We start from the raw sequence: 109,265 nt of genomic DNA, 5'->3' as shown, positions 1-109,265 counted from the left end.
TAATGTGTGGCCCAGGCTGGCCTGGAATTCGTGATCCTCCTGCCTCTGCCTCCTTCAGCAAATCCTATCAGCTTGCACCAATACAACAGGCAAAGTAGGAGTAAGCTCTCAATCTTACTCTTTGTCTCACAATGTTAAGTTGGGGCTTTTTTTTCCTCTTACAGGTCTTTTGAGTATATATTATGGCTTCCTGTTTGTATTTTTGTGGATTCCTGAGTGTGCAAACAAGTGTGTCTCTACATCTATAAGTGATTCTTGTGCTTTTTCTTTGGCTCTTTTTCTTGTTGGGTTGTTTTGTCATATTCCAATCTGTTTTTTATGTATTATTATTCCTTAGTTTCCTGTTTGTTTTCTAGTGAGATATGGAAAGGGTGTGTGTAAAAAGAAGCCTTCCCGCCAGCCTGGTTCTAGAGCCACATCAGTCCCAAATAAACACACAGGAGGCTATATTAATTATGAAGCTGTTGGCCTTGCTTGTTTCTTACTGGCTAGCTCTGACTTAAGTATTTATCCCATAATTGCTAATCTAAGTATTTCTCTTACCGGAGAGGTTTCTGGGCTTCCTACCCCATGGCGTTACATTTTGACTCTCTGTGTTTCTCCTTCCCAGAGTCCTCCTGGGCTCCTGATCCCACCTATCTTGGTTCCCTATTGGCCAACAGTGCTTTATTGACATATACACAGGACTTCCCCCATCAGGTGTGGATCTTGGTGGGAGGGGAGATAGAGAGGAGTTGAAAGGAGTAGGAGAGGAAACTGTAATCAGAATATATTGTGTGAAAAAATGTATTTTTAATTAAAAATATCTTCTGAGTAGTAGGACAAAGTGCAGAATGATGATGACGATGATTAATAATAATAATAACAAAAACCTGGCTTCCATAATGAATTCTAGGCCAGCTGAGCTGCAGAAAACAAACAAACAAAAAACGTTTATAGCAGACAAAACTAGAAATCTGTAAGTCCCATTTATTCATTCATGCATTGCTTTTGTTTAACAATGTTTATTGGGAATCTACCATATACTTAGCTATGTACTAGAGTTATGGAAGACATGACAATAAATAATATATTTTTCCTGAAGAAAGAATGTGAAAGGAAAAAATGCACATTGATAATAGGAAAGTATTTTAATTTTCTGAGTCACTTGTGGGCTGGGTAGATGGCTTTATTGATTTTGGCTGAAATCTGACATATTTGGGAACTATCTGGCTGTCACTAGGTCTAAAAGGCCTTACTTAGCTCTTATTGGTGTCTTTCAATTTCCTCCTGCAGTAAGCCCAAACATCCTCTCAAGATGAAGCAGAAAGTGACTTATGTAATGGATCTGCTATGTACAAGGTGCTATAAGCAACAAGCATCTCATGGGAAGTTGGCTGTTATGGAACTTGCCAATGAAAAAGGCAAATAAGCCAAAGGTGTCTCACAGCCTAACACGGTTAAGTGCCATGATCATTATGTGATAGGTAGGCCTGGTGGGCAGAACTGAAGACCTTCCAAATCAAGGAGGGTATTTGGTGTGTTCTGGTTTGAATGTCCCCCCATGCTTTGTGTATTAAAATTTAATGTCCATTGTGAGGTTTCTGTGGGTGTAAAATTAATCTGATTGTGGTGTTTCGTCCTTCCTTCACCTTCCCGGTTACTGGGATTACAGGCTTGTACATGGCATCCAGCCTGGATATTAAATGTTCTTTCTGCCTCTTTATTTCCTAACTTCATAACAAACAGGAATATTTTTATTGAATTTTTTTTTTTTTTGGTTTTTCAAGACAGGGTTTCTCTGTGGCTTTGGAGGCTGTCCTGGAACTCACTTGGTAGTCCAGGCTGGTCTCGAACTCACAGAGATCCGCCTGCCTCTGCCTCCCGAGTGCTGGGATTAAAGGCGTGCGCCACCAACGCCTGGCGTTATTGAAATATTTTTAAGTTTAGTCATTAGTTAGTTAATGGTTACTATTTTAATATATGTAAGACTAACTAGTAAGCTGGCTGGTCAGGTGTGTTTATAACGCCAACATTTTTGATTATGGTGACACTGAACAGAAACTACTCAAAAGAAATGTATCTGCAGAGGCTGATTTGAACTGAATTACCATGGGAAGACTGGGCTATTTCAGGTTCAAAGGCCACTTACTTGTCTTGAGCTAGTTCTAGCCCCCTGGCACAAGCCATTCCTTGTCCACCTCTGTATAGGAACTAAAAGTTTTGTCCAAAAAGACTGCCTGGAGCTAAAGTGAAGATATTTGGATTAATTCTGTTGACAGAGGAAATCTCAAAACAGCCTAGTATTGACTCTGTTATGTGGTTATTACTAGTCACTCTTTTTTTGGGGGGGGGGAGTTCGATACAGGATTTCTCTGTGGCTTTGGAGGCTGTCCTGGAACTCACTCTGTAGGCCAGGCCGGCCTCGAACTCACAGAGATCCACCTGCCTCTGCCTCCCGAGTGCTGGGATTAGATGCGTTCGCCACCACTGCCCGGCAATAAAACCATTTTATAAATAAAAATTTATATTGTCTAATCACTACTATATTAGCTACTATTCTACTGCTGTGATAAAGCCAAGGCAATTTATAGAAGACTTTATTTAGGCTTATGGTTCCAGAGGCATAAGAGTTCATCATGGCAGGAATTATCGCAGCAGGCAGTAGACACAAACACAAAGCAGAGAGAGCAAACTCCTGAAACTCAAGACCTGGCCCCCAGCGATAAACTTCCTCCAGCAAGCCCACGCCCCCAAACCTACAAACCCGTGCCACTAACTGCCAAGACTGGGAAACGGCTTGTTCAAATCATGTTTGCACTCTCACCCATTGTGTACATATCTCGTGTATAACTTTTAGCTATAAAATAAAATGTTTAGATTAAATAAAGCCAATTCTGCCTCATCTGCTAAGGTGCAAAGTGAAACAAGACTGATTTGGGGGATCATAATGTTCTTCTAAGGACTTCTGGGAAAGACACCCACCCAGAGAACTGGAATTTTTTAGGCATAAGAGAATGGAGACTAGAATTGTTTTTGTTATTAAAAGGAAAGGTCTTGAGGATGGGGGAAGGTTAAATTGTCCTTCTTTAATCCCAGTATTTCGCTAAATTTGAGGCCAGTGATGCTTTTGTTTATGCTGCATTTGGTTGACTCTGTGAAGCTGTGATTCTTTGCCTGTCTAAAACACCTGATAGTCTAATAAAGCGCTGAATGGCCAATAGCGAGGCAGGAGACAGGACAGGCGGAGCTGGCGGGCAGAGGATAAACAGGAGAAATGAGGAGGAGAAGCAAGACAACAAGGAGCAGACATCTGGGTCAGCTATTAGCCAGCCATGGAGTAGAAAGGAAAGTAAGATATAGAGGCAAGAAAAATAAAAGCCCAGATGGAAAAGGTAGCCAGGTTAATTTATAAAAAGCTGACTAGCAACAAGCCAAGGCCAGGCATTCATAAGTAATAATAATAAGCCTCCATATGTGAGTTATTTGGGAGCTGGGTGGTAGACCCTCAAAGAGACAAAAAGTAAAAAACATTTAAAACAACAAAATGACATACCGTCATGGTACTCAGATATCCATCAGAGCCTCAGAAAGCTGGAAAAAAAGGGCATAGCTCCTTTCAGTGGCCTTGCTGTTCAGCCAGCAGCGCTAAATAGAATGAGAAACAGGAAGCTAAGTAAAAACTGATTGCGATTGAGACTCTGAATGTACAGGCTTCCATAACTAGAGAGGTTTAATCCAGTTCTCGGTCTTGAACCTTGGATCAGGACACAACAGTCTTATGCTCGGCTTTCACTGCCTGACGCGGGAGTGGGCAGAACCAGCCGACAGAGCTGCGTGCAGAGGACCCAGGCATGGCTTAACAGTCTAAAGTTTCCCTCTGCGGTCTAAAAAGACCAGAGACACACAGTAAAGAGATCCAGACAGATACACCTCTAAATAGGTTCCAGTGTGTTTTACAATGTGTGTAGGCTTAAGAAAGGAGTATAGACCGTCATAGAAAGAAATAGTTTCAAAATAGTAAGATAGCTAGGTGTTGGCGCCTTTAATCCCAGCACTCGGGTGGCAGAGGCAGGTGTGAATCGAGTCCAGCCTGATCTACAGAGTGAGTTCCAGGACACCCTCCAAAGCTACAGAGAAACCCTGTCTTGAAAAACCAAAAATAAATGAATAAATAAATAACTAAATAAGATAAAGTCTTTAAAGAGAGAGTAAAGTAATAAAAAAGAATAAGCCACGTGGAGATGGGAAATACACAGGGAGTCTGAATCCTGTATGCTACTGTGTTGATTTTTTAATTTTTTGATTGCTCAAAAGCAACAGTGGCCAAGAGACCTGGAATTGAAAGAGGAACTGTTGAAATAAACCAGCCTACATAGTTTAAGAATGTCTCAACTTTTAAAAAGTTTTAAAAAAATATATTTGCTAAATAGGAATCAAAACTTTTTGGAGAAGTGGCTTGTTGAAATATACCAGCCTAGATAGTTTAAGAATGTCTCAACTTTTAAAAAGTTTTAAAAGCCAGGTGTTGGTGGCAAACACCTTTAATCCCAGCACTTGGGAGGCAGAGGCAAGCGGATCTCTGTGAGTTCAAGGCCAGTATGGTTTACAGAGCTACTTCCAGGACAGCCTCCAAAACAATACGGAGAAACCCTGTCTGGAAAACAACAACAACAACAACAACAAAAACAAAAACAAAAAACAAAGAAAAAAAAAGAAAAGAAAAAGCCAAGTGGTGGTGGCACACACTTTTAATCCCAGCATTTGGGAGGCAGAGGCAGGCGGATCTCTGTGAGTTCGAGACCAGCCTGGTCTACAGAGTGAGTTCCAGGACAGCCTCCAAAACAATACAGAGAAACCCTGTCTCGAAAAAAACTAAATATATATATATATATATATATATATATATATATATATATACACACACATATATTTGTTAAATAGAAATCAAAATGCTTTGGAGAAGTGGTTTTGCTTTTGTTCCCACAAGAAACAAGAGGCTGTGGGCTTGTTACTGACTGGTATCGATCTGGTTTAATCAAGGGAGACTGAAACTTGACAGGTGATATATTATCAATAAAGGTTACTACTGCTCTCCCAGGACTTGGCTCTTATCTTAAATTTTTCTCAGGGACCCTAAAGACATGTCATCCACATTCACAAGGTGGCAGTCTAGAGAAAACAGCATCCACATTCCCAAGAGAAAAAAGGGTGTGGGTGGTCTTTGGTTATTTTGTGGGTCATGGATGTTTGTTATAATTAAGGTGAATATAGGAATATAGGATAAAAAGACAACTATTAATCTCATATTTTGTCTTGTCATGGATTATGGTATATGGGAACAAATTCAAAGTGAATTTTGTTACACTGTATATATGTTTTTATTCTTGTTTAAAGGACTTTTGTATATTGATACCAATTTAAGGTTATTTTTGTTACAATATATTATATATATGTTTCTGCTCTTGTTCAAGGTATTGTACCTAAGTGGTTCCTTTAAAACATAAGGTAAAATTCTAGTTTTTGAAAGCGATTATAAACTACATAGGATAATCAGGAAACAAAGGCTAGTAGTTAATAATTTACAACAATCAAAATTGTAGATATGTTAGATATGCCTTCTAGATCATATAGAGATATATTTTAGATGGATAGATGGTCTTCAAACCTTTCAAAGACCTTCAGAAAATGGCATTTAAAACATTTTGTTAGAGCTTTTCATGGCGACGAGACACATCTGCTCCTGGCAGCACCAATTTACTTGAGAGATGGTGGGCACTGAAGAAACTCCTTATGGAGTGTGCTTTCATTGTGGAAGGTTAGCACTGGGCGAAGAAACTGCTCTTGCCTTTGTTTACGGTGTGCTGTGTGGACTGCATATGCAGGACCCACAGGCAAGTGACCACGGAACTTTGCCAGAACAAGGCGGAAAGTGACTGACAAACTGTCAATATAGGCGGGACAGTCTTTAAAGTTTCCTGCTTCTTTGGAAAGTCTGCCAGCTACTATGTATGGGCCTGAGGCTAAAGATGGATGCCCTAATGCTACAAAGGAACTTTGGGTGACCGTTCAGGCAGTCAGATGTCTGTCATTTTTAGAGTTTTTGGAAGTCATTTGAAATTCACCTTTTGTTTATTTAAATAATATTATATCCTTCCGGTGTCTTTGATGGAGTTGAAGACTAGATAGTTATAGTTTTCCTTAGTTGTAATAGAAAGTAAATTAGATATAAAACTTTGGAGTTTTTGCTTTTAATTTGCCAGACACAAATGAACTGGAACTCATTGCACTGTGAATGTACTCTTTACTTGAAAATTGTTCTTGGGCTGGAGAGATAGCTCAGAGGTTAACAGTACTGGCTGTTCTTCCAGAGGTCCTGAGTTCAATTCCCAGCAACCGCATGGTGGCTCACAAACATCTATAATGAGATCTGGTGCCCTCTTCTGGTATCCAGGTGTAGATGCAGGTAGAACACTGTATACATAATAAATAAATCTTTAAAAAAAAAGAAAATTGTTCTTATTGTATACAGCCTTAATTAAAAAATTAAAATTAAAACCTTTCATTTTTTCTGTTTAGACAAAAATGGGAACTTTGTAGAATATTATTTTAAGGTGTGTTACTTTTGTTTATGATCTGGAACATTCATTTAATGATGCAAAGATGTGTTTGATTAAATAAAATTCACCTGTGGTCAGGAGGCTGAGTTGCTAACTAGCTGACAGGAAGTTGTAGGGAGGAGCCAGATGAAGAAGGGTTTATAAGGAGGGGTGCTGAAAAGCATGAGTGTTACGAGAAGCTTTTTCCTTGAGAAGGAGCCGTTCCGCCAGCCTGGTTCCAGAGCCGCTTTCCCGCCAGCCTGGTTCCAGATCCGCATCAGTCCCAGATAAACACACAGGAGGCTATATTAATTATGAAGCTGTTGGCCTTGTTTGTCTCTTACTGGCTAGCTCTGCTTTAAGTAATTACCCCATAATTGTTAATCTAAGTATGTCTCTTACCGGAGAATAGTTCCAGGCTTCCTACCCCTCATGGCGTTACATGTTGACTCTCTTGTGTTTCCCCTTCCCAGAATCCTCCTCGACTCCTAGTCCCTCCTATCTAGGTTTTCTATTGGCCAGACAGTACTTTATTGACAAATGCACAGGCAAATAACAGGACTTCCCCAACACATGAGGACCTCTTGGGAGACTTAAACAGGGGAGCTAGGTGAGCTGCTTGCTAGTCAGCCTTTAATGGAAGCAGGATTCTACCTCAATTTTTCAATCTTGAGTTCTTTAGAGGGATAGAGAGTTAAATAAGTTTCCTTAGTAGCTTTGAAAGAGTTGGTGCCTGAGGGAACAGTTTAAAAAAAAGCGAGAGAGACAGAGACAGAAAGAGACAGAGAGAGACAGAAAGACAGAAACAGAGACAAAGACAGAGAGACAGACAGACAGACAGACAGAGACAGACATAGAGACAGAGAGACAGAGATAGAGACAGAGACAGAGAGAATATGAATGAGAGGTTAAATTATGAAAAATCCCCATATGTGCCTATTAGCTTCTTTCATCTAAATCTTTGTTCTATGTTCCTTCCTGCTTATATTATTCTTATACATCACTTAGTGTCTTTCCTCATCTTTCTGGTCTCCCCCAGATCCCATGCCCTTTGCCCAAATTTACTTAATTTTTGTTAATATAAAACTAATTTCTTAGGCCAGGTGGTGGTGGTGGTGCACACTTTTAATCCCAACATTCAGGAGGCAGAGGCAGATGGATGTCTGTGAGTTCCAGACCAACCTGGTCTACAAAATCGAGTTCCAGGACAGCCTCCAAAGCTATATAGGGAAATCCTGTCTCAAAGACAAACAAAACCAAAAAGAAACCAAACCAAAACAACAAAAAGTATCCTAATGAGGACAATTTAAGATGATATCAAAAAGGGTGTTAAAAGGGACACCAAAGAATGAAAACAGAAGAAATAGAAACAGCAAACTTAATTAACTTTAAAGAACCTTGGGCCATTGAAACTATATGATGGGTCGCTAGACTAGATAGAAGCCTAAGGAAGGAATATTTTTGCTCTTTTTGTCTTGGAGAAGAGATTTAGACATTTAATGCAGATGTTTTATCCATTCTGACTGTTAGAATAAAATACCACAAACTGGAAGGTTTATAAACAACAGGAACGTTTTTCCCACAGTACTGGAGGTTGGAAAATTTAAGACTAAGGCACTGACTGATTGAAAGTACAGTTTCTGGTTCAGAGACAGTGGCTTCTTGCTGTGTCTGCACACAGTAGAAAACACAAGGGTCTTCCTTAACTTTTATCCTTAGAGGAAGCAAAAAGAGATTAAGAATACAGGTTGCCTATCAAGGAAATCATTCCTGGAGACCTGATTCTCCCTCTCTGAGCATCCAATGATTGACATTAACCCTTCATCTAGAAGTGGAGCCTTCTGGAATTTCCTCTGTCCATGTTGGCATTTTGGCTGGTATTGTCATTTCGCAAATGTTGTGTAGGCAATCATATTGTTGAGACATCATGGGTGTTGAATCCCTGACTCTTACACTCTTTCATCCCCTCTTCCATGATGTTCCCTGAGTTTTAGCAGTGGGGGTTGCATTGTAGATACACCAGTTGGGATCGGACACCCCCTGGTCACTTGTTCTTTGTATTTTAGCAGCTGTGGATCTCTGTAATCATCTCGAGCTGATGCAAAAGGAAACGTCATTTATAAGCAGTGAGAGTCATATTTGTCTGTTGGTACGGTTAGCCCTAAACACATATAATTATGAACAATGCTAAATATATTCAGAAGTTTTCTGTGTTTATAAGCATATATGCATAGATGCACAGACAGATGATAGATAACAGTAATGAGTCATGAATTTGAGGTGGAGTAGGGTTTGTGGCAGTAAATGGATGGACAGAAATGGTGTAATTAATGATACTCATGTATGAAACTCTTTTAAATATTAAATAAATAACCAGGCTACTTAGAAATAAACCTAGCTTTCAATGAGGTGACAAGTAGATAAAATGAATTCATACTATGCTTATAATTACTGGGGCAGGAAACCATGGGAGTTCACTCTTTTAGTTGTCCTCTCTTTAAAGCAGGAAGCTTGTTCATCTGCAAAATATGTATACATCAGCCAGGTGTTGGTGGCACACTCCTTTAATCCCAGCACTCGGGAGGCAGAAGTAGGCAGATCTCTGTGAGTTTGAGGCCAGCCTGGAACTACAGAGCAAGTTCCAGGACAGCCTCCAAAACAATATGGAGAAACTCTGTCTCGAAAAAACCAAAAAAGAAAAAAAATATGTATACATCTGTGAGGGAGTGTCAAAACAGACTTAGGCTTGACAGAGCTGTAAGAAATACAGACCAAAAGAACTTAAGGGTAACAATGACTAATGCTTATGTTAAGGTGAGGTTGTGTTACTTTTTCTCCTTGATGTAGTTATCCAAGAATGCTCTCAGCGACTTGGTCAACCAGGTTCCTTTTGTTTGCTGTCTACGATATTTTTTGTATCTTGAGAGGAAAGACCTTAGGGAGTTTAATACATAGCATTTTGATGCCTTGGCCTGAGGTGGTAATATCATTTCTGCTCTTGTTCTGATAACAAGAATTTAAAGGCGGAGCAGAGAAATGTCAAACCTAATGATTGGCCCAGCTAAAACTTATGCAAGAGGGTGGAGAACTGACTTTAGTGAACGGTTAGTAGTCTTTACACAATGTGGTTGTAATGTTCTGATTTACTCAGTTTATATACTTTTTTTTCCTGAAATAGTTTTACTGTGTATCCTGGGCTGGTCTAGAACTCATTATCCTTTTGCCTAATGTCTTCAATAATGGGATTACAGATGCATGCTAACATACCTAATATTTTCTTTACCAAAAAGAAAACCAGGGCAGTTGATGAGTTCAGTAGTTTCTTTACATAACTAAAGAACAAGAAATCTTATAGTAACAGGGAGGTAATTTCCTATTCATTTATTAAATGCCAGCTATTAGTCTAAGTCAGTGGTTCTCAACCTTCCTAACATTGTGAGCCTTTAATATAGGTCTTCATGTTGTGGTGACCTCCAACCGTAGATTAATTTTCATTGCTACTTCATAACTGCCACACTGCTACTGTTATGAATCACAACATAAATACCTGGGTTTTCCAATGGTCTTAGGGTGACCCTTGTGAGAGGGTCATTTGACACCCCAAAGGGATTGTGACCCACTGTTCTAAGTGCTGTTTTCTTAATACTTAAGAATTTAAGGTAGGTACTATGATTATATTACATAGTTGTGGGTGGAGAAGCACAGAAGAATTATGAAACTTAATGGCAAAGCTGGTCTTTCTAGATCAGTCAGAAATAATCTGGTTGCAGAGCCCATAGTCTTGACACAGGTTTACCCTGCCTCAGTGAAAACACGGAATGTCTATTTAGACCTTGCTCTATACTACTAGCATACTAGTATTTCCACATTATTTAGTCCTCACTAGACACATCTAAAGTAGATACTGATTTTATTTTACATCTAAAGAAACTGAAACTTAGTTATAAAACACAACCCGAAGCAAGGTCATGTAGCCTAAGTAAGAAACCAGAGTTAAGCTGGGTGTTGGTGGCGCATGCCTTTAATACCAGCATCAGATCTCTGTGAGTTCAGAGACACAGAGAAACCCTGAAAAACCAAAAAAGAAGAAAAAAAAAAACAGAATTAACCCCTATCTGTGATTTCTAAGGCTACTTTGTTTTTTTAAATGTGTAAAACTTTTTTTTTTTTTTTTTTGGTTTTTCGAGACAGGGTTCCTCTGTATTGTCTTGGAGCCTGTCCTGGAACTCGCTTGGTAGACCACGCTGGCCTTGAACTCACAGAGATCTGCCTGCCTCTGCCTCCCGAGTGCTGGCATTAAAGGTGTGCACCACTGTTGGGGAAGTCTTATGCCAATAAAGCACTGTCTGGCCAATAGGGAATCTAGATAGGTGGGACTAGGAGTCCAGGAGGATTCTGGGAAGGAGAAACACAGGAGAATTCGAGATGTAACGCCATGGGGTAGGAGCCCAGAACTATTCTCCGGTAAGAGACATATTTAGATTAACAATTATGGGGTAATTACTTAAGTCAGAGCTAGCCAGTAAGAAACAAGCAAGGCCAACAGCTTCATGATTAATATAGCCTCCTGTGTGTTTATTTGGGGACTACAATGCGGCAGAGCCCAGGCGGCTGGCGGGGGATAAACCAAAGCAGCTAGCAAAGAAAAAGCTTCTCTTTACAAACACCACCAATGCCCAGCTTAAATGTGTAAAACTTTTAATTAAAGTACAATTTAAAAACAATGAAATTTATGTATTCTAAGCAAATCAAAAGGGTCCTAGCAAATATTTAACCTGAGTAACCAACAAATGAATCAAGGTATGGAACATTTCTGTGAACCTAAAAAGTTGACTTCAAATTCTATTCTTAACCAGTGACAATTACTGTTTTGGTTTTTGGAGACAGGGTTTCTCTGTGTAACAGCCCTAGCTGTTTTGGAACTAGCTCTGTAGACCAGGCTGGTCTCGAACTCGCAGAGATCCGCCTACCTCTGCTGGGATTAAAGGCATGGCCAACACCGCCTAGCTCTGTTCTGGTTTTTAATATCATAAATGTTTTGTCTATTTTGATATTCTACAAATGAAATAATGTATGATTTGCTTTATATAGTTTTTTCTTTCAGTTTAATTTTGAGATTGATGCTATTATAAAATATAAATGTCCACTCTTTTTTACAATAGTTAGTTGCTTGAATATATCAAGTACCAATAATATCTGAGTTTGTTTCCATTTTTTGGTTTTGATAGAAAAGGTATGAACATGAGGGTACAAGACTTTTGGTGGATGTAAGCTTTCCCTTCTCTGGTTAAACACAAAGAATGATATCCAGTAGACCATGTCCAGTGTGAAAAGAAGCCAACAGGTTCTCAAGAGACTCTAGATGCTCCAGGTCATCCAATGGCCTGCCTTTTCGTATTAAAAGCATCACATTGTGCTTTAATTCTTTACAATGTTTTACTTAATTTTATGTGTGTCTTGAGTGTATGTATGTGTGGGTGCCTTCCAAGACCAGGAGGAGAATATTAGATTCCTTAAACTGGAGTTACAGGCTTTTGGGAGCCTCCATACGGGTGCTGGAAAATAAATTTGGGCCCTCTGCATGAGCCACAGGAAGTCTTAATGGCCGAGCCATTCCTCATTTTTCCAGCCCTGCTTTTAATTTTTTTTGTTTTTTTGTTTTTTTTTTTGTTTTTTTTTGTTTTTCGAGACAGGGTTTCTCTGTGGCTTTGGAGGCTGTCCTGGAACTCGCTCTGTAGACCAGGCTGGCCTCGAACTCACAGAGATCTGCCTGCCTCTGCCTCCCGAGTGCTGGGATTAAAGGCGTGCGCCACCAACGCCCAGCCTCCTGCTTTTTTTTTTAAAGATTTATATTTATTTATTATGAATACAACATCTTGCTTCATGTATGTCTGCACATCAGAAGAGGGCACCAGATCTCATTATGGATGGCTGTGAGCCACCATGTGGTTGCTGGGAATTGAACTCAGGACCTCTGGAAGAGCAGCCGGTGCTCTTAACCTCTGAGCCATCTCTCCAGCCTCCCCCCCCCGGCCTCCTGCTTTTAATTTTTAAAATTTTCATTTCCCTAGGGACCAAAGATGTTGAACACTTTCACTAGGGCACAGTTATTCACATTTCCTTTGCAGAAGTATATATCTGTTCACATGCTTTGTGTCTGCTTTAACTTTGGATGTTAGTCTTTTATTGAGTTATAGAGAATTCTTAGTCTTTTTAAGCAACTTCTATGTTACATAAACTGATGGCATTCATTTTGCCATTTGCCTTTTCATTTTCTTAATGATGAGAAATGAAAAGTAGTTATGAATTTTTTTGTTTTGTTTTGCGAGACAGGGTTTCTCTGTATTGTTTTGGAGACTGTCCTGGAACTCGCTTAGACCAGGCTAGCCTCGAACTCACAGAGATCCGCCTGCCTCTGCCTCCCAAGTGCTGGGATTAAAGGTGTGTGCCGCCAACGCCGGCTGCAGTTAAGAATTTTGAAGAAGTACAGCTCATTAAGTTTTTCTTCCATAACTAGTGCTTTCTAGGTCCTAAGAAATTTGCCTAACACAAGGTTATGAAGTTATTCTATTTCTTCTAGCTTTATGGTTTTAATGTTTATATTAATGTCCATAATCCATTTGATATAGCATACATGCATGTGTATGTGTGTGTGTACGATGACTGTGTGTGTATGTAAGTGAATGCCGGCACATATGTACCACAACACATGCATGGAAGTCTGAGAACAATCTTGGGTATAGCTGTTGGTTCTTGCCTTCCTTGTTGTTTTGAGACAGGGTCTCTGTTGGTGTTGTGCTACATATATTAGGCTAGCTAACCTGTGAACTTCTGAGAATTCTCTTGTTTATGCCAACTACCTCCCCATAGATATGCTGAGCTTACAACAGTTGGGGATTTATAGTTAAGTTCTCATACTTCCCCAGCCCTCAACCTAGTTTCTGTATGATGTCAAAACTGTTATTTTTGTTTTTTTCTATCTATTTATTTATTTGTTTGTTGTAATACCACCATTATTTGTTGAAGACTTTCAACACTGGATGACTTTGGTAATAATCAATTAAATTGGGCGTGCCGGGCGTTGGTGGCGCAAGCCTTTAATCCCAGCACTTGGGAGGCAGAGGCAGGCGGATCTCTGTGAGTTCGAGACCAGCCTGGACTACCGAGCGAGTTCCAGGACAGCCTCCAAAGCCACAGAGAAACCCTGCCTCGAAAAAAAAAAAAACAATTAAATTGGGCTAGGGATATAGGTCCTTGCTTGGCGTATATGAGGCTCTGGATTTGGTTCCCTGTACCACACAGAGAGGGAAGGAGGGAAGGAGAGGAGAGGAGAGGAGGGAGGGAAAAGAGAAAGAGAATCAGTTAAGTGGCTGAGAGATAGGTTGAGTGGCTGCCCTTCCAGAGAGCCTGGGTTCAATTCCCCAGTACCCACGTGGCAGGTCACAATCATCTGTAACTCTAGTTCCAGGGACTCTGCCTGATTCTGGCCTTCACTGGCACTGCATGTATGTGGTGCAGACATGCATTCAGACAAACACTTGTCAAATAAAAAGAAATAGAAGCTCAGAGAAAATCAAATAGCCAAGCATAGTGGTGTATGTCTGTAACCTCACTGCTTGTGGGCTGAGGCAGAAGGCCTGTCAGCTGTCATGAGTTCAAGGCCAGCCTGGTGGGTTGTATAGTGAGTCCCTGGGCAGCCTAGGCAATAGTTTGAGTCCCCGTCTTAAACAAAACTCCCCATAAATATGTAAATATATAAAATATACACTTTTATATATGTGGTACCCATGTACCAATAGGTATTACTTATATATTTTGTTTTTTATTTAAATTAAAAACAATCTTATTTTACATACCAATCCCAGTTCCCTCTCCTCCTGTCCTCCCATGCCCCCCATTAACCCTCCATCCAACCCCCCCATCCACTCCTCAGGGAGGGTGAGGCCTCCCATGGAGGATCATCAAAGTCTGTCACAACATTTGGGGCAGGGCCTAGACCCTCCCCTGCGTATCTAGGCTTAGAAAGTATCCCTCCATAGGGAATGGGCTCCCAAAGTCCATACACTAGGGATAAATACTGGTTTCACTGCCAGAGGTCCCATAGACTGCCCTGGCCTCCCAAATGACACCCATGTTCAGGGGGCCTGGTTCAGTCCTATGCTGGTTCCCCTGCTGTGAGACTGTGATCTGTGAGCATATAAAATATTTTATCCAACTGATATAGTAAAGGACTATTTTTGGTCCTATTAATTTTGTAAATTTATAATTTTAAAAGCAGTTTAAACATTGTCAATACTGTCTTTGCCCCCACTATTTAATTAAGAAACTTACATGGTACAAAATCAGCCATGGACAATATATTAATACAAGCACATTTTATTTTCGAATCAGAGATGGGCCATATTTGGTCTCAGGGATTTAGTGTGGCACCCTGTGTCTACATTCATATGGGATCTCTTCTTTCCATGTAATGCTCCCATTTGATACCAGCTGATGACTATATTGACTCCAAAAAGAAATTGTAGGTTTTTTCCTCCTTTATTTTTTGAAAAGTTTCTTTAAAATAGTTATAGTTTCTTCTTTAGATGTTTTCTAGCCTTTATTAATATAGCAAAATTACCTGGGTCTGAAAATTTTTTTCTAGAAATTCTTTTGACTCTAATTATAATTTATTTTATATATGAAAAACCTAACAGCTAGATTTCCAATTCCATTTCATCTAATATGCCAAATTAAAATGACATAAAAGGTATGCCTAGCTGGGCGGTAGTGGCCCACGCCTTTAATCCCAGCACTTGGGAGTCAGAGGCAGCTGGATCTCTGTGAGTTTGAGACCAGCCTGATTTACAAGAGCTAGTTCCAGGACAGGCTCCAAAGCTACACAGAGAAATTCTGCCAGGAAAAACCAAAACCAAACAAACAAAAAAGGTGTGCCTAACATTTCCTAAATTAATGTTGAGAGGATCCATACTAAAATATCTTCCATCCTAATATTGGTCATTTGTATTTTCTTGATTAGCCTTGCTAGTGTTTTATCTATTTTATTAATGTATTTAGTGAATTGACTTTTAGCTATTAATTTTCTTCTTTACTAATTTCTGTTATTCCTTCATTTGTCATTTCCTTGAGTTGGTTTTAGATTTAATTTGCCTTGATTTGCTAGTTTCTTAAGGTAGAAACTTAGGGGGGCTTGAGAGATGGCTCAGTGGTTAAGAGCATTGGCTGCTCTTCCAGAGGATTCTGGCTCAGTTCCCAGAAACAACATGGCAGCTCACAACTGCCTATAACTGCAGTTCAGGGGATCTGATACTTTCACACCAGTGCACATAAAATAGTCAGATCAATTTTTTAAAGGGTAGAATCTTAGATCACTGGTTATAAATTTCTAAAAACCCAGTAAAAGCATTACAGCTATAAATTTATTTTTGTAGTAGTAGACAACAATTTGAGCTCCATTTACAAATTTAGCTGTTGTATCTTTATTAGCAATCAATTGCAAATATAAGATTTCTTCCTGTGTGTGAGGGAGGTACACATACATAGCGTAACTGTTTAATACTTGAAGATTTTATAGACATGTTATTACTAATGTGTACTTTAGTTACTTTGTGGCCAGAAAACACTTTGTAAGATGATTTCAACTTTTAAATTTTTATTATGATTTAAATTATGGCCCAACACATGGTTACAATCCCTGTTGTACCCAAGCATGCATTCTCCCGTTAGAATAAGAAGTATTCTTTAAATGTTAAAGGCAAGCTGGGCGTTGGTGGCACACGCCTTTAATCCCAGCACTTGGGAGGCAGAGGCAGGTGGATCTCTGTGGGTTCGAGGCCAGCCTGGTCTACAGAGCTAGTTCCAGGACAGTCTCCAAAACAATACAGAGAAACCCTGTCTCGAAAAACCAAAAAAAAAAAAAAAAAAAAAAAGTTAAAGGCAAGTTGCTGTTCAAATCTGTTATATATGTACTTACATTTTTGGTCTTTTATTCTTTTAATTACTAAAAAGCAGAGGTTAGACTTTCCTGCTATGGGTATGGACTCTTCCTTCCTTCCTTCCTTCCTTCCTTCCTTCCTTCCTTCCTTCCTTCCTTCCTTCCTTCCCTTCCTCCCTCCCTCTCTTCCTCCCTCCCTCCCTTTCAATTATGTTAAGTTTGAAGTGTGGCATTTGAGGTATATACATTTAAGACAACATTCTCATTTTGATGCCCACTTTATCTAATATTAATATAACACTTAAGTTTTTTATGTCTACTGTTTGATATGATTTTTTAAAAATATAAATTCTATTTACTGTCATAATATTAGTGTTTTTATATTTAAAATATGTCCGATTGCTGGGCATGGTGGCACATGCCTTTAATCCTAGCACTCCATAGGCAAAGGCAGGTGAATTTCTGTGAGTTAAAGTTCAACCTGGGTCTGAAGACCCAGCCAGCTGGGGCTACATAATAATGCATAATAAGTCTCTGTCAAAGGAAAAAAAGTCAAATTGTTTATAATGAATAATTAGAAATCAGCCTTCTTTTGGATTGCTATCTTCTTACATAAGACTTTTGAAACCTGTTTTTAAGATATGCTTTATATTCTTGGTTTTCAGTATTTTACTACTAAATGACTTAGTAGGAAAGAGCGTGTGTGTATGTATGAGAGTGAGTGTGTGTGTGTATATGTGTGTCTGTCCTTCCTACTTAGACTTTATTGGTTCTAATTTATCTTCACTAAACTTGAGGTACTTCCAGCTATAACTTTAAATACTTTTTGTACCCCCTTTCTCTTCTTAACCTTAATGCTCTCCACACATCCTGTATGTTCGATTCATATTCATCCTATCATTTTTTCTTGTTCTTCAGATTGGATTCTTGTTATTCAATTGTCTTTAGGTCAACTAATCTTTCTATCATTGCCAATTATCATCACTTCTGTTACGCTCATAGTGGATGTTTTAAACGTTCAAATTTGGTTCTAGACTCTGACTTAGTGTTATTCAGATGATACTAGTAACATACTAATGGACAGCGCTGGAGAGATCACTCCATTTTCCAGAGAATCTGGGTTTGCTTCCCAGTACCCACATTGGGACTAATAACATATTAAGGGCTTCAATGTTTAATTCTTAGTGCTAACCGTGTATAAATGGAGTCAGTGACCCAAAACTACCTCTTAATACTTACAAAGACTAACTTTCTTTAGAACATATAATTCTACCATGTTAAAGAATTCTATTTAAAACAGAAACAGAAATAAGAACATATCTACTTCATAGGGCTGTTTTGATGATTAAATATAAAGTTCCCAATGAACATAGAACACCCAACAAGTCTTAAGAATTTATCAAAGGGCTGGAGATATGGCTCAGCTATTAAAGGCTAGACTCACAACCAAAAATATAAGAATTTATCATAGAATGATTTGTAAATTCATACTGTTAATTTAAAAAGTAAATATTACAAAATAGGAGACAGTAGAGTAGCATGACTAAAAATGCAAATGCTGAATTTACTTATTAGGTATTTTAGCCATTATCTTTATGTAAAAGACAAAGACAAGAAAACCAGCAATTTCACCAAAAAATAATAAATTAATTTTCACTTAAAAACATAATTATATTTTAGAAAGATTTCTTTAAAAATATTAAAATATAAAATTTATTAAAAAAACAATAAAATAACAGCTTCTATGAAATATGCACTACATATAATAAACAGCACAGTACCAACGATTCCATTTTTCATGACACAGATATCTTCTTTTAATTACAATTTTCCTCCCTAGAATGCAAAACAGATTAATATTATGAATATTAAAGTCATATTGACTTAGCATTAAAATCTACCATAACATTCAAGTACATAATTTAAAGATAAAGTAGGAAATATTAACCAACTGAAAAAAATATTCCATTAATGCTAATTTAGGAGCATAAGGTTAAACCAGGTTTTACACTCCAACTAGGAGACATAAAAAAATTAGGTGCAGGGGCTGGAGAGACGGCTTGGCATTGAGAGCCCATGTTATTTCAGGAGTTCTAGGTTTGATTCCCAGCACCCATGTCACAAGGACCTGTGACCCCACCTCCAAGGAATCCTATGCTTTCTTCTAGACTGTAAAGGCACATGTACTCACCTGTGCTTAAAGCCACATGAAGACACTCACATAATCAAAGATAAAGTAAATCTAGAAGTAACATGCAGACATCAACATTATGGTTTAAGCTAGGAAAACATTTCTTTCTTTTTGCTTCATTTTCCCACATTCATATAACCAAAGAAATGTTTGTAGGTAAAGCAACACAGCATAGAAAAGACAGACGAAGACTTAAGAGTTTTAAAAAACAGGTGAAATATTATTATACCTTGATCATATCTTGAATTGAATAATATTATCATGTTCCTATATATGTCCTTGTTCTTTTGCTTCATCTTTTTTCCTATCTTTGTCTTAATTTTAGCTAACTTTGTCATTTCTCATAATCACATTTTGTGAACTATTTACTACTACCCTTTTTGGAAACAGGATGTATATGAGTAATGTAAGTTCCTAGTCAAGTTCTTAATAAATTGCCTTTGCTCTAGTCCAAAACAAAACTGTGAGTGGTGTAGCAGGAATAATAAAACCCCAGAGTCTGATACTGGGGTTCAAGCTGAGGGCCAGATAAGCAAAGGAGTCAGCCACTAGCTCTTAGCACTTCCTCAGACTGAAAGGGTTGATCCTGTCTCCATGAGCTCTCCTCCAAGCCTCAGACTGCTGCCTCTCCTCAATGTGGCTGGAGACTAAATCTCTGAGTGCAGCCTGAGACACTGGGCTCCTGTCTTTTATACACCTCTCTAGGGCTGGGGTTAAAGGATAGAGCTTTGTTAATCTTTTAGACTGACTCACTCTCATGTAGCCTTGGGTGGCCTTGAACTCACAGAGACCCATCCTGAATCCTGGGATTAAAGGTGTGTCCTACCACTGCCTGTCTTCTATAGCTAACTAGTGTGGCTAGCTTTGCATTTGGCTATTTCAGGCAATCTTTAGTAAATAATAGTATATCATCACAGAGTGGGAAACTTGTTTTTTCTTATTTGTTTTATGCTGGCACGGTAGCTCAGGCTAGCTTCTAATATGTGCTCTTCTTGCCTCGGTCTGCTCAACTAAATGGGTTTATGAGACTGTGTAGCCATGCCCAACCAGAACAGGGTTTTCTGTTTGTTTTGCTGTGAGTGCAGGGCCTGCAGGAGCAGAAGGCCAGCAGATTCCCTGAAGTTTGAGGTGCAGAAGTTGTGAGCTATTTGACATAGGTGCTGTGAAGCATACTTGGGGACTGTGAGCCATCTCTCAAGTCCCAGAACATGAAGTCTCTGAACACTCTCACTGTGTTCAGAATTTTTCAAATGTGCACTTAAATACTTCTCGTGTACCAATACTAATGTCTGTTCAGTTGTGCTACTGTACGTTAAGGCGACATTCTCTGAATCAGGACTGGACTGAAGCCAGCTGATGCTCCACCCAGAACACAAGGATGGTGCCCCAGGCACTTTCACTGCTTAAAACAAATTGTTTAAAAGTCCTTCACATCACTCAGATATCACAAGAAGAAGAGTATAATTCAGTGGCAAAGTACTTTTTAGCATAAACAGGGCACTAAATTCAATTCCCAACACCACAAACACAAATAAATAAATTAAAAAATAAGTGTTATAAGCTGGGGGGGTGTGGTGTGGTGGTGCAAGTGGATCTCTGTGTTTGAAGCCAGCCTGGTCTACAGAGCAAGCAAGTTTCAGGACAGCCAGGGCTACACAGAGAAACCCCGTCTCAAAAAAAAAAAAAAAACCCAAATAAATAAATAAATAGTGTTACCCAACCCTAACCAGATCATACTTGAAAGGGAAACCATAGCTAGAAAACAAATATCTTCAAACATTAATCTTTTTTTTTTTTTTTTTTGGTTTTTTACAAGACAGGGTTTCTCTGTATTGTTTTGGAGGCTGTCGGTCCAGCCCGGCCTCGAACTCACAGAGATCTGTCTGCCTCTGCCTCCCGAGTGCTGGGATTAAAGGTGTGCGCCACCAACACCCGGCTTCAAACATTAATCTTAATGTTAAGTTATTCCTATCTAAAACAAAAGAAATTGACGCATCAAGCAGTGAATATTAAATCTGAACATGAAAGATGAAGAGAATTATTTTAAAAAGTTAAGTGTAGCATAAAGGAATTAAGAGTATGACAACTAGGACAAAAAAGTTCTGTGGGCTCTTTGGTGCCATAAATGTCTACTTAATTTCTTCAGTCATCAATCCAATTCTGTCCTAGAGCCTGTAGATAATCATCCATGAAATGGAAAAATAAAATCGGAAGCAATCCATCTCTAGTGGAATAAATTATTTTTCTATCAGTTTGACATACTAGGTTTTGTTATAACAACTCTATGCTTCCCCAGGATAAAAGAATTTTAAAATCCTGCTTTTAAACTGGAAATTAGTGCAATCCATACTTAGTAGCATGCAAAATAAACAATCAGAACTAGCCAGTAGTTCAAGGCTCTGTATCCTAATTTAAAATTTTGCTTATGTCAAATTTTACAAACCAGTATGTATTTATCCAATATACATATAAATGACTAAATAATAAACAGCAAAATGATTAGCAAGTCAAAATTTCACTCAACAATTAGCAATCTTAGCTATGAATTTTCTATTTAAAAGAGAGGTAACAGTGAATGAGATAAGGAAAAAATACAGGCCCTTAGGAAAAAGGTTCTGAGAAGATGTCTTCAGTTACTCTTAAGATTAAGGCACAATATGCATGGTGAATTAAAGAAAAGTCATTAAACCAACATAGTCAATGCAATCAAGCCTCTTGAACTACATGAATTTAAAGTTACAAGTACTGTGGTCAACACATTTAAAACAGTAGAATATCATTCACAACAAACATTTGAGTACAGAACTTAACATTAGGTTTTAAGAATCCAATTCTACACTTAAGAACTGACTATAGTATTTTGAATATTTTAATTTGGCACTTAACTTCCATGACAATTGAATAGGTAAAACGACTTAAAGGTACATGTATACAGTCCAGTGGCATACATAATAGGGAATAATTTTACTAGTCGTACAGTATTTTCAATGTCTGTCCTCCCTTCCCTTCATCCCTCTCTTCCATCCCTCCCTCCTCCTCAATCTCTTTTTCCATGGTCTTACGATGTAGCCCAGGCTAGCTTTAACTCAGAGAAATCCCAATGATGGAATTAAAGTTCTATATCACCAAACCAGCTTAAGTTCTACTCTCTTAATCCTTAACTGACCAAGTAGTTCCAAGGTCAAAAGAATATGATTACTATTCACTACTGATGTTTACAATGTAGCATAGTGGTTAGGAACTATTGATTTTTCATTGATATATCGGGGAAAATACCACTACAATGAAGAAATACTAAGTACTATTACGTAACACAGGGTTGTTAAAGGAATTGAGTTTATATAAAGAACTTAGAATAGTACCTTGAATTTGGTAAATGCTATGTGTTATTACCACAAATTTGCCATTTTTTGGTCAAATTTATCCTGTATAAAAGAGGTTCTATTTTTACCAAAACCAGTAGCATCTACCTGTAGCACTAATTATCATTTGAATAGAGGAAAGGTTCTAAAAAGGGGCAGGAGAACACTTTTAAGAATACTTTTGGTTGTTCTTATGATGAAAAAAAAAAAGATATTCTGCATCTGACACACAATAGGGGTAAATGATACCAGCTGATCTAATGGCTATCTGGCTAGTAAGTCTACTAAACTTCTGGGTATAATGGTGTATTTGTACTTCTCCACTCTCAAAGTTAACTATTTCATACAGTTTTCCTTTTTTTGAGACAGGATTTCTCTTTGTAGCCCTGGCCGTCCTGGAACTCACAGAGATCCACCTGCCTCTACCTCCCCGCTGGGATTAAAGGTGTGCTAGTGTTTCTGTTCCTAAACCTCCCACACCTTTGGTGTGATGGTGCATGCCTTTAGTATCAGCATTTAAGAGGCAGAAGTAGGTGGATCTCTGAGTCCGAGGCCAGCCAGGGCTGCCCAGGGAGACAGTGAAAAACAACAGACACACCAGGCTCCCCCACCGAAGGCCTTCTGCCCCATTTGTTTTTACACCCACACGGCCTGCCTCCCCTTGTCTCTACACAACACCAACTCCTCCACTTCTCTTAAGTCTACCTGAAGATATTTCTCCTCCTACTTTCTGGGCTAAATTACCAGTTTCCATGTCTACTGAATTATTTCTATCAAGTCACAAAATAATGGTTTTTTTGAGATTCATAATTTATTAAATTAATACATGTAAAAATATCTCATAACATTCTGTTTAATACTATATCATACAAATATTACTATCATGAATCACTTGTATATCTGATTCTGTTTATGTGGTTCAATCATACAATCTCCAAAAAAGTATACATATAGAATGTATTGTTTAATGAAATTGCACACATGGCTATCACTCTAGTGATTTTTTTCACACACATACCTGAGTAAAGCAGCTTCAACATACACTGTTAAGAGAGCAGTACATGTAACTACTAAGGCCACTATTCAGAGACCATGAGCTATATAGACCAAGTATCTTTGGGAGGCATATTAGAGGGGAAGACAATCTATTTCTGAAGTCACTTCTACTCTGTCTTGCTTACATGTACTTTATACTTCCATGCTTATGTCATTTCAAACCCTGCAATTCCTGTGGGATTACTGTCTCTGTAGCAGGTTACAGAATCCTTTGGGAATACACATGAGAGCCCTGTTGCCGGGTCATATGGTAGACCTAGCTGAACAAATACAGACAGGAGATTCACAGACCACCAAAAAAAACAAAACAAAACAAACAAACAAACAAAAAACCATTAAAACTCAAGGATGAGGTCAGGGCCAAGAAGATATATTAGAAAACACCAGTCTTGAGTTGATCTTCAGAAGAACAATATAAGCCAGTAGCTTATGTGATATTAAGGTACTCAGACATTAAAAAATGGGGGATTTAATATTGTGTAAACATCAAGGAAATGAAAATAAAACTGTTCTAAGTTCCTACATCACCCCAGTCAGAATGGCTGTCATATGAAATGACAACAAATGTTGACATGGATGTGAGGGATGAGGAACCCTAACATAGTGTTGACAAAGGTATAAACAAAATAATGTTTTATCTCTTAAAAACAAAACAACAAAAAGACCATCCTTTTCACACTAAGCTTTCATTTGTCATCTTTACTGTTTATCAAAAAGGTTTTCCTCTTGGTGCTTCCACTGTGAAAAAGCTTTATACCTACTTTTACTCAGAAGTCCTTCCAAGAGCCATCAACAGTCTCCACATTAACACACATGGCAGTCAGACTCCTCCTTTGCTTTAGCAACACAGGCGCTCCTGACCTCCTTATAACACGATTATTGTCAGCATGGCTTGCCAACTATTATACATACATACTTTACTCTATTCCATAAAAGGTTTGTTTTTCAGTTAGCTGTATTGAATCTTCAGTCTCTCTCTCTCTCTCTCTCTCTCTCTCTCTCTCTCTCTCTCTCTCTCTCTCTCTCTCACACACACACACACACACACACACAAACACACACACTCTACCTTTCTTCCCTCCCTCCCTCAGGTGGGTCTCCCTATATACTACTAGCTGGCCTGGAACTCAGAGATACACCTTGTTTTACCTCCCAAGTTGTTGTTGGTTGGTTGGATGGTTGTTCTGTTTTTTGTATGCTTTTAAGACAGTATTTCATGCAACTCAGGATGGCCTGGACCTTACTCAGTAACCTAGGATAACTTTAAACTTCTGATCCTAGCATCTCCCAGGTGCTAGGAATTAGCCTATAATAATAATATGTACTATTATTATAGAGTGCTATATAATAAACCTATAAAGGTGAATGCCCAGTATATGCAGTGCGGGAGGGTGAACCCAGGACTTCAGACATACTCAGCAGATACCCATTGTAGAATTTTCAATTTCTTGAACACTTAAAGCAAAAATACTTCAGGAATAACTGTTTCTATCTCAATTTACTCCACTGGTTTAACCCAGCATTATGGCTTTAGGTATTATCTATATGCTGATGATATCCATTTAAACTCAATTTTCAGAAACTCATTTTGGATAAGGGAAGGTCAATCTACATGGATTTTTTTCTCAAGTGATAAAATATTATTCACTGAAGAAAAGAATATTACCTTTTTTTTTTGGTGAGGAGCTTGAACTCAAAATCCTCCTGCTTCTGTCTCATAAATGCTGGATTATGGGTATGCAACAGCATACCCGGTACAAATTACTTTATCTGGTAATGTGTGAAATACATACCTGGGTTAAACCAGCAGCTGTTTGTGGAGAAGACTTTTTTAACAGTCTCACTTCTTTGTTTATATATCTCAGCATTCCACTAAGAGTACTAAAGTCATTACTTTCAGAACTGTCATCTTCTAGGTTATATGGAAGAGGTTTAAATGAATCTGAATGCTTGAAAGCTAGGTCTTTATGGCCACCTTCTAATGCCGAAGGCTGTTCTAATTGCATTTTCTTTAAGTCCTGTAGCAACTCTTCAGAGAGATCCTCATTGCCGTGACTTTTGAAACTAAGGTCACTGGCACTAATAGAGCGACGTAGTTTTCTGCATTTGAAAAACGACATCTGAGAATGTTTAGCAAACTTTGGATCTTGAATGTCAGGCATAATTTCTGTTAGAGTTGCAAATGAAGCTGGTGGAAACTTGAGGTCTTCTGTCTTTTCATGTCCAGAAATTTTGGCTTGCAATCTGGATAATTCGGATTCCTGTAGGAAATTTGGTACATGATACATAGTACATGCTCGATATATTTCTAAACTACTTATAAAATCATAAACTCTCAGTCATCTTTGCCAGCCTTAGTCTCAGTATGGAAACTTCTCACAAGTGTTTTTCAAATCTTCTACTACTAAAGATAGCTGCATTTTGAGATAATTATGTATTTCATTTGAAAATTGCTTCCAACATTCTAATGAATTTCATGGAAACTATATTTTCCATATAGATATTTTAATATTAAAGATTTAAATCTTATACCTATAAGTTTACCTGTGAAAGTATTGAAGTGAACTATTTTTCTTAATCTAACATGAACACACATAAAGGATTACTTTTAGAATTTCTAATAGGAAGTAAATACACATTGGCTATTGTCTTAGTCACTTTTCTACTGCTGTGACAAAGCACCATGCCAATGCCAAGACAATTTATAAAAGAAAGCATTCAGTGGGGGTTTACATTTCAGAGGATGGGTCCATCCCCATCATGGTGCGGAGTATGACAGTTGTTACTGAAGCAGTAGCTGGGAGTTTTTACATCTGACCCACAAGCATGAGGCAAACAAAGAGCTAACTGGGAATGGTGAGGACTTTTGAAACCTCAGAGCCCAGCCCCACTGACATATGTCCTCCAAAATGGCCACATCTCCTAATCCTTCCCAAACAGTTCCACAAAGGAAGGACCCAAATATACTGACTGACATATGAGCCTATGGGGGCATTTTCATTCAAACCACTGCATTCTACTTTCTGGCCCCCAAAGGGTTATGACCTTGTCATAATGCAAAAGTCCAACTTCAAAGTCCTCATTCTTTCAGTCTCAACACTGTTTCAAAGTTGAAAGTCCCTTCTGAAACTAAAGGCAGTCTCTTAACTGCACTCCCTATACTAACATACAATGACATATAATGTACATTACCATTCCAAAAGGGAGGAATGAGGGGACAGTGAGGAAATATTGGACCAAAGGAAGACCAAAATTCAACAGGGCAAACTCCAAATCCTGTCTGATGGCTTCACCCTTCCAACTTCACTGAGTGAAACACAGTTTCCTCTCTTGGGCTGGTAGCATTCTCTGTCACCAGCTCCCCACTGCTCGATTTTCTTCAACACAGCTCCATTTCACAGCTTTAGGCAATGGCCTTTCTTAGCCTCCATGTAAAGACTCCCTGTCACATACCTAGCCTCTGAGGCTTTCTTTAACCCTTTACTCCTGTATTCCTCATGACTCTAAAGCCAGAACAATGTAGACAAAGCCATCAAGCTTGACTGCTTGCTTGGGATGGAACCTGGCCACTCCTTGAACTGTATTTGCGTGAGCTTTGATTTGTTATTGTTCTTTAGGAGCAGGTAATTCCTTAGTAGTTTTCTTTCCATAAATTGCAGGATTATCTCTGTGTGTGTGTGTGTGTGGTGTCTCACCTCAGGGCACCACTCCCTTTATTTCTTCATGTCTCTTTCAGTACAAACTTTGGTTTCAATATTAAATTTCCTGGTGCTCTTCTCCTCACACTGCATCTTACTTATGCCCTACTTGGTGCTGTCATTGAAGATCACTAATAACCACATGGCAGAGAGAATCAACATTTGACTGTCTTGAAATCTCTGCTAACCCTGGTACAAAAGAGCAATGTATGCTATTTTTATGACATTCAAGAATAGATAAAAATTGGTTCTCAAGATAATCAACATCTAGCCGGGCGGTGGTGGCGCACACGTTTAATCCCAGCACTCGGGAGGCAGAGGCAGGCGGATCTCTGTGAGTTCGAGACCAGCCTGGTCTATAAGAGCTAGTACCAGGGCAGCCTCCAAAACTACACAGAGAAACCCTATCTCAAATCCTCCCACACAAAAAAAGAAGTCTCTGCCAACAAAACTAATCCCAAACTCTTCAATTTCGCTTCAGGTAGACTTTTAGGACAAGAGAAAAAGGAGCCACATTCTTTGCCAAAATATCACAAGACAGGTCTCTGGCTATGGTGGTTTGAAAGAAAATGGCCCTCACAGGGAGTGGCACTATTAGGAGGTGTGGCTTTGTTGGTGTGGGTGTGGCCTTGTTAGAGGAAGTATGTGACTGTGGTGGTGGTTTTGAGGTCTCATACATACCCAAGCTATGGCCAGTGTGGGACACAGTTGCTTCTGCTGCCTGCAAATCATTGTGTAGAACTCTGAGCTCCTTCTCCAGCACGTCTGCCTGCATGCCACCATTACAATAATGGACTAAAGTTTTGAAACTCTAAGCCAGCCCCAATTAAATGTTTTCCTTTATAACAGTTGCCATGGTCGTATTGTCTCTTCACAGCCATAGAAACCCTAACACGAATTCTAATTGGTCTTAATAATAAAAACTCGTCAGCTATCGGGGTGAAGGCTGAAGGATCAGAGAAGCAGAGTGGAAAGCTACTAGAGTTCTTACCTCTACCAATGCTCAGACCAGAGGGCGATCCTGTCCTCAGACTGCATCAAAGTGAGCTGTTTTCCTCACTGCCTGATGTTCTCAATGGAATTGCTTTCTACTCTTCAGCTACTGGGATTTTTGCCTTAAACTCACTATGTAGCCACCAACCATGACCTTGAATTCCTGAGCCTCATGTCTCCACCTCCCAAGTGCTGAGATGACAGGTATACACCAGTTCATCTGGTTTTATTCAGGGCTGGGGATCAAAATCCGGGATTTGTGCATGCTAGACAAACACTCTACCAACTGAGCTACTTTCCCAGAACTACTTAAACCTACTTCTAATTGCTACAGCTAAATCTCCTAAGTGCTTAGATTATTATTAGCCTTTATTCTTTCTCTTTTGTTCTCTTTAGTTAAGACATTAGAGCCAGCTAAGGTTGACTTTGAAAGCCGTGTCTTCCATGAAAGAAATTGTTTTAAAACTAGTATCACTCTACATTAGCTACATTAATTAATCATAATATATCTTCTAAGATTTCTTCATGGCTTATTTAAGAACTACTATTTAGATGGCTAGAGAGATGGTTCAGCAGGTAAGAACACTTGCTGCTCTTACAAAGGAACTAGGTTTGGTTTGTAACACCTTGTAACACCCACATGAAGGCTTCAACCATCCACAACTCCAGTTCCACAGAATCTTTTTCCATCTTCTGGCCTCTGTAAACACTACACGGTGCACATACAGATATTCAGTCAAAATGCACATACACAAAAGATAAAAATATCTTTTGTTTGTTTTTTTGAGATAGGGTTTCTCTGTGTAGCCCTGGCTGTCCTGGAACACACTCTGTAAACTTTTTTTTTTTAAAGAAATGCTACCATTTAATTAAAATTTAAGCAATTTCATAAATAGCCAAACTTAAAATGTGAATGATTGCCACAAGCAACCACAAGCAATCAAATTACATTGTTCTCATAGACAATATCTAGTGAGTAAGCAAAATAATTTCTGTAGCTAGGAATGCAATGTAGAATATTTAATTTTTTTTTTTTTTTTGGTTTTTTTCGAGACAGGGTTTCTCTGTGGCTTTGAAGGCTGTCCTGGAACTAGCTCTTCTAGACCAGGCTGGTCTCGAACTCACAAAGATCCGCCTGTCTCTGCCTCCCGAATGCTGGGATTAAAGATGTGCGCCACCAATGCCCAGCAGAATATTTTATTTTTGAAGGTTGTTTTTTTTTTCACAATGAAGATCTGTAATTTTGTGTAAATTTTATAAACTTCCAGAACACCAGGAAAAAAAAATGTGCCTTGGCCAGGGGTTCAATTTAGGGCCTCATATATACTGGTCAAGTGTTCTATCCCTGAGCTACAGCCCACAGCAATGGGAATATCATCTTAATTAAAACACTAATAATGTGTTTGTTCCTAGAACTCCATCTGTACACCAGGCTGGCCTTGAACTCGGAGAGCCACCTGCCTTCCTCCCGAGTGCCAGGATTAAAGGCCTTGTACCACCACCACCTGGCCAGTGTGTTCATTCTTAACAGACATATACACACACACAGTGTTTAGTCTAAACATTCTATTAGTGCAAAGGACTGAATCCAGAGCATCCTGAATGTTAAGCACAGACTCTGCAACTGAGCTATATTAACAGGTCCTACATTTTAGATTATATCTATTCATATCTACCTAGTACTATAAATATAAACTGTATTATAAAAGAGTTATTCAGCTGAGTACAGAACTAGAAATATATACAAGGTATTAGTTGATTTTATTTTTTTCTTAGTAACTTCTATTTTGCTACCACTCTATTATTCTTTTGTAAAGGGCTTCAATGATAACTGTCTTAGCAGTTTTACATGAATGCTTAAGCATCCCTACTATTAATGTCAAATCGTAGTGATAAATTATTTATGATTTAATAAAGCTTGCCTGAAGGATCACAATACAAAGCTAGCCACAGCCATAGAAGTTGGGCAGTGGTTGCACACACCTTTTTAATCACAGGACTCAGGAGACAGAGGCAGATGGATCTCTGTGAGTTCAAGGCTACCCAGGGTTACATGAGAATTAATCAGTCTAAAAGAAAACCAGCTCAGGCCTTTAACCCCCAGCATTAAAGAGGAATATAAGATAGGAGCATGGCATTCAGTACTCAATCTTAGACAGTTAGTCTCCAGTCATGTTGAGGTCAGGATTGCCCCAGCCCTGGTGGAGGTGAGAGCTCTCTGGTAGCTTGGCTGCTCTGCTTCTTTGATCTTAGGCTTGAACCCCAACATCTGTCTCTGGGCTTTTGCTTTTTGGGGGGTTTCTCTGTGGCTTTAGAGGCTGTCCTGGAACTAGTTCTGTAGACCAGCCTGACCTGGAACTCAGAGACCCACCTGCCTCTGCCTCCCGAGTACTGGGATTAAAGGCGTGCGCCACCAATGCCCAGCTCTGTCTCTGGGCTTTTATTATTTGTGTTACATCAAATTCTACACAAACTGTCATAATCAAAACAGATGAACAGACAGCCTAAACCATTTTAAAAGCATCTATATTTAAACTCAGTTTTTAAAAAGTTCTGAATATCTTATATTTTTACTTTAAAATTTTCAAAGGAATTTACTGATTTTGAAAAATGCTTCAATTTGCTTTTTGTAAGACATATCACTATAAAGCCCACTATAGCAAATGTTATAAATGGAAGCATTTATATTTAAACATATATAAATTATTTTGTGGTGGTAATATGACATATATCATATTAATAATATCTCATAGTTGTCTTCTAAACAAGATGTATTTTGTTTCAAGTAAATAATTGGTCATGAAGACCTCTACAAATGAGAAGAACAAGAAACATAAATCATTTGTTTTCACAAATGTTATTTCAACACTTATGTGCTTACTTACTTTAATAAGTAACGCTTCATTTGTGGCTTCAATGACTTCATTCCTGTCTTGAACTTGTTGGTGCAAATTGGTTACAGTATCCTGAGCTTCTTCTAATTCTAGTTTTGCTTTCTCTAGTTGTTCATTTAGTTGCTGAACAGAAGACTTTTGAGAATCAGCAGAAATCTTCCACTTTGCATGGTTTTCTTGATGTGAAATCATCTTTATAGTCCCAAAATTGTAAAAAGAAAACAGGGTGAAGTTGTTTTCAACAACATTCTAATACTTGCTACTATTATTTTTCCTTAAGAGATCAAATTTATAGCCATAAACATCTGATTTTGCACTAAATGCAATATTAAAGAAAAGAAAGAACATAGTCATTATTTTGTTTGTTTTTTGTTTTTTTGAGACAGTGTTTCTATGTGTAGCTTTGTAGACCAGGCTGGCCTCAACTCACAGAAATCCACCTGCCTCTGCCTCCCGAGTGCTGGGAGTAAAGGTGTGCGCTACCACTGCTGGGCCTAAGAATACAGTCTTACATTCACTTAACAGTTAACTATATACTGGATTTTGATTTACATAAACAAACTATAAACAAATTTTTTAGACAATTGGAGAAATCTGAACAATTAATGCACATTTGATATATAAAGGAAATACTCTCAGACCTAGGTCCTTTGAGGGGCAATTATGTTGTTAATTGCTGAGTCATATCTCCAACCCTAAATTTCATTTTATTTTTTAATTTTATGTGTATGAGTATTTTGTTATATGTATGCCCGATGTCCATAGAGGTCAGAAGATGGTGTCAGATCACCTTGGAACTAGGGTTACATGTAGACAATGGTGAACTGCTATTTGGGTGCTGGGCAATGAACCAGTGAGTGGGATATGGAGCAGTGTAGCCAGTGACTTTGAGGCAGCAAAGCCCTAAAGTGCAGTCTTGTCTGCTCGGGGAGACACTGATAAATAGTTGTAGTGCTGCTTCTGTAACTTACTATCAGACCAGAGGTCAGAGATTACAAGGTACTTTACAGTGTTTTCATATCATATAAAATGGTTTATGTCTGTAATTATTTCCAGTTTGTTTTACAGGATTTAGATTCAGTATGACTGCCTCAAGAACTAGACCTTAACTCTAGAGTACATTAGCCTTTTAAGTGAATGGATATCAAGTGCATGGTATGTACTTAGCTTAAAATGAACTCTTCACGAATTAGACTCAGTTTCATCCTAGTAGGTCAATTCATTTTAGAGGGGTCTACTGACACAAATTATATTTTTCTTTACCTCCATATGATAAGCTTCTTTGAGAGATTCTACTTCTGATGATAATTTCTTCATTTCTGCTTGCATTCTTGCTTCTAAATGAGCTTCACGTACTTGAGATGCCCCTAGTTCTTCAGCCAAACGATTTCCATGTGCTTCCTTAAAAATGATATGTTGAAGAAAAGTTATATAGGTAGCTTATTTGGTTTATTATAGTTTAATGGGAACATGCTAGTCTTTATGTATAAACACATGTGCCAAGCTAGCTTTTTTAAAAAAGATTTATTTATTTTATGTATATGAGTGCTCTATTAACTTTATGCCAGAAGAGGGCATCAGATCCCACTATACATGGCTGAGAGCCACCATATGGTTACTGAGAATTGAACTTGGGTCCTCTGGAAGAGCAGCTGGTGCTCTGAACCTCTGAGCCATCTCTCCAGCCCACCAAGCTTATTATATAGTACACTTTAAATACAGACATTTCAGAGAAGACCAAAAGAAGGCACCACTACATCATTTGCTACATAAGTTCACTAACCTGTGGTGATAAATTGTTCATGATTTATTAAAATCACTCTAAGTAGCAAAGTTAGCCATGGAAGCCAGGCACATACATTTAATCTCAAGACTCAGGATTAAGACGTAGACGGACGGCTCTCTAAATTCAAGATCACCCTAGGCTACCCAAGAGTGACTCAGAGCTCACGCCTTTAATCCCGGGATTTGAGAGGTATAAAAGGTAAAGAAAGGCATTCAGTCTGAAAGTCAGTCTCCAGCCACGTTGAGGAGCAGTCTGAGGATGGCACCTTTGGTCTGAGCTGAGGTAGAGTTAGTGGGTGTCTGCTTTGCTTCTGTGATCTTCAGCTCGAAGCTTGAACCCCAATACCAGTCTCTGGGTCTTTTATTTATTGTACTACATTAACCAATGCTTTCTGTGAAACTAAGTCCTATAAAATACTAACTTGGCAAATAATTATCTCCACTTTGGCAGATAACAGCTCTTGGGTTCCTGTGTTTTTTAATTTTTTTCCCACTATATGGATTATCTACTTTTAACAAGAATGATTTGTACTCTTTTTTTTTTTTTAATCTCTAGGGATGTTTTGGCCTGAATGTATGTATATACACTCTGATACCCATGGAAGCCAGAAGAAGAGAGTGTGAGAATGTTGTATCCCCTGGGAGCTATAGGTAGTTGTTAGACAGTTGTTAGCCACCATGTAGACTCTGGGAATTGAAGCCAGGTCTTCTGAAGAGCAACCAAACCAGCCAGTGCTCTTTTTTTCGAGACAGGACTTCCTTGTGTAGCTTTGGAGTCTGTCCAGGAACTAGCTCTTGTAGACCAGGCTGCTCTCACTCAGATCCGCCTGCCTCTGCCTCCCGAGTGCTGGGATTAAAGGCGTGCGCCACCACCATGAGCCATCTCTCATCCTGATATGCATTTTTATCCAAACCTACTTACATTACTAAGTACAAGTTGTGCTCCCCTTGAGTAAAAGATGTTTTGTTTTCTGTTTTACTTACTGCAGTTTCAACAATCTGCACTCAATTACAGCCCAAAGATAATAAATACGAAATTATATAAAAAGGTTAAAATTGCGGGCCGTTCTGAGCAGCCTGATGAGATGAATCATCTGTTTGTCCACACTGCTTTCTACGTGCTTGTTTACTGGTTATCATGGTATTCCAGGAACCCTTAAGGTTCCTGTCTTGAAGAGTGCAGTACATATGTGTAGGGCTCAGTAGCATCTGTGGATTCATATACCCACTAATGGTCTTTGAGATGTGCATCCGTCATGGATAAGGGGAAACAATGGTAAAATATGTATGGAAATATTTTAAAGTAAGAACCAAGTTAAAAATTTCAAAACAACTCAACAAGAATTACTGCAAACATCTGCTACCCAATTAGAACTAGTCAAAACTGTTATAAACTACTTGGGAAGTAACATACTCCCACAACACCACCATCACCAGATATTCTATTAGTTTAATCCTCCCCCTGCTTGAAAGAAACTAAAATACAGAATATGAAATATGAGTATGGCTTACGTAAAAAGACTAAATAAAATTCAAATCGGGCTGGGCATTGGTGGCGCACGCCTTTAATCCCAACACTCAGGAGGCAGAGGCAGGCGCATCTCTGTGAGTTCCAGGCTGGGTTGGACTTGGACTGACAGCCTCCAAAACAATACAGAGAAACCCTGTCTCATAAAACCAAAAAAAAAAAAATCAAATCGGATTATTCATAAAAATCTAGGGCAGGGCGTTGGTGGCACACACCTTTAATCCCAGCACTGGGGAGGCAGAGGCAGGCGGATCTCTGAGTTTGAGGACACCCTGGTCTCCAAAGCGAGTTCCAGGACAGCCTCCAAAGCAATACAGAGAAACCCTGCCTCGAAAAAGCAAAACAACAACAACAACAACAAAAAAGGTTTGATTCAAACCAAAAGATAAACATGAATCTATATTTAGTTTGGGATTAAAATATATTATAAAAATTTCAATTTAAGTATTCTCCCATTTAAACTCATTTTGAGAAGTCAGTTTAGCTTATCACATAAAACAAATTATACTAAACTATTATCAAAGAACAGAAATGGGAAAAAGTAGACACCTTCCCTTTTGAGACTAGCCTCAAACTAGAGAGTTCCCTGCTTCAGCTGCCTAAGTGCTGGGATTACAAATGTGGTCTACCACACCTGGTCCTACCATTTTAACCAATTTTAAGTCGTCAATCTGGTAACATTAAATATATTCACACTGAAGTAACACTGTACAAAATAAAAAGATTAAGCTCTAGTGGTTTAGTGATAAGCATTACTATCTGTCTTCTTTTAAAAAGGAGTTAAAATTTGGGAGTGGAGAGGTAGCTCAGAGGTTAAGAGCACTGGCTGCTCTTCAAGAGGTCCTGAGTTCAATTCCCAGCAACCACATGGTGGCTCACAACCATCTGTAGTGAGATTTGGCATCCTCTTGTGGCCTGCAGGCATATATGCAGCCAGAACACTGCTTTAAGAAAGGGAGTTAAAATTTAAAAATTCTTCAGTAATATAAAATTATTTAGAATAGGATTACCTTTTCGTTAGAGAGTTGCTTTATATCCTCCAATTCATTAGAGAGCCTTTCTATTTCTCTCTGTGCTTGGACTTCTTGGCGACGAGCCTCCACCAGTTCGGAATGAGAGTTCTGCACTTGCTCCTGGGTGAGCCTCAATTCTTGCCCCAAGTCAATGACCTCCTTGTACTGAGTAGCAATGTACTCCTCCTGTTCTTTCATTACCTGCAAAGCATATATAGTTATAAAGTACGTAGCTACAATTGGCTTCTTTGTTTTCATAAGAGAATTTCCCTACAATTACATCTTTATAAACCTTGTAATAAGCGAGCAGCTTCCACTCTGTTAGTATTTTAAAAGCCTTAATGATAGTAAAATGACAAAACTATAATAAACATGGAACTTTCTTCAGTCTAGGGATTAAACCCAGAACCTCAACATGCTAAGCAACACATTTCCAGCCTCTTTTACTTACCAATTTGTTTGTTGAATGGACTGATTGACTTATTTGGGCTTTTAGAGGCAAAGTTTCTTTAACAGCCCTGACTGTCCTGGAACTCGCTCTGTAGACCAGGCTGGCCTCGAACTCACAGAGATCTGCCTGCCTCTGCATCCCAAGGGCTGGGATTAAAGGTGTTTACCACCATCACCAGGTCAAACCCTTTTTTAAAACTGTATTTTGAGATTTCTCAAGACGAGTCTCAAATTTGTGGTCTTCCTGTCTCAGCATTCTAAGTAGCTACAATAACAGCATGTATTCCAACAGTAACAACCATATTTTTTTTTCACTTACTTAGTTGGAGGTCTTGCTATCTTGCCCAGGCAAGACTCAGAAAGACACTGAGTAGTCTGGGCTAACCTGCAACTTGAGATCCTTCTTCCTGAGCCTCCAGAGTGCTGAGATTAGAGATATATTCCACCACTCTACCCTAAATATTCTGCATGACTTTAATGTACAGAAGTTATATAAACCTTTATCATAATGCATGTAACATTTACAAAAGAGTATCAAAACCAGGCCAGAAACAAACAAACCCCTAACATTTGATTATCCAAACTAACTGGGCTATACAGAGAGACCCTGTCTCACAAAACAAGGTGAGAGCAGGGGAGTTTGCAGCTCCTATGATAGAGCTTGAATGACATTCCCAAAAACCTGGCTCTTGCCTCAGCACCACATAAAACCAAGCATGGCAGTACACAGTGTAATCTAGGACGTGTGGGAGGAGACTGGAAGAGTTTAAGGTCGTCTTCTATTACACAGGGAGTTCAAAACTAGTCTGAGTTACACAAGATCCTGTCTCCAAAAAACAAAAACAAGTAGATAGTTCCTGAGAAATGACCTCTTGAGGAACAACACCCAAAATTGTCTGCAGGCCTACACAAATATGAGTGTACACTCCTAAAATAAACAAATGTTGATGTGGAATATAGAATTAAAATTCAGTCTACATAGCTGGGTTGTGGATTCTCTATGAAGGTGAAACTTGTATTCCCTCTAAAATGTTATTAAATTAATAATTTAAATTCCTAGTAGATGACAGGTTAAGTATTTCTTATCTGGAAACCCAAAATCTGAAATATTCTCCATGCCTCCCCAAAATTTTGAGAATTAATTTGACAGAGAGAAAAATTCCACACTACAAAATCATTTGGCAAACAAACTTATTAAGTTATCTTCAGATGAGATGTATATGGTAAATATGAAACATAAATGCATCCAGATTTCAGTAATTTTGAATATATAAATACTCCAAAATTAAAGAAACTCAAACTACAAAACAATTCTAACTAAAAAATATAACATGGCAAAGATAGGGAATACAAGGTAGATAATACAACGCCTTTAATCCCAGCGCTTGGGAGGCAGAGGCAGGCAGATCTCTGAGTTTGAGACCAGCCTGATCTACAAGAGCGAGTTCCAGGACATGTTCCAAAGCTACACAGGGAAACCCTGTTTCAACCCCCCCCAAAAAAAAGACAGTGCCTTTGTCTATACCAAAGCCAGCATAAAAAAATATTTTTAAAGGTCAAAAGAAGTAATAGCATCTGGTACAAATAATTAGTTTTTAAAAACTTAAGAGCACATTTTCTGTATTTTAAAACCAAGGCGCTAAAAATAAATAGAAGCAGGGCAGTCAAAGCATACTCATTTCATTACTTTTCCACCTGTTTTGAAAGTAATCTGCTTACACTTTCCATTTCTCTCATCCTTTGCTGTGTTCTTTCAGTTTCCTTTTTCAGTTGACTTATCTCCTGCTCATTCTGAAGCATTATAAACTCCTTTTCTCGAAGCTGTTCTTTGGCATTTTGCAACTTTTCGTTTAAACTTTCTACCTGAATTTCAAACAGAGGACAATCATTAACACAACTAAGAAAATATAATTTACTCATAGCTGTGTTCTGAGTCAAACTTCAACCACTTATGAATGAAATATCTAAAAGTAGGCAGAACATGAAGGTCCACACTGCAAGTCAACATTTTGGAAGTTGAGGCAAGAAGGTAATGAGTTCAAAACCACACTAGACTACACAGCAAAGACCCTGTCACAAAAATCTGAAATCAAAATTTTTTTTTGATTTTTATGTATTTATTACATATACAGTGTTCTGTCTACATGCCAGAAGAGGGCACCAGATTGAATTGCAGATGGTTGTGAGCCACCATGTGGTTGCTGGGAATTGAACTCAGGACCTCTGAAAGACCAGCCAGTGTTCTTAACCTCTGAGCCATCTCTCCAGCCCCCTGAAATCAAATTTTAAAAATTGTTTTTCTGTGGCTAAAGGACAGCACAGTGTTTAAGAGACCCACACGGCAGCTCACGGCCACACGTAATCCTGTTCCAAGGAGTATAGTGCCCTCTTTGGCCTCCAAGGGCACTGAGTGCACAAGCATACAGGCGACAAAACACCCACTCACAATAAAACTAAATGTCTAAAACGTACTTTAGTCCCAGCACTCGGGAGGCAGAGTCAGGCAGATCTCTGTGAGTTCAAGGCCAGCCTGGTCTACAGAGTGAGTTCCAGGACAGCCAGGAATCCATGTTTTGAAAAACCAATTTAAAAAAAAGGAAATTAAAATTTGAGTAAAAGAAATAATAAATAAAATAAAGGAGACAGGAAGAAGTGGGAAAGAAAGAAGGTATCTTCAAAAGGGAAAAAAGAAAAATATTAGAAACATGGAATGAGAAAAGCAAGAGATAAAAATTCTGATCATGCAGCAAAAATGTGTAAACAAAATTAGAGGATAAATGTAAGAACTATATATTGTTTTATAAATAAATAAACTATGTTAAAAGCATAATAAAAGTAAGGGAAAACACTGATGCAAAAAAGGGAGGTGTAGAAAAGCATTTAATGATATGACAAAATATTGGAGTAGTTTCTTTCTGGGTCCTGTTGTATTGAAGTCTACCAGGCAGGGTTAAATGTTCAGCTGAAGTTTGAATCTCTTTTCTCTTGTACTATTCAAGCAGTGTTTGGGACCAGGGAAGAGTCAGTTGTACAAGGCTGCATTTACTCTAGCGATTGCCTTTTTTCTTTAAATACCGAAAGTCACTTCTGGCAGCACTTAGATTTGTGGCTTATAAACTAGGTAGGTTCACAAACTCCCAAGACTTCCCTGTTTGAAGTCCCTGGAGTTGCTACTAATTCTCCTGAGTCCATCTGGCTAGTCCAAATTTGAAACCCTGCTCAACATTAACTGCCCCCCAGAAGGAAGAAGCTCCTGCTGGACCTGAACTTAAGCTTACAATCCTGCTAGTGGAAACCACATGTGACAAAGGCATTCCTGGATGACTGCAGGCTCAGAGTTAGACGCTGGAGTCTGCTCCCCACCAGAGAGCAGGACATAAGTACTACACCCCTAGTCTAAGGCTCCCACCACATAACTGAGTTCTCTGCACGTCCATGTCGTACGCTGTTCATCCTGCCTGAATGCAATTTTCCCAACCACTGACTGTGGTCACAACATTCCCAGGCTTGGTGGTGTTCATAGTTTTCAGGTGCCCAGAGCAGCTCAGTTTCAAATAACAATCCTCCTCTTTTCCAATGATGATTTGTCATACTTGAGGAATGAAATATTCCATCTTCATTTAAGGTTTACGGGAAAAATGGGCTTGTCCTATGGCTATAAGCACCATTCTCTCTTTCTCCCTCTCCTTTTAAAATTCTTTTTCCTATTCACTATTATATTAGCATTCCTTGGCTTATTCTATGAATGAATCTGACACCTCCTCCCATGGGCAAACCTTTCAATCACTATTTACACAAGTGCATTAAACAAATGTAACATGGCTTTATAATTTCAAAGATAATACATATGTAAGATAAAAAAATATAGAGAACACAAAGTTTCCTTCCCACAGGATATTTTCAGTTAGGTTCTAGAATTACTTGTACATCCTCCCAGAAATATTTTATAGCTATTCATACACGTACATATTGTGGTAAGTATATACACCGGTATAAGAAATTACAACCAAAATAACATTGAGAAGAAAATAAATATTAAGCAGAATTGCAAGATTAATAAAAGTATGCAATCTTTCTATCATGTGCATGCTATAAAGACACCCCAAGCTATGTGCAGTGGCATTTGTGGGATCCCTGGCCATAGCAAATCAAGGTCAATTTAGGCAGCACAATAACAATAAAAACAAAAATGTATGCACATTAATGGTATTAATTTTTAAGCAATTTAAAATACGAAATTTTAAAATAATTACCTGTTTGTTGCATTCTTTAAGTTCTAATTCTGATTTCTCCAGAGTACCCTCTAATTTAATTATTTTTTGCTCCATTTCTCCTCTGTGCTCACGAATGGTCATATCCAAATGTGTAACCTAAATACAAGTAATATCAAGATGGTTGCTCAATTTTATTGTAATGCAAACATATGTGTGGTTGGAATGTACTTTTTTTTTTTTGGAATGTACTTTTATAACAGGTACTTTTACCAACAAATGATAAGCTTATTCCAAATAAAGTAGGGACTTGAATCCTGTGTGTATTATAAGTTATAGAAACTTAAAATGTAAAATAGGAGAAAATGATTCAGATTCCAATTTATATTGGAATAAAAACTGCTAAATAATGTCTTTTTCCTCCAACATTTAGCTCACAGTAACATGTGCAACCACATGTTCTTTGATACACAATAAAAAAAGATCTAAAGGATGTCAAGCAAACTCCTATGCTAAAATACTGGTTAGGCTGAGCTGTGGTTTAGTGCTAAAGAACTCACCATCCTAGTCAGTCCCCAGGGAGACAAACAAGTCTTCCAGCTTGGAATTTATATTTCCAGCATTTGGGAGACTGAGGCAAGAGGATTATAAACTCATGACCAACCTGGCCAAACAGAAAGGTTTATTTCTAATTTTTTTTTTTTTAATGAGACAGGGTTTCTCTGTATTGTTTTGGAAGCTGTCGGTCCAGCCTGGCCTCAAACTCACAGAGATCCGCCTGCATCTGCCTCCCGAGTGCTGGGATTAAAGGCGTGCGCCACCACTGCCCGGCTTATTTCTAATTTTAAAAAATACTTATAACCAAAAAAAAAAAATTGGTGACTTCTAAAATCCATTAAAATTGCCCATGGTAGAAATTTTTATTCAAATATTATTAGGAAGAAACAACCTGAGCTGCTCTTTGCTTTAGCTCCCAATTTCTCTCCTTAAGCGCCTGATCCATTTCAACAAGTTCTTGTTTTTTGTCTTCAATCTCCATCTTACATTCTCTAAAATTTGTCAAAAGAAAAAGATCAAAACAGATAATGTGACTTTTAACTTTTAAAGGTAGGTAAATTGAGTTATTGTTTCCCATAAATTAAAAGCAACAGAATGTTTGTGGTTAATTGAAAGGACATAAATTAAAAGAATAATGTATAAAAAAATGACTGAACACAAAAGTTAACTCACACAGAAATGGGTTCCCTGGAATAATGGGGTGAGGTCTCATCTTAATACCTAGGGTGCAGAGGGACTAAGACACACCATCACTCTGTCCGCTCCCTGCATCCACACATACATACCACGTGCTCCCAAGTACAGGAACATGCACTCATGCACACACACACGCACGCACACCAAGACAAATCAGAGCAAAAGCAGTATGAAATGAGGCCAGGAAAACAGGGATCTGATCATAAAAGGCTTTATATGTTAGAGGCCTGGAGCTGTTGAAAACTGTGGTCTGTGGTAAAAACAAGCATAAAATATCCTATTAGCCATTTTAAGTTCACATTGTTATGCAGACCATTATCTGTTTGCAATGCTTTTTTTTTTATTACAACAAAAGAAAATCCCATATCTTTCAGGGGTCATTTTTTTCTGTTGTCCCTTCCAGTAGCTCCTGGCAACCACCAATCTTTACTAACTTTATGGATATGCATGTAGTATTAACAATTATACTACATGTGTCTAGCTTCTCTGACTTAGCACAATGTTGTTAGGGTTCATCTACTTTATAGCATGAGTTATTACTATTCTATTGCTTTTTCTGATTAAATAATACTCTTATGAGTATGCCATATCTTCCTTATCCATTTAGCATTGGTGGCCAGTTGGTTTCCTGCCACTTTTTTGGCTATTGTGAACAGAGGTGCTATGAACATTTGTGTATATTTTTTGTTTAAATAACTATTTTCAATGCTTTTAGATATATGACTAGGAAATTATTATAATATTTTCCCACAGTTGCTATTACCACTTTTGTTTCCTACCTGCAATATATGAGAATCTCATTTCTCTACTTACTTCCCAATACTTGATATTTCTGTTTTTTATTTTTAGGACTAATCTACTGAGTAATGAAGTTGTATCTCTATACTTCATTTTTTCATTTCCAAAGGAATTAAGATTTTACTGAGAATGTTTTAGAAGTCTAAATAGAAATCAATATGATCTATGTTTGAAATCAGAAACATAATAAATCCTGTGGAAAATGGATTAGCAATGAAATCAAGAACATAAGGAAACCATTACAAAGACCCAGCCATACACCATAAAAGAAACAATGATGAACTGTGGATAGTGATAACAAAAGTCAATGGATTTTTTTATTTTTTTGGTTTTTCGAGACAGGGTTTCTCTGTATTATTTTGGAGGCTGTCCTGGAACTCGCTCTGTAGACCAGGCTGGCCTCAAACTCACAGAGATCCACCAGCCTCTGCCTCCCGAGTGCTGGGATTAAAGGCGTGCGCCACCAACACCCTGCTGCAGTCAATGGATTTTAAAATATGTTTTAGAAATAAGGTGGACAAGATTGGCTAATATAAGACTGGCTAGGAGGATAATTCTACAGACCTCTGGGTTGAGCAATTATATTAAAAATTCAGGAGGGGCAGAGTTATAAGAAAATATATGACTGTGTTTGGCTGAGTTTCAGATGCCTCTTAAAATATCCTTTATGCAGGGCTGGCAAGATGGTTCACCAGGTAAATGCACTTGCCACCCAGCCTGACACCTGAGTTTAATCCCTGAGACCAATATGGCAGAAGAACTGATTGTCACAGTTTGTTCTTTAACTCCCTCGTGTGCATCGTGACACATGTCACACATCTACCCACGTGCACACAAAATAAATAAAAATTTAGTAAGATCCAGCTTAGCTTCTCCCCTGCAGATCTTCCCAGCCTTCCCTTCCAGCCTGCCTCCAGTCCTTCGGGTCAGCCACTGATCCCTAGAAACACCCTCTGCCAGGGACTCACTGTCTTTCCTGTCCTCCAGTGTCACCCTCAGCTCTGTAGCAGCCTGCTCACCCCTCCTGGCCATCCAAGCATAAATCCACACACCTATGGAAACCTGATTTTTTATAAAGAAGCCAGAAATACACACTAGGAAAAAAACAGCATCTTCAACAAAGGATGTTGATAGGCTAGATGGCTGGGTCCATATTTATCACCCCATACAAAACTCAACACCAAATGAATTAAAAACCTCAACGTAAGACCAGATACCCTGAATCTGACAGAAGAGAACTGGAGAATAGGCTTGAACTCACTGGCACAAGAAAAGATTTTATGATAAAACTGATCAAAGAATGAGTGCAGAAGTATTAGCAGCTAAAAGCAACTTCTCTCACTTGGTTAAATGGTTCATGGGATCATTAAAACAAACAAACAAAATCCAAAACAGAATGAAACAAAAGCAGTTGAAAAGTTGGACCATTTTGAGTTTAATAACAATTTTTGTGGTATGGTTCAATGACTCAAAATAATCAAAGAGATACCTGTAATTATGGTATCCTTTTTATTATTTAACTCACCTAAGTTCAGCAGTGAGATCCTTTATTGTAGTGTATTTCTCCTCCAATGATAACTGAGCCTTCTGTAGTACATCTCTCAATTCCTGTAGTTGTCTTAAGGTGCTTTTCAATTCTCCATGAGCATTCTGTAGTTCATTTTCCAGTGCTTCCCGTTTCTGCATGGTCTCTGCTAGCTCAGCTTCAGTGTGGTGCTGCAGCCTCTCTAACTCCTTCACTATTAAGAATACAGACTCATTTAAGAACTACATGTAAACATTTTTATTAAGAACTTTATTCATAAGCACAATTAGCCCTGGATTTAATCCCTAGCACTACGCAGACAGGGCTTGTTGGCCCCTGTCTATAATCCTAGCACAAGAGGTGGACGCAGGAGGATCAGAAGTTATTGTCTTCCTCCACTGAGTATGAAGTTCCGGTGCAGCCTAGGACACGTGGAACTCTATCCAAACAATTAAAAAAAAATAAAAACTAAAAGTCTGATGGAACTTTTATTCATCTCTAAGAGGCAAAACACTGAACACTATCCCTCCTAGCATCACCACCCCAACTGCTCACTTTAGTCACTTTTCTATTGTGAAGAGACACCATGATGAAGGCAACAATTAGGAGCTTGCTTACAGTTTTATAGTTTAGTTAATTATCATCACAGTGGGGAACATGGTGGCATTCAAGCAGACAATGGGACAGAACCCCAAAGCGAGTAACCTACTTCCTCCAACAAGGCCACACCTCCTAACCTTTCTCAAATCCTGCCACTCACTAATGACTAAGCATTGTTCAAATATAAGAGCCTATAGAGGCCATTCCTATTCAAATCACCACATATAAATACACAGGTATTTGTATTCAAGTTAAATTCAGCTAACTAGTTGCTTACCTGCATTTGTTTTCTTTTCTAGTTCTGTCTTTGTCTGATCTAAAATCATATCTAACTGAGAGAGATGTATGGATTTATTTTCCCCATCTCGTTTCAGATGTATTATTTCTTTTTCCATTTTAGACAGCTCTTCTTTGTACTGATCCAGCTCAAGTTTGGCTTGCCTAATTAAAAACAATAGAACAGGTAATTTGGAAACTTTAAACTAAAAGCCTGTCTCTAAGTCTGCAAATTTTACTAGGTTAAATATTAGCAAAACTCTACTCAGAATCTTAAGTCACCTCTTTTATATATATATATATTTTTTTCTTTTTTTTGGTTTTATGAGACAGGGTTTCTCTGTATTGTTTTGGAGGCTGTCAGTCCAGCCCGGCCTCGAACTTACAGAGATCAGCACCTCTTGTACTTTTAAAACTTCTCCAACAAAAGTATTATTATTCTTTATACTGACATACCACTGAAAACCAAGGCCAGCATTCTTTTCAGTCTAACTACATGCAACTTTACAAAGTTTCATATATATTAAGACCATTCAGGGATAAGCACGTGATATTTTTATTATGTGAAACAAAGAAGCTAAATAATCAAATTACCATAAAGACTATATTACTCTTATGGAGCTATTAATTTTTATGTAAGACTTGTTATTAGGATGTATTTTTTAGTTTTAAAAGTGACTAGAGATTCCTAGATTGAACAGCTTTCCCTGCTACACAAATGAGGGAACTAAAACACTAAGAGGTAGCACAAGCAGACAATAACAGTAAAACTGAATGGACCAGGATCTCTAACTTTCATTCAGTTCAAAAATCTTTCCAACACAGACACTAGAGACAAAACAATATACTGAGATGCAGTATGTAGGTGGATAGGTGGGTGGGTGGGTTGGTGGGCAGGTGGGTGGGTGGAGAGGTAGATATGTGGATAGGTAGATGGGTGGGTAGGTAGGTGGATGGGTGGGTGGGTAGGAAGGTAGGTAGGTGGGTGGGTACGTACGTAGGTAGTTAGTAGGTTGGTTAGGAAGGTAGGTAGGTACCTGGGTAGGTAGGCGGGTGGGTGGGTAGGTTGGTGGGTGGTTGCATGGTTAGGTGGGTAGGTGGGTTGGTAGGTTGGTGGGTAGGTGGGTAGGTGTGTGGGTGGGAAGCTAGGTGGGTAGTTAGGTGGGCCTTTGTGCATGGTAAGCTGGCACTCTACCACTGAACTATGTGCCTAGCATACGGACACTTTTACATCTCTAAAATCTAAGGTAAACAATTTTCAGCTTAAAATTGTTCCTATGAGGAGAATGGATATAAAGCAAAAAACTGGAAGGGAATAATCAGAAGAGACTGACATACAGTGGTAAGAGCTGGTAGCTTGTCAGCACTAATCTAGATAACAAAGATCGTGTAGACACTTTATAAAAAACCACATAATAGAAACTCAAAAAACTTAGTATTCTGTAGTCATTTAGTAAATAACAATCACAGCTCTATATGCCTCAAGGTTTAGTTAGGATAGCAACATATTTTAGCATGGTATAAAGTAATATACACAATAATTATTAAGAGGTGGTAAAAAGGACAAGAAAATACATAGTTTGGGAATTTTCCACTAAAAATATTTTTTGTTTGTTCTAAAGTTTTGACTAGGAATAAATTCTACCTTTATTTCACTTCTGAGCAAGTACTCCTTGATAAAACTGAGTAAACAGAACATTAACACACATTTAAGTGCTTAAAAATATTAACTACATAATCAGTAATACTCAAATTTTAACTATAACTTTAAAAAGTTTTATGGCAGATTTTAAACCCATCTATTTTTAAGAAACACTTCTCTTTGTTTTTTCAGGGTTATTGAAGAAGTAGGACCACAGGAATTTTATGCCAAACACTAGACTAGAAACTTGATGGTTATATAAGTGAAGAATAAAAACCAAAAACTTGTTTATTTCAGAGCATGTATAACTGTGTACTTTATGTTGTTTCCAGTGAAGGAGAAAGACACCCAGTTAGAGAAGCATCAAGAAGTTGGTAGCGTTTTGAAAGAAGAGGCAAAGATGTAAAACCAGTCTCCTATGAACTACTTAGCTTGCCAGACACTACTAAGGGAACACAAGATTTTAATTTAAAGTAAAGCTGGTTTACATAATTTTATTTTTCTATGGCTTCTTTAAAGATGCTGACATCAATAAGTGTGAGTTGGATCTTGTGTATATGCATTTTGTATGTGTGTAAATAGAGATGCACGTGAATGTATATACACATGCATGTCGAGGTCAGAGGTCAAAGTCAAATGTCTTTCCCAATCTCTATTCACCTTGTTTGTTTGTTGGCTTTTTGAGATATGTCTATTACTGAATCTGTAAGAGATTTTTACAGATTTGGCATTTCAGCTGGGTCAGGGATCCTCCTATCTGTGCCTCCTCAATGGTGTGATTACAGGAGCACGCTACCGTACCAGGCTTTTCACATGGGTCTTGGGAATATGAACTCAGGTCCTCGTGTTTGTATAGAAAGCACTTTATCAACTGAGTCATCTCCCCACCCCAAGGTGGATTTTAACTCTGTGATGCATAAGCCAAAGAGAAGGTTAACGAGGTGATTTAATGACTAACTTGATTTTAAGGTCAGTAAAGAAAGAAGAGTAGTAATATATGATGTTACATAGCCATAATATCAGTTCTGGGGAAACTGAGGAACAAAGTGTGTAAGTCAGCCCAAGCCACATATTGCGGCCTTGTTTCAGAAACAAAACAAAGGAAAGTAATCGAGGCACCAGAATAACACAATAGTAAACAGTAGAAATGGTCAGCTCTAGGGTATACTGTGGGGATGTCTGAAGCATGACAGAAATACAATGATCAGAGAAGAAAGGTTATAAAAATAAAAAGCTCACGGGGCATTGGTGGCGCACACCTTTAATCCCAGCACTTGGGAGGCAGAGGCAGGCAGATCTGACTTTGAGGTCAGCTGATCTACAGAGTTCCAGGACAGCCAGGGCTACACAGAAAAACCCTGTCTTGAAAAAAATTAAAAAAACAAACAAACAAACAAAACACCAGTTAGGTCCTCTGAGAGTTATTTATAATTTAATACAGCAGTTACTAAGTGCCTATAAAGTATAAGAATCTGTAGTACTTGACCAAACTCAACCATTACTGACATAAAACAGAAAAAGCTAATAAACTATTTATTATATTCAAATTTTACCTGGCAGTACCAGTAAGTTCGATAATTTTTTGCCTTTTCAAATCTGCATCATGTATAGCTGTTTCATATTTCTCTTCCATTTTTCTCAACTTCTCTGCTGAGCTTTCCCTTTGTTTCTGAAGCTCTTGTTCCTGCTTTGATACCTGGTAAGGCAGTTTTCAGGTAAGTGATAAAATTCAATTACACTCCCAACATTACACAGAAAAATACTTTCATAAATATATAGTCTAACATCAGTTTCAAGATGTATTCTAAAAATCAAAGTAGGCTTTGGTGTGGCTGAACTTAACTATAGTCTTAAATCGTGGACCGGCTGAGAGGCAGGAAGATTGTCTGAGTCTAAGAGCTCAAGACCAATCTAGGCAACACAAAAAGACCCCATTTCAAAAGTTAAATTTAATAATAACAGTACAATCAAAATACAAACCAGGATGCTTTGAAACCATGAAAGTAAAACTAACTTTTTAATAATAGAGATAAGTCATTCACATATAACTTAGTGTTTTTATAAAAGTGAGCACATCTTAACAGTAAAGTGAGAGTAGTAAGAATTGAACAAGTCCAGGTGAAACTGGGTGCTTGTCTGCTTCAGATGAGAGACCCTGAATCCACTCATCAGCACAACAATAAACAAAAAGGAAGGGAAGGAAACAGGGAGGAAGTTAAGTTAAAAAAAATGTACAAAAATAGTAAAATTTTCCCTTTTTATTATCCCAATTTGAAAAGTTCTTTCTTTTCATGTCAAAAAAAGTGGTTGAGAATGAATTCAGATACATACACACACACACACACTATATGTTTATGTAGTCTACATATATATAATATTTAGAAAATAAAGTTATGAAATACTAAAATGAAATAAAAATTTTAATTCTTTATAAATTTTATTTCTTTTGAAAGAGAAAAGATGGAATATATATGAAAAAGATTAAGACAAAGTTGACAATGAATAAAAGAAAAAAGACTAGTCGCCGGGCGTTGGTGGCGCACGCCTTTAATCCCAGCACTCGGGAGGCAGAGGCAGGCGGATCTCTGTGAGTTCGAGGCCAGCCTGGTCTACAGAGCGAGTGCCAGGGCAGCCTCCAAAGCCACAGAGAAACCCTGTCTCGAAAAACCAAAAAAAAAAAAAAAGAAAAGAAAAAAGATTAGTCATCATTAATCACAGCACTCAGAAGGCAGAGGCAGATGGATCTCTATGAGTTCAAGGCTAGCCTGGTCTACAAAGCAAGCTCCAGAACAGCCAAGACTGTTACACAGAGAAACCCTGTCTCAAAAAACAAAAACAAACAAAAAAAGATTAGTCTCTAGTATCAAACTGTCTAGGATTCTTTCAGTGAAATGATAACATCTTTATTTTATATAAATAAATCTTTGTTGTGGTCTTAGAGAAGCCATAGTCTTGAGTATGCTATACAGGCATTGTACCACAGGCTATAATCCCACAATCATAACTTATTTGTGTAGCTCCGTAGCAATTCTATTTTGGAGGGAAAGGGAATCTTCTTTTATTGTACTGTTTCTCCAATTCTTTAAAGAAAGCCATAGCACATGTTTTATTCAAAAAGGAGACATCAGAAGACATAATAATTCAGATAGGTATTAAATATAGATTCAAGAAAGAAAATTCAGTCAAGAAGTCTAAATTATAATAAAATTTTGTGGCATGAGGAATACTGCCATCGTAGCAAAAGACGTAGGTCTGATTACATTTTGTTAATCAAAAATCTGCAAATGATTTTTAAATTCTATTTCATAAAAATCAAACTACTTTTAGTCAATAATGCATACCTGTTTTTCAAGTTTATTCTGGATATCTTCTAGCTCTCCGTTTCTAATTGTCTCTTGCTGTAACATCTGTTGCTGCTGTTGAAGAGTATGCTGCAGGACAGCATTTTGCTCACTAGTCTCTTGAAGACTGTGATTCTTTATCTTTAGCTCTTTCTGCAAACAATAAACCTGGCAAAGATATATATGCCTTATTATAATGAAAACAACAGATGTAAAAGCTGCATTCCTTAATTATCCCACATTCATGTAGCACAGTTGGTTATGGAGAAAGAAGGGCATGGTTCATTATTCTGACTGGGGAGATAACTGAAAAACCTCGGCATCAAAGTGCCGGGCACTGAACCGAACCCTCTGCCCAAGAACCGGGGCCAGACCACTGGCTGCAAATGCAAGAGGTGATTTATTGAGTACACAGGCGCCTGCGGATGCTACTGCAACTCGGGTGCAGAGCATCCGGGCTTTCAGGGAGTACAATATTTATAGAGTTTCAATGGTTACATAAGTAACAGGCATTTCATTGGCTCATCTTGGGGGCAGGGGTAGTTCCCACGGACTAAGTTTCCTGGTATTACTTTATGAAAGACCCAGGCATACTTCAGCAATTATTATCCTGGTCCCATGACTACTATGGTGATCATAGACACAACTGGGGGCAAGGGTAGTTGCCAAGGACTAGGTGTCCTGGTATTGTCATATGAAAGTTCCCAGCACGCTTCAGTAATTATTATCCGGGTCCCATGATTGCTATAGTGATCAGACACAATTGGGGGCCAGGGTAGTTGCCAAGGACTAGGTTTTCTAGTATTGTCATATGAAAGTTCCCGCATGCTTCAGCAATTATTATCCGGGTCCCATGACTGTTATAGTGATCACAGACATCCTGTTTTGAGGGTGAAACACCTGGTCTGGGTTTCTTTCATTAGGCAACGGCCTGGCCTTGCTTTTCTTTTCCTAGGGGGTCCTGGGTAGGGGTCTTTCATAACTATAGGGTTACTCCTATAAAGGGTTATGAATACAGGAAGATGCTTCTAGGGTTTGTTCTTATTTGGCATCATTTTGAAATGTTCTTATGCAATACATTGTTTTTGCTGGCTAGGATTCTGAAACACATTCCTTTCTGAGAAGGTGCGGTAGTCTGAATATAATTGGCTCCTATAAGCTCACAGGGAGTGGTACTTTTGGGAGGTGTGGCCTTGCTGAAATAGGTGTGGCCCTGTTGAAGGAAATGTGTCACTGTGGGGGTGGGCTTTGAGGTTTCCTTTGCTTAAGCTTTGATAAGGGTCACAGATCACTTCCTGTTGCCTGCAAGATATAGGACTCTTAGTTACAGCTACAGCACCATGTCTGCCTGTACTCCATCATGTCCCACCATGATGATAATGGACAGAACCTCTGAACTATAAGCAAGTCACCCTGTAGGCATCTGGTCTGTGGACCTATAATGATCACCACACCTCTTTTGGGTGTGGTTTCAGTCAGATGAAAGCAGAGAGGAGCTTGAGGTATTATATTCAAGTTGCAAAGATCCCCAGAGACCCACCAAACTCCAAATACAAGGTTTTATTTGTTCATTCAACCATGACCAGGACCCCTTCTAGCAAGCTGATGCAGCAGCCTCCAGAGAGGGTAAGTTCCCTGTCTACTGGTAGGTTTTATTTTTTATATATTTTTTTATTTTTTTGGTTTTGACGAGACAGGGTTTCTCTGTATTGTTTTGGAGGCTGTCGGTCCAGCCTGGCCTCAAACTCATGGAGATCTGCCTGCCTCTGCCTCCCGAGTGCTGGGATTAAAGGCGTGTGCCACCACCGCCCGGCTACTGGTAGGTTTTAAAGATAAAAGTTACAGGATTAAAAAAAAAAAAAGTTACAGGATTACATCAGTGGGTTCGTGTTGGTTGACATTTGGGAACAATTAGGAAAATTTCTCAAAGTCATATTTTGGCATGGAATACCTGTGTACCAATTAATTTCATTGGTCAGTGCTGAGAGGGAACATTCTGTGGTTTCTATGGCATTGTCTTGTTACTTGCAGGTGGTCTGTTGTTCATAAATACCAATAGTTTTCAGAACTGTATCCTGGAGACTACAGGGGAGGTTTTGGTCCCCCCTGGAGTTTCTTTGTTGACCAAGCAGTTCTCAGGAACCAAGTATCTAGGAGGATGGGCGGGGCGGGGGTGGGGGCCCCCCCCCTTTGGAGTTTCTTTGTGTTCAGTTTTGGCCCTAGACACTCTGGGAGGCCAGAGGATCTGGAGTTTCCTTGAGTCAGAGGCCCATGTGTCTTTTCTGTAGCCTGTCATGGCTGCTAAAGCAGGGGCTGAGAGAGGGTCTGGTCCCTTCATTTCTAAAAGTGAAACCTTTAAGTTTAGTTAACCCTTTCAGAGCTCTTTCTGATGGGTCAGCAGATCTGGTAGGAAGAGCAAAGAAATGCTCCAGTGGTTCTTTGTATTTTTCTGTGTAATTGTCCCCAATAAGCACCCAGTTATCATTTATCTTGAGTCTAGTGATATAAATACATCCTCACCTTCACCACCCCAATTAAATGTTTCCCTTTATAAGAGTTGTCATGGTCATGGTGTGTCTTCACAGCAATAGAAACCCTAACATAGTTGGTCAACTACTCTTATATAACCTTTTACTATGAAGTCATAAACAGCTTCTGCTAAACATCATCTCAAATTTTACTGTTAGAGGAAGGAGACTGCTTGCTCTATGCATCCCAGAAAGGGAAAGATAGAGGTAGCCCTAGACTGATCTATACTTCAGTTGATGAACTTTCCCCTTTACAGATATAAAACCAAAATCACTACATAATAAAATCAGATAATATTTATCATTCTATACTGTTAATATTACAGTAGCTTATAAAATAACATTGCAGCAAATCAATTCAGAATATTCAAATTCTAACAACATAATTTCACTAGAAATATTTAAGGTCTCAGTATGCTGGTCTCCAAAATTCCTTTAAAAGATATCTTTTGTTTGTTTGGTTTTGTTTTTTTTTTCAAGACAGGGTTTCTCTGTCCTGGAATTCACTCTGTAGACCAGGCTGGCCTTGAACTCACAGAGATCCACCTGCCTCTGCCTCCTGAGGGCTGGGGCTCAGCTAAAGATATCTTTAAGGTAGGTATGATGGTGCACATCTAAAACCCCACCCTGAGGAGGCTGGGGCAGGAGAATTATGAATTATAAGTGGCTAGAGCTACATAACAAGGCCATGCCTGTCTATGTGGGTGGATGCTGAGGTTATGGAGACAAGAGGAAAACTCTTAATGAAAGTCTGAATTTTTGTTTCATCTGTAGATGTAGATGACAACTTGGAGGAGTCAGGTCTCTCCTTCCACCCTGTAGAGTCTAGGGACAGCACACAGGTCATCATCGGGTTTGGGGCAACTGTCTAGTTTGGGGCAAGTGTCTACCTGCTGGGCCATCTCTTCAGCACTTCAAGAAAGGCCTTTAGTCTAGTAACTGAAAAATTTATCTCAATAAAGTTTAGTTGCTAAGTTTTGTTTTTTGTTTTTAAATAGTATCTCACTTATGTGGCCATGGATGGCTTAAAACTAGGTGGTTCAGGCTTGCCTATAACTCATAATCCTCCTGAGTCAGTCACCCAAGGACTAGATTATATGTGCATCACCATATCCACTTTCTAAAGCTCATTCTAAACACCCTTCAAGCAAAAGGAAGCAAAAACAAAAATTTTAAAGTTTGCCAGCACACTAGGTAAAGTTAGGTGGATCTCTGTGTTCAAGGCCAGCCTGATCTACAGAACGAATTTCATGACAGTTAGGACTACATAGAGAAATCCTGTTTCAAACAACTACCACCACCACCACCACCACTACCACCACCACCACCAACAACAACAACCACAACAAAATTGAAAGTTTTGAAGAATTTTATACTCCTATGTATAAAACAATGCTTTAAATATTAATCATTTTATATTAAAATTACTGTGTAATAATTGTAACTTACTATTTTCTGATTCTCTAAAAACAGATGAATTTGAATTATAAGATATATTTTATGCTAAACTGAAATAAAGTCTGTTCTTCAAAGAATATATAATTTAGGATTTGTTTTTAATGTCATATATATAGAGGCTAAACTGTTCTACAAAGTGAGTTACAGGACAGACTGTACTGTTAGACAAAAACTGTGACTCAAAAAACAAAAATTACATTTAATGTCATATATATATTTAATGTCACATATACGTACATACATAAAGATATAGAGAGAGCATGGATGTAACTCAGTTGGCAGAGTCTGCATAGTGTGGCGGATTGAATGAGGATGGCTCCCATAGGCTCATTCATATGTTTGGATACTCTGTCCCCAGTGGTGGAACTGTTTGGAAAGACTAGGAGGTGTGACATTGTTAAAGGAGGCGTGTCACTGACGATAAGGCTGAAGTTGGAAGAGACTCTCTGCTCTAAGCTATTGCCCCAGTGTCATGCCAGCTGCCATGCTCCCTGCCAAGCTGGCCAAGGACTCACCCTCTGGAACTGGAAGCCCCAGATAAGTTCTTTCTTCTCTAAGTTGCCTTGGTCATGGAGTCTTACCACAGTAGTGGACAAGTAACTTGAAACCTAGCATGTCTTGGGTCCCATCACCAGCACCACAGAAACCAGGTATGGTTGTACACACCTGTAATCTTAGACTTGATAAGCAAGATTGTAAGTTCTATACCATCAGTTATATAGAGAGTCTGAAATTAGCCTTGGATACCCTAGACCAATCTTGCCTTTAAAAAACCTAAACAAAAGTATATTGAGAATATGTTCACAAAGTAAAAAAAAGAAAAAAAACTTGAATATTTTGCTAAATAAAAGAATAATTTACTGCTGGGCAATGGTGGCACATGACTAGTTCTAGCACTCACGAGGCAGAGGCAGGCAGATCTCTGTGAGTTCGAGTCCAGCCTGGTCTACAAGAGCTAGTTCCAGAACAGGTTCCAAAGCTACAGAGAAAACAAAACAAAAAAAATTTACCTCTTCAGACTTCTTCTTCAGCTGTTTTTCAAATGTTTCCTTATTTCCTTCCAACTGATTCAAATGCAAAGCAAGTTCTTCCTTACAGATTTCTAATGCTGAATCCAGTTGTCTGACCTTGTCAAAAAAAGTAAAACATAACAAAAGATGATCTTGCTGAAAACTGTAGGGGGATTTTTTTCTTGCTTTTTTACTTTCCTCTTACACTTTTGAGTTTTAATTTTGCAGGGAGAGATTCAACAAACTTAGGAAATCCTCTACTATTTTCCCAAGTGCCAGGGTTAAAGGCAGAGGCTACTATACTTGGCCTGCATACTAATATTTTTAAACTACGTTTACTGTTACAGACATAAATGAACTGATTATTACAATAGATGTTAAAGAATTATTGAATTCGAGCCGGGCGTTGGTGGCGCATGCCTTTAATCCCAGCACTTGGGAGGCAGAGGCAGGCGGATCTCTGTGAGTTCGAGGCCAGCCTGGTCTACAGAGCGAGTTCCAGGACAGCCTCTAAAGCCACAGAGAAACCCTGTCTCAAAAAACCAAAAAAAAAAAAAAAAAAAAAAAAGAATTATTGAATTCTATAGGAATGACTATAATGTGATGGTTAACATTACATTTAAAGTTTAGACTTAGTATATTTAAGAGACCAAAAAAGCAAAAAATGCCTCTATCATGCAAGCCCCTTGTTGTGGGATAATCTTTTTGTACACTGTGAAGATGGCTGTTTTACCTCATCTGCCTAAGGCACCTTCTGATTGGTTTAATAAAGAGATGAACAGCCAACAGCAAGACAGGAGAGGATAGACAGGACATCTGCACAGCGGGATTCACCGGTGAGACACAGAGGAAGGGAGATGTATAGTACAGGGGAGAGATAATGGGCCATTTGGCAGAAGGTAGTAATGGCATGGGTTAATTTAACTTATAAGAGCTAGTTGGGAACAAGTCTAAGCTAAGATCAAACTTTCATACTTAATAAAAAGTCCAAAGAAAGTCCAGCTATAGGCCCTTGCTTATACAGGTTATACCCTAACAATCCACTTCCCTTTTCTCCAGACATTGAAGTTAACCACTTTTTTTTAAATGTATGAGAGCTCTGTCTGCATGTATGTCTACAGATCCCATTATATATGGCTGTGAGACACCATGTCGGTGCTGGTAATTGGTAATTGAACTCAGGACCTCTGGAAGAGCAGCCACTACTCTTAACCTCTAGGTCATCTCTCCCACCCCTCTCCCAGATATTGAAGAGTATTTTTAAATTGACTGGTCTTGTCTTGTAAGATTCACTGTGGTCATAAGACTAACTGCTATCTCTGCTTCTGCAATCAAACTTGCTTACTCTGCTCAAAAAGATGATTAGACAACTACAAGACATAAATTAGACCCTGCCTATACACAGACAAAATACATGCAATCTTGTGACTGACTTTTCCTTCATAAGCCTTGGGCTGATAATGGCTACGTGCTGAATCTTGGGAGCACTCTTAGCAGCCCTGGTCCCACACTGGACATCAGTATCTAAAATATAAAGCCTCTTGTTCACATGTACTTATGGTTATGGTGAATCTCAAAGTCACCCCAGACCCTAACAATCAACACAGATGTAACTATTCAGTTGGGGAGATGACTCATGGCAAGCATGAGGATCAGAGTTCAGATTTTCAGCACTCACGTAAAAAGCCAGGTACGGCAGCATGTATGTGTATGCAATTCTAGAATTAGGGAGGCAGAGACAAGCAGATCACTGAAGCTCACAAGCCAGGCTAAATAGCCAAACCCGCAAGCTCCACGTTTGATGAAATATCTTAAATCAAAAAAATAAGATTGAGGAAGAGATATGATTTCTACTTCTAACCTCCATACATACAAATGAACATGTACCACACACACGCCCTCCCTCCTTCCCTCTCTCTCCCTGAAGACATAATTGTTTACATAAGCATACACAATCTCAAAACAGTTTATAAACAGAATTCTAGGCAAAAAGTAGGTATCTTTATATTCAAGTTATCTATGGCACAAGATGGCAGCATATTTAGACCTATTAATGCTAATAAAGAAATGAATATACAGTAGTTCTCCCACATCCACATGGGAAACATTTCAAAGATTATAGAATTGAATACTAAATACAGTGCTTTTCATTCAGACAGAAACACATGCACATATTCAATGCCCTTTCTATCTTAAGTACTTACCATGCTCTATGGTACAACAGTAAAACTAGTACTTCTTTGTTCTTTAAATTTGTCTAAATTATATTTATTTGTGTGTCAGTAGTTGAAGATGTGTGAACATGAGCCTTCCTCCTGTTTATTTTGGTAACAATAAAGTAGTTAAAAAATACTGTGTGTGTGTGTAAAAGACATGTGTGTATACATGCATGCAGGTACTCTCAGAGGCCAGAGAAGGGTGTGGGATTCCCTGGAGCTAGAGTTACAGGCAGCTGTAACTGCCCAGCAGGCTGCTGTTACTGAACTCATGTCCTGTGAATGAGTCGCACACGTGCTTGACTACTAAGCCATTTCCTCAGCCATTTAATGGATATTTATTACAATTTCGATAATTTATTGGGAAGAAAGCTAAAAATGTCTGCAGTAGTAAAGCAGAGGCCTGATAAGATGGCTTAGCAGGTAAAGACTCTTGTCTCCAAACCTGAATCCTATTCTTGAGACCCACATAATAACGGGGAAAATTGTCTCTTGCAAGTTGTCCTCTGCCTTCACACTAATGCCACGCATGTGTATGAACACACATGCACAAACACACAAAAAGTACACTAGCCTTGACTGTTTCTTCAGACACATGAATCTGCAATGCTTTCAAAGCTTCATCTTTCTTCATATTTTCTTTTTCCATTTCCTATAAACAAATGTTGGTAAGAAAAATGTTTGTAAATAAATATTAAGAGTATATTAAATTTATGTTACAGAAACAAACTTAAATCTTAGCTTTTAAACAGTACTTTTAAAAAGATGACTTTACCACTTTACTTTCCGTCAAGAGTCTATCTAGTGATTCAAGGTGATGTTGTTTACATAGTATATCTTGCTGCAAAATGGACATAGTCTTTTCTTGTTCTTTGAATTGTTGATCTCTTTGCTCTAGCTGAGTTTCAAGCTAAATATAAAAACAGGATTTTCATGTTACACTCTTAAAACACTGGGAACACTTTAAACATATATATATATATATATATTTGAAAGTATATTTGAAATAAATTATGCATTTTAGAAATCTTCAAATTCTTATTTAAGTCATATACCTATCTCTTTTTCCTTTCTTCCTTTGTTCTTATTGATTGGTCTATTTTTGTACTTTTATTAAATGTGCATAGCCATGAGCAATATGGAATACAATTTTCTGTCTTGAAATTTTATATTTATTATAACAATATCTCTAAGTTTCAATCATTTGCTTTTTCTTTTACTCAATGTAGTTTCGGACATTTATTTGTGTTGATATACAGGTCTAGTTCACTTACTTTAGGAAGTACTATAATCGACATAAGGAATTAAGGTTTACTTTGATACCTTGCTTTGATTACTGCAACAATGTATGAAGTGATAACAAGCTTTATACAAGTCTCTTTATGCATATGTACAAGAGTTTCCCTAGAACAAATCACCTAGAAATGGACTTCCTGTTTGCGGAAGAGGCACATTTTCATTTCAGTAGGTATTCTCTTGCAAATGTATCAAAACTTTTATCTTTCCCTTTAGTATTTTTGCTTTTTAAGACTGGGTCCCACTCCATCATACTAACAACAAATGAAGATTACACTTCTTTGTCAGTGTTTGCTGCTATCCGTCTTCCCTCTCACTCCCTACCTTCACAGTCTAATGAGAATAAAATGGTATTTTATTATCTTTGTCTTGGTTTTTTTTAATTTAAGATACTTGTCTTCTTTGTCAAATGAGTTGGCAAACAGCAGGAAATTATAAAGTGTGAGATTCTTATTATAGGTAGTGTCATTAATTTCTCTATGCCTTTGTTTCTTGCACCTAGAGAAGTTTGGATTAGGATGTTTAAGGTTCTTTTCAGTGATAATGAATACATTACTTACTCGCTCAATCTGTTTTTCCATTTCTTTATGCTGTTCATGGTGAATTTTCTTTGCTTTTTCAAAAGCAAAACAAATTTTCTCATGTTCTGTATTGATATTGGATTCAAGGCTTCTTATTTTTTCATTCTTCTCCTAGAAATAAAAATATTGGGAAGACTATAACTAAAAGTCTGTTTTATGGGCTGGACCGACAGCCTCTAAAACAATACAGAGAAACCCTGTCTCGTAAAAACCAAAAAAAAAAGTCTGTTTTACATCACAAAAGACTGCTATATTCTATTCTTTTTTCTTTTTGGTTTTTCGAGACAGGGCTTCTCTGGGACTTTGGAGGCTGTCCTGGAACTCACTCTGTAGAGCAGGCTGGCCTCGAACTCACAGAGATCCGCCTGCTTCTGCCTCCCGAGTGCTGGGATCAAAGGCGTGCACCACCACTGCCTGGCATATTCTATTCTTTAAGTCACTTTAATCAATACTTAAACAAGAAAACTGATTTCCAGGCATATGGTAGACTAGAAATTGTCTCTGTTATGACCAGTGAAGAGAAGTATCAGGATGAGTGGAAACAAGGGAAAAGAAGAACTCTTGAAATTCAAAATAGGATCGATAAGCAGAAAATCAAACAGGACAGTTCCAACTGCCATGGGAGAGGGGAGGCCTCATCCAAATATTACCAGACAACCCTAGGAAAAATGAGACTGACAGTCCTGCTGACAGGACAAATCCACAGCTCTCACAAGCCTCTTGCTAGGGCAATGACTTCCTAGATGGGACAGATCAGGGACAGAGGAGGTCCCCTGGCTCAGAGGGCTGTGGCTGGACACTATCTTCAGGGAACCTATTTTTTAAGACCAAAATATTCTGGGGGGTCTGCAAAAAGGGAACAGTCACAACTCAGGAAGATTAAATTCAACCTGCTACAACCCCAGCTGAGAGACAGATTTGGGGTGCAGCTGGAGAAACAGAAGGGCAGGACCCTGACAAACTGCAGGGTAGGGAGCAGGAGGCCTGTTAGACAGTGAGCTGTGCTGGGAAAGGGGGCTTTGCCACAGCAGCCAGGGACAGGACTCACCCGCTGAGGATAATTCTGAAGAGTGACAGCCATGAGCCTGAGACTACCCCTGAGTGTGGGAGTAGACAAATCTCCAGGGCTAAGTTTCTGTACTGACACTCACTGAGGCAGGGGTCGAGAACTCAAAATTCCAATGGACTATTTGGAACCCACAGCGGCATCCATCTAGCAGGGTGATTAACACTTAGCAAACTTGAAAGTATAAAGGTAAAAAGGCAGGTCTACCCTTACACATCTCAGTGCTCAGGCTGCTCTCCCCCACCCACTTCCAGTGTATTTGGGAGACACCCCACAGCTAGATCACTACGCACAAGTACAAACCAGGGGACCTCGAGAAGGTAGGAGACTGCAAAGCAAGGAGTAAGCAGCAGACACTCTCACGGTGTGAACAAGGGAATCTATTCAAGTGACAGCCAATCTGGCTGGATACCAGTACAGTGTCAGTTAAGTCATAGTAAACACCAGAGGCTAAAGTTCATCTGACTCCTCCTCACACACGTACCAACAAGCTCCAATTTTCATACACTCAGAGGGAAGATGATAAGGGATACCAATTTTTTCCTGTAGTTTGTTTTTCTTGCCCCTTAAGCTTCCCTTTTTTTCTTTTTACTATTATTTACTATTACTAGTATTTATTAGTACTTTTATTTAACCACATTTTTCTTTATTTTTTTCATGCTTTTATGTTCCACTTCATATATTAATGAAATTTGGTTATATTTCTTTTTGAAAAATTCTGTTGTTGTTTTTGTGAGACAGGGTTTCACTGCGTTGCCCTTGACTAGCCTGGAAATTGATGTGTAGACCCGGCTGGCTTTGAACTCAGAGATCTACCAACCTCTGCCTCCCAAGTACTGGAATTACAGGTATACACCACGATGCCCAGCAAGTTATCACATTTTTTTTTGCATCATCTTGCAATAATCTTTATTTATTTATTATTCATTACACCATGTTTCTCTCCTTTTCTCTCCCTTATTTTTCCTTTCTACTATAATTTTACTAGTATTTACTTTGTCTTACTAGTTTATTTAAAAATTAAAAATCTTTTGTTTTTGTTTTCTTCCCATTCTTATATTTATCTAATTGTAACAATGAGTATTTTTTATTATTGCTTGCTACTGCTTCATTTTCTTATATCCTCTATTTTTTAATGTCAGAGCCTTACTATATAGCCCTGGTTAGCCTGGAGTTCACTATATAGACCAGGCTGGTCTTGAACTTAAAGTGGTTCGCCTGCCTCTGCTTTCTAAGTGCTGGTATGTGGGCACTAGGCACAGATATGCTGCATTCAGGCTAAACATCCATTTTCACAAAATACAACGTTTTTTCAAAATGCATTTTCATTTGGTAGAATTTTGGTATCCAGCTGTCCTTTCTGCACATGGGCCTGGTTTGGTTCAATTTCCAACGGAATTTTCATCCCATCCTCTGACGCTCCTGCCTATAGGAATTTGGAAACTTAATAGGTTGGAGTTTTTCTCTGTTTTTGAACTTGTTTAACAATTAGTATCAAGGACAGACCTTTTTTGTAGTGTCCTAAATACCAGCAGAAGTGAACAACTTTGGGGAAAAGTTAGTTAGAACAGATATTGTATATGTTGCAGTATTATTCAGTTCCTCTTAGACTTGGTTTCTTTCAGTTTATTCTCATTAAATTCCTATTTTTCACCTGCTCAGATAACTTATAGTTTCAGTACCCCTGAAATGTTTACTTAAAAAATATTGGTTACAGGCTGCATCAAACAGTCCTCCCACTCATTGATTTATCCCAGCCCTGCACCCCAGCAGGCATTTCCTGTGGAACCCACAGGCCACTCTGGCCAGGGAAGCAGGTAGGCTAATGCAGGTCTTCATCTCTTCCTCCATTCCTCCAAGTCCAATCCCCAGCTCTGCAGCAGATTACCTGCTGCAGACTCTCCTCACTCTGTCTCCATTCTCAGGGGATCAAGGAGATTTTGAAACATCCTGCTCTCCTACCTGCACCCCACCTCACCCCCACCCATCACATTCCCCTTCCTACCTGTCAGCTCCCAATACACAGAAATGCATAGGGATTTCCTGACAGGCAACACAGAGCCACCACACTCTCCTAAGAACTAGAGGGTAACAGAAACCAAGGAACAAAACATCCATCCAATAAAGACAAAAGCCAGATATCAGCATCTAGAATTACAATCTTGAAAAAAAATAGTCATAGAAGTACAGTCTTCACAAACCCAGATGCCTAGACATCGTGGTAAAAACACAGTAACAGTAACAGTAAAGACACTATGTCCCCACTAGAGCCTAGCAGGTCCTACTGCAACATAGCTGAAGCATAAGAAAAAGGCCTTAAAATAGCTTTTATAAATATGATGGAGATCCTTAAAGAGGAAATGAATAAATCCCGTAAAGAAATCTATGAAAACATAAACAAGCAGGGGGGAAGGGGTTTCAATACCTGAAAGTGAAACTAGAATCAATAAAAAAACCCAAACCGAGGGAATTCTAGAAATGAAAAACTTAGGAAGCTGAACAGGAACCTTGAACAGGTAAGAGGAAAGCTTTACAAAATGTAAGAGATAATCTCAGGCACTGAACACGAAAGAAGAAATGAAAGAAAATGTTAAAGCTCCTGGTAGTCAGCGGCAGTGGTAGTGCACAACTTGAATCCTAGCACTCGGGAGGAAGAGGCAGTGGCTCTCTGTGAGTTTGAGACCAGCCTGGTCTACAAAATGGGTTCCAGGATAGGGTCCAAAGTTACAGAGAAAACATCTTGGAAAAAAAATACAAACAAACAAAAAGCTCCTGGAACAAAATGTCCACTGACTCTGGGACACTATGAAGACAAAATCTAAGAATAATAGGAATAAAGGAAGGAGAAGAAACACAAGTCAGAGGCAAAGAAAGTATTTTCAACAGATCAAGAAAAACAAATACAGTATGTATCCACTTATAATGTAGATCTTACCGGTTAAGTCATTGATAAGCAAGCTACATTTTGTAAGAACCAGAGGCTAGGTATAGAGTAAGGGACCTGAGAGGAAGAAGAAACTGAATAGATGATTATGGATGGAAATGGGGTTAATTGGAACGGGAGGATCAAGCAGAGTGGGAGAGAAGAGGGAAGTGAAGGAGGGAATATGGGAAGGGATGGGTCAGACAAAATACAATAGAAGCATCTTATAACATGTACATATAGCAAAGTAATCTAAATTAAACTGTCAAATAATGGGGAGACAGAGCCCCAGCTGTACACCAATCATCACCAAATGAAGCTGCCAGTGCCGGGAATGGGTTATATCTAATTGAGTTGTTGGCCAAAGGAGTTCTATGGTTACCCAAACAAGCCAGGCTATTTCCAAAGCTATTGGTGGCTCTCCACAAGTTTAAGACTCTATTGCTAAAGATAGCACCTACCCAACTCACTGAACATGGAGAAGTTGAACTGGTTCCTACCTAGAGTCTTTACCCCTACAGACTAGTATTCATGGTTCTGGAAGGTGCTCTACACACCACCAAAGGAGAAAGGTGAACACCAACCCATCTACAAATCTACAAGAGTTATCTGCCTGAAAGACACTCTGGTGTGATGGTGGCACAAAGGTTATGGGAGTTACCAACCAAAAACTGACTTGACTTAAAGCCCACTCCCCGAGATGGAACCCATACTGCTTAGGTGGCCAAGAACCTGAAACTAGATAGGTCAGGGACTACAGAAAAAAAAAAAAACCCACAACTGTTCTGCTAAAGGAACAGCAATAAAATGACGCCTAGCAACATTCTGCTATAATCAGATATCAGAGCCTTGCCTAGCCATCATCAGAGAAACTTCCTCCTGCAGGTATGGGAATAAATAGACCCACAGCCACACATTGTGCAGAGTCAAAGAAAATACTCAGCTCCAAAAGGATGTTCCCATCAAAACCCCTCCCTTCAGGGCTCAGGAAACTCTAGGGAAGAGAAGGCAGAAAGAATGTAAGAGCCAGAAAGGAGGGAAGACACCAAGAAACCAAGGCCTCTGACACAACGCTGTTGGTTGCACATACAAACTCAGACTGGCAACATACACAGGGCCTGCATTCGTCTGTACCAGACAGGACCCTAGAGCTGAGAAAAGAAGTGGACACTCACTCCCACCCCTAACTCAGAAGCATCTCCAAGTCATCGCCTCTTGGAAATGAAAAACTAGTTTTCTCCAAGGAAGTCTCACTGGAGAACCAAACCTCTCGTAATGGTCGGCTCCTTGCCCAGCAGTGGTAGATGGCCAATGCAAAATGAACTCAATAACATCTTTGGAAGTTCTCTGTCTTATAATGTTAAGTCACGGCATTATTAAAATTTACACTTACAGGTGCTTTATGTATATATTATAATTTTGAGTTTTTATGGGATTCCTGTGTATGCCAATGTGTGTCTCTACAGCTATATGCATTTCTTTTTCTTTTTCGATTTTCTATATGCATTCCTTTTGTTCTTTTTCGTGTTTAGTCATTTGGTCATATTCCAATTTGTTTATTTTTTAAGTTATTTTATTATTATGGATGTGGATCTGGATAGGAGAGGAGGTGGGAAGAAATTGGGAAAATGGGGAGGGGAAACTGTAATCAGAATACATTGTATGAAAAAAAAATCTTTTTTTAATTGTGTTTTTTTTTTTTTTTTTGAGACAGAGTTTCTCTGGATAACCCTGACTGTCCTGGAACTCACATTGTAGACCAGGCTGGCCTCTGCCTCCTGAGTGCTGGAATTAAAGGCCTGGCTAAAAATCTATTTTCAATGAAAGAAAAAACAATTTAAAATAAATTAATGGGGCCAGGCGGTGGTGGCGCATGCCTTTAATCCCAGCACTCGGGAGGCAGAGGCAGGCGGATCTCTGTGAGTTCGAGGCCGGGCTGGACCGATAGCCTCCAAAACAATACAGAGAAACCCTGTCTCATAAAAACCAAAAATTAATTAATTAATTAATTAATTAATTAATGACCTTGAAGAAGATACAAATAAGCAAATGAATAAACTAATCAGTCTAAGACTTGTACAAGAAAGCAAGCTACATAACAAAGAAATCCAGCAAATTAGATGAGAAAATTAGATCATCAATATGGACAAAGTTGACATTATGGAATAAAAATTCAGCAAAGAAATAGAATGATCTGGAGATACAAACATAAATGTGAGAGACGAAAAGCACAATGGGTCAAATAAAAAGTTCAGTGGAAAGCATCACCTATAGACTCGGCCAAGAAGAAGACAGATTATCAGGGATGAAGGACCAAATTGAGAAAATATTACATTCACACATCAGTTAAGGGGGGAAGCAGGAGGAGGAGAAAGAAAAAGAAGGAAGAAGGAAGGAGGAGGAAGAAGGAAGGAAGGAAAGAAGGAAACAAGCAGCACAGCCACAACTTCCAGAAATGTTGGGATACTATGAGGGGACCAAACCTAAGAATGCATTGGGTAGAAGGTAAAACTAAGCCATCCAGAATCATCTATTCCCTGAAGTTACAGCAGAAAACTTAACAAATTTTAAAAAGCTAGACACTTAACTGCAAGAGTCTTTTACAAGCATAAACATAAATGACCAAAGAAGAGACTCTCTACCACATATAATGGCCAGTATTTCAAAAACACAAAGCAAAGACAGGCCAGTAAGATGGTTCAAAGGGTAAAGACACTTGGCATAAACCGGAAGACCTGAATTAAATCCCTGGGTCTACATCAAGAACAGAAAACTGTCCTCTGACTTCACATGCACAGGAAGATACCCAATGTTAGCCTGGCCTGGTGGCAGATGCCTCCCAACTCTCAAGGGAGCGGAGACAGGAGGATCTCTATGAGTTCAAAGCTAGCTATGGCTACACAGTGAGATCATGTCTCAAAACAAACTAAAAAAAGACACCGAATGTTGATGCATAGACTCCACATATGCACACATGGATGAGTGTGCCTGTGTCCACACAGAAGACCTAACAACTGTGAATATACATACACTGACTGTTCAGGTTGCAATTTCAAACACAAAAAGGAAGAAAAGGTTACACAGGTCCTAACAGAATAGTAGTGGGTGACTTCAACACTATCACCTTTAGTAGTATCAATTAGAAACCAACAAAGAAACTTAAAAGTCAAACTACATAATAGATCAAATAGACATAATAACAATTAAATAGCAAAAGAAAATGGTAAATTTTACCATGAGCTCCTGTTCAAGCTCTGCATTTTTTGCAGCAATAGAAGAATACTCAATAATTTTTTCTTCCAGCTGTTTCTCTAGAGTTAAAAGTTGAGAACATTTCTTTGTCATCTGAAAAAGCAAAAACGACACATTTTAAAAGTAATGACAGCCGGGCTGTGGTGGCGCATGCATTTAATCCCAGCACTCGGGAGGCAGAGGCAGGCGGATCTCTGTGAGTTCGAGGCCAGCCTGGTCTACAGAGCAGCCTCCAAAACAATACAGAGAAACCCTGTCTCAAAAAAAAAAAAAAAAAAAAAAAGACAAGTTTGATAGTAACAGGTGACTAATTACATACCTACATTTCCTTATTATCTTATATAGTTGGCAGTAATAACTTTCAAGAACTAGAAATTTGCATTACACTGAAAAATGAGCTGTATAGGTACAATACCTTGAATACCTTGAACAAGATTAGAAACATGGCCGGGCAGTGGTGATGCACAACTTTAATCCTAGCACTCGGGAGGCAGAGGCAGGTGGATCTCTATGAGTTCGAGACCAGCCTGGTCTATAAGAGCTAGTTCCAGGACAGCCTCCAAAACAATACAGAGAAACCCTACCTTGAAGAAAAAAAAAAGATTAGAAACATGTGCAATATGTCTTAACAAATTAATTTCAAATTTGTATCAATATACAATATTTGTATACAATATACAGAAGTCCAATCCAATGTGAAATATTTAAAGCTAGTTATTTTTAAAAGTAGATTCAATAATTTACCTTTCTATCTTATCATCTATACCTCCCTTTTTCTTTTCACAGTAGATTCAATAATCTACCCTTTTATCCTATCATATGTGTATCCTTTTTTTTCCCCAAACAAAAACCTTGAATCTAATGCCCTTTGTTCAACTTTTTTCCTGACCAGTAACCAATAACATTTTGTAACCAATCTTTTTAAACAATGACAAATATCCATAATCCACTGAATGACCAAAAACCACCCACCCCACCTCTTAGAAATGTGGGTATCATTTTCTTAAAGTTACTTCCTGCTGTCTGGGGGCAAGCCCATCTGTAGAGGATCCTGAAAAGAAAATGTTTGGTTTTAATGTCAAGTTGTTTTTGTCCAGTCTCTACATAATGGAAATTCCGGGCTTGTCTCAAGTCCTAGCTAAAGCAGTCTGTGAGGCTGGATCATCTCAGTTGGACTCCTCGATCCGGTTCTGAGCAGTTCGTAGTCCAAAATCAATCTTTAGTTAGTATTGCTTAGCTTAATGGTGGTGTCATAGTCCTGGTGAAATTGGTGTTGTGAAGTTCCCTTTCTTTTTTTTGTTTGTTTTGTTTTGTTTTTGGAGACAGGTTTTCTCTGTTTTAACAGTCATCGCTGTCTTGAAACTCACTTTGTAGATCAGGCTTGCTTCAGACTCACTGAAATCTGCCTGCTTCTGCCTCCCAAGTGGTAGGATTAAAGATGTGTGTGACCTCCACCCAGCTTGGATTCAGTCTTCTTTTTGGAAACTTCAGAGATCACATTAGGTCAGATTATTTCTTTTCTTGGTAATTTTTTCCGGGTTTTTCTTCTATTTTCCTTGGATGCTTGTTTGTCCAAAGGTCTTAAATTCTTCAGATGGTGGATTTTATTTTCCTGAAAAGACAAAAACAAAACCTTTCCCCAACCCTAACTATGAGGAGGTTCCTAATCTAATCCTTATCAAGTATGATATATAGCTTCTCCTGAATTTTTTGTTGTATCTTCTAAAGCTCTTTGATCATCCAGAACAGCTATATCCATAGATCAGTGCCCCATTCATCCATTATCATAGAAGCTTCAGCATGCAGTAAATGGGAACACAAAGACTAGGGGGGTTTTTGTTTTGCTTTGTTTTGTTGCTTGGTATGTATGCGTTTCTTGTGGGATGGGGGGGCACTGTTTGGGTGTTTTTCCTTTTGTTTGCCTGTTTGCTTGTTTGTTTTCTAAAGAGAAAGAGAGAAAGAAATGGTATAGAGTTTGGTGATTGGGGAGATGGGTAGAATCCAGGAGGAATTCGGGGGAAGGAAAAGTATGATCAGAATACATTGTAAGAAAAAAAATCCAATTTAAAGGCTCATTTTAAAGGACTTATAGGAAGTTCTCCAGTCTATGAATTAAAAAACCCCAGAATATAAAGAAAGTTTTCTCAGACAAAAACTATTAAGAACCTTATTGGTAGTAGATTTGCATTGGAAAATTTTTTAGAAGTTGTTTGAATGTTTTGCTGTATGTTTTTAAGTGCACCACACGTGTGCAGTGCCTGCACAGACCTGAAGAGGGCCTCAGGTCCCCTAGACCTGGAGGTACAGAGATGACTGTAGGTGCTGAGAATTGAACCCGTGTGCCCTAGAAGAGCAACCAATGTTCTTAACCACTTAACTGTCACTCCAGCTCCTTTTTAGGAGTTGTACAGGCAGAAGAAATGTACCATATAGAATTTAATAAGCTAAATATATAACCTTTTTTTTCTTTGAGACAGGGTTTCTCTGTGGCTTTTGAGTGTGTCCTGAACTAGCTCTTGTAGACCAGGCTGGTGTTGAACTCACAGAGATCCACCTGCCTCTGCCTCAAGAGTGCTGGAATCAAAGGCAAGCACCACCACCACCTGGCATGTATATCTTCTTAATTAGCTAATTAAAAAACACGTATTGTTACCTTTTCAGACTATAACCCACGGTATCAGGGTCACAGGTAATGTTTAAAATGGGAGTTCAAGAGTTATAACTACTGAATCACTATTGGTGCATTACTGCAAGGCATTTGATTACACTGCGTAAAGATATACCATTGTGACTGGGTTAATGAAAAATGGTCAACAGTTAGGTAGGAGGTATAGATTGAACTTCTGGACAGAGAAAGCTCTCGGAAGAAAGGTGAGCTGCTAGCCAGAAACAGACATAGAGGGAGCAAGACATACATACAAGAGGAAAGGTAAAAGCCACGAGTCACACGACAACAATAGATAGATGAATAAAAATGGGTTAGCTTAAGTTATAAGCTAGTGGGACAAGCCTAAGCTATAGGCTGAGCTTTTACAATTAATAATAAGTCTCCATGTTGTTTTTTATGAACTGGCAGCCCAAAGAAATACCGCCTACAACTGGAAACTCAGAAATCTACATGTTTACAGGTTTCCTAGGTGGCTCTGATGTTTGCTAAAATTTGAAATTCTCTACTACCACTGCTTTTTTTTCCAATCACAATCTAAGACCGAATGTAATGTTACTACATTAACATATTCTATACTTCCATCAAATTTGAAAACTTTTAGCTACTAGGTAGTAGTCTCCTACTTTCAATATACGTTTCTGCCACGTGACAGTGGGACACACCTAACTCAGCACTCAGGAGGCAGAGGCAGGCAGATCTCTGGGAGTTCGAACCTAGCCTGGTCTACAGACAGAGTTTCAAGACAGTCAGTGCTACACAGAGAAACCCTGTCTCAAAAAACAAAACAAAACAAAAACCCAAAAAACATACATTCCCAATAGGTCTTAAAAGAATTTATAACTGATATGGTATCACTTTCCAAAGCCTTATAAATCTAAATTTCAATAGTTACAAAACCCCATAGCAATACTATTTTTTTTTTTTTTTTTTTTTTTGGTTTTTACGAGACAGGGTTTCTCTGTATTGGTTCAGAGGCTATCGGTCCAGCCCGGCCTTGAACTCACAGAGATCCACCTGCCTCTGCCTCTCAAATGCTGGAATTAAAGGCGTGCGCCACCACTGCCCGGCTGCAATACTATTTTTATACGTCAACGTTTAGTACTTATTCTCACAAAATCCAACTTACTTCACTTTCCAGTTTGCTAGCGTTTGAAGCTTTCTCTAGCAGTTCCTCTTGAATTAGCTGAAACTGACTAGTTCTGTGAGCCATGTTAACCTTCAAGTCAGAATTCTCAGCTTCTATTTGTGTCAGCTTAGCACGCAGTTCTTCTATTCCAGTAGCAAGCCTTTCCCTCTCTCTGTCATACTGCTTACTCATAGTATGCTGATTTCGATCTCTTATACTTTCTGAAATTAAACACAAAAGAAAAATTTCTCTAAATAAAAGTTCCAGAGTCAAAAATTGACTTAAATGGTTGAAAGATTTAATAATAAAGTTTAGTTTCTGGTTTAAAAAATTAAAGGATATGCAAATTAGTAGGTATAATACAGCATATAAAAAGACTTAAGGACAAAAGGCCTTCAAAATTCCAATATTCTTCCATAATAAAACGACCTGGCGCATGTGGTTGAGGTGGATGATAACGGCAGGAGCTGGGTCTTGCCTCCCACGGTGTGGTACTGGGGCTCAGTCTCGCATCAAACTTGACGGCAAGCACCCTGGCCTGCTAAGCCAACCCACAGACCCAATAGGAACTTTTCAAAAACAGAATCTCTACAGAAAGCTATTTTTAGCTGGGGAATGGTGGCGCACGCCTCTAATCCTGGCAATCAGGAGGCGGAGGCAGGCAGATCTCTGGTCTGCAGGGCGAGTTCTAGGGCAGCCAGGGCTGTTACATAGAGAAACCCTGTGTTGAAAAACCAAACTACATACATACATATATAATACTTATAGATTTAGAATATAAAAATATATATTTAAAACCATTTGTTTTTATGAATGTATAAACACACACACTTTCTGTACTTTCAGTAGCTGCAGGTTCAAAAGCTATGAACACTGAACCTTTTTAGTCCCAAGTTCCTCATCTACAAGGGAGCAGGAAAAATATACAATGATGTTTTAAAACTGACGGCTGCTTGAATGTGTCCTTTCTCCACTATAAACATACAGTTTTCTACTCCAAGGTAACTGAACTTTCAGGAGTATCTAAAGAGGGGTGTTAGTGATGGCAACAGAGGGGAAGAAGAAAAATGTACTTTGTTTTCAAGGGTTGGATTAAGTAGCCATCCCCCTCAATTCTTCACATATGCAATACCGCACTTCCCTGGCATCTGTCACTGGCTCTATCAGAGAATCTATATGTATCACCACCTCTAATAACCACACTCTCTCTGCTAAACACATCATTCTTCCCCAGCTTTTAATCAGATAACTGATTTTCTGTCATTTCTGCTAACAACCTAGACTTCCATAAAGATGCATTTGCTAACCTCAAGGGCCAGTACTAAAAGAGTATAATTAAGATTTACACTTAATGAATCCATGATCCAAATAAATATAAAATAAAAACAGAACTAGGCATATAGCTTACTGGTAGAGCACTTGCCCAATGTGCAAGAAAGACCCTAGATAGGATTCTTAGCTCCACAAACCAAAACAACTAAAATATTTTTTTTATCAAAAAGAAGGCAGAAAAGATGAACAAAATAGATTAGTACATTAAATCTAAATATAAGTAAATAAATAGTTGTGCTAAATCTGAATATCTAATACATTGCTTATTAAAAATAAAGTGTCTGAAGCCGGGCGTTGGTGTCACACGCCTTTAATCCCAGCACTTGGGAGGCAGAGGCAGGCGGATCTCTGTGAGTTCAAGGCCAGTCTGGTCTACAGAACGAGTTCCAGGACAGCCTCCAAAACAATACAGAGAAACCCTGTCTCGAAAAACCAAAAAATAAAAAATAAAAAATAAAAAAATAAAGTGTCTGGGCCAGGATAATGCACACTTTAATCCTAGCACTCCAGAGACAGAGGCTGGTGAATCTCTGTAAGTCTGAGGCCAGTCTGGTCTCCAAAGCAAGATACAAAACAAGCTCCAAAGCTACACAGAGAAACCCTGTCTCAAAAAAAAAAAAATGCAATGACTGACTGTATATAAAAGCAGTCCCAATTACATGCTTTCTACAAGAAATTCCTTAGCTACTAATCCATAAATTCAAAGAATGGGGGGAAATTCTACCAGTCAAACACTAATAAATAAAAAAAAAACTAAAAGGGCTACATTGTTTTCAAACAAAATAAAAAATATTATCAATAGATAAAAGGGTCACTTGATGTAATGAAAGGGTCTATTCAATAAGAGATGACAACATGTATGTATGAACACCTTTAAAGTGCAAGAGTAACAGAGCTAAAAGGACATACAACCAACCATCACATATAATGAAGATTTTCATACTATTCTCTCAGTAAATGATACAATAAATACATTGAACACCATCAGGTATGAACAAAACTTAAAACTGAAACTGTCAACCTAACATAAGTGATCCTTTCAAAGACAGGGAAGGGCTGGATAGCTGGCTCAGCAGGTGTGGTCCTGCAGAGGGCCTATTTCAGTTTCCAGCACCTGGCAGGCAGATTGTAACTGCCCATAATCACACTCTGTTGGCTTCTGCAGTCAACTGCACTCATATGCACATCCTCCCACAGAATGAGATGCAGATCTGTGAGATCAAGGCCAGACTGTTCTACATAGCAAGTTCCAGACCAGCAAGGCCTATATGAGAACAAAAATTAGAGTTAGGGATAAAACTCAGTGGTAGGTCACATTCTTATCATGCATAAAGCCTTGGGTTGATTAACTTCTACCAAAAAAGTAATAAAATTATATGAGGTGTGTTTCCTGACTACTACTAATGATACAAAGATATCCCTGACTATAAAGCAAAATAAGTCAGACTCAGACAAACATATAAAGTTCAGTCACTAAAGAAGCACTTTATTGTTTGAACTATGTAAAATGAAATACAACACAAAAATTAGTGGGATACAAAGTATTGCTTAAAGAAAAGTGTAGCCAGTCTTTAATCCCAGCACTCAGGAGACAGAGGCAGGAGAATCTCTGTGAGTTCGAGGCCAGCGTGATCTACAAAGCTACACAGAGAAACCCTGTCTCGAGGAAAAAAAAAAGTATAACCTTTTAAGTATTTATATCTGAAAACAACAGCTTTCACTTTAAGAGAAGTTAATGAAGGGCTGATTATACAGTTCAGTCGCTAGTTCAATCCCCAGCACTGAAAAGCAACAACAGAAAATTAAAACTAGAGGAAACTGAAAAGGACTATGAGGGACCCTGATAAAAATGTTAGACATTTAGGTTATTGTGATAGTGACAAGTGTACAAACATTTAGAAACATACATGCAAACCAACTGCATATATATATTTCGTTTTTCCAAACAGGGTTGCACTATGTAGTTCTGGTTGTCCTTGGATTCACTATGTATATCAGGCTGGCACTAAACTCACAGAGGTCCTCCTGTGTTATTTTAACTTCAGCACAGTGGCTCTGCCTTAATCTACTGTTATCTCTGCCAGCAACTGCAATCCAGTTACCAGCCTGCTTCTCTAGCAGCGGTGTGGATGCTCAGGCCACAGCCTGACAGGAATTCTGTGCTGGTAGGCACTGGCAGCAAGGAGAGAGGGTTACATAGTTGCTACTCAGTCTCTCTGAGCTCTCAGGTTTTCACCCCACCTATGAATCTTGAGTTTTATTCTAATTAGAACGATAGAGATTTAATTAAAGCTACCTTTAGCGGCAGCAACGGAGCAGAATTCTCAATAGGCTACAGCCTGAGCAGCCAGACCACTGCTAGAGAAACGGCCTCTGAGTTAGAACTGCTGACTGAGAGAGCAGTAGATTAAGGTACAGCCATTGTGCTTCTTCTACCTCCCAAGTGCTGGGATTAAAGGTGTGTGCATCCATGATTGGCAACCTGAATGCATATTTGAAATAGGTATATGTTATTGGGTAAATTTTTGTTTAAGCAATATATTTTTAAACAATGTAAAGTCTAACAATTACACAATAATTCTTTTTTTTAAAGATTTATTTATTTATTTATTATGCATACAGTGTTCTGACATACACACCAGATCTCATTATAAATCGTTGTGAGCCACCATGTGGTTGCTGGGAATTGAACTCAGGACCTCTGGAAGACTAGCCAGTATTCTTAACCTCTGAGCCATCTCTCCAGCCCAATTCTTGCTTCTTTTTAAACCATAAGTATTAACAGGAGACTAAATGCTTTTTTTTTTTTTTTGGTTTTTGAGACAGGGTTTCTCTGTGGTTTTGGAGGCTGTCCTGGAACTAGCTCTTGTAGACCAGGCTGGTCTGGAACTCACAGAGAGCCGCCTGCCTCTGCCTCCCGAGTGCTGGGATTAAAGGCATGCACCACCATCACCACCCAATGACGAAATGCTTTTTAATATTATCAATAATCTGTTCCTTTAGAATACTATCGGCAAAACTGATTATAATTTATTAAAGTAACTCAATGTAATATACTCACCAGCTTGACCACCACCTAGTTTTACAGGTTCTGTTTCTAAAATATTTACTTTGCCTACTTTGCCAAGTTCTTGAACATCATCATAAGCAGCAGCATTCTGAGATAACTGGTTCATAGTCAGATGTGCATGAAGCTTCTGAATTTCAGCCTCTTTTATTGCAAGCTTAATCCTAGCACAAAAGAAAAAAGGTCAGACGTTTATTACTAAGATTCTATTTTAAAACAGTATTTTTCACTTTTAAAGTTGTAAATACTTGGTCAACAAGATGATTCAGTGAGCAAAACTCACTTGCCTCACAAGCTTGAGGACCTGAGTTTGGTACCTGAATCCTACAGTAGGAGAGAAATGAGTCCTGAAAGATGGGCTCTGATGTCTATACAACTGCAATGGGTGTGTATGTGTGTGTGTGTGTGTGTGTGTGTGTGAGAGAGAGAGAGAGAGAGAGAGAGAGAGAGAGACAGACAGACAGACAGACAGACAGACAGAGACAGAGAGAGACAGAGACTAATAAAATGAGTAAAAACTTTAAAATTCTGATAACAGTCAATCCTTATGCAGGACACAGAAATTCTTGTTTGGTTGTTTTTTTATTTTTTCGTTTGTTTGTGTTTTGAAACAGGGTCTCTCCACATAGTTCTGGCTGTCCTGAAACTCACTATGTAGACCAGACTGGCCACAAACTTAGAGGTAAACCAGCCTCTGCATCCTGAGTGTTGGAATCAAAGACACACACCTAGCTAGGAAAAGGAATTCTCACAAACTACTAGACAGCAAACTGCTTTGGGTACTTTTCAAACATGATTTTTTTAAAAACTGAAAATATAAATACTCTACAACCTATAAGCTCTGTTTATAATAGAACAAAAACTGAAAACTAGGTAACTATCAGAGAATGAATAAATTAATTGGGACATAGTTCTAGGGAGGATTCCTACAACTATTTTTTTAAACATAATTCTTTGTTGATTCTTTGGAATTCCTACAACTATTAAAGTAACCAAATTAACCTATCCTTTGACCAACTATTCTATCTCAACAAGGACGGATTTTTAAGGTTTATTTTTTCAGCATGTATAGGTTGTAAGGTAAGGTATGTGGTCATGAGTTCAGGTGCTGGTAGACGCCACGGTGCTGATATGCTGGAGCTAGAGCAGCCGTGAGCCGTCTGACGAGTACCCTGGGACTCTAATGTCCCCGACCACAACAGTACTCTCTTACTCACTAAACCATCTCTATCCTGATGAACACATTTTTAAATGATGCTGAGTGTTACATAAAAACAGCAAATATAAACCTTATATACATATTTGTCTGTGTGAGAATGTAAACGTTTACAATATAGACAGAAGAATATACATTCTAATTGATAATGATGGTTATCTTGGGGGAAGGGGAGGGACAATGGAACTGGCAATGTTTAATTTTTTTTTATTTAGAAGAATAGATTTGAAACAAACACAAAAAAGTTAAAAATCAATTTTAACTTAGGAAATTAGTATTTTTATAAGATTCTCTGGAATTTCCTAATTTTTTAAATTAATCAACTAATCACCTTAAGGATCAACAAAACAATCTATTTACTATAACTTTAAAAACGCAAAAGTATACCTCAATTCCGAGATCATAAATTTATTTGCCTCACAGCAGCCAATGCAACTGTCCTCCTTGTTAGAAAAACTATTCGTCTGGTGCTTAGAAAAAGATGACCTAAAGCCAACTATTTCTCTTTTTAACTGCAAGTGTAAAAACAAACATTTAGAAGCTTATAATAGCTTTAAGATACAACTGTTTTCTTACATAGAACACTCAGGTTAAAAACTATGAATTTCATGGAAACAATCTGGTATCTAAAAATACAATGTATAAGGATGTTTGAGCTATGTAAATCAATATGAATACATTTTGAAACATAATAATTAAAATGAATTATAGTAATTAAATATAGTGTTTTCAAAAACTCACTAAGCAAACTCTTTCTAGCTACATTTATTTATATGTAGCAACATTTGAAATATGGATAGGAAGGATATACATGAATTTCAAAATAATACAGGACTATAAAAAGTAGTCATGAAAAACAGCAAAGCACTCAATGACTAAAAACTTCTAACTATAACCAAGTCACGCTTTCTAGAAAAAAAATTCCAAGTCAGACTTAGCACTTCGTCTTTCTTTTTTTTTTTTTTTTTTTTTGGTTTTTCGAGAAGGGTTTCTCTGTATTGTTTTGGAGGCTGTCCTGGAACTCCACTCTGTAGGCCAGGCTGGCCTCAGACTCACAGAAATTCGCCTGCCTCTGCCTCCCGAGTGCTGGAATTAAAGGTGTGCGCCACCAATGCCCAGCCAGACTTAGCACTTTATGAAACAAAAGAGTAAACATGTATAGTCACCTTTAAAATCATATGTGAAACCACTCTTGACACAGAGCACAAATACGGATTTCAATTTAAAATGAGTATATTAAAATGAATATATGTATATATATATGCATATTACACTTCGATCTTAAAAGGAAACATCTAAGTAAAGCAGACAAAGCAAAGGCAAGAAGCTTAGAACTTGTTCTTGCTAACTACTGATTAGGCTAGTATTTCTCTGCAACCACATTTTTTTAATAGTGAAATGACATTATCAAAATGGATTATTTCCAAGTTACTTTCAGCTTCATAGTTCCATGACTGACAATACTTTAAAACATATGTTTCTCATTCTTTCCTTTATTTCACACCTGTCAATGTCAAATTTCTAACACATGTATATTCACTTTTCTAATATTATTGACATACACAAATATTTTTAATCTCGTAATAATCTAATAAGTATATGCAGAGTTGCTCAAAATTAGCTAACAGAAAAAACAAAAATTAAAACCATAATGAAACACTAGCTCCCATAGACTAAGATGGACAGAGAGACACAACAGAAGTGTCAGCAAGGATGCAGGGAAACCAGAGTCAGTGCTGGAAGAGTTCTAAACGTGTGGGAGTTTTAGAAAACATTTTGACATAAATTTACTGTATTTCCCAGAAATTTTACCCTTAGGTATCTATCCAAGAAAAACTGAAACATGTCAACAAAAAGACTTCTATGACGATATTCATAGAAGCACTACTCATATAGACTGAAAGCAGAAAGAACAAACAGAAGAAATAAGTAAAGAAACCACAAAGCGGTGCTCCGTGCAACGGCAAGCTTCCTCTCCCACTGTGCGCGCAGCCAAGGGCGCGGCAAGTCTCTTCACATACACTTACCGGCATCTGGGACATCACTTTTTCTAAGCTTCTCAGTTCCAACCTTGAATTATCAATTTCCTGCTGACACAAGTTCAGTCGCTCATTCTGTGTTGCAACACGAACCTTCAATTCTCGGTTTTCATTTATTAAAGAAAACTTTTCTCGCAATATTTCATCTTTGTCCTCTAACTCACTCTCTAGCTTCAGGATACTTTGTCTAGATTCAGTTAACTGTGACATAACTTCTGAATTTTTCATTGCCATAATTCTTAATTTTTCTTTTCCACTGCTATGCTCTTCTTTTAACTGCCTATAAAGAAAATAGTATTAAAATGACAATAAAATGAGCATACATTTTCAATAATCAAATTTACATGCTCTCACTCTATACCACGGGCATAACACCAAACCAAACAAACAAACAAGCAAGCAAACAAAAAACAACAGGCAAAACAAGAGGATAAACTGAGGCGCCAGGGCACTTTCCCAACAGTCACATGCACACACACATACATACACACATGCATACTAACAAAACCCAAGTACTAAAGGACCGGTGTTTACATGATTGTTTTGACACCCACCCCTCTCATCTTTGTGGACTTTCAAGAGGACTGTGGGAAGATCTGGTTCACCAAGATCTGGGAGGACAGAAAATGTTGCCGTACCCATGAATATGCCATCCACTTCATAAACATCTGTAAGTATCCAAACATAGAACCAAGGACTGTTATCCTGCTCCCTCAGCACAAGCCATTCCAATCTCTCTTTGATGTGTATATTTTACTTTGCTTTACTAAGTTAACTTCTGAGTAAACTCTATCTCTGTTGACTTAATTTTCTCTGAGAACAGATTATAAAGAAAAATATTTATGCTGGGCATGGTGGTGTACACCTTTAATCCCCACACTCAGGAAGCAGAAGCAGGAGGATCTAAGACCAGCCTGATCTACAAAGTGAGTTCCAGTATAAGCTAGGGATACACAGAGAAGCCTGTTTTGAAAACAAAACAACAAAGACAGTCTGAAAGAACAAACTAAACTCAAAAAGAAGATAGGAAGAAATAATTAAAACCAGGCAGAAATTATCAGGTGTGGTGATGCACACCTTTAATCCCAGCACTTGGGAGGCAGAGACAGGGAGATCTCTGTGAGGTTGAGGCCAGCCTGATCTAATAGTAAGTTCTAGGACAGCCAGGGCTGTTACACAAAGAAACCTTATCTTGAAAAAAAAAAAACAAACAAAAGGAGGTATACAGTAATGAGATAATTAAAAGCATTGTTGCTCCTAACATGGGGACTGAAGTCCAGGTCTCAGCACCCATGCCAAGTGGCTCACAACTGCCTATAACTCTACCTCCGGGGGATTCGATGCCATCTTCCAGTTTCTGAGAGCCACTACATTACCTGCACACACACTTAGAGACACACACAGAGACACACACAGACACACACAGACACACACACACAAAAATAAAAATTTCTAATAGGAAAAGACCAAAAGACTAGAAAACTGTAAGTTAAATTAACCAAAAGAAAGAAAAGATCCAAATTAATAAAATTAGAGGTGATCAGGTTGGCTTTATTCCAGACATGCAGAGGAGGTTTAATATATGCAAATATGGTAAATCATACAAACAGACAGAGACAGAAATCACATGATCATCTTAACAGATACAGAAAACACCCTTAATCCCAGGCTTCGGGAGGCAGAGGTAGTCGGATCTCTGTGAGCTTGAGGCCAGACTGGTCTACAAAGCGAGTTCCAAGACAGCCTCCAAAGCTACACAGAGAAACCCTGTCTCAAAAACAACAACAAAAACAAACCCAAAAAACAAAACCCCTCATATTTACAGTAAAAAATTGTTTTTAAATGTTTCCCTTTTGTGTATTAAATATTTGTGTTTTAAAAAAATTATTATTTTTGCCAGGTGTTGGTGGCGCACGCCTTTAGTCCCAGCACTTGGGAGGCAGAACAGGCAGACCTCTGTGAGTTCCAGGCCAGCCTGGTCTACAGATCTAGTTCCAGGACAGGTTCCAAAGCAATACAGAGAAACCCTGTCTTGAAAAACAAAACAACAAAAAAAAATCAATTATTTTTTATAATAATCTACCTGAATTTCTCTTTCAAAATTTCAAGTTCACTTCTATACAGATTACACTTTTCTTGAAGTCTTTTGTTTTCTTTTTCACAGTTACTAAGATTTTTCTCTAATATTTCTTCTTCAGCTTGAACCTAAAAAGAAATTTGTTTTAAATGAATAATATAATCACAAGTTTAACATTGTTTCCAGCTAAACTATTTAAAAGTAATTTTGGGGAAAAAAAAAAAAAACAGGAATAGGGCCAGGCTGTGGTGGCACTAGGGAGGCAGAGATAGGAGGATCTCTGTGAGTTCGAGGCCAGCTTGGTCCACAAAGGGAGTTCAAGGACAGCTAATAGTGTTACACAGAGAAAAGGGGGGAGGGGGAAGAAAGAAGAAACAGGAATAGGCTAACCATTTCATATGTTTAAGTCTCTGAACCTATAGTGGAAAGAAACATAATACAAAGGATAGGGAAGATGTTACTACTTATTCAGAAATCCTTAAGTACCAGTAATAGATTGGAAAGAACAATGTCACCTATAGGCAAAATGCTCAGGCCAAACATGAACAAAGCAAGCAATTCAAATAGCAATTACACATCCAAGTTGATGGGAGATGTCATTCTGTAAATCTGTCTCTTATTGGCTGTTGAATAAAGCACTGTTGGCCAATAAGGAAGCAAGATAGGTGGGACTAGGAGTCAAGGAGGATTCTGGGAGAGAGAGACACAGAGAGACACCATGTAGGTGCCAGAGGAGTAGGAGGTCCAGACCCTTTTTTCCAGGAAGAGAAATACTTAGATTAACAATTATGGGTTAAATACTTAAGTCAGTAAGAAACAAGCAAATGGCCAACAGCTTCACAATTAATACAGTGCCCTGTGTGTTATTTGGGGACTGCAACTGTGGCAGGGCCCAGGCAGCTGGTGGGGGGAAACTATGCTCTACACCAGTAAATAAGAACTGCACTTAGGTCCAGTGGTGACCAAGCCAGGCAAGCAGATCTCTGAGTTCCAGGTCGGCCTGGTCTACAGAGTTAGTTCCAGGATAGCTAAGGCTACACAGAGAAACCCTGGGGGAGGGGGAGGGGAGAGAGAACTTCCCTTAAGTACAAGTATTTCAGAAATCTAACTTTTAAAATTTTAAAATATTTCCAATAAAATAAAATCTTTAAAATTATTATTGATGGCTCAGGGCTTATGAGCACTTACTGATCTTGCAAGCTCAATTCCCAGCACCCACATGATGGCTCAACTGTCTGCAAGTCCAGTGTCAGGAGCTTTGACACCCTCTTCTAGAAAGCATACATGTGGTATGCAGACAAAAACCCATATATGTGTGTGTGTGTGTGTGTGTGTGTGTGTGTGTGTGTTAAAATAAACATTGAAAAATTACTATTCCATAGGTAAAAACATTCTATGTATTATCTACTTTAGACATGGACAATAATAAGACCCTGAGTTTGAACAACCATTTCTCTTACCTTTTCTAGTTTCTCAGCCACTTTTTCCTTATATTGCTGGAAAGCCTTACTCAGCTCTTCAGCGTTATACAGAGCTTCGTTCCTTTGTCGTTCGGCTCTAAAGTTTAAAAAGAAATGATAAAAGTATGGAACGCTCTGCCTTGAGAATTTGTGTGCATGTGTGTGCATGCCATGTGTTATATATGTGTATGGACACATGTGCTGTGTCACTGTGTGTGTGTATACATGTGTATGTGGCTACAAATTCATGTGTTTGAACATAAAGTTGGAAGCCAAAGGTCAACATCAAATTTCTTCCTTAATGGTTCTCCACTTCATTTTTGGAGCAGGGTATCTTCATTGAACCTGGAATCACTGTTTTGACTAGGCTGGCTAGCTAATGAGTTCTAAGACTCCACCTGTCTCCATCTTCCCAGTGCTGAGATTACAAATGGACGTGTGCTGTAGTGCCTAGGGAATACTGGAGATCCAAACTCAGGTCCTCATGTTTGCATAGCAGATTTTACCACCTGACCGTTACACAGAGAAACCCTGTATCAAAAACCAGAAAGAGCTGGACGTTGGTGGTACACGCCTTTAATCCCAGAACTGGGAAGGCAGAAACAGGTGGATCTCTGTGAGTTCGAAGCCAGCCTGGTCTACAGAGTGAGTGCTAGCCTCCAAAGCAATACAGAGAAACTCTGTCTCAAGGAAAAAAAAAAAAAAGAAAGAGAGAAAAAAGAAATCCTAAGACAGATATTATACTGCATAATGTATACAATAACTAATATCTGTTAATACTTAATTATAATAAGGATCTTATATGTTTCTTTTTCCTCATGTACACCAAGGAAGTATCAACTTAATCGATGTGCTGTGGGATATTTGAGCAAACTATATAAAGATGTGTCGCTGCTTTACCTTCATACCTGACTTGTTTAATAAAGAGCTAAACTGTCAATTGCTAGGCAGGAGAGAGTAGGTGGGGCTTCCGGGCAGAAGTTAGAATCTGGTATGGCAAGAGAGGCCAGCAAGACACAGAGGGAATCAGATGAACAGAACGGAGCAGAGGGAAAGAGCTGCATGGCAGAATGTAGATTAATAGAAACATGTTAATAAAGTTGTAATAGCTAGTGGGACAAGCCTAAGCTAAAGGCCAAGTTTTCATACAGCCACAGCCATACAGAGAAACCCTGTCTCAAAAAACAATACCAAAAAAAAAAAACAAAGAAGAAAATGAGGCAAAAGGACTACAGTTAATTGGAGTCAGCCTGAGCTGCACTGGCGAATTCTAGGCCAGGCAAGATTACATGACAACAGCCTATCTCAAAAATAATTTGCTTTAAAAGAGATTTGGCTCAGTGGTATAGCTGTTGTATACCATGCACAGGTTCAACTCTCAGTACTACAAAACAAATAAGAAAATCTCACAAACCTTTTTCCTTGTTTGCTTTGTTCAAGTAAGTCCACCTTCAATTTTATACATTCCTCTTTGGCCTCTTGCAAACTATGTTCCTTTTCAATCACCATTTTCTGACTCTGCTCTAATTTTTCTTCTGCTTCTCTATAAATAGAGAATAAATTTTAAGAAATATAAAAATGATTATTGGAGAAATATAAGAATAACACAATAACAGAAATTCAATTATTTTAAATCACTGAGTTAAAAAGACAAACATACAATGAGAACAGAATATTCATAAGTTATCAATAGAAGACTATTTATATGGCATAAAAGAATACTTTCATCCAATGAGAAACCCATCTAACAGTAAATCTCACATCATAATTCACATTCGATGACTGAGCATGGTAGCACATATTTCTATTCACAGAATTCAAGAGCAAAAGGATCAGGAATCCAAAGTCATCCCCAGCTACAGTCTTCACAAAAACAAACGTATTTCATACCAACTAGAAGCCTACTGCATACCTCAGAGACAAAACAAATATAATTGTTATCATTTCTACAACCAAAGACATCTTTGACTTTTCTACCCAATGAAAACCACAAAAATGTTAAAGTACCAAAAAGTACAAATTCTAAGCTAGAAATGTTTTTGTTATTTGTTGATAATTATCATTCAGTTATCCAGAATACTGAGAATAATCAAAATGAAAAATTACTAGAATAACAAGGGCTAGAGAGATGGCTTAGTGGTTAAGAATACTTGCTGTTTCTCAAGGGAATCAAGGTTTGATTCCCAGCACCTACAACTCCAGGTCTAAGGACTCTGACACACTCTTCTGGCCTCCATGAGTAGCAGGCATGCACATGGTGCACAGACTTACATACAGACAAAACATACACACACACACACACACACACACACACACACACACACACACACACATGAAATAACTAGAATAAATATGAGTGTAAGAAATAGCTGGGCTGTTTCTTTAATACCAGCGCCCAGGAGGCAAAGACAGGCAGACCTGTGTAATTTCAATGCAAGCCTGAACTGCACAATGAAATCCTACCTTAACATACAAACAAAAGGCAGCAAGATTGTTAAGAGGTAAAGGTGCTTGCCGCTAAGGCTGATGACTTAAGTTCAATCCCTGGAACCCAGAGGGTAAGAGTAAAGTAACTCCAACGGGTTTCCCTAACCTTCACATGTATGCCTTGGTATGATCACACCACTGCCCACCCCCAATGAAGAAATAAATGTAATAAAAACATTAAAAAAAAGAAATATCCAGTTACAAATAACCATGTGATATAAAAATCAAGCCAGATACAATGATGTATGCCTTTCGTACAACTTGGGACAGAGACATGAAGATGACCTGAGCCCAGGGGTTCAGGCCCAACCTGGACAACATAGCAAGACCTGGTCTGTCAAACCCATGGAGGTTAGGTAACAGTAAGAGCACAAAGCAAGGATCTTTCAAGAAAGGATAAATAAAGTGTTATAAAATGAAAAGTCGGCATTCACAAGGCAGAGGCAGGCAGATCTCTGTGAGTTTGAGGCCAGCCTGGTGTACAAGAGTGAGTGCCAGGACAGGGAAACGTGGAAAACGAATCAAGAAGGATTAAATGGTATGGGAGATGGGAGGGCAGGGTAAATAGAATGAGGGGGGAGGGATAACTGAAACCAGAGGCCTTCTGAAAAAGCCATATGGAAGCTACTGCAAAAGCTTCCTAAAATATACACATATGCAAAAGTTTAAATGGAGTTATCCTGTAATGTGGGAAAGAGAAGTTCCCTAGTAGATACCATACTTTACAAATGAGACAAATGAAAGGTACCAGTTCCCCATACCAGTATCAGGTTACCCTTTTTTGAGTTATTGGCCAATGGACCCATGGAACCCCAAACATTAGACTACTGCCATGGCTCTTAGTTACCCTCCAGAATTTGATGGCAAGATCCTACTGCTGAGATGCTACATACTTACATCATAGAACATGGAGAAATCTAGCTAGTACTCAACTGGAAGTTTATCCCTACTGGACAGCTTCCACAGTGCTCAAATGTTCCAGCTAGAGAAGAAAAGCTGAGCACTTCCAACTACAATCGTGACCTGCCTCTCAAGACACGCCCACTAACGAATAGTGGCACAAAAGTTACGGAGGCGACCAAGCACCTTACCCTTGGATTTAAGATGGGCTCCATGAGAGAGAACCCGCACCTGGCACTGTCAACAAGGCCAAGAACTTGTGGCCAAACTGGTCATAAGCCTACAAGAATCTACTAACATTATTCCGCTAAAGGGGCATAGCATGAAAACCAATCCTAATGGGTTGTTATACTCAACGGTGCATCGGCAACGCGTATCAGAGAAGCTTCTTACAGTAGATGACAATAAACCCAGAGCTCCACAACGGGCTAATATGCAGAGAATCGAAGGTTGTGGAGTGTTCAGCCTGAAATGGGACATCTAGTCTCAGATATCCTCATGGAAAAGAAGACAGAAAGATTTTAAGATTTTAAGAGTGTGTGACTTTAGGGAAGACAGTGTATTCTAGAAATAACAGGGAAGATACATATATCACAACAATTATGAGAGATACACAAGACCTCTATAAGCTCAGACCAGATGAAATTCCAGAATGCAGAAAGGAAGGTAGCTACAAAGCCCCACCCATCCTGAGCAGCTATTAGCATGTGAGAGCTTCTGAAGGGAGAGTCATTTTCTTTAGTGATGTAAACTCTGGTATACCAACCACACTTCAGGACAGGCCTCAGGATGCCTGAGAAGTTGTCCAACACAAAACAGAGGGTGAGCGAGTGAGCAAGAGAGCGAGTGAGTGAGCAGGCGATGGAAGCGAGTGAGTGAGAGAGGGAGCAAGTGAGCGAGTGAGGGAGTGGGTGAGTGAGCAGGCAAGCGGGCGAGTGAGCAGGCGAGGGAGCGAGTGAGCGAGTGGGCGAGCAAGTGAGTAAGCCAGAGAGCCAGTGAGTGAGCGGGAGAGGGAGTGAGCTGGTGAGCGAGTGAGTAGGCCAGAGAGCGAGTGAGTGGGCGAGCGAGCGAGTGAGCGAGTGAGCGGGCAAGGGAGTGGGCGGGCGAGTGAGTGGGCGGGCGAGGGAGCGAGTGAGTGAGTGGGTGAGTGAGTGAGTGAGTGAGCAGGCGAGGGAGTGAGTGAGCAGGCGAGGGAGTGAGTGAACGAGGGAGTGAGTGAGCGGGCGAGTGAGCAAGCTCCTGCACACACACAAAGTTGTATGCACAGGGATATAAGGGAGAATCAGAAAAGAGCTGGGAGGGGGTGAATATAATCAAAACATATTGAATGAGATTCTCAAAAAATTAACAAAAAAACATCAAAACAAAATTCACAAAACCAAAAATACATTAATTTAATGTATGTATTACAAAAAAAGTTCTAAAACTGGTAAGACATTTTTAACATACATCAGAATGTTAGTGGTCCATGCCTTTAATCTCAGAACTCCGGAGGAAGAGGAAGGAGGATCTTTGAGTTCAAGGCTAGCCTGGTTTATAGAGAAAAAGTTCCAGGACAGGCTCCAAAAGCTACAAGGAGACACCATGTCTTGAAAAAAAAAAAAGTTGGGCAGTGCACGCCTTTAATCCCAGCACTCAGAGGCAGGAGGATCTCAGTGAGTTTGAGGTCAGCTTGGTCCACAGATTGAGTTCCAGGACAACCAGGGCTACAGTGAAACCCTGTCTCAAAAAACAAAACAAAACCAAAACGACAACAACAAAATCATATCAAATACATACACACACACACACACACACACACACACACACACACACACACACAGAGAAAGGCCAGCCTAGTCTGCAGAGTGACCAGGATAGACTCCAAAGACACAGAGAAACCCTTTCTCAAAAAACAAACAAAACAGAAAAAAATTATGCAAATAAGCACCTCAACTTAAAATAATCCATTTTTAATTTCTGTACCCTTAATGTAAACTACAGCTATGAGAAGCTATAACTGATTGAAATGAATTTAATGATGTTTTAAGACCTTACTAGGTCACTAAAGATCTACTGGTATGGTGGTAAGAAACAATACTTAGTAAGATACAACAAATAGAAATACAAAATAAAAATTAAGCTACACAGTGTATTTACCTTAACACTTTATCTTGAGCTGAAACTTCTGCTTCCAAATTTAAAATCTGTTCTTCTAAGACTGGGATGTTGGCTGCCTGCTTTTGTGCTGTCTCAAGCATAAACATCTAAAACATAAAAACAACTTTTTCGGTATGATGTTTCAAGAAGTAAATCAACCTATTTGGATTTTAGTCTTTCCTTGTCAGATGAGAAGGTTCACGAGGATTTTCAGTCACTGACTAAACACAAAGTCAGGCTTAACTATTCCTTTCATCAACTTTTGTAAATACAGACTCAGCATGTGGCCTGTCATTGTTCTCAAATATCTCAGTATACTTGAGAGAAACCTACAATACCTCCTGACACTGTCAAGGAGGGTTAATTTCACGTGTGTGTGTGTGTGTGTGTGTGTGTGTGTGTGTGTGTGTGTGTGATCACAGTGAAAAAAATAGATAAATATATATTGAATTATTATGACTTAAAAACTAATTTTAGGATCTGGGCAGTGGTGGCAAATACCTTTAATCCTAGCATTAGGGAGGCAGGGGCAAGCAGATCTCTGAGAAAAGTGAATCTCTGTGAGTTGGAGGCCAGCCTGGTCTACAGAGTGAGTTCCAGAACAGCCAGTAGGACAGCCAGGATTACACAGAGAAACCCTGTCCCGAAAAAACAAAACAACAACAACAAAAAAATGATTTTTGGAAGCATGCTTAAGAGAGAAAACCTAGATAACTCAGAAAAGCACAGAAACGCTACAGCCAGAAAGATATAGTGAAACCACTAAAACATGAAAAGAATACAAAATATAAATGGTGGAGAATTGATTATTCTTGAATTAGTCAATAATCAAAATATCAATACAAACTGCTTATACATGAAAAGTAAGCTTAGAACATGAAGTAGGGGACAGGGAAGACATCCTGAATAGAAAAAGAAAAGATATTGCAGAGTCTCTTCAAGTAAGTCATCACCATCCCTTTTCACACTCCTACAACACAACAGCAAGGTAAAAGTAGATAGTATATGAAAATTTTGAGCAGGAAAGACCTGAAATGACGTAGATATAAATAAAGAGATCAATATAAAGCTCTTGCCCCCAAGTTTCTACTCCCATCTCATTTGGTGCTACCCCACAAGCAAAGCCAAAGATTTTTGTTGTTGTTGAGTTTTTGTTATGTTTGTGCTTTGAGACAGGGTCTCTCTACATAGCTCTGGCTGTCCTGGAACTCACTATGTAGACCAGGCTGGCCTCAAACTCAGAGATCCGCCTGCATCTGCCTCCTGAGTGCTGGGACTAAAGGCGTGCGCCACCACCGCCCAGCTCCTGGCTCTGCTTCCCAAGTGATGCATGCACCACCCCACCCAGATCCAAGTGTTCATCACTGAAGAAATTAGCTCCAAATAAAGACCATTACATCCTAGTCCTCCACTGGGGTCAGTGAACACTTTCCTAGAAAATGGTCACTTCTATAAATCATCATTCACAAATGAACAGACTTTGCCAACACATGGACAACTTCCAATTAACTTTTAAATATCTTTCTCTTGAATATGAATAATCAAAGCACTATCATCTTTCTTTTTATTGCATTATCATCTTTCTTAAAAAGCTTTGAACAAGCACAGCAAATACAAAAAAATATTATATTTTATACTGCATCTGGATGTTATAAAACACAAAACAAGCAGAACAAAGGGAAGAAAAAGGTGACAGCCAAAAGAGTCAATGGTATAAAAAATATATCCTCGGAAAAAAATCAAGTAACATGAAAAAAAAAAACACTATGACTCACACAGAACAACAAATTCTGAAGATCTGGAAGACAAACACAAGTGACTTCACATATAATAGGAAAAATAAGAGAAAAGGAAGACAGTTCCATTGACATACAAAAGACGTAAGAAAAACTAACAGGACACTCCAGTGGTGTAAGGTACTCAATATAAGTAATAAAGGGCTATTTAAAGATGTATCAACATGAATTCACACACGCACGCACGCATGCACACAGGCACACATGCACTCTAGTGGCACAAGTAGATTTTGCAAAAATAAAAACTGAGGAACTGGCTGGCGTGGTGATGGCTGGCTGGTATGGTGATGGCATATTCCTGTAATCCCAGTATTGAGAAGTAAAGACAGGAGAATCAGTTCAAGGCCATCCTCAGCTATATGAATTCAAGACCAGTCCATGCTACATAAAATCTCAAAAAATAAAATAAAAACACAAAAAAATAAGGGCAAAGGATTACAGAGTTCTTGCCTAGTATGCAGGAGACTCTGAGTTCTGTCTTGCGCACCTCAATAACCAGATACAGTAGTCCTTTACTGTAAACCTAGCCCTTGGGAGTTGAAGAAAGGAGGTCCTAGGTCATTTTTAACTATGGTGAGTTAAGGACAGACTAGGATATATAATACCTTCCCTTTTAAAAACAAAACAGAGACCTTTATATGTGCACAGCTCCATAATGATTTTTGGTGGTTGTTTTGGGTTTTTGAAACAGGCCACAGCTGATCTGAAACTTCCTAAGGAGACCAGACTACCTGAAAATTAATGGTGGACCCTTATGTCTCAGTGCTGGGATCACAGATGTGAACTTTCGAAACCAGATTCACAGTGCTTTTCTACTGCTAAAAATAGTAGATAACATGTAGCATAGGCTGGCTTTGAGACTGACAAGACAACTGAGAATGACCCTGAATATCTGATTTTTTTTTTTTTTTTTTTTTGGTTTTTCGAGACAGGGTTTCTCTGTGGCTTTGGAGGCTGTCCTGGAACTAACTCTTGTAGACCAGGCTGGCCTCGAACTCACAGAGATCCACCTGCCTCTGCCTCCCAAGTGCTGGGATTAAAGGCGTGCGCCACCAACGCCCGGCTGAATATCTGATTTTTTTTCCTTCAACTCCCATACTGTAAACACAATGTATAACCTCACAGTCTTTCATGTAAATCAAGCAACTCTGCAACTTAGTCCTGACATATTTACCTTTTCTTCTTGGGGGGGGCAATTTTTTTCTCTTCTTTGTTTTTTTGAGACAGGGTTTTTCTGTGTAGCCCTGGCTGTCCTGGAACTCACTCTGTAGACCAAGCAGGCCTCAAACTCAAGACATCCACCCACATCTGCCTCCTGAGTGCTGGGATTAAAGGAGTGCAGCACCACCACCTGGCTGCCCTTTTCTTCTTAAAACACACACACACACACACACACACACACACACACACAAACAAAAAAAGAAATTCATGCATGTGTGTAATTTACTAAATACATGTCTGTGCAGAGTGCCCATGAAGGCCAGAAGGCGGCACCAGATTCTCTGAGAGTGGAGTTTCAGACAACAAGTGTCCTTAACCACTAAGCCATCTCTCTAGCCCAGTATTTTATTCTTTTAAAAAGAAAGGTTTTGTTGCAATCTATTTTATGGGCATAACGGTTTTCATTACCATCTTGAGTTCTTCCATTTTGGGGTGTTTTATTAAAAGGAGAGATGCTACCACAATCAGCTAGTTATTCATACTAATAACAGTAAAAATGCAGTAAGATAATGTTGATAAGAAACTGAGTTATGGTGTCATATTAAATATACTGCTAACAAGAAATAAATGAGTGGAAGAGCCATTGTAAAAGATGCCTAAGAGTATATGCAGTAAAAACTAGGAGCTGAAGACTGGCTCCGCAGCTAAGAGCACCGGCTGCTGGTCCAGAGAAGATGGTTCAATTCCCAGCACCCACGTGGTACCTCATGACCAGCACTCCAGACCCAGAAGCCCAGCACCCTTTTCTGGTCTCCACAGGCACCGCCTGCACATGACACAGAAACACACACGCAGACAGCATACCCACACACAAAATATAACACAATTTTAAATTAAAAAAGTAAACTATTCAAAACAGTATGAGTCCAAATGTGTAGTAAGGCAATTAGGGGGTTTCTAAATGATAGGAATTCAGAATGATTTTTCTTCTTTTAAGATTTATTTTTATTTTATGTTTGTGGGCGTTTTGCCTGTCTGTATACCTGTCCACCATGTACATGCCTGGTGTCCTCAGAAGGCAGAAGAGTGCACAGAACAAATGATCTTTAACCACTAAGCCATCTCTCCAGTCTCTTCTTTTTCTATTTTCTAAGTCTCTAACGATTTTAAGAAGTCGATTTGGGCTGGAGAGATGGCTCAGTGGTTAAGAGCACTGGCTGCTCTTCCAGAGGAACTGAGTTCAATTCCCAGCAACCATATGGTGGCTCACAACCATCTGTAATAAGATTTGGTGCCTGCTTGTGGTATGTAGACATACATGAAGACAGAGCACTCATACCTAAAAAAAAAAAAGGTTGATCCATCTAAATGAAAAAAATTAATTAAAAAATCCTCCTAAATTATCTTCAGATATAATAATGACTTCATTTCTTGTCAATATTCAAGTAACATATAAATTTTTCTACTATATAGACAATATAAATATTTTCCAATTATAAAATCACAAAATATTACAAATACTCTCTTAACACATCAAGAAACATACTTTTGCTTTTGACTGTGTCAATTCAAAGTGGACAGATTCTATTTTAGTCATTAAAGAGTGATTGTGTGTGACCAAACAAGCATTCTGTTGCCTAAGTTTATTAAGTTTCTCTCGAAGGCTTTTAACCTCTTGATCCACAGAAGCAGATGAAAAAGACACCTGAAAGTAATAAAGAAAAGAACAATGTGCGTTAAATTCTTTGATGTTTATATATACTTAATAAAAATGGCAATAATTGCCATTAAAATTATTAAAAGCTCAGGAAAATGAGCATTAGTGAGTATTGATAAAACAAAAGTGAGAACATTCTTCTCAACTTGTAGTAATACAAATTAAGCACAAACTGGCAAAAGAGCGGTCACTTTATTAAACTGGTGTATTATTTGGTGAGGCAATAATATCATTCCTGAGTATAAATATGATAAAAATCTTTGCATTTCTGCACCTAAAGATATTCACAGCTACCCTATGTATAAAAGAGGATATGAAAGGAATACACATGCTAACCAACAATGAAACAAAGTATTCTGTAACTTATACATGTATTTTTACTATGCTATTAAATGTATCTTATAATACACTTTGTTATTTTTCAGAATTCTGAGAAACTATTATCTACAGACTACAAAGTCAAGCTACATAAAAGTCATACAAAAATACATCCTGTCTTTTTTTTTTAAAGATTTATTTATCACATATACAGTGTTCTGTCTACATGCCAGAAGAGGGCACCAGATTGAATTGTAGATGGTTGTGAGCCACCATGTGTGGTTGCTGGGAATTGAACTCAGGACCTCTGGAAGAGCAGTCAAGGTGCTCTAAACCTCTGAGCCATCTCTCCAGCCCCACATCCTGCCTGCCTCTACCTCACCAGTTTCAGGGTTATTGGACAAAGTCATCATGCCCAATTTATGAGGTGCTCAAAATCAAGCACAAGGCCCATGGTTACTAAGCAACTCTCTGCCAACTGAGCTATATCCACAGCCTTTTTGTTGGTTTGTTTATTTGATACAAGGTTTCAGGCCTCACTGACCTGGAACTCACAGCAATTTCTCCTACCTCAGTCTTTCAAGTGCTAGGATTATACACCTGAGCCACTGCCATGCCCAGCGTTTTACTGTAACTTTATAATTCAGTTTTCCAGTGATTCCAGATGTATATAAATACTCACTTGTCTTTTCTCTTTATACAAAAACTAACATATTTTACATTTTCCTATTTAAATAATGTAAACTGGCAATTTCTCCATAATACATTGAAAATATTCATAGTTTTCCTCTTAACTATGGAGTTTTCATTGCATGAAAAGTTAGGATGTAAAAGGAACAATTACGGAGCAGGGGAGATGGCTGGGCAATTAAAAACACTGGTTGCTCTTCTCAAGGACCTGAGTTCAATTCCTAGAATTCACACAGAAATTCACAACTAGAAGTTACTGTCTATAATCTGGTTTCAAGGGATCCAACACCCACTTCTTACCTCCACGAAATAAGTGCAGGAAAAACACTCATATACATATAATAGTATTTAAAAAGAACAATTATATTCCAATCTCAAGTACAGAAAACATGAATAAGGTATGTAAAGGAAAACTATTTTAAATATTCAGGTATAAAAATAATAACCTTATCTCTTGGTTTCTTTTGAAAATCAGTACTCCCGGATGTTTTACAAACTTTCTTATAAGGTGGGTAATTTAAATGTCCCAGGTGGGTAGGTTGAGTAAGCTCTTCCAAAATAAATCTTTCAGATCTTGAAGGATTGCAGACATAATCGGAATTTTCACTTGGACTAACACTACAGAGGAAAGAAAAATTGCATTTCAGTCTGACAGTTTTTTTTAACCACAAATTTCCATATATAATAATCAGAAATTAGATCTATAGCTATGAACATAACACTGTATTTCCAATATACTTTCCATAGATCATGATTAGTTTACATTAGCAATCTATGTATTTCATGAATCTCTTTACTTCAGGAATAAAAAAAAAGGCAGCTACAATAATGAAAGGTTAATAAGATTCTGAATATATATTTTATACTGATTCCTGACATATTAAAGATGTTTGGGGTTGCCGGGCGGTGGTGGCGCACGCCTTTAATCCCAGCACTCGGGAGGCAGAGGCAGGAGGATCTCTGTGAGTTCGAGGCCAGGCTGGACCAACAGCCTCCAAAACAATACAGAGAAACCCTGTCTCGAAAAACCAAAAAAAAAAAAAAAAAAAAAAAAAAAAAAAAGATGTTTGGGGTTTTGTGGGGGGAGGCTAGCTTTTCAAAACAGGGTTTCTCTATGTATCTCTGGCTGTCTTGGAACTTACTCTGAAGACCAGGTTGGCCTGGAACTCAGATCTGCTTCTGCCTCCCAAGTTCTGGAAATAAAGGAGTTCACCACCATTGCCTACCAAGATGTCTTCTTAATACGTAAATGTTTGTTAATATTTCCATTTCACCAACTGAATTGTATTAAAATGTATACAAAGTTATATATTAGTCCAGAGGCATATTAAACATAACATATTATAAGATCTAGTCATTTTATGTTCATAAATTAATAGTTTAATTTATACATGTGATTTTCATTCTTTTTTTTTAAAGTATTTTCCACTTACTGTCCATAACATCCTGTATCTTTTTTTTTTAAAGATTTATTTATTTATAGTGTATACAGTGTTCTGCCTGCATGTATCCCTGCAGGTCAGAAGAGGGCACCAGATCTCATTACAGGTGGTTGGGAGCCACTATGTGGTTGCTGGGAATTGAACTCAGGACCTCTGGAAGAGCAGCCAGTACTCTTAACCTCTGAGCCATCTCTGCAGCCCCATGATTTTATTTTCTTACCTGGATAACTCTTCCCCCAAATTCTGCAAACTCCATTCTGTTATTTTCAGTTCATGTCTTAATGAAGCAACATTTGCAAGCAAACTTTCTTCTTCATTGTCGTTGTCCTTATTATAGTAGTCTGATGAACTGTATTCCATTTCTTTAACAAACAAAGAAATTCCTTATATTATGCCTGAAGATTTTGTGATGTCAGTCAAAATTTTGTATATAAGTCACAGCAGTAAAATTTAAGGAGAAGAAACTGTGAAAGTGCTTGGCATACTAATTAACTCATTAACTTAAATATGAGGGTTGGGATTTAATAATTACCTTAAGTCCTGGGTATCTAGTAAGATGTTACCATTGGTATTCCACGATACTAATCTCCTCCCATTCACAATGGTAGTAAAATTTAAATATACTCACAGTCACAGGTCAAAATCACAGATCAAAAATGACATTTTGAGGCTTTAAACCTAGCACTTGGGAAGTAGAGGCAGGCGAGCTCAAGGCCAGCCTGGTTTACACATTAAGACATTCTCTCAAAAAAAAAAAAAAAAGACGTTTAGCAATCCAACTCATGGAACCATGTGGGGTGAACCTTTCATTGCATCAACTCTTGAGCAAGCTGCTCTAGGGTTAACTTACTAAAAGAGAAAAATCATCATCATACAGCTGTTGCAATAGCTCAGAATTTAAGGGTACTGATTGCTCTTTCCAGGGCTTTTTATTGCTATTGTTGGCAGCTGACACCAGTCTCAGGGGATCCCAAACACCCACCCGCACAGAGTAAAATTAGTATTTCTAAAATCACAGCAAAGGATATTTTACTATTTTAATCATTAAAATAAAACTAAAAGCGTTAGAATTTCTAGTCCTGCTATAGATCTTTCTGCATAGTCTTACATTCACTTCTCTTTCACGTTCCATTTAATCTTTTTCATTGTGGTGTCTCTTTCATTGCCCTTCTTAAAATTTGGGTCACAAATGTAATTCCCATGTATTATGTACAAGAGAGTAATGTGGGGCTGGAGAGATGGGTCAGGGGTCAAGGGTTCTGTTTGCTCTTCTAGAGGACCTGGGTTCAATTCCCAGCACCCACATGGTAGCTCACAGCTGTCTGTAACCCCTCTGCCAGGGGATCTCATTCCCCATACAGACACACTTGCAGGCACAACACCAATGTATATAAAATAAAGTAAGCCGTTTTTAAAAAGAGAGAGTAATGTTTAAAAAAAAAGTAATGTATTTTGGAAAACTCATTACTTTGAATGGATAAATGAATAAGCTGTCTTCTCCCTCACCCATTCAGGTAAAATAGTTTAGTACACTTACTCCCTACTCAACATTTCGCAGGAGTGGGGTGGATTCATAAAAACCTCTCACCTTACTGGAAAAAGCTGGACTGAGATTAAAGGCGATGCTTTGCAGATAAAATGTTCTCTACCCTCTTTCGGGTTTTGTTTTACACAAGGGTGGTGCTTCTGCTGTAAGTTAGAAGACTTTCCCAGTCAGTTAGTGATGCGGGTCTCCATTCCGCTTCCGATCTATTCAACAACATCTCGAGCTTCATACAGGGTAATGATGGTGGAGAAAAAAAAATGTAGACCAAAAGAAAAAGAAAGAAAGAAAGCTGCTTAAAACCATATAACACCATCAAAGTCAAGTTCTCATGTTCAACAATGTCTGCTTTTTCATTGCTGCTTTCTGAAATGATACAATAATACGTCTAGTATTAAAACATCCCCATTCAACCAGTCGTACGCACGTGGAAAAAGGCTCATCTTAACCTAGGTGCCTTGACCACCAGATCTTCAAGCCTACTGGGGAAAAAGAAAAGGAAGGGAAAGAAAAATGCGTTCCAGCGGTACACCCTCACACTCATCCAGAGAGGGGCAAGCACTCCCCGGATGGGACAGGTTTCTTCTACGCGTGGGAAAGAGGAGATGCTTTTCATGCGGCATTTCATCTCCAGCACGCTCCATCTGCCTGGAGGGAGTAGGGCATGTGGCATCCTCCTCCGCTCCGGTTCTGCCTCAAATACAACACCCCGCCGCCTCCGAGCAGCATCCTCGGCGCCAGGAACCGGGCCGAGCGGGCGTGGAAGATCCAAGAGAAAGAAAACAACAACAACAACAAAAAGCCCGTTTCCAACCAGCAGGCGTCTGCTCACCACCCGGGTCGCAGCTGGAGTTGGCGACGCACCGCGCGGCTCCCCTGCGCTCCGAAGCCTCGGACACTGGCGCAGGCCACGGCGTGGAAGGCTCTGACACAGGAGGAGGTGAACCAGCGAACCTCGGAGGCGCTGAGTTCGAACCGCCGCGGGAGCCGTTGGGACGCGCCTCCCGGGCCACGGACCCCGCCCCCACGCCGGCTGCGCAACATGCGACGCCGGAGCGAGTGCAGTGCGTGCCAGGACGTGAGGCTGGAGGGGGGCGGATGGGCCGCACGCCGGGTTCGTGTTGGACTACGTTTCCCGTCATGACCGCCGCTGGTGCTCGTTGGTGTGTGTATGTGAGGGAAGAAGCCAAAACTCACAAGGCCGGTTCGTATTGAACTACATTTCCCATCATGACCGCCGCTGGTGCTCATTGGTGTGTGTTTGTGAGGGAAGAAGCCTAAACCCACGAGGCCGGTTCGTATTGGACTACATTTCCCATCATGACCGCCTCCGGTATTGGACTACATTTCCCATCATGACCGCCGCTGGTGCTCGTTGGTGTGTGTATGTGAGGGAAGAAGCCAAAACTCACGAGGCCGGTTCGTATTGGACTACATTTCCCATCATGACCGCCTCCGGTTTTGGACTACATTTCCCATCATGACCGCCGCTGGTGCTCATTGGTGTGTGTATGGGAGGGAAGAAGCCAAAACCCACAAGGCCGGTTCACCGTATTGGACTACATTTCCCATCATTGGCGCTCATTGGCGTATGTGTGTGTGTGTGTGTGTGTGTGTGTGTGTGAGCAAAGAAGCCAAAACCTACAAGTCCGGTGTGAAGCAGGGCTCCGAAACCCAGGGTGGGTGCAGAAAGGGACCGGCGGCCCCGCCCTTACCCAGCCCAGTGGAGGCCAGCGCTTCCCCTTTCGCAGGCAGCGCGAGCCGCGGCCGCCTAAAGTTCCCTTGGAACTCGGGGTTCCGGAGCGGAGGCGCCGGCATCCCGGTCTCGGATCGCTCGGACAGGGATGGGCGGCAGGGTCTGGCTGCCGCTCCCGGTGCTCTTCCTGGCCGCTCTGGCCCCAGCGCTGCCGCGGGGGACGGCGGGCTTCAGGCCCTCTTTGGACAGCGACTTCACCTTCACGCTCCCGGCCGGCCAGAAGGAGTGCTTCTACCAGCCCATGCCCCTGAAGGGCTCGCTGGAGATCGAGTACCAGGTCAGTGCGGGGGCGAGCCGGCCCGGGTGCCTGGAACTCACAAGGGTGACCAGTCCTAAACTTGATTGACACCTCGCCTCTTTCCTCTTCCTTTTCCTCTGGTGGGAAAGAGGCCAGCGCTGGTGACGTCGGTGGCGTCGGTCTTTTGTTTCTTACTTAATTCACCCGTAGCTTTCCTAGCTGGTGTACACTCCAATCCTGAGACTTCACAGTCCGGGGCTGATACACGTTGTTGTTGGTTTTTTTTTTTTAATTATTGGACGAAATGATGACACGTGTTTGAATCACCCTCACTGCTTTCACCAAATTTCCAATGTTGTAAAATCGTCGCGATGTTTGCTTCAGTTAAGGAACTCTGAATTGTGACCGTGTGAACATCGCTTAAGTCAGATTTTTGGAATGTGTTGGAAGGAGCTGTTGCGAGGTAGTTAGTGATCCATTTCCGTCCCGGTTGTATCCATTACTGTCAAGTCAAATAGGACTAACAGTGTATTAAAACTTTGAACTTTTGTCGGCATTCTTCTCAGGTCGTTGTTTTCTTTTTGGTATCGGCAGAATTCGACAGGAGAAGCGTCTTAATCTATGTAGTCATTCTAGCCGGTGATTTCTTAAAGACATATAAGCTCCACCTGGCAAATTTCTGTGTTTCCAGACAGCAATGCACCAAATATATGTTGACGTGTTTTATCTTTGGGGGCTTTGTTTTTCAAATTAAGTTCCAAATGCCACTAGGTATTAGAGCAGAATAAAATTTATGTAGTGAAGGCTCAAAAGTTAGTGCGTGCATATAGTACACAAACATACACTCAGGTGGACACATGCTTTTTAAAAAAACTTAATGTAGAATTTTTTTTTTTTTTTTTTTTTTGGTTTTTCGAGACAGGGTTTCTCTGTATTGTTTTGAAGGCTGTCCTGGAACTCACTTGGTAGACCAGGCTGGCCTCGAACTCACAGAGATCCACCTGCCTCTGCCTCCCGAGTGCTGGGATTAAAGGCGTACGCCACCAACGCCCGGCAATGTAGAATTTTTATATGAAAAAAACTTTAGGATTATATATAGTTTACAGGAGGTATCTAAAAATCGTAGTATCTAAAACCTAAGCAAAACTGAGATTACAGCTTAATATTGATTTCCACATGTGAGCAAAAGCTCAGCATTTACTGAACAGTTAATGTGTGCAAGATATTGTGCAGGGAGGAGAAACAAAAAGAGAATCATTGTTCTCGGAAGTTCTAGGGTTCGTAGGCAAGCTTTGAGTTTGAGGGTTTGGGGTTTTTTGGTTTTGCTTTGTTTGGATTGGTTGCTGGCTGGCAGGTCGGTTGGTCTGTATTTTGAGACAGGGTTTCAGTATGTATCCCATGGCATTGAATTCAATAATTAGCCCAGGCTAGCCTCAGAACTTCACAGTAGTCCTCCTCAGGCTCCCAAGTACTGGTATTACAGCATGAGCCTCCACACCCTACTTCAACAGGTTATTTCAATAAAGTAGGGTTACATATTGTTAGAGATAGTCATTTCTTGGTTTTCAGAGAATAGGGCTGTTGGAGAAAATAAAATTAAATCTGAAAATGAGATAACAATGTAAGAAATGAGGACAATTTCAGAAAAGGGAAAAACTGAGTAGACTGATTTTAGGATGTATAGTTTGAGTGTTCAGAGGGATACTGTAGGTACTGTCGTTATTAGTTTTGAAAACTGTAAAGTCTGAGGGTAGAAGTAGCAAAATAGGAAACCACACAGCTAGGCAACAGAGAAGGGACCATAATGTGCAATGACACATAGGATTTTTTACTTCTTTTTGGTTTTTAGAGATGAGCTTTCACTGTGTAACACCTTTGGCTGTCCTTGAACTAGATCTGTAAACTAGCCTGGCCTCAAACTCACAGTGATCCACCTGCCTCTGCATCCCAAGTGCTGGAATTGAAGGTATGAGCCATTATAGTTGTATTTTTCTTTGGGCTGTCAGCTCACAAATAGCAGCACAGATTTGTTAACTATAAAAGCCTGGCATTTTTAACTATAAAAGCCTGGCCTTGGCATAGGCGTGTCCCACTAGCTCTTGTACCTAAATTAACCCATTTACACTAATCTGCGTTCTGCCACATGTAGTTGTCTCATCTCCATGCTGCCCATCCTGCCCAGGGATCTTCCTCTGCCCGGAAGCCCCTCCTGCCTCTCCTGCCTCTCCTGCCTAGCTACCGGGCATTCAGCTTTTTATGACACCAATCCTAGCAATACATCTTCACACCGAACAAACATCCCACAACACACCACCACTGCCTGGCAGACACATCAGATTTAAGCAGACTGCTGGGTGGAGTGTGAAAAGCAGATCTAAAGGAAACAAAATCAGATGCAAGAACAACAATCACGGATTTAATGAAAGAAATTGAATTAATCCGAGAGGCAGGAGGATCTCTGTGAGTTCGAGGCCATCCTGGTCTACAAAAGCTAGTTCCAGGACAGCCTCCAAAAACCACAGAGAAACCCTGTCTTGAAAAAAAGAAAAGAAAGAAATTGGATGGGAAAATATTTTTTATTAATAAAAAAAATGCCCTGCTTTCAGCCAAGAATGGTGCCATATGCTGGTAATTTGTTCAGGAGGCTGAGAGGGAAGGATGACAAACTCAAAGCCAGCCGGGGCTATGTAATGAGATCCTGTTTCAAAAAGAAAGTTGGAGCACAATGGAGGATGTCAACCTCTGGCCTCCACTCGCACATCTTTTAAAGGCACGACATGGTGTCATATGCCTTTAATCCCAGAACTCCGAGGGAGGCAGAGGCAGGCCAAGCCTGGTTTACATAGTGAGTTCCAAGACAGCCAGGGCAACATAAGAAGAACCTGTGCCAGATAGATAGATAGATAGATAGATAGATAGATAGATAGATAGATAGATAGATAGATAGATAGATAGATAGATAGATAATCTTTTAAAGCCTTTACATCACATGGTTTACTTTATAGAAGTTTCTATTTTCAGAATTTGTAATATGTATTTTTTTCTCTTCTATAGGTTTTAGATGGAGCAGAATTAGATATTGATTTCCATCTTGCCTCACCAGAGGGCAGAACCTTAGTTTTTGAGCAAAGAAAAACAGATGGTGTTCACACGTAAGTTTATTGTTTTGTTTTGGTTTTTGGTTTTTATTGTTGTTGATGTTTTGTTTTGGTTTTTGAAGACAGGGTTTCTCTGTGGCTTTGGAGGCTGTCCTGGAACTTGCTCTTGGAGACCAGGCTGGCCTCAAACTCACAGAGGTCCCACCTGCCTTTGCCTCCCAAGTGCTGTGATTAAAGGTGTGCACCACACAATATATTTATATGTATCCCTGGCTGGCTGGGAACTTGAAACAACCCTTTTACCTTAGCCTCCTGAGTGCTGGAATTACAGATGTATGCCACTGCACCCAAGTAATGTCTCTTGAGTTCTTTTGGCTGAATCAAGTAAAAGGTGGAGAAAGACAGTGCATTGGTACACTTATTATATAACTATTTTTTTTAAACATAGTTTTTTATAGTGGGGCATTCCAATGAAAATGTCTTCTACTTACCCTACTCTTTCATTTTTAGCTATTTCTTTTGAAACTAGGTTCTCTGTTACCCAGGCTGACCTCAATTTCATGGAAAAAGAGGATCCTATAGCTAAATCTCCCTAGTCAGTCCATCACTAAGGGTACCGCTCCTAGCTAACATTTTCCTTTGCTTTGGTTAATCTATTATAACATTTTATATCTGCCTTTTTAGCTGAAAAAATGGTGTTCTTTTGTTACTGGTTTTGTTTTTGAGACAGGAGTTCAAGCATGTAACTGACTAGACTAGAACTCAGATCTGCTTGCTTGCCTCTATCTCCTGAATGCTAGGATTAAAGGTGTTTATTAATCCTAATATCATGTCTTGGGTTTTTTGTTTTTTGTTCTCTTTTTTTTTTCTTTCTTTCTTTCTAGTTTTGAGACAGGGTTTCTCTGTATAGCCTTGATTATCCTGGAACTCACTCTGTAGACCAGCCTGCCTCAAACTCAGAGATCATCCTACCTCTGCCTCCCAAGGGCTGGGATTAAAGGCATAAGCTACCTACCACTGCCCAGATTTTTTTTAATTTTGTGTATATGAATGTTTTGCTGGCATGCATGTATGTATGTGGTCCACATGTGTACCAGGTACCTGAGGAAGCCAGAACTCAATGTCAGATCCCCAGAAGTGGCTCCCAGCACCCAAATGGTGCCTCACAGCTATCATAACTCTATTCCCAAGGAATCCAGGCACCCTCTTCTGGTCTCCATAGACAGCAAGCACACACACACACACACACACACACACACATTGTACATATGTACACAAAGGCACAATACTCATACACATAATATTAACTACTTAGTTGTTCAGATATTAATGAATTTTTTCAGCATTTAGCATGATTAATGAAGGGTTGAATAACCTCGCAAATAATAAATATGATCTAGATTTAATTCTCCAGAAAGACACTAAGGATTAAACATAAATATGTATAAAGCTGGCCTTGGTGGCTTGTGCCTTTAATCCCAGCACTCAGGAGACAGAGGCAAGCAGAGCTCTTCAAGTTTAAAACTGGCCTTGCCTACAGAGTGAGTTTCAGGACATCCAGGGCTACACAGAAACCCTGTCTCAGCTCCCCTCCCCCAAGAAAAAGATCAGGCAATCAGCCAGGTCTCCAAAAAAAAAAAAAATCTACCTATTGGCCACTAATTTTAGCGTCATTCTTTCATACTACTTCTGTATTGCCTGTGAATTCCTGCTGCTTTTGAGATACTAGGAAAGCCTATTGACGGTAATGAATAAAAAGCTCAGGGAAGGTTTAACTTTGAAGGACCACTACACACACACACACACACACACACACACACACACACACACACACACACACACACACACACACACACACACACACAGCCCTTTTTGGAGCAGTATCATACCCCTTTGGAATACATTCAGGTCTATCCAACCTTTTGACTCTACAATAGTCTGCAGATTTTACACTCAAGAATGCATAATCAAGTTACAAAAAGATATTATAAGTCATTCTTAGCAAGTGTATTGTTTTGTGTTGAGCTGCATTGGTAGCCATCCCCTGACACATGAACACGTGCAGCCTGTGAGCCAGATTACACTCGAATGAGTGCTGTGTCCTGCGCAAGAGCCGTCAACTGGTTTCATGGTCGCTATACATACAGTGACATACATTGAGTGTGACAGAAAGCTTTTCTTGGGAAATAATCATTTCTTTCTTTGTCTCTTTTCAAAATTGTTCCTCGCTCTGTTCACCAGTATTTGCTCAGGCTGTGACAAAATATCTGAGAAAGTCAACTTAAAAAAATAGTTTGTGATTCAGTTGATGGTTCTGTCTTAGTTTCTATTGCTGTGGAGAGACACCATGACCATGACAACTCTTATGAAGGAAAACATTTCATTGGGGCTGGCTTACAGTTCAGAGGTCTAGTCCATTGTCATCATGGCGAGAAGCATGGCAGCACACAGGCACACATGGTGCTGGAGAGGTTGAGAATTCTACATCCAGATGGAATTAACAGGCAGCAGGAAGAGACACTGGGCCTGGCTTGAGCATTCGAAACCTCAAAGCCTACCCCCAGTCACATACTCCTTCCAACAAGGCCACACCTACTCTAACAAGGGCATACCTCCAAATAGTTGTAGGAATTTAGCAGAATCACTGTTCCCAGGGTAGATATTAGAAAGAACAGCTTTTTTTTTTCTAAAAGAGAATCCTTGTGGAAAACAGTGATTGTTTCCCGTGATTTGTAGAATTGTTTTACTGAAGGGGCACTGCAATCGTCCCATGACTTTGACAGTTTGAATAAACTTTGCTTTTCGATCCATGGAGTGGACAGTGGTTTGACTGCACCCTCACTCATAGTAATGATTAGAAGGGGCACAACAGTAAAACCTGAACATTATACGTGAATAGTGATGGTGAAAGGCCCTGTCTCTGAGCTGTATCCCCTCAGCAGCTGTAGACTTCAGTAGTCTGTGTGTCCGAGACAGGGTCTCTCTATGTGTCCTTGGCTGTCCTGGAGCTCTCTGTGTAGACCATGCTGGTCAAACTTGCCCATCTCTGCCTCCCAGGTGCTGGGTTTAAAGGTGTGCACCACCATACCCAGCTGTTTCAGGCATTTTTAAATTGCAGTAAATACTTAGCATCCTTTGGTGTGACTCTTGCCCCAAAATTAACAGGTGCCAAGTAGATCTGAGTTTCACTGAAAATCATGCCTCTGTCAAGCATGATTATATGTAATATTGAATGTCAACCAAAAGAAATACAGTCAAGATGTACTTCCTTACATCTCAGCATAAGTTAATGTCCAGTTCAATAAAGATTAATTAAAGATCTTGGAGGGGGACTGGAGAGATGGCTCAGAGGTTAAGAGCACTGACTGCTCTTCCAGAGGACCTGAGTTCAACACATGATGGCTCACAACCATCTGTAATGACATCCCATGTCCTCTTCTGACTAGCATGCAGGCAGAACACTGTATTCATAATAATAAATAAAATCTTTTCTTAAGAAAAAAGATCTCAGAGGGATGTAAAGATACATCTAATGCTGGATAACAAAAAAGCAGCCAGCTCTGACTCCCGTTCCCGCTTAGACCCTCCAATACAAATGGAAACCTTTCTTGGGAATTTGAAAATTGAGTGGCAGGCAGTGTAAATGCATCCAAAAAGGTTCATATAAGTGAAAAATCTTTCTTACACATCAAAGCCCTTATTACAATTCTCACTAAAGAAAATTATCTTTTGTATGGAGTAAGAGCCATTCAGGTAATATGCATACTAGGTTCATTGTGATTTATAATTTCTCTCTGGCTCAATAAAAAGGATAATCTAGAATTCTCACACAATACTTTTTAGCCCAGTAGACCTACCAGTGATTTTAGGTGAATTTGTTAAAGTATTATCCACAATCTCTTGTGGAATAATGAACCAAAGAGTAGTTACTGTATGGATCAACTATAAAAATGTAGTTTTGCCATTCTTAAAAAGAAAATGGTGTTTGTTTTGTTAAGCGGCAACTGTAGGGCTGGAGAGATGTCTCAGCCCTTAAAAGCTAGGCTCACAACCAAAAATATAAGGAGCAACTGTAATAAATGTCATTAGCATGTAGAGTGGTTTTCTATGTAGGGCTTCTTTCCACCAAACGGCAGGGGGGCACAGAATTTGTTAGTCCCAAGACTTTAACCCCCAGCCCAGGGAGACAGAGGCAAGCAGAACTCTGTGAGTTCAGGGCCAGCCTGGTCTACAGAACAAGTTCCAGGATATCCATGGCTCCACAGAGAAACCCTGTCTCAGACAAAAAAAGAAAGGCAGGCAGGCCAGGCAGTGGTGGTACACGCCTTTCTTTGATCCCAATACTCGGGAAGCAGAGACAGGCGGGTCTCTGTGACTTCGAGGCCAGCCTGGTCTCCAGAGCGAGTTCCAGGACAGGCTCCAAAGCTATACAGAAAAACCTGTCTTGAAAAACAACAAAACAAAGCAAAACAAAAAATAGGAACGGGGGGGTAGGGGCGGAGGGAGGGAGGAACGAATGAACCAACCAACCACTCCACTAAATAAACTCTGGCCAAATCAATCAAGAACTGTGAAAGTAGTAAGAACTGGGGGGGGGAGTAAGTAGGGCATACACTTATAATCTCATTACTCAGGCAGAGGCAAGTGCAAGGCCAGCCTGGTCTACAGAGCCAAGTTCTAAACCAGCCAGGGCTACACAGTAATACTGTCTTTAAAAAGTAAATTTTTTGAGAAAAGTTTCACATTGTATCACAGACTGGACTCAAAGTCACAACAATCCTCCTGCCTCGGCCTCCTGAACCCTGGGGTTATAGACAAGAACCACAGTGGCCAGCAAGACGAAGAACTTAAGTTCAGTTTAGATGTGAATGACATTTATTCAATGCAGATCATCTCACAGAGTAATGTTTCAGTTATTGGCTAGAGACCTCATCTCTCATCCTTGTAAACTATATTTTAAGAATACATTTAAGCCGGGCGTTGGTGGCGCACGCCTTTAATCCCAGCACTTGGGAGGCAGAGGCAGGTGGATCTCTGTGAGTTCGAGGCCAGCCTGGTCTACAAGACTTAGTTCCAGGACAGCCTCAAAAGCCACAGAGAAACCCTGTCTCGAAAAAAACCAAAAAAAAAAAAATATATATATTTAATATGTCAGAAACCTGACAGAAAACCCTTTGTACAATTACTGATTTAAAAAAAAAATTGGGCTGGGCGGTGGTGGCGCACGCCTTTAGTCCCAGCACTCGGGAGGCAGAGGCAGGCAGATCTCTGTGAATTCAAGGCCAGTCTGGTCTACAAAGTGATTTCCAGGACAGCCTCCAAAACAATACAGAGAAACCCTGTCTCAAAAAAACAAAAAACAAACAGAAAAGTATGTGTGTATGTGACCTGCCGAGGTCAGAAAAGGATGTCAGATCCCTGTTGGGTATAAGCCACCGATGTGGTTTTGAGCCATCTCTCCAGTTCCAACTATCACTGCCTTTGAAAACTAAACAAAACTTGGTTTAAAGATTAATCTCTATTGAAGGTGAGGTTGTTTGCTATATTGCATATGAACAGAACTCAGTATAAAATTGTCTTTAAATAAATTATAAATATTAAAGCTTACTATGATTTATCATGTATTTCAACTTTGAATCCTATTCTTTTCCCCCACCAAAAAGAAAATTAGATCAAGCAGGGAATTGGTGGCACACACCTTTACTCCCATGACTAGGGAGATAGAGGCTAGGGATCTCTGAGTTCAGGCCAGCCTGGTCTACAGAGAAGAGAAATCCTGTCTCAAAAAAAAAAGATTAAAATAATTTAACTTAATTGACCAAGTAAATTCCAAGTATGTGTAACTTGCAAGTATTTGAATATAGTTTCCATTGTTCAGGCTGGAAGTACAGAGTACTAAAATGTGCCCTTGTTTTAATGTAGTATAGAGACTGAAGTTGGTGACTACATGTTCTGCTTTGATAATACGTTCAGCACCATTTCTGAGAAGGTAATTTTTTTTGAGTTGATCCTGGATAACATGGGAGAAGAGGCTCAAGAACAAGAAGACTGGAAAAAATATATTACTGGCACAGATGTGCTGGAGATGAAACTCGAGGACATCCTGGTGAGTGCCACCTTCTATTAAGTAATTACAGTTCAGCAGCCAGAGATTTTGTGTGACGGAATGAATTAATAAGCATTCCTAGCTATAATTTCCAAGAACAGTTTCTGCCATATTTTTTACATCATTTCAATTTCAATTTTAGCTTATGTTTACCTTTTTATTAGTTTTTCAAATCACTTATCTCAGGTGAATGCTATCCTAAAAATACTTTTTTGCAGAAACTGCAATTTAAAAATGAAAAACAAAATAAACTTATTTTCTCATAGTTCCAGAGGTTACAAATCTGAAGTGAATTTCACAGGTCTAAAGTCTTACAAGTGCTGACAGGCTGAGCCCTTTTGAAGGCTCTGGGATTCTAAATGCTCTAGGGAGGTCCAGCACATATTATAACAGACACAAGAATTTGGAGTGATGTAAGAGGCATAAGCCATGAAACGCCAGCAAACCTTGCACTGAAAAGAATCCCAGAGCCTTCAAAAGGGCTCAGCCTGTCAGCACTTGTCCCTAGAAAACATAACATTCAAACAGTAAAATATTATAGACATACAATGCATTAGTTAAAAATTGCCAAAAAACCATAAAACAAAAGCGCTGCCTGCTCTTCCAGAGGCCCTGAGTTCAGTTCCCAGCAACCACATGATGGCTCACAGCCATCTGTAATGAAATCCGGTGCCCTCTTCTGGCCTGCGGGCATACAGACATATGCTGTATACATAATAAATAAATGTTTAAAAAAAGTTTTATGATTGTCATATACACATATATATATATATGTAAGTCCTAGTGTGTGCTACTCAAATACTTTGATCTTGTCTTTTCAACTCATGATTATCTTTATTCCTCTGTTAAATAAATTTAAATTTATCATTACTGTTTTAAAGCCTCATGGAGGATCTCCAAGTGATACAAACCATACCTGCCCTTTGAATTGTATTCTCATATATTTAAAAAGTTGTTTTGATTTTAAAAACTAGCATGAATCATATTACTAAAGGAACTTGTTCTTAGTATTTTTAATAGTAAAATTACTGTATTTATCTCCAGGAGTCCATCAACAGCATCAAGTCCAGACTAAGCAAAAGTGGCCACATACAAACGCTGCTTAGAGCATTTGAAGCTCGTGATCGAAACATACAAGAAAGCAACTTTGATAGAGTCAACTTCTGGTCTGTGGTGAATCTGATAGTCATGGTGGTAGTGTCGGCTATTCAGGTTTATATGCTAAAAAGTCTGTTTGAAGATAAGAGGAAAAGTAGGACTTAAAACTTCAACATTACTTAACATTGGGAAAAACAAGAGGTAGAACATTCTAATACACTGTCACAGTCAAGATCATTAATAGTCTTTTACATAACATTTTCAGAAAATAAGTGTAAAACATGTACAATTTAATATAAAAGGAAAATCCTCATTTTATGTCCATATAACTTTATTGACTCAGTTATATACTTAAGTGTATAACAGTATCTTATAAAATTTAGACTTAATTGAATGAAGCCATATTAGCTATTTTTCTCTGTTCAAAAATATTTCCCAAATATCATATATGCATTACATGAACGAACAGTGTTCATAAACACACCACCACTTTGCTCTTACCCAGAGCTTTCTCTATAAATGTGGCAGGTACAAATTTAGGTGACAAGTCATTTGAGAATTTTGTAATTGTGGACTAAATTGATCAGTTTCTCAGTATTACATCTCTCCAAAAAAGTAAATAAAAGTATAGCACTGAAATTATTTTTTTTCTTTTTCTTTTTTTTTTTTTTTTTTTTTTTTTTGGTTTTTAACGAGACAGGGTTTCTCTGTATTGTTCTGGAGGCTGTCGGTCCAGCCCGGACTCGAACTCACAGAGATCTGCCTGCCTCTGCCTCACGAATGCTGGGATTAAAGGCGCCACCACTGCCCGGCTGAAATTACATTTTTAAGGTTTTTCTTTTTTTTCCAAACAGGGTTTCTCTACGTAGCCCTGGCTGTCGTCCTGAAACTTAGACTGTTTCAGACTCCTCACAGATCTTCCTGCCTCTGCTCCCAAGTGCTGAGATTAAGGGCATGTACCACCACTGCCCAGCTATTTTTAAGGCTTTTATAACCAAATATAATGTGAAACATTATCCAAAAGTACTAGCTTTTATATACTTAGTCTACATTTCCAAAATCTGACATTTTAATAATTAAAACTGGAAAGGCATTCTTTCCTCATAAAAATTAGGCAATGTCTTTCTCTTTGGAATGACATTACAAAGATTTTCTTGTGTAAAGACATACAAAGGGTAGTTAGTGTTTATGAATATGATGCTTTCTGTCTAGACATTAGCTAAGATTAAATCTGAGATAAAATGAATGTATTTTTACCTTACCCATGAAAAGTGTTTTATTGGTTTCTACACGGCTATTGGTTTTGTTTTTTGTTTGTTTCTAGACAGGGTTTCTCTGTGTAGCCCTGGCTGTCCTGGAAGTCACTTTGTAGACCAAGTTGGCCTCAAACTCAAGAGATCCGCCTACCTCTGCCTCCCCAGTGCTGGGATTAAAGGTGTGTGCTATCACCACCCAGCCAATAGCTATTGGTTTTGATAATATTTGTTACTACCAGGTATGAGGGACATACTTGTGAATAGATCTGAACTTAGAATAGATAATAGCTTCTTTCTAAGTTCTCAAAAGCCATCAGAGCCATGAGGAAAAAACCAAGGTAAACTTGAGAATATCACATACAAAAAGTTCACCTAAATAGAACCATGACATCTGGAATTAGATGGGCTCATCTCACCATCCCAATTCTAGTAGAAAACAGAAGAGAGTAATTTGAAGTGTACTGGAAGAAATTGTATTTCTCATAGTTTTTATTTTCTAGTTACTATTTTGAATTATAAATGTTCAGGTAGATTCTATAAAATGTACATCCTACCATAAGATTTAGCACTGGGTATACATATTTATTATCGTTTTTATTGTAACTTTCACAAAATTACCTATGATCACTTACTTTCAAGGATTAGAACAATCCCAAATTATAAACATCCAAGATAGATATAAAAGCCAATACACAGAAAAATGCGCTGCCTTTCTAGTTTATTAGTCTGTAGTACAATCTTATTCAAGGATTAGTAATCTCATCATGAAACAACTTAAGTTACACTCATTTATAGTTATAATAAATGTATTGTCAATTAAAAATAATCCAGTCAAATCTGGGTATTGAACCCATTGTATATATAATATATATACTTATATATTATATATATTTATATATAGACCATCTATATATATTGCCATAATTCTTACTGAGCAATAATGATCTTGCACTACTACTCTGCAGACACACACACAAAACAAATATGGCACCCAGAGAAATACTCACTTCATTTACAATTTACACTTAGAATAGTAAGTACAGAGATAGGGCCCTTTGTGGAAGACTAGAAATTTA

General features: G+C 39.0%; 2 protein-coding genes across 5 annotated transcripts; one reads left to right on the top strand and one right to left on the bottom strand.

Annotated features, from left to right (window-relative positions):
- Positions 1–772: 772 nt before the first annotated feature.
- On the bottom strand, positions 773–95,406 carry Ccdc18 (coiled-coil domain containing 18). 3 transcript variants are annotated; one of them, XM_040733473.1, is made up of 30 exons: positions 94,683–95,406; positions 93,315–93,456; positions 92,099–92,270; positions 90,474–90,632; positions 85,971–86,077; positions 81,859–81,987; positions 80,445–80,541; positions 78,991–79,112; positions 76,896–77,187; positions 75,256–75,380; positions 73,647–73,816; positions 69,254–69,474; positions 65,442–65,552; positions 58,198–58,329; positions 57,117–57,251; positions 56,916–56,993; positions 54,126–54,242; positions 49,130–49,297; positions 47,342–47,484; positions 44,148–44,311; positions 43,271–43,484; positions 40,643–40,742; positions 39,736–39,852; positions 37,202–37,345; positions 35,030–35,233; positions 31,970–32,107; positions 30,698–30,898; positions 24,915–25,382; positions 3,536–3,627; positions 773–905 (listed from the first exon to the last, which is right to left on the bottom strand). In XM_040733473.1, the coding sequence occupies exons 2-29, from the start codon at positions 93,452–93,454 to the stop codon at positions 3,547–3,549; spliced, it is 4,449 nt and encodes a 1,482-aa protein (XP_040589407.1). In that variant the 5' UTR covers positions 93,455–93,456; positions 94,683–95,406; the 3' UTR covers positions 773–905; positions 3,536–3,546. The 3 variants fall into 3 exon arrangements, with proteins under 3 accessions (XP_040589407.1, XP_040589409.1, XP_040589408.1); XM_040733474.1 differs by lacking the exons at positions 773–905; positions 3,536–3,627 and adding an exon at positions 18,208–18,348 and having other exon boundaries at positions 94,683–94,820; XM_040733475.1 differs by lacking the exons at positions 85,971–86,077; positions 92,099–92,270; positions 93,315–93,456; positions 94,683–95,406 and having other exon boundaries at positions 90,474–90,581.
- Positions 95,407–96,237: 831 nt separating this feature from the next.
- Tmed5 (transmembrane p24 trafficking protein 5) lies at positions 96,238–107,572 on the top strand. 2 transcript variants are annotated; one of them, XM_005077400.4, is made up of 4 exons: positions 96,238–96,670; positions 99,686–99,783; positions 105,652–105,839; positions 106,856–106,941. In XM_005077400.4, the coding sequence occupies exons 1-4, from the start codon at positions 96,482–96,484 to the stop codon at positions 106,939–106,941; spliced, it is 561 nt and encodes a 186-aa protein (XP_005077457.1). In that variant the 5' UTR covers positions 96,238–96,481. The 2 variants fall into 2 exon arrangements, with proteins under 2 accessions (XP_005077457.1, XP_005077456.1); XM_005077399.4 differs by having other exon boundaries at positions 96,257–96,670; positions 105,652–105,835; positions 106,880–107,572.
- Positions 107,573–109,265: the final 1,693 nt, after the last annotated feature.

This window comes from Mesocricetus auratus, unplaced genomic scaffold, assembly GCF_017639785.1.
Source record: "Mesocricetus auratus isolate SY011 unplaced genomic scaffold, BCM_Maur_2.0 Super-Scaffold_100031, whole genome shotgun sequence".
In the NCBI taxonomy this organism is placed as follows: Eukaryota; Metazoa; Chordata; class Mammalia; order Rodentia; family Cricetidae; genus Mesocricetus; species Mesocricetus auratus.
Note: the sequence above shows the minus strand (reverse complement) of the source record. Positions and strands in the feature narration are given on the sequence as shown.

Coding starts and splice junctions, on each gene's coding strand:
- Tmed5 (XM_005077399.4), top strand. CDS start 96,482: ATGGGCGGCAGGGTCTGGCTGCCGCTCCCGGTGCTCTTCCTGGCCGCT. Junction 96,671..99,685: donor CGCTGGAGATCGAGTACCAG/GTCAGTGCGGGG, acceptor TCTCTTCTATAG/GTTTTAGATGGAGCAGAATT. Junction 99,784..105,651: donor AAAACAGATGGTGTTCACAC/GTAAGTTTATTG, acceptor GTTTTAATGTAG/TATAGAGACTGAAGTTGGTG.
- Ccdc18 (XM_040733473.1), bottom strand. CDS start 93,454: ATGGAATACAGTTCATCAGACTACTATAATAAGGACAACGACAATGAA. Junction 37,346..39,735: donor TTAAAGAATGCAACAAACAG/GTAATTATTTTA, acceptor TTTGAAATTCAG/GTAGAAAGTTTAAACGAAAA. Junction 3,628..24,914: donor CAGCTGCTGGTTTAACCCAG/GTATGTATTTCA, acceptor CATTCTATTTAG/CGCTGCTGGCTGAACAGCAA.